General features: G+C 54.5%; 2 protein-coding genes and 2 long non-coding RNA genes across 9 annotated transcripts; 3 read left to right on the top strand and 1 right to left on the bottom strand.

Moving 5' to 3' along the window:
• Positions 1-474: 474 nt before the first annotated feature.
• Positions 475-76,181, top strand: PTPRU (protein tyrosine phosphatase receptor type U). 5 transcript variants are annotated; one of them, XM_087760835.1, is made up of 32 exons: positions 475-548; positions 17,819-17,947; positions 25,671-25,942; positions 26,040-26,121; positions 26,812-26,927; positions 27,151-27,325; positions 27,947-28,240; positions 31,273-31,581; positions 35,321-35,430; positions 35,834-36,035; positions 36,915-37,017; positions 37,148-37,421; positions 39,172-39,208; positions 39,723-39,861; positions 42,297-42,326; positions 43,785-43,942; positions 46,245-46,435; positions 47,641-47,713; positions 48,705-48,781; positions 49,566-49,583; positions 50,470-50,506; positions 50,734-50,831; positions 50,927-51,043; positions 51,688-51,842; positions 53,378-53,513; positions 53,608-53,757; positions 53,919-54,092; positions 56,173-56,313; positions 66,712-66,837; positions 69,185-69,342; positions 70,431-70,566; positions 73,134-76,181. In XM_087760835.1, exons 1-32 carry the CDS (start codon positions 476-478, stop codon positions 73,194-73,196), a joined length of 4,353 nt encoding a protein of 1,450 aa, XP_087616961.1. In that variant the 5' UTR covers position 475; the 3' UTR covers positions 73,197-76,181. The 5 variants fall into 5 exon arrangements, with proteins under 5 accessions (XP_087616961.1, XP_087616963.1, XP_087616962.1 ...); XM_087760837.1 differs by lacking the exon at positions 42,297-42,326 and having other exon boundaries at positions 73,134-76,180; XM_087760836.1 differs by lacking the exon at positions 49,566-49,583 and having other exon boundaries at positions 73,134-76,180.
• LOC148055359 (uncharacterized) lies at positions 58,611-62,909 on the bottom strand. Its single transcript, XM_087760935.1, has 2 exons — positions 61,899-62,909; positions 58,611-61,349 (listed from the first exon to the last, which is right to left on the bottom strand). The coding sequence occupies exons 1-2, from the start codon at positions 62,412-62,414 to the stop codon at positions 60,708-60,710; spliced, it is 1,158 nt and encodes a 385-aa protein (XP_087617061.1). The 5' UTR covers positions 62,415-62,909; the 3' UTR covers positions 58,611-60,707.
• A 10,717-nt stretch (positions 76,182-86,898) lies between the features above and the next one.
• Positions 86,899-95,196, top strand: LOC148055358 (uncharacterized). 2 transcript variants are annotated; one of them, XR_015705502.1, is made up of 4 exons: positions 86,899-86,929; positions 87,078-87,252; positions 92,377-92,536; positions 94,647-95,196. It is a non-coding gene; the product is annotated as an uncharacterized LOC148055358 (long non-coding RNA). The 2 variants fall into 2 exon arrangements; XR_015705501.1 differs by lacking the exon at positions 94,647-95,196 and adding an exon at positions 93,437-93,866.
• A 16,168-nt stretch (positions 95,197-111,364) lies between these two features.
• Positions 111,365-117,502, top strand: LOC148055357 (uncharacterized). The gene is made up of 3 exons (XR_015705503.1): positions 111,365-111,479; positions 116,248-116,315; positions 117,293-117,502. It is a non-coding gene; the product is annotated as an uncharacterized LOC148055357 (long non-coding RNA).
• Positions 117,503-121,896: the final 4,394 nt, after the last annotated feature.

The raw sequence follows: 121,896 nt of genomic DNA, 5'->3' as shown, positions 1-121,896 counted from the left end.
CAGCCGTGCACCCCCTTTGCACCCGCCCCCCCGCGGCCGCCCCGCCCCGCCCCCCCCCCCCGTTCCACCGGCGCCAGCCCCGCAGCCGCGCACCCCCGCAGCCCGGCGCTCCCGGGCAGCCCCCGCCCCCCCCCGTTACCGGGGATCCCCCCCGTAACCGTGCACCCCCCCAGCCCCCGCCGCGGGCGGGAGGCGGGGGCGGAGCTCGGGCTGCGTGTGCGCACGGCGGCCGGCAGGGGGCGCCCCCGGCCTGCCCGCGGTAACGGCGGCGGCGGCGGCGGCGGCGGCGGCGGCGGGGCCCGCGCGGCGCTGACGTCAGGGCGGAGCGAGCCGCCGCCGCCGCGCGGCCGCCGCTATTTGAGGCGCGGGGCGGGCGGGCGCGCGTGCCCCGCCGCGCCGGAACCGCGGGCCCGCAGGCGGCGGCGGCGGCGGCCCCGGCCCCTCCGCCCCGGGCCCCCCCCGCCCCGGCCGCACCATGCGAAGCGCCCGGGCCCTGCTCCTCGCCCTCGCCCTGCGGGTCTGCGCGCTGGACACCGAGACGCCCGCCGGTGAGAACGGAGGCGGGCACCGGCGACGGGGGGGTGCGCTCGGGGGCGGGGGGGGTCCCTGCTTGCTCGGGGTGGGGGGGTGGTGTCTGCGGGGCCGGGGCGCGCTCCGCAGCACCCCCGGTGGCGGGGCAGCGGGGGATCCGCCGCTCCCGCGGCGAGGCTGCTCCCGCCCGTCCCGCCGCCGCGGCTGCTTCGGGGCGAGCGAGCGGCCGTCGAGTCCGGGCCGGCGGCGGGCGGGGCTCACCGGAGCGCGCCCAGCCCGCGGAGGGACTCGGCTGCCCCCCAGCCCCCCGAGCCCGGCGGCCTCCCCTCGCTCCCCGGTACCGGCGCGACCTCCGTCCCTCCTCCGGCCGCGTCCCCGGGGAGGAAAACTTCCCCCCGGTTTGCCCGGGGGAGCCCTGCCGGGGCTTAACCGCCCAGCCGGGCACCGCACGCCGCCGTCGGGAGCCCGGCGGGGGCAGGGGGCGGCGGAGCCCCCGCTGCGGCCCCGGGCGAGGGGCGGCGGGAGCCGGGTTGTTTCTGTGCCAGCACCGCTGGGGCCGGGGGGGACCCGGGGGGCTTTGGGGACCCTCCGGGCGGAACAGGTGGCGGCCGAGGCCGCTCGCCGGTTGCAGCCTCCCCTGGCTCCCTTGATGCCTCTCTATAATTAGAGTTTTACCAAACACGATCGATTTTTTTTTTTTAAATTATTTTCAATTTTTTTCCTCCTTTCCCCCTTCCCCGGAGCGCTGTCGCGGGAGCCCCGCGGCCCCCGGGAAGGAGCAGGGCCTGACCCTGCAAGCAGGGGCTGGGGAGGGGATGAAGGCAGAGGCGAGGTGCGGGGGGACAGCTCGCTCCCGACCCCCTCGGGGCTTGGGTGCTGGGGGGTGGGTGAATTTGGGGCTCCCGAGGTGCTCCCTGCGGCCAAGAGTGCTTTTTGCAGGGGAAACTGAGGCACGGGGGAGAAGGCAGCTGGTGCCTTGCTCCAAGGGGACCCCCGTGCTGCAGCCTCCAGCTCTTGCGTGATGCTCTGTGCATTAAGGTGTATTTTTGCCTGCTTCTTTAATTTTTTTTTTTTCCTTTAAAAATGAAGCAGCTCACCTGCATGCAGTCCCCATACTGGTGCATTGGGTTTTTTTGGGTAGTGGCCTCTCTCCAAAAATTATAAATAGTGACACCCATCAGCAGTAAGCAAAATAAGGCTGACCCGTGCGGAGGGGGGGCGATGGATGGGGGAGTCTGAAGCAGCTGAGGCTCTTCAGGGCTCATGCGAGGTGGAGGAGAAGGGGAGGGAATGGGATTATGTTTTACTGGGGTAGCTGGAGCGGGGAGAGTTGTCCGCTGGGGTGTGGGGAGATGCACGGGATGTGCACGGAGCAGCCCTGTGCTTCAGGGCAGAGCAAGGAGGCAATAGGGAAACTGAGGCACGCAGCTGGTGAGGGGCTCGGAGTCCTCTGCCAGAGGAAGGGGCTTCTGCCCCGCTGTGGTGTCGGGGGGGGGGGGGGTCTCGAGCTGTGCTGCTCCCCAGTCCTGAGGCGTGTGTGTGTCTTTGGCTGTCACGGCTAAGCCGCAGCAGCCTGCAAGGGGTTGGAGGGACGGCAGCGGGGGCCCGGCGCTGCTGGCAGTGGAGCGGGGCTGAGGGGGCTTTGTGGGGAGGCTCCCCCTCCCAGCAAACCCTGTCCCCTCCGTGGGTTTCCTTCCCTGCAAAATGGTATTTGCAAAGGGCAGGATCGAGCCCACTCCTGGTGTAAATCAGGAGCATGTTTACTCCGGCGTTTCTCCTGGTAGATGCTGAGCAGGCTCAGCTCTGCGGTGGAGCTGGAGGGGCTGGGTTTGGCTGGAGGCGAGGGGTCTGCTTCCAGCTCCCCGGGTCTATCGCCCTTGCCGCTGGCTGCTTTTTACATGAATCCTGGTGTTTGCTCCAGCTGACACGGCTTGGCTGGCTGCGGGGACGCTGGCTGGCTGCGGGGACATCACTCGGCCCGTCCCTGTGGGGCTTGAGGCTGCGTGGCAGGCAGCACTGGTAAAAAATATTTAAGCTCTGGGCTCCCAGGAGACCCCAAAGCCAGTCATGGGGAGGATCAGCTGCTTGGCTCTGCGTATGCAGAAGACAAGTGGTTTTCTTGCTCCTTTGCAAAGAAGGGGCATAGCGTGATGCCTTCCGCAAGTGGGGAAACTGAGGCACGGCATGCCTGTGACTGGCTGGCCTCACTGAACGAGTGGCTGAGCTGGCAGGGAAGCTGGGTGCTGCGGTCGCAGCCTCCCCACCGCCTCGGGATGCTCTTTGCTCCTTCCCGGAGCATGCAAACTTTTGCAATTCATTAAGATTTCAGAGCGACGAAGCTGTCGGTGCCTGTCTGAGTTGCACTTATCATGGCGGGGGGGCCGGGTGGTGTTGAAAGGCGCTTGCTGAACCTCCAAACCGACTGATCCCTTGTGCTCTCGCGGTGTCAGCTGGCTGTGACGGGGACCTGTGAGTTGTCACCGGTGTGATTTGCCAGCCCCACCTTTCCTCTCTGGGCTCTTTGCAATAAAACACGGAGCCTTTCCCCTTGCTAGAAGCCTCCGGCTGGGCGCAGGCTGGCTCGCAGGGCTCCGGGCTGGGCCACGGGGCAGCGGCTTTTGCAGGCTCTGCTCTTTCCTCCTCCTTTTGCCTTCCCCTGCTAGGAAAGGGTGCAGCTCCGCTCCTCTGTATTGCACCCATGCACCCCAAAACTTCAGCAATAACTTGCTCTCCAGGTGTACCCCAGCGTCTGTCCCCCCCCCCCCCCATGCTCCTGGGCTGTTTTCCAGCAGCGCTGGCAGCAGGGACACGCGCTGGGGACACGCGCCGGCTGGCGCTGCGTGGCACTCCTGCCGTAATTATGCGGAAGCTGTTTGTACTTAGGTTTGACTGCGTTAGCAGCAATTAAGCAAATAAAATATTTGGGTTTGGAGCTTCTACTTAGGAGGCTGGTGCCACTGGGGAGCCCCAGACTGGGGTTGGTGGCATCTCTGGTGGTGCTAGGACTGGTTTGGGGGGAGCTCTGGGGGGGTGGTTGCTGGTTGTGTTGGATGAGCCCCTCACTGGGGGCCAGGCAGGAGGGCTGGGGCCACCCGGGGGTCCTGTCACCCCCCTGGGACAGCGCTTGCAGGTGGCAGCCGGGGTGAATCCGACCCGGCTGTGGCTGCTTTGCCTCAGTCGAGTGAATGGGAATGGCCGAGCAGATGCTGTCCCCAGGGCTGGGATTGGGGTCGGGGAGCGGAACAAATCTGCCTGGCGTCCCCCTGCTCCGGCCGTTAACCGCAGCGTCTTCATCAGCGGGGTCACGGGGGAGAGGGATGCTGCGTCTGTGCATCCCACCGCAGGGGCCGGGGGTGAGGAGCTGGGGGCTGCCCCCGGGGGCTGCAGGGACACACGCTGCTGGCAGCCCCCTGCACCAGCCCCGGGGTGCTGGGGACGGGATCAGGGTTTCGTGCTCTCTGGGCGCTTGGGTGCCTGATCCTGCTTTTCCCAGTGCTTTGCCCGGTGTTTATTTCCTTCCACCTGGCTGGTGGTGGGCTCTCCCATGCCAGGGCATTTTTTTTCTCCCCACCCCGCCTTTGCCAAGCATGTAAAATGTGCAAGAGCATTATATTTTTCCTTGTTAGCTTGTTTCAGGCTTGGATTTTTCTTTTTCCCTTTGCCTGTTCTGCCATGCTGGGGAAGAGTCTCTCTTGCTTGCTCCTACCTGTGTGTTTAATGCCCAGGGAGTGCCATGGTCTTTCCCAGAGCCCCCCCAGACAGTGCAAACAACCGCCACGCTCCTGTGCCGGGATGCTCGGGAAAATCCCACTCACGCTGATGTACCCAAGCGTGCCCAGGGTGGAGGTTCCTGCTCCCAAGCCCTTGGCTCTCCAGCATCCCGTCTCCATGCACTGGAGCATGGTGGACCTTCGCTGTCCGTGGGGGTGAAGCAGAATTTAGGGATGCTCCGAGTGACCCTGATGCTCCTGGATGGACCCATCCCTCTGGCTCTGTACCTGCAGCTCCGTGGTGGAGGGTGGCAATGCCTGTTTTCCTCTCCCACCAAGACTTGCAGTTGTATTTGCATCATTTTTGCCCTTTTTTCCTTGCTCCAAACCTCCCGTTCCATGTTTTTCCTCCGGGTGCTTGGACCTGCCCGGGCCTCGGGACCAGGGATCCTGGTGAGTCACCTCCTGGCCTGCACTGCACATTTTTCCCTTTGTTATCCGAACTAAGACAAACCAGCCCTGTTCCAGCTTCCTTGGGAGCTTGCCCGGAGCAAAGCCAGCAGGATTGGGGCCCCTGGGGAGCAAAGATGCCTCCTGGAAGACAAAGGCAGATGCTCGCTGGTGGCTTTGACCCCTGCCCTGGCAGTGACAGCCTCCCTGCTGCCTGTTGATGTTGGTTTTCCCCCTGACTGCACCCGGGATGGAGCTTTTCCGTCGCACGCAATCCATACCCCGTCCTTGCTCTGCAGAGAGGCTGAGAGCCCTGAGCACCCCAAAGCACCCCATAAAAATCCTGGCTGCAACCCCCCCCAGGGGTTTGCTGCTTTGCTTTTGGCAGTCGTGCAAGGGTTAAGCACGAGGGGCTGGCAGGTAAATCCCTGCTGCATGCTCAGAGCTGGGAGGTAGCGCAGGCTCTGGAGAGCCTTATCGACACAGCCCTGCCATCTGCCTGCTTAAACCTCCATAAATAAGCTTTTTAATAATCTATTATTAACATGCACTATAATTGTCTTATTAGACATGTCTGGGAACCTTTAGTTATTGCGTGATTAAATGTCAAGATTCCCAAACCTCCTCTTCTCCCTGACGGTGGCTTGGGATTTGTTTTGCAGCTTTCCTTGGATCCTGCTCTCCTGTGCCAGGCTGGAGGCCCCCCCCCCCCTTGTACTTGGGGAAACTGAGGCTTTCCCCTGCGGACAAGGAGGATTCCCAGCAATTAGTCCCCCGGGGCTAATTGCCTTCTTGTTGGCAGCCTTAAAATAAATAAGTCCTGGAGATGGAGCTTTTTCTTTCTGCTGCAGGTGGCCTGGCAGAAGCTGCTGCTGATTGGGATGGATGCGGGTGGGTGATGGGGTGGGGGAGATGGGGGTGCCAGCCTGCGGTGCCCTGGCCTTCCCCGGCTGGAGGGGTCCTGGGGACCCGGGACCTGCTCTTCCTCGCTGGGTGAAGGGCATCTCTGGGGAGGAGGAGGACGGCTGCGGAGCTGGCAGGTGCCGGAGGGACTTGCCTGGGCGTTCCCTGAGCTGTTCTCTTTCCTGGCCCTGGGAGCGGCTTCTTCTACACCCTCTGCCTGGATCAAAAGCCAAAGTCCAGCTCTGCTCCAGCTGCTGGAAAGCAAAGGCAGAGCCCCTGCCTGCCCCCTGCCTGCAGGGGCACCCCGTCCCCCTGAGCTACTGCTGGCACCGAGGGGCTCACCCATTGCCTGCCCTTTTGAGCTTTTTTAATTTTTTTTTTTTTAATCAGGAGCGTTGTTCCTGCTTGCTGGGTGGCCGTTAGCTGCAGCCCATCCCCTGGCCGCTTTCATGCTCCTCCGGGTCCTGCCTGGGGTGTCGCAGCTCTGGTTTGTAGCACCTGCCTGTGCCTGGGTGCTGGTGGTGGGGACAGATGTCCTGGGGTGGCCCATGGGCTTCCTGCAGGTTTAAGGGGCTCAGGCTTTGCACCCCAATTTCTCCCATGCGAATCCCAGCATGGATTGCGGAGCTGCAAGCTCTGTGAGTGGGGATGGGGCCATCCCCATCTTCTGTCCCTGCGCACATCTGCCAGACCCCAAATCGGGGGACTTTGCTGGGCAGTCCTGGTGTGGGGATACTGTGTCTGCCATGCCCCGGTGCACCCCACCGCCTGGGAACCCCTCTGTCTGCTCCCCCCAGGGTGGGCTCTGGCTATGGGTGGGCAGGGGGCTGGGGAGAGCCCCCCTCCCAGGCGGGGATGCAGCCGGCAGCAGAGCACTGCACCCTTGCTGCAGCTGGGGGGTGTAAATGCATTGCAGCCAGAGCAACTCTCTCTGAATATTTTTTTTGTCATGCACTATTTTTTGCTGGGTTTTCTTTTTTTGGTTTGGCTTGAAAAATAACGGAGAATCACCCACAGCAGGGTAGTTGTGCTGGTGCAGACCTTCCTGCTCTGGGGCTGCACTGGGTGCTGGGGACCCCCCTGGGGAGCCCTACGTAAGCCATAAACTGCTTTGACTTCCTGGACCCCCCGTGCGAATCGGACCTCTCTTGACATCGTTAAGTTAATCAGGGTTGTGGCTGGATTCAGTGGCTGGCTGGCTGGCTTGAGATGCTCTGAGCTTTCCCAGGACAGGATGAGGGGACAGGGACACCGATGACCTGATGCGTCTTAACGAGGCCGCTGTCCCTGCAGCCATGCTTGGTGCCTGCAGATGACCACGCGTGGAGATGAGCCGTGGCAACCCCCGGGCATTTGAGCCTGGCGTGCTGCTTTGTGCCGGAGACCTTCAGCCTAATTAGCCCAATTAGCCCAGCTGAGGAGCAAGCGCTGCTCCGGTCTGGTGTGCTTCACCCCACAGTCGGACCATTAGCCCCTGGTCGGGGCAGCTGATGTCACCGGGAGGAGGATGTCACCGGGAGGCGAGCGATGGCTGGTCTGGGAGAGGAGGTGAAACGCTTGCTGCAGCCCAGCCGCTCCCGGGTGCGGGGGGCTCGGCTTTGGGGCGCTGCCTGGGGGTGGTCTTGCTGTCTGATGGGAGACGGTGGAAATGGCTTCTCCGATGGGCCGAAGGGGATGGAGCATTGTGGCCGCTCGCTTACGGAGGTGAAGGCAGGTGGAGGGATGGATTACGGACAAACTGCGCTTCCTTGCTTGGATGGATTTGGAGGAGGTGTCTGTGAAGCTGCTCTGGTTTTGGGGGTGCTCTGCGGGGCTCCTTGGGGTGCAGCCCCCTCCCTGCCCCGTGCTGCATGGCCCCGGTGCCTCGTTTCCCCCTGAATCTTGAGCCATGATGGTGGAGGGTCCAACAGCAGGGATTTTAAAACCTGGGCAGTAAGTCCAAGCAGATCTGCTCAAGGACGGTGTCTCCTCTGAAGCCCTTTCCCTGCCGCTGGCAGCCCACCCGTGGGGACAAGGACCCGTCATGGGGCAGGGCTGCCCCACACACCCTCCTGTGCCAGGTCCCGGGTCATGCAATGCTCCTAACCCCACGACGAGCGCATCCCTGCCCCTCAGCAGAGGCATGTTAATGCCCTGTGTAATTAGCAGAATAAATGCTCTTCACATAATCATTAGGTGCTGTAATTTGGCTAATTGAATTAGCGGAGATGGGCGATCCCTGGTCACCCTGCCCTGGCACCTCAAAGGCCCTGCTGGGACATCTGGTTCTGTGTTTGGTGGCAATGGGGTACCAGATGGAGGTGGATGCTGGAGCTTTCCAGCGTGTTTTTGGAGAAGGAGCCGGCTTGGGGGTGACTTTTGAAGCGCCCGCCCTGGGCAGGGATGTGATGGGGGTTGGCTGGTGCCCAGCTGCATCTGTTCCCAAGGACTCTCCCTGTGCTGCTTATTTTTTTACTGTATTTTCAGCTGTCTGAGTGATAATGTCCCATTGATTTTCTGCAGCCAGTGATCGGCTTGCTTTCCTTTGATTATAACAATATCAAACTAAAGCAGTGCATCTGTGGGCTATTTCTCTTTTTATTAGCGGAACTTTTTATTTAGTAAATCACCCAGACTCCTGTCTGGGGAGCTGCTGCTCGCCAGGCCCGGCTCCGAACAGCATTTCTCTGTGTAGGGGAATGTCTCCTGCCTTTCTTCCTGCAGGGCGGCTGGGCTGTCCCGCTTGGGCTGGCTTCGGTGGCTGCAGCCGGTCGGTGATGGGAGCTGGGACTTGGCCGGGGCAGGATGCGTGCGGGGAGAGGGTGCAAGGCGCTTGCATAGGGTTGCAGGTTGCTGCATGCGCTTCCAGCACCACTGCAGGGTCTGTTCTCTGACCACCCATATGCTCCACCAATTTTTTCATTTATTGCTGGATAATTAGTGTAATCCCAGAGTTTTCAGTGCATGACCAGTGCGTGCGCTGGCATGGGCCAAGGATGCTGCAGGTCAGCCCCTCGTGGGGACGGGGGCAGCTCTGGGACCCAGCAGTGGGGCAGGGTGCCCAGAGCCAGGGCTGCAAGTGGGGTCCAGACGGGGCCATGCCGGGGCCTGGGGGGGCACTGGGACACCCCGACATGGGTGGCTGTGGGATGGGGGGGTGGGAGATGCTTGTACTGGGATGGGGGTGAGGCAGCGGTTGCATCCCGGTCTGCAGGAGCAAGAAACAAAACAGCTGGGGAAGGAAATACCAGGAATGAGGCTTTGGATGTCTGGAACGGTGGAGTGGCGGCAGCAGGGGGGTTAGAGGCATGGGGTCTTGTGTAATGAGAGCTGCTGTGGTGGGGGTGATTTTGGGGGGGACTGAAGGGGGTGCTGCAGGTGAGCCCCCCTGCCCAGCGTTGCTCGCTGCTCGGCAGCAGTGTTCCTTTCCGTGGAGCTGGACGGAGGGTCCTGAGCCTTCCCGTGGGGGGACATGGTGCAGGCAGGTGCTGCATCCCAGGGGCTTGCTGAAAATCCAGCCTTGGGGGTTCTCTGGGCTTGCAGGAGGGTGGTGCCTTGCCCTGCCTGGATGCAGTGGGGGAGATGGATGCCAGCAGGGTGGGGACAGGGGTCTTGGGGTGCTGCTGGGGCGCGGGTCCTTGTGCGGGAGCAGCCGGGAAGAGGGAAGGAAGGAGTTGGGATGTGCAATGGGTGGATGCACCACGTGCCCTCTCAGCTGCCAGTGCCGTCCATGAATCCATCCTGCGCCCTGGTTGTCGGCCGCGGGTTCATCTGGTGCAACCAAACTCAGGGTTTTGCTTTCGGGGGTGTCGGTTCAGACTCATCCATGCACTGAGCCTGCCAGGTCTCGGCAGCGTGGTGGCACCGTGGTGTCCCCACTGGTGTGGTGCTCCTGCCTGCCTGCTCGCCTGCCCTGAGCTGGAGAGGGGCAGGGGGTGGGTGCCTGCCTGTGTCTCGGCTGAGTTTTTATAGGGCCTATGCAAATAAAGGGAGTGGGATGGACTTTGAGCAGCTTCCCAGAAAAAAGGGAAATTTGATTTTTTTTTTTTGACCATTTGCAAAGCAAACCTGGCTTCGCAGCCAGTGGTGCCAGTGATGGAGGGGAGGTATTAAAAGCAATAAATAAGCTGTTGAGGAAAGGCATCCGCAGGCTCCTGCAGCTCTGGATTTACAACGTGCTGTCCCTAAGCGCCAGCTGCTTTTATACCTAATGTCTGCATGGGTGCCTGCACCCAGGGGACCTGAGGGAATTATCTGCCTGGTTAAAAGAGCTTTTAACCTCTGGGAGCACTGGGTGGCACTGGGATGCTGGTGGAGACCCCCAGATGAGTTTGCTGGAGCTGCTGGTTTTTACCCTAGCCTCAGGGATGGATGGATGGATGCCCAAGCCAGCGCTGCCCAGGGATGGCTGAGCCGAACTCAGGGATTGCTATGGGATTTTTGGGCTCGATGAGCCAGATCCCCACCTTTGCCTGGCTGAAACGTGCCTGTCTGTCTGGCACGCTCCCCAGAGCCATGACACGGACTCCTTGGGCATGGAGTGCGTTTTTATTCCCCCCATGGGGACTTCTGCCGGTGGCTGTAACCTCCCAGCAGATCCTGCCTGTTCCCCCCCATTTAATAGCAGAGGGTTTAGCTGAGCCCACACCTCCCCGGCGCTGGCAGCCGGGCCCGCGGGTGATTGATTTGCCCACGTCAGCCGCATCGCCACCTTTAAACCTCGGTGTCAATCTTCCCACATGGCTTTTCCCAGCTTTCTCGGTACAACGGGAGGAGGACGATGTCGACCTGGATTTCGCATTGCACTGAGATGTGCTCCTGCTCTGCCCCGACCTTCCTCCCCACTCCTCTTCCTCCCACTCTTATTTTTCCCGAGGGCTGGGGAGCGGATGCTGGGTACGGTGGGGACCGTGCAGCCCCGTCACCGGCTGGTTTTGCCGCGTGAGGGCTCTTCGGCAACGCAAGCGGCTCCGTTCTCTGCCTCGAAAGGCCATAAATAACCCGGCTGAGCTGCCTCCCCGAGGCCCCGCTGGCGCTGGCACGCGCTCCATCACAGGAGGATTAGCCCACCGGCGTGCTTCGCTCCTGCATCCATCGCTGCGGAGAGGTGGTACGCGGAGGGCGAGAGGCTGCGGAGGGGGGAGACTGAGGGTTTCCCCCATCTTTATCCCCTGCAAAATGGGGTTGGTTTGGAAAACTTGGTCTTTCCTGTGATTTCTGCAGCCGGAGCTGGTGTCGGAGCCCCCGGGCGATGCTGCTGCCATGTCCTGGGGCAGCTGCTTCTCCTGCCTGAACTTGTGCCAAGGGAGCATCTCTGTGTCCTCGGGGGTTCCCCAAAAGCAGCATTTCACCCTTGGGGCTCACAGTCCTGGTCTCTCTGGGTCTGTGGGGTGGATAGCCTTCGGCAGGGCCGTGGGGACCTGATGGAAATAAAGGAGCTGGGGGAGAAATGAACTCCCCCCTGCCCCTTTTTTTTTTTTTTTAAAAATTCATCTCTTTTCCCCCTTTTTTACATTTCCCCCCCTCCGCCCCCCGAGGTGCCAGGTGGCTCCTCCATAGCCCAGGAACTGTAACTGCACAGTAAGCAATCGATAACGGCAGGACGGAGGCTTCCAAAGGCCTGCCTTGTTTTTCTTCCTCATGGAGTCAAAGAGGCAGCCCTGACTATGTTAATTAAGCAATGGTTCATTATTAAAGCACTTGTGTTGTAGTTTAGTGGCCTCCTGGCTGGGGAGCTCAGGGGTTTTTCTGTGCTGCAGGACCTCTCCCGACCTGGATATAAATAATGGAGGAACGATGCTGGTCCTTCCCCTGGGGTCTAGGTGCTGTGCAGGGACAGCGTTTGGATGGGGTGTTAAATACAAGCAGCCGTGAGGCTGAAACTTCCCAGTTTTTGCCCACAGCATCACTGCAAAACAGCCAGGGAGTTGCAATGCCTGGTTGCAGCTGCATCGAGGTGATGCAGCACCCTGGTCCCAGCAGAGCTGATCCCCTGGGAGCTGCTTTGGGGGGTGGGAGGGAAGGGGAGCTGCATTTTGCAGCTGGATGTGCCCCAAGGAAGGACTCCAACTGGCAAGATTCATTATTCCCCCTTTGCTTTTAAATGCACCTTCACAATAAGGTGATGCACGGCGCACCTGGTCCTTGCCCAAGCACAAGCCAGCCCAGTGGCAATGCAAACCCTTTGGAGTTGTATTTTCCCAGTTGTATTTGCTCTCCCCAGGCTTGGGGATGCCTGTAACGAATCCACATCTCCCAGTTCCCCCCTGTCCCCGGGCCTGGGGTCCCTCGGAGGCTCTCGGGGCCAGAGCAGGGGCTGGGCACTCGCCGCAGGAGGTTTAACACCTCCATGGGGACTTGCAGGTAAAAACCATAAAGAGTCTAACAGGCAAAAAAAAGAAAAGGAGATTTATGTCTTCTGTAGTTGCTGATAGACGGATATTGTTCTCCTAGTCCTGCGCTTTCCAAACACTGAGGTTATCAGGCATAAGTGACTTATTATGCAAATCCTCCGTCTTAATATCTGGCTGTTCTCTCCCTGGAATTGCATTGGCTAAACCCCATGCGTTATTGGAGCTGCTAATGTTTACACATTAGCTTCTTTGGCTAATATACAAGGCTTCAAGTTGCAAATTGATGTTTCTTACAGCTGAGCAAATTATTTTTCTATTAAATGCAATATTTAAAATGATTTGGAGAAGCAAAACAAACTACTGGCGAGAATTTTAATGGAGCTGCTTTCCATATTCTTCTAATCAGCTTTTATCGGGGCCAGGAAATCAGTAATATTTTTTTTTAAACGTGTCTGTCTTGCAGAAGTGGGGAACAGAGAGGAGCAGGGAGGGTGTTTATCGTAATCTCCGGTGTGTGTAATGCACAAAAACATTTGCAGGTGTCTGTTGCGCTCGTGCCCCAGCCCCTTTGAGTGTGCAAAGTGCAGCTCAGCAGGGATCGAGCTCCCCTTTGCCTGGACTAGAAGAGGTTTTCCCACTGCTGAGACTGAATCCCTGGGGTGTTTGGGCTTGGCCGCGGAGTGGATGGGGTGCTCTTTGCGGTGGGGCTCTCCATTGCTGCGAGATGCCGGGATGCTGTGGCACAGGACCCGCTCTGCATCTTGGTTTTCTTGCTGAGCTGGCTTCCTCGGTGCCGCGTCCCCCTGAGCGAGTCCCAGGCCCCTGTACAGCATCATCCCTAGGAGCCTGAGCCCTCCGCAGATAGCAGTGGGGTTTCCGATCCCTTATCCATCAATAACCTCGACCGGGAGCCTGCGGTATGGTACGTACGAGATCTTGCTGGTGAAGAAGTATATCTAATTTTAGATGAATTGCAATATGTGTTCCCTATCCCCCGTGTCTGCTGGCGCCCGGAGGAAAGCGGCTCCCGGCGTTTCCTTCCCGGGGCACGTTCCCGTAGGAGCGTGCCAAGGAAATCGCCTTTAAATAGCAGCTGGGATCTGGGCGGTGGGAGGCTGGCTCGGCTCCGTGGGGATGCTGGGGAAGGGATGGCATCTCGCCGGCATCCGCTGGAGTGGGGTCCTGCATCCCGGCAAACCCCGGCTCCCTGGGCTTCCCGCTGTCCCCAGGGGATGATGCCGGTTGCTGCTGGTGTTATGGGACTTTGCCAAATCACCTGTGTGCCTCAGTTTCCCTGTTTGCAGCAGAGGCATTTATCCTGTGTAAAGAACTCGATCCTTTGGTGCGGTAAAAGAGCATCTTTCTCATGCATGCTGAAGGGAGGTCTTGGGTGATAGTCTGGGGCTGTGCGACTTCGTGTAGCCTCCAGCTCTGTCTCTGCTCCTGGGAATTAGTGAAAAGTGCTAATTTGGGAGATGCTGATTTGGGAGATGCTCACCCCCGCTGCACCTCAGTGTGACGATGGGTTGTAGCCCTGTTTTGCTGCGTTGGGTGTTTGCATGCGGCTGCTCGGCACCAGGGTGATGCACGCTGTGTCCTGCGGGCACCCGCCTCCTGATTTCCTGCTGATCCTTACCCAGGACGGGGGGCAGGAGCTGCAGGAAAAGGCCAGGGGTGGAAAATGAATCCAAAAGGTCACCTGTGTCAGCTTGCCCAGATGATGCCTGCGCCGTGCAGCATGGGGTGCCCGGGGGCTTGTGCCCTCAAGATGCTGCACCCCGGAGATGACTGTGGGGCTAATCCAGTCCTGCTAAGCCAAGACGGGAGCAAACCAGGCTTTTTCCCATTGATTGGCTTTGCTTCGTCCTGGACTGGGAGTCCTAGGTGCCTGCCCTGAATTTCATAGCTCTGGGGAGCCTGTGCTTGCTAAAGTTTGGGTATAAACCCTTTTTTTATAAAGCCTTTCCACACTTAGGCATGTTATCCATGTGGCATCCTCATCCGATGATGTCCTGAAGGGCCTGGGCAGTGTCATTACCCCCTCGGGGTACAGGAGCATGCGATCCCATCATGATCCCATCATGGATGGTGCTGGGCTGCCCTTTAGCACGGGAACCTTTTCAAGGCTGCTCGATAAAAGAAAAGCCCGTGGAGCATGTCCCACAGTGCAGGAGGTTAAACAGAAAAGGTTTAAGTGTATAATTAACTTTGAAGCGGGAAGAGCGTAGACTCGGTGGATGAAAGAGCGCCGGGTGGGCTGGTGGGCAGGCGGCCACATTCCTCAGTGGCCACGGAGATTTAATTAGATGCCGTCCATTGTACTGGGTTGTTTGGTCTTTCTTTTCCTCCCTCTTCTTTGCAAATCCTTCGTTCCTCCTTTCCCCCTCCCTGCCTTCCCTCCTCTCCATCCCCAGGGAGGGGGATGCTGGGTGGCAGCGGTACCTGGGGGCTGCTGAGCAGCACCGGTACCTGTCTCCCTGGTGAATCCCTTAAGCCACCTCTTTTTTTTTTTTTTTTCTTTTTCAAAAAAATGGGTCTATTTGGTGTTTAACCCCCATGTTGGCACTTACCCCTTTGCTCCTGTCTGCGTGGACATGCTGTGGTGCCACAGTGGAGGCAGCGGTACCCAGGGTGGGGATGCTGGGTGGCAGCGGTACCTAGGGAGGATGCTGAGCAGCACCAGTACCTGTTTCCCTGGCCAATTCCTCAAGCCACCTCTTTTTTTTTCTTTTTTTTTTTTTAATTTTGGTTCATCTGGTGGTTAACCCCCATGTTAGCTCTTGCCCCTCTTTTCCCCTCTGCCTGGGCATGCCGCGGTGCTGCGGGGGCTTCGTGCTGGGCTGCCCCGCGGGGGTTTAACGGGGTACGTCTCATCCTTGGCACGGGTGCCTGCCGTGCGTCGGGGCAGGCTCTGGGTTTGGAGAGGTTTAGGCGACTCCGGGGTGTTCAGGCATCCTCTCGGATGCATCGCGCCCTCGGGGAGCAGACCGTCACGCCCTCGGCAATATTTTTAGCCGCTCTCATGTTCGAATCGCACCTCCCACACTCGCTGCCTTCATCCCACCGCCCAGAGCTGCTGTTACCCTGGCCTCCAGCCAGCGCAGGGGCTGGGAATTGGGGGCTCCTTGTTTCTGCCTTTTAGGTGATTTTTAGGGAGCATCTGGACCCAAAGTGGTCCCGGCTGGCTCCCGCAGACCACATCCCGCTGCCGTTAGCCCTTCGGATGGGTATAACCATCCCTGTTGCTGCAGATGGGTATTTTGGGTTGCAGTCTCCCTGCCCTCCTTGCAAACATGTTAATGAAACCTTAATTATTTGAAAGCCACTCTGAATTTACCCCCTTTGACTTGCCATGGCTGTTGGGGGACCCACAGCTACCCCCTCTGGAGCTGGGATGTTGGCAATTGATTGCTCAGATGTTAATTTTTATGTCCCTATTAATCTTGTGATGGGGAGGGAGAAGGGGCTGGAGGTCGAGCTTCTCCCCAGCCCTGCCCTTGGATGAGGAGAGATGGTGCTAAAAGCATCCCATAGCTCATGGAAATCAAGGCTCTGCAAAACCCTTTTTATTTTTTCCCTGTGTATACAAATCATAGACAAATTTGTTGGCGAGATGGAGCGGCTGGTCGAGCTGCCTTCATTTCGTGCCATGGATGGGGGGAGCGAATGGGAGGGAAAGCTCGCGCCGGGAAAAGCCATAACAATAAACCTGTCCGAGGAGGGAGACGGATCGGCTCGGCCAGCTGTGCCTCTGCCAGCAGAATATCTACTCCAAGTAATTGCATTTTAAGCTTCTGGACCCTGGGCACGGTCTCATAGGTGGCTGAGGATCCAGCTTTGGGGTGATTGGAGCAGTGGGGAAACCGAGGCACGGGACCAGTTGGTACCAGTGGCTGCTCTGGGGATGGCAGTGGGATGCGGGTGGTGGACATGCAGCCCTGGAGGAGGAGGTTATATCTCCCCTGAGGTTGTCAGTGGCTGGGAATAGTTTATTGGGGGTGAAGGAATTGCTTTTCCCTGGGAAATGGGGCTCTGCCAGCCGGAAACGCTGTTTGTCTCCGCTCTGGTTTCTCAGACCAAAAAAAACCTAAGAACACTGAGAACAAATTTCTCCCTCCCAGAATATCCCATTTCAGCAGATCTTGGTAAGAAACACTTGGGCTTTTTTTTTTTTTTTTAAATCACTTGGCACTTAGTTTCTGACACTGTTTTATTTTGAAAAATTTTTTTTTTTCTTTCCTTCCTGGAAAATTTTGACAGATTTGTGCTTTTTCTCCCATTAGAAAGCACAGCCAAGTTTCAGACTCTTTAAAATCCAGCGTGTCTCGTGGCGACAGCCGAAGGAGCCGAGGCCCAGGGTCTGCGGTGCGGGGGCACATTCGCACGTGGGCCGGGCAGACGCTCCATTTCGGGAAGGATTTTAAGAAAGCTGTGAGGTCTCGGTGCTGCCAGGCATATGAGTAGGAAAGAATTTGCTTTTAGTTTTTTTTTAAAAAGAAGTTTCTTGTGGTTCTGGGAAACAAAAACCTCGGTGATGGAGCTGGAGTGCACCCTGGTGCTTTAAAAAATAAATGTAAAAGGGGGGGCGGGAAGCCCCAAATCTGTTTTTATGTGTGAAAGTGTCAGGAATCATAATTTTCTGGGCATCTTATGGGCTTTTTTCCAGTGTTTGGACTTGTGTTTGCACAAGCGACACATCTGAGCATCCCCCAGCATGGGGAAGCACAACCCACACTGGCAGCAGCGAGGCCATTAACAGGCAAATCCCCGGGTGGCGGGGGGAATTACTGATGTAATTTGGGGATAAAATAGGAAAAAACCCAGAAGAAATAATTCCCCGGCCAGGCTCTGCTTTCATGCTGGCCCATTAGGGGATATTTGCCTTTGTTCGTTCCGCTTGCTCAGGGCTTTCTTAATGTGCCTGCCCTCGTCAGCCCAGGGGCTCGGATTAATTAGCGCTGGTGCCCTGGTCCGCGTGTAATCTGTGGGTTTAATGGAACAATAGGTCAGTGTGAGCGAACCGGCCCGGAGCGGCCCCATGGGCAAAGCCAGCCCCAGAGCTCCGGGTTTGCCGGGATGCGGGATGGGGGCCGGGATGCGGGATGGGGGCCGGGATGCGGGATGGGGGCCGGGATGCGGGATGGGGGCCCGGCCGGCGTCTCAGTGTGCGGTCTCCACATTGCCTCAGTACACGTGGGGACAAGCGGCTTCTTGGTGTTTATTCCGATTCTCCGTGCCCAGCCGAACACTTTGCAGAGCAGGGAGGTGGTGTGGGGCTTTCGGCTTTGCTTTTTGCAAAGGATAAAACACAACCCCAAACCCCCAAAAGAGAAATAAAAGGGCTCGGAAGCGGCAGCCTGCAGCTGGGGGGGTTCGATGATGCATTTGTAGGGGTGTGACTGCTGCGGGTTGTTGGAGGTCCTGGCTGAGACCTGCCGCTGTTGTGTCAGGCAATGGACAGACCCCCAGGAGCTCAAGGTCAAAGCACAGGCGGGCAGGCAGAGGGTTGAGGTCAAAGCAGGATTTTTTGCAGGAGTCCTCAGGGTCTTGTGAATCGTTGTGTGACCCCTGCAGTCAAGCGCCTGTTTCTTGGGAGAAACCCCCCGTTTGGTGACCGGCCCCCAAGAAGCAAAGCGGGGAGCTGCATCCTGCAGCTGAGACCTCCCCGGGAGCTGAGACCTGCCAGCTCGTTTCACTGGTGGGGGAACTGAAGGGGGTTGATGGGGCATTAGCAGCAGGCAAGACCATGTCCTCTCTCATGGATGCAGGTGGGGGGATGCCTGGGGTCCCCCTGGATTTTAGGGGGGCAGCACACCATCCCGGCAGGGCTTTTGGGGAGGGACCAGCTGTTCTGGGGGGCCAGCAGGGACTGACCGGTCTCTCTCTCCGCAGCCGGCTGCACCTTTGAGGAGGACGCTGACCCAAACCAGTGCGAGTACAGCCAGGGCGAGGACGATGACTTTGGGTGGGAGCTCGTCCGCAGCTATATGATGCCGCACCTGACGGCCGACCTGCCTCACGGTGAGTCCTGGTCCCCAGCGGGGCCACGCTTGTCCCCCCCGCGTCCCCGGGGACCTCTGCTCCAAACCCACCCCTCGATCCTGTACTCCAGAGCCAAACCACGCGGCTTCTCCTGGTTTAATTCCCACAGCGTTTTAGGCTTGACTTGTCCTCGGTCGCGTGGGCAGGATGCTGCTGTGCCTGCCAGCAAGGTGTGATGAGCTGTGTTGGCCCTCAGCGCGGTGAGGTGGGATGCTGTGTGGCCCTGGGGAGGGCGTTGCTTGAGGACAGGGGACGTGGGACCCTGCTGCTGCTGGGCAGAGGAGGGTTTTTAACAGCACAGCGGGGACAGGGCCATCAGATGGCTCTGGGTACCTCTTAGCCCCGTGTCGCTATCTTGGCAGGGTGTAACCCCGTGCCACCCCCAACCCACCCTGCGGCAGGGGGCTGGAGGAGCCTGCAAACACTCCAGGCATGTATTTTTGGGGTGGAAAGCCAAGATTTCCAGTTCTGCTCCCTTTGCACATGATGTCTACCATTTTTGCGTTTGCTACCCCCAGCCCTGGGCCCCGGGCTGGCCGGGGGCTGCGTGTGGGATGTCCCCTCCACCACGGCATCTCCCTGCCCGCAGCAGCGGGATGGCAGCAGCTTGGGCGGCTTTCCATGCTTCCCGCGGGTCTCGGCAGCATCTCTGGCGATGCCAAATTCCCCATCTGGCATCGAGCGTGGCATCTGCGGCTGCCGCCAGCTGGGATGCACCCAGATCCCGTCGTAAAGGGGCACCTTCGGAGCCACTCTCCCTGCCTGGGATTTGCAGCTGCTGCCTGCTCTTTCCTTGCTGGCGTGTCGGCTTGTGCTGCTTTTGCAGGCTCATGAGAAATTCCCATCTTCGGGAGATGTGGAAAAGGGGAAAAAAATGTGTTTCTGGCTCTTGCAAGTGTCGGGAAGGGCTCGTGGCTGTGAGTTGGAGGCATCTCCAAAGTCTCGGGAACTGTAAGGAAGAAAATGCAAATGGACTTTTTTTATTTAAAAATCTCATTGCTTTTAAACCGGTTTTTGTTATTTTCTGGGTCCAGCTCCTCTCTGATGGCCAGGCTGGGGGAGCAGAGCCAGCCAGGCAGCTGTGGGGAGCTCCCCGTCTCCCAGGAGCATGGCGTGGGTACCATGCCTGGGTGGCATCTGGGGGCTTTGCTTGCTCCCAGCTCCGGCCCGTGTCCTGCTGTGACCCCCCTCCAGTTGTCCCTGTACCCGTTTGCTCTGCGAGCTGCACCAGGCTCAGGATGCTCCTCATTTTTGGGACCGCTGGCTCCTGCCTGGTGCCGGCGCTCCGGCTCCTCCTGCCCAGGAGGTCAGATCCCATGCTGAAGATGGGCAGAAAGAGAGGAGAGCTGGTTTAGAGCTCGATAGGAAAAATTACTTTTATATTAAAACATTGACTGCTTTACAGAAAACTCTTTACTGCCCCATCAATCTGCCTCCAGCTGTTTATCTCATGCCTTGTTCGTACTTAATTTGGCTTTTCCCCTCTGCTAACCCTCTTCTTCCTTTACCTTCTCCTCTCCCCATCGCCTTTTCCTTGCTTTCCCATCCCCGGTGGCATGTCCTGGGCACAGGGTGAGGGCAAAACAACCCTTAGCCTGGCTGTCGGACTGCTGACCGATCCCTGTTTTCCCTTGATGATTTTCCAAATAATTGCTTTAACCTGAACTACCCTGATTTGTGTGTGTCCTGGGGGGGTTTCCCAGGGCAGTGAGGAGGGAAGCAGAGCTGGGGACTGAGATGGCTCATGACGGAGGGTCTTAAACCTGGAATTAGTTGGGTTTTCTGCTTAATTTTCAGCTGTAATTTAAAACCAGCAGCAAACTGCCTGAGTTTAAAGCCTGGGGGCTTGCAGGGGACTGAAGGGGTAAGATGGAATGGGGCTGCTCTCTCTGCTGGAGGAAATAACCACGGGTTAGCCAGAGGTGGGCGCTTAAATGCAAAGGTTAAGAAATAAAGTCCAGAGTTGATGGGGAAGCGGATGCAACCATCCCAGGTGGGATGTTGTGAGGCTGAGCTGCGAGCATGGAGCATCGCAGGGCCAGGCCCCAGGGAAGAGCACCCATCTGATGGTGACACCCAAAGGGTGCTTGTCCCCATAGTCGGGGGCTCCCCAATACCAGGTAGATACTGTTTGCTCCTGGTCTTGGGGCACCCAGTGGGTGCAGGGACCCCGTTGTTGTGTAGTTTCACCCTGGTATGCACGGGGAGCTTTGCACGAGGCTCCTGCAGCCTTAGCACCCCTCTGGGTCCCCCCGCAGCAGCTCGGTGGATGAAGAGTATTTCACAGCACCGGGGCCTCTCCAGGGAGCACTTTCCAAAGGAGTCTTGTGGTCTTAGATTAAAATGAGTTTTCATTGGCGATCAGCCAGTTTCAAGGAGCGTAGGATTTATTGGAGCAGATGCTGGCTGCTGGCCACCCGCCTCCACCTTTGCATCCCTCTTTCTTTTTCCTTTTTTGTTTGGTTTGGGTTGTTTTTTTTTCCCCTCTCTTCCCATCTTGACTTGTCTTCTGCTTTCACCTAAAGACGATAGATGGGTCTCTCCCGTGGATGTGTCTCTCCCACGTTGCAGCTATGATTTTTTTTTTTCCCCCCCCCGGCTCTTTATTATTGTTTTTTTGAAAGGAGCAGTTGCAGGGAGCCAGGTAAGGCAGGTAAGAGGATGCGAGGATGTACCATCGCTGTGTCTGCCCCAAAATAACTCTCCCTGCCTGCTTCAGGTGTACGTTCCTCCTGCTCTCCCCCAAGCGCTGCCTCTGCCTGCCAGGCTGGTCTGCACCTACCTTCAGGCTCTGCAATATCTGATCTCCTAGGAGCCCTGCTGTTTCGAAGCTGGGGGGAGGAAGGACAGTGTTTGCCTTGCTCTGCAGCACCTGGCATTGCTGGGCACCTGCAGGGCTTGCAGGATTTGGCCGGATCCCAAAGCCCTTTGAGGAGCAGGGGACCGGGCAGTGGGGTGGTCTAGCAGGCAGGGATGGGACAGGGGAGTGAAATCAGGCTGATTTCTTGCGCTCCTGGGGTGAAACACAATTTGAGGTTACTTAATGAACATCAAAATAAACCAGGGCGTTTAGGTTAAGCCCTGTATGAATTTGGATGGGACAGGCCCAGGATGGAGCACGGGGCAGAGCCGAGGTTGGGTCCCTGTCCTTACCCTCACAGAGATGCGGGGTGCCCGTTAGAGGACAAGGATGCTCTGCAGAGCTCCAGGGTCTCCTTGGGAAAGGTGCAGGCCCCTCTTTTTGTCGCTGGTTGAATTCACCTGTGGAAATTCAAAGGAGATGGGTTGGGAGAAACTGTGACAAAAACTCCCCGTGGAGGCTGCGTGTCCTCCTGCCCTGCCGCAGCCCCCGCCGGGGGACCAGAGCACCCGGGCTCCTCCGCGCTGCACGGCTGAACTCAGAAATACTAAAACATCATATTTGTGGGTGGGTTTTATTTCCAAACGGCTTTTTTTCCTTGGTTTTCCTTCCAAACTCAGTGACGTTGGAAAACCCTCTGAATCAGAGTTTCTGTTCCCTGCTTGGCTCTTCCCTCTCTCCATGCACGGAGCTGCCGTTGTGCTCCCCGCATCGCGATGCCCCGGCACGGCCGTGTCAGGGGGGTGACCGAGCCGTTGTCCCCACCCTGATGAGCTCCATGTCCCTCCATCCCCTCTGAGGAGTCGCTCCTCCAGCTGATAGCTCCGGCATCGCCTCCTGACAAGCTCCTGCTGCGTGTCCAAGAATTAAGCTTGAGCTTTAGCTCCCAGGGGATTTACTCCGGTCTGCCCGAGGACCCCGTGGTGGTGGCAGGTCAGCCCTTGGTGCTGGGGCTCCCCCGGGAGATGCTCGTCCTGAGGCTCGGTGGAGCAGTGGGGAGTGGGTACCTGATTCCCGTGCCGGCTCTGTCGTATTGAGAAGAAAAACCAGCGCGCGAGGAGGCACCGTCGGGCTTCATCTTCCAAAGTGATTTCCCGGAGGCAGATGCAGCAGTGCTCAGACCTGATCCCCTGGCACCTCTTGGCTGGCAGTGCCACCCTCTGCCTGTCATCCTGCCTGCCTTTTGCTGCCTTTTAATAGTGCTTTGATTTTTTTTTTTTAATTTTATTTTTATCTCTCGGTGGTTTTGTAGGAGGAAAAACTCAGCAAGACAGGGAAGCGGGTTCTTCCCTCCTCTTCTTGCTGGGCTGTTTTGGGTTTTTCCCAGAAGGATGCAGGCAGCTGCGGGCAGGACCTCAGGGAAAGGCAGCGCGATGGGGAGAGCTGCTCCTTCCCTGTGGGCAAGCAGGGCTTCAGCCCAAAGCTGGGGATAAAATCCCTGCAAGCTCATTGCTCTCAGATCCATGGCCAAGGTTATCGGAGGCGCCGAGTTATCCTCAAAGACCTGAATCCCAAGGAAAGGCTGATGATCCCACAAGTGGGAAAATTCAGCTTTCTGTGCACAGCCCCTTTGGGCTGATTTTGCAGCTTAAACCTCATCGTCAACTTCTGTGTAACAAATTGATGGTTTTCCTGTAGGGAACGTTGCTGGAAACTTGTTTCTCTTTTCATTTGTTTGATTGAAATATTATTTAGCGCATTTTGAGTGTTTTCTCTTTCTCCACAGAGCACTTGGGCTCTTCTCTAAAAGCCCACCTGAAAACTAAATTAAATTATATTGCTGCAGCTGAGCTGGGGGGGGACACAGAGGGGCTGACTTGTTATTTGTGGTGACGAAGGGGGGGTGACAGCTCACCTAGACTGGCATCTTGATTCAAACTGACCTTAAATTGAGGATCAGAGGAAGGATTTAACGAGCGAAGCATGGTATCGATGTGTGCCTGAATCCCATCCTTTGGTTTGAAGTCTCAGCTGGGGGATGCCCCGGGGCTGTTTCTGCGGCTCCCACTTCGTGAGAAGTTTGGAAATGATTTTCCCTATCGTGAGTTTTGGAGCAGATTTTTGCTGTAATGCCAACATGTGGACAGGGCTCAAAAATAACCCCAGCTGTGATAGTGCATCAACCCTCCAGCTGCCGGGGGTGGTCCTGCCTGTCCCCCCCAAGCTGTGGGGCGCAGCAGGGCTGGGATGCCCCCTCCTCTCCATCCCCACCTCTGCCTTTGCTGGCAGGAATTAAGATAAGCTTTAAAAACTGGGATTTGGCAGCTTGTGTAGCTCTTGCTGCAGCTCTGCTCTTGTCCTGGCTCGGGAAAGCTGCCGGATCCTGGTGGAGGCTTGGGGGGGGACACTGGCAGCGGTGGTGGATTAATAGGGAAGAAGTGGAAGGGGTCTGGGGGACCCCCGGGCCCTTGCCATATCACCCCTCCCCCCCCAGCAGCATCCCCCGGAGCCGCCTGGCAGCATCCCAGCCGGATCAAGAGACCAGCGATGAGCAGGTTGATGACCTGTGGTGGGACTGTGTCCCAGGGGTGGGTGATGGCAGTGTGTGTGCAGGCTGTCACCCCCTTGTCACCCTTTTGTCACCAGCTGGCTGTCCCGCTGCCTCCTTCAGCTCCTGGTGTGCCAGTGCTGCGGGTGGGAGCACTCAGGCGGGGCTGTGCTGCCATTTTATTGGGGTGCATTAAAAAAATGAAAGAAAACTCGCTGAAAAGCAAAAACATCCCCTGCAAAAAAAGCCCAGGGGCTGCTGAGGGAGTTTGTAACCCCAAGCCACCTCTCTGCGAGGAGCTGCCGGCCGCAGGACCTTGGCCATGCCAGGGGATGCTCCGGTGCAGGATGCAGCACCCTGATGCAGGGACAAGTACCTGCTTCTCCTGCATTAAAAAAAAAACCCAATCCGTACCCTGGATTTGAAACTGAAGCTGGGACCAGTCATTTATGGGGGAGGAGGATATAATTAGCACAAAAGGAAGCGGCGGGAGCCTGGTTTCTCCGTTGCAGTGACGCTGGGAAGAAAATTAAGGGGGAAAAGTAGCGCGTGGGGGAAACCCTGCCGGATAAGTGATGCACCGGTGCGTTGCCACCCGTTCGTGCCTGTGGTCCCAGCTGACCTTAATGGACATTCTCTGTCTTTTGAAATAACTTGTCAGTGGTTTAATTTTAGTCTTGGTCTCTTTATTTTGGTCCTCTGGCTTTTTGTTTTTAAAGGGAGGGCAGGAAGAAGGGTCTGCGTTCGTTAATGAGAGCCTGGAAGATGGAGCGGTTGGAGATGGCTTTTGGAAGATGTCCCCTGGCGTGGGGCGGGTGGCGTTCGCTGTCCACGCTGCTGTCGCCCGGGCCAAATGAGGCCGCTCTCGTTAGTGCAGAAATAATTTTGCTGGAGGAAAGGAGAGGATAAAAAAAGAAAGAGAAGGAATATGGCCATAGTACCTTCCCCTCTGTCTGTGAAATGCGGCTGTGTTGACTACAAGAAAATAAATTGTTATCGTTTTATTTCAGCCTGAATATCTACCCAGGAGCGCCGGGCAGCCGTGCAGATCGGTGATGCGGTGAAAATTTTGCTTTTTGGTGATTTCTTTCCCCTGTCCCAGCTCCCATCTCTGGAGGATGCGCTGCGGTGTGGTACCCGGCACCGCGTCTCCCCAGCTGATGCTGTGACCCCCTGGGTGTTTCGGGGTCCCCCCCAGGCGCAGCTCCCAAGCGCTGGGGGGGACGGATGGGTGCCCTCACGATCCCCCACTGCCTTTGTTAGGGTTTTCTTGGCGTCCGCTTGCTGGGAGACGATGGGAGGAAAGTGTGTGAATTCGTTTAAATTAACCGGCGGTGAAAGCTATTAATAATTAAGTGCCTACTGTCAGGAAAACAATGGTAGACTTGAATAAATGGCCCAGCTTTGTTACTTACAGCTTCTGCCGTTATTAAAATGGAAGGGATATTAATAATCCCCTTGCCTTTGGTGTTGGGGAGAGTTTGGTAAGGTGGCTTCCTATCCGCCCTGTGTCCCAGCCCCGTGGCCGTGCTGGATGGCTCCGGGAGCTGCCGTAAAGAGCCGGGACTCCTGCATCCCCCTCCACCTGGGATGGAGCATGTGGAATAGGGAAGGATGCTGCCTTTGGGATCATCTTTGGGATTTTCATCCTCCCTGCCCTGTAATTATGGCTTTGGGGTTGCACTGGGGCAAGTGCCGGGACTCCTGGTTTCATTGCTGGGGATTTGGGGCGATGGGAGGTGGGGTACGAGCAGCTGCTGGTGCTGGAGCAGGTGGAGAGCCACGGTGCTGGGATCCCAGAGAGCTGTGGTGCTGCCGCTCGTTAAGCCAACGAGTGCTTTTTTCCCCCCTGCGAGCGCCTGCTGAGCACAGTTTAAACTCGGCAACAACTGCGTGGTAAACGATATGAGGCGATGGGAATGGAAATTAAATGGCTGGGGCCCGGCTGGGGAGGGCAGTATTGGCGCAGCCGAAGCTGCGAGCATTAAAGGAAAGCACGTGGAGGGTCTGCCGTGGCACTGAAGCCATGACTGACCCTGGCGTCCCAGGGGACTGCAGCTGTGAGCAGCTTATCCTGGAGGCAGTGGGTCTGATCCTTCCCTCCTCATCCAGCAGCCGGGTCGCATTTCGATGTCCTGCTGCTGCCCAAATGGGCGCCTGACACTGACTCCTGTCCTGCACGTCCCTGGGGGCCGGCAGGGACCGGTACCCAGCAGGACCCAAGCGTTGTTGCCAGGTCATGCGCATCTTTGCGATCTTGTATCCTCCGCCGTCTCCATCCCCGCTGGCAAAGCTCGGGAGATGCAGAACAGGGGGATTACTCTATGCTCTTCCCCTTCTCTCTCCCACCGCAGGGTCCTACCTGATGGTGAACTCCTCGCAGCATGCCCCGGGCCAGAAAGCTCACCTGCTCTTCCAGGCACTGAGCGAGAATGACACCCACTGCCTCCAGTTCAGCTACTTCATGTACAGCCGGGATGGCCACAGCCCCGGCACCCTCAGCGCCTATGTGCGGGTGACGGGGGGCCCAGTGGGCAGCGCTGTCTGGAATGCCTCCGGCTCCCATGGCCACCAGTGGCACCAGGCGGAGTTGGCTGTCAGCTTGTTCTGGCCCAGCGAGTACCAGGTAAGCACCCAGGACCCCTCTTTGCGTGACCTGGACCCCCCTCTTTGCGTGGCCTGGCCCCCCCGGCAATGGGTGACCCCTCTGTTTGGTGCCGCAGGTCCTCTTCGAGGCGGTGGTCTCCAGCGAGCGCAGGGGCTATCTTGGCTTGGATGATATTTTGCTCTTGAATTATCCATGCTGTGAGTGTCGTGGGATGGGACCCAAGGGTGGGGGACCCCGAAGGGTAGCGGGGTGTTGGGTGCTGCTGAGCTGGGCAGCAGGGTTTGGAGCTGGGGCCCATTGGGATGGTCCTGGGGAGAGCTGATGGACTAATGCCAGGGTGCAGCCTGGTGGCACCTGGGTGTCCTGTCGTCACCTGGGCTGGTGGAGCTCCATCTCCTGGGTACCTCTAGGGCTCCTTTTTCCATCTCCATCACTGAGTTTTTATAAAACCTCGGAGAAGTGCAGACTGAACACATGGCCTGGGCATCCCCATCGAGAGGGGCCACCCGGCCTGGTGGGGACCTGAAATCCCAGGCTGTCCCAACACGCTGGCTGTCGGAGTTCACCCCCTGTTTCTTCCAGGCTGGGGTGGGAGACCTGTCCCCCTCTATCAGCCCCATAGCCTGCCTCTGGCAACAGCGCTGTGGGATGCTGGATGGGAAGACTCCATCCCTCCCTGGGACACCGGCTGGTTGTACAGGGATGGGAACAAATTCCTGACTCCAAGCCGGGCTGTGAGGATGGGGATCAAGCCCATCTGGAGCTCGGCTCCAGCCCTGGCACCCTGGGTGGGTTTTTGGGCTGTGGTGGGATTTTTGCAGCAATGCTGCCACGGGTCCCCTCGGACCTCGGCTGCTTCATCACCTCTCGCTTGTGTCCCTTGGCAGCGAAAGCGCCTCATTTCTCCCGCCTGGGCGACGTGGAGGTCAATGCAGGGCAGAATGCCACCTTCCAGTGCGTGGCCGCCGGCAAGGCTGCCGAGGCCGAGCGGTTCCTCATGCAGGTGAGCAATGGCGGTAGTGAAACCGGCATCTCCACCGTCAACCCCATGCATCGCTTCTGCAACGATGCCTCTGTGCCTCCCCTTTGGGAGAAGACACTGCTGGGCAGGGGGGAGAAGAGTAATCTATCCCCCTTTTAAGCAAACATCATTTGGGGACATGTTTGGTGGCTCTGGATGTCACGCCATGCCTCCTGGTAACGTCTTGTCTCTCCTCGTGGGGCAGAGGCAGAGCGGCGAGGTGGTCCCCGCCGCCTCTGTGAAGCACATCAGCCACCGGCGCTTCTTGGCCACCTTCCAGCTGGATGAGGTGTCCAAGGAAGAGCAGGACCTGTACCGCTGCGTCACCCAGTCCAGCCGCGGCTCGGGCGTCTCCAACTTCGCTGAGCTCATTGTGAAAGGTGGGTGACTTGCTGTTGCCTGCCGGGTTTCTGGGTCATGGATGGGCTATTTCTGCTCAGCTGTTTGCGGAGGAGGAGGAAGGTGGGATGCGTGGGGCGGTGGGATCACAGTTTCTCCCTGGGAATGAGTCACCACATGTGGATGGTTCAACATAAAACCAGGAAACTACCTTTCCCGGTGGCCTTAGATCATTTATTTTTGATTGCAGTAGGTGGGAATTAATTATGGTGAAACTGTAGAGCACCATGCTGGGCAGTGTATCTTATAAAGATAATTAAGATTTGATTATATGAAACCCTATTGCAGCTGTTAAAGCCTCACTAAAAGCGATGGAGGGCATACGCACGGGCTGAAGTTTAAAGACTGGATGGTGCCCTCCCATACTTTGGTGTCAATCCCCATGTCCTCTGGGTGGGGGATCTGAGTTTGTCCCGTACCCTGCGGTCCGAAGGTGATGGGTTTGTTTGGGAAGAGACGTTGTGAATGTCTCAATTGTAGTTAGTAAAAAAAGAAATGAATAGTGGTACCTGTGGCTGTTGGCCTGGCTGCAGGGCTGGGGATGCTGTGGAGCTGCTTCTGGAGGGTGATGCTCCACCTGCCCCCTCTCCGCTCTCTTCCAGAGCCCCCCACACCCATCGCGCCTCCCCAGCTGCTCCGGGCCGGCTCCACCTACCTCATCATCCAGCTCAACACCAACTCCATCATCGGCGACGGCCCCATCGTGCGCAAGGAGATCGAGTACCGCATGACCTCGGGGCCCTGGTCGGAGGTCCACGCCGTCAACATGCAGACCTACAAGCTCTGGCACCTGGATCCGGACACGGAGTACGAGATCAGTGTCCTGCTTACCCGGCCCGGCGAGGGGGGCACCGGCAAACCGGGGCCACCCCTCATCAGCCGCACCAAGTGTGCAGGTAGGTCCCACGCTGCATCCTGGCCACCATGGGTGGCCTCGGGCAAGGTCACCCACCCTGAGCCCCAGGCAGGGAGCATGGCTGGGGCTGGATGGGTGCCGAGGGCGTTTGCTGCTGTGGTCCGGGAATTTGAGGCATTGCTTTTCCGACGGATCCACCTTTAATTGACTTTTTAGCGGCTGTGCGCAGCATCTCAGGAGGGACCGCTAATTAAACCCACGCCGTGATCATGGCCGGAGGGTAGCAGGGTGTATGGGCGAGGCTGGATCTTGAGCCAGAGGGGCTGAATGTCTGTCCAGCCTGAAAATGCCTTGGTGCTGATCAGAGTCCCCAGTAGCTGGGCGGACCTCGGTGCAGGAAAGCACAGCAACGGGACGCAGAGTCTGTGGCTGCCACGCGGCTGGTTTCTGTCCCTGGATCCGGGCAAATGCCGGCAGGAGACGGCTGCTCCCCCGCCGCTGGAGCCAGCTCAGGGCATCCCCACACCTCAGGACCGCTGTCCCTGAGGATGAGCCCCTGGGCTGTCCCTAGCAAAGTTGCCATCTCCTTCTCTCCTCAGAGGGAGCTGTAGATTTTTCTCCAGTGTCTGGTTTTGAGCAGTCGGTGCATCTAAAAATATTTCTTCTAAAACCGCGTTAATCCCATGCCACGCCGGAGGGGTGGTAGCTTTGGCTGGGGGGGTCCGCTGCCTTCCCACACATGGCAATGACCTGGGGGTAATTTAGGGCAACCCCACCCCTGCCAAAGCCCCCTTGGGGTGTCCTCGGGGAAGGTGGGCGCTGGGGTTTCTCTCTGCCCAAATGCCCCAGCAAAGCCCACGGTGCAGCCCTGCTGCTGGTCTGGGGGGTGATGGGGGGGAGATGACTCCGGTGCCGTGGGGCTGCAGGGGAGCCTGTTTCCCTCAGGGATGCGGGATCAGCCTCCCCTGCGGGGGGTGCCCCGGGTTAGGGGACATCCCTGGCTGCGGTGGGGCTGGAACTGGGGGCTGGCGGCAGCGTTTTAGACACTCCATGGCGACTGCCTTCCTGATGCTGGCGTTTAACTGCTGGTAATTGAGCAAAGTCGAAGGCAGCGAGACAGCGTGATGGAGGCACGGGATTGTTGCTTCAGGTTCGCCCCGAGACCCAGCACTGCCATGATGCCGGGCTGGGACCCTGCACACAAAAACCCCTCAGCCCAACAAAAGCAGAGGTCTGTGCTGCTGAGCTGGGAGCGAGCCGGGAGCATCGCCCCGCGGATGGGGACTGGAGGGCGCATCCTTCGTACATATGGCAGGAGCGGAGCAGGACACGGCCACATCCCTAGGGCTGCGGGGTGTCCCTGGTGGCTTTGGCCACGGGGAGCCCACGCACAGCGTCAGCTCGGAGACGGGTGCGCTCAGGCGTGCGAGGAGAGCAGCCGGTGCTGGCGCAGGGGTGGAGGGGGAGATGCAAACCCTGACCCAGGCATCGTGGTGAGGGGCTGGCGGCAGATTTTCATCCCAGATCTATTTTCAGAAGCGCTGCGAGAAAGCCCAGATTTCCATATTACCTTGAAGCCAATGACAGGCACTGTTTGACGCTCTTGGCACCCTGTATTTAATATCCTAGGGTTACCACGTTTAGGCTTCCCTGGCTCTTCCCATATGTTGTAACGATGTATTTTTCTCCCCGGCTTCCCCTGGGTCATGGTGGGTTTGCAGACGGTGACTAAAGCCACCCTTCCTCCACCCAAAAGGTGACTGCAGTTGGATCTTCTGCATCCTCTGAGCCTCGCCAGCCCGTCTGCCCAGCGCCGCATCTCCTGCGCTTTCCAGGATCTGACCCAGCAGGGGACCCTGGAAAAAGCCGCTGGGTAGATGTGTCGTGCAGCCCCTGTGTCAAGGGGAGGTTCCCCACGTGGCCACGTGCCACTGGCCATCACTGGCCCTGGGTGCTGTGCTGCCGGCTCCCCCCCAGAGCATTTAAATACACTGGAATAAAAAGGAGAGGGGAAGGTTGAAGCCTGGCACCACGCGGTGCTGCCTGGGGAAGTGTGGGGGGCTCTGGAGGCCTCGGGGAGTGGCGGGGGAGAGGTCCCTGTGCCCTTGGCCACCCGATGGGAGTGATGCCGGTGGGCATCGGGGCTGAGGTTTGGTGGTTTTTGGTAGATGGACGTGGCAATGGGTTTAAGGCTGGGGTCCCTGCAGCATGGGGCTGTGTGCCTATTGCTGTGTTCGCCTGGGGTTTTGCACAGTCCTGCGAGGGCATCAGGACCTGCAGGAGCATCTGCTGAGGTTGCAGAAGCCTCTTGCAACCCTGAGCTGCCCAAATTCCTCTGCAGTGCAAATCCCAGGGGAATTGTCTGGGGGATCAGCTTTGGGACAGGGTGGACAAAGACCCTTCTTCCCTCTTGGTGTTCTTCCCACCACCCTTGGGTATGGAAAGGAGTTTAGTGTCGTTAACCCAAACCACCTGCGTGTGTGTGTGCTGTTGGCAAAGGAGCTGGCTCCTCATTAAATCAGACTTCTCCTGTTCGTGCCAATTAGAGCTAATTAAACTCCTTCCCAGCGACACTGCTCAGTCTCTGTCCTTTCAAGAGCTTGACACGGGATTGATGAAAACGCGAGGGCTCCCATCACACAGGCACGTTGATCTGGTTATTTGGGGCCTCTCGTGGCGCGGATGCTCCCGGTGCCTGCCGTGGCTCTGCGCCGGCTGGGGCTGGTACCCGGCTTCACCTCCGTAGGGGAAGATGAGCCAGCGGGGGCTGCTGTCCCTGTGGTGTTGGTGGCTCTGAGACCCCCCGACTTCACCTCTTTAGGGGAAGATGAGCCAGCGGGGGCTGCTGTCCCTGTGGTGTTGGTGGCTTTGAGACCTGGTGACGTCCCCAGCCCTGTCTGCAGGGCAGCAGCATCCTGTGCTGGGGCTGGTCCTGGTTTTGGGGTCAGGGTTGCTCTCCACACCCACCCTTCTTGTTCCTACACTGTAAAAGGGCTTTCCCTGATAATACACATAAACCCAGGAGACGTTTTGCTTCATCGCTCCTCTCTCCCCATCTCTCTTCCTCCCCAGAGCCCATGCGGGCCCCCAAAGGCCTGGCTTTCTCCGAAATCCAGTCCAGGCAGCTGACGCTGCAGTGGGAGCCGCTGGGTTACAACCTGACCCGCTGTCACACCTACACCGTCTCGCTCTGCTACCGCTATTTCGTGGGCACCGGCCACAACCAAACCTTTCGGGAGTGTGTGAAGATGGAGCGTAACGCCAACCGCTACACCATCAAAAACCTGCTGCCCTACAAGAACATCCACGTCAAGCTCATCCTCTCCAACCCCGAGGGTCGCAAGGAGGGCAAGGAGGTGATATTCCAGACCGATGAGGATGGTGAGTCTGCCTGGGGGGTGCGTCGTCCCCAAAAATGTGACTCCGGGGCTGGTGAGCTGCGGGGGTGTGGTACGGTGCACATCTGTGGCTCTTGGCCAGGGGCATGATGGGAATATCTCCTGTGGCCATCTCGCTAATGGGGAGATGAAAAGGCTGTTGCAGCCCCAGGGCTGTGCAAGGGGAGATGGGAGAAAGGGGCAAGGATGGTGGCTGGGAAAGGGAAATGCTGGGAGCGGCGTAGGGGGAAGAGGGGACGGGACGGGGATGGGGCAGCACTGGTTGCTCCGGCAGGGGAACATCCTACCTTGCTGCAGAAATGCTGCCCTGGTCCTTCAAGTGGAGCGTTTTACCCGTGCCCGGTCCGGCGAAGGGCACAACAGTTGGCCGATGCCCGGCTTCTCCCAGCACGAGTCGTCCTCGCTCATCCCTTAGTGTGGAACAAAGCCTAGCAGCAATAACAATAACAAAACAAATCAATGCCTTGCGCTTAGGTAACATCTTTCATCTGCTCAGTCGCTGATTAACTCGATGGCGTTATGTTTCTGGGAGAGCGCTGTTAATCAGAGCCCGGTGCAGCTTTGCTTGGCTTCGCCAGTGCTCTTCCCCAGTTAAGTTTGCTCTCGGGCAGGTTTGGGTTGTGCAAAGGAGCTCTGCGGATCAGCGCGTGTCGATAAGGGGCATCTGGCCCCCGTTATTTGCCAGCAGTGTTGTTCTTCTCTTGCTGTTTCTCTTCTCCCCGTCCCGGCCGTGCCCTGGGGTTGGGTCCCCGCTGTGGGCCTGACGTCCTCACTGGAGGCTCTGGCGTTGCTCCAGGGTTTGGCATCTCTTGCTCCTGCCCAGCCCTTCCCTGAGGATGTCCTGGAGCTGGGGCCACCCAAGAGGTCGCCCAGGTCTGCCCTTACCCTGCACCGCGGTCCCCAGCTGCAGCGCTCCGTCAGCAGGGTGGGTAATTTTGGGCTCTGGCAATCTGAACGTGCAGGAGGTACAGGGCAGAGCCGACTCCGTGTCTCCGGTGCCAGCCATCAGGAATAGGCCACGTGCAGGGCTGGCAGCACCTGCTAACAACAGCTTCAGCTCGTCACCTCTTCTTTGCTGCCCCAGCAGCATCACCTCTGCGTGCCGTGGCAGCTCGGCCGCCTTCCAGGACCACTGGGCAGTCCCGAATGCTGCCGCTCTGACCGCTGGTCCTGCAGCCGGTGGGGCGAGGGGGTTTCATCCTGCTCCGTGGAGGGCAGCAGTGGTTGGGGCTTGCGTGGGGCGCAAGGAGCTGCTGCACCTGGGGTGGGTGCTGGGTGCTGAGTGTGGCTGGCGCATCCCTGGCTCTCGCAGAGTCACCGGCACTTACTGTTAAGCAAGAACGTAATTCATCTCCGAAGCACTTTTTAGCATCAAGAGTCAGCAATTAAGGTGGAAGAGCTGATAATTGCAAAGGATCCGGCCGGTTCTGGACCCCGTGGACAACCCCCGAGAAGCCTGCTGTGAAATCCCCCCGTGGGGAACTCGCCTCGATTTGGGACCCACCGAAACGTATGGCTTTTGCATGCGCGTTGCTCATCGCTCCCGTTTCCCAGGCTGGAAAGCAAAGCCTGCAGAGCTGGAGTGGAGCTGGGAGGGTCTGCAGGTCCCGTTTTCATCTCTAAAGCCTAAATTTGGCACCTTTCTCTGCACATCAGCGCTTTCTGTATCCCCAACCCTGAGCCTGCCCGACTCGGGGCACCCAGCTTCATGCTCCTGACGGTTTATTTTCCGGCTATAATTGCTTCAGCTGTTCTCACTGTGCTGTGACTGCTCCAGCTGTTTTCTTATTGAATATTAATACAGGAGCTCCAGATGTTTTTTTGCTATACTGTAATCACTCCAGCTGCTTTCCTCTATGCCTTGATTAACTGGAGCTTGTGGCTTCCCCCTCAGATTGAACGTGAGGCCGCGCATACGTTCGGTCTCAGGTGGGATCGATGGGTGGATATCCACCTATGGATATATTGGAAGTATTACATGCAGGCTGGGCGCAGCATTGCCGTGCTTGGGAGGACGATGAGGATTCGAGCTCCCACAACTGGGTGATGAGCAGCCGCCTGTGCAATTAAGCGAATGTGGTGAAGGCTCGTTAATAATAGGACCCTTGATTGTGGTTTATTTTGGCAGGAGACCAGCTTCTGTGGCAGCATCCGCTGATGCAGCACTGGGGCTTGTCTCAGGGGCGGGCCCTGGTGTGGGCTGCACCCCCGTCCCAGGCGGTAAACGCTGGTTTTGGGCTGGAAAACCCATTTCTGGGGCATTAATAACTGGGCCAAACCAAGGGCGTTGTTCAGAGTATCCCCCTTACACCCTGGGAAAGTCCTGCTGGCTCCTGTGTCTGTGAGCTGAGAGAAGAGAGTCACCCATCCATAGGTTGCCCAGCTGGTGTTTAAGTGCCCCATATAGATCCGGGGGGCTCGGGAAGGTCGGTGACCCGCGGCTGGAGGTTTTGGACTGCGTCTGCACAAAACGATGAGACTCAATCCCGGGTGCCTGTGGAAATATCATTGCAGTGTGTTGGTGCTGCAGGAAGGTGTGTGCAGGCAGCCAGCGCGCTCCCTTGCACGCAGGGCGCGTGCAGTGCCTGCCAGAATAAATAGATATAAATGCATAAATAAATATATGTGATGTATATGGATGGCAGAGGGGTGTACGCACACCTGGGAGCCGTTGTGCGTCTCTGCCGGTCTCAACCTGCTCCATGCACAAGCGCGTGGTGCCTGTACCTGTATATATATATAAATATATAGGCTGTATATATACTTATCTGTAGAGGTACATGTAATCTTGCCCTAAAGGTTTCCGTAATTCTCCACGAATTTAATAAGTGCCTTGTGTACACGTGTAGGACATGGCGCCTCTGATTAAATTAACTTGTAAATCAAGTGGAAATTGTGTATTTGCACGGTGGGAAGCGCGCGGAAGGCGATCCCTCTCTCTCGGCCCCGTAATTAGATCTGAATAAAAGCTGCAAAAAGAGAAAAATAGAGGGAAAGAGCTGATGTCCCTCTGCAATGAGAGGGCGCGTTTCAGGTACTCAAGCCCGCAGCGGAGGATGCTGCTGGTGAATTGTGGTCTTTGCCGAGCCATCGCCTCCCCTGTCCTCCTCGCTGATCCCCTCAGGTCAAGAAATCCATGGTGAAGAAGCGAATATTGATCCCGGTGCTGTCAATCGCTGTTATTGTTTGTGGTAATTATTGGTGGTGGTGTTAATTAGAGGGGAAGGCTGGGGCATGTCAAGCCTGTCTGCAGATGAGGATGTTATTGCTCGCTGGGGAAGAGCCAGCACCGTCTCCTGAGGATGCTGATGGCTCCGGCGGGGATTTGGGTTCTATGGGAAAAGGGAATTTTAATTTTCTTTCCTTGCACTGGTGAACTCGGGCGAGCTCTGATGGTGAGGGCGCGCAGGGAGCTTCCTGCTGTGCTGTCGGAAACTGGGTGCGATGGCAGAAACGGTACCTGTGGGGTTTGTGCTGTGGCGTGGGGACCTCCTGCCCTGTGGCAAAGTGTGTCACCAGTGGGCCTGGGAGCATCATTGCCCTGGGGAGCCACCAGCCCTGTCTGGGCGCTGTGTGCCGGAGCTGGGTGACATGGCAGAGGGGATGCGGTGGTTTGGTTGCGTGGGAGAGCTGCTGCAGCCTCCTGGAGGGGTTTCCCAGAGGATTTCTCCTTCCAGCCTGGTTTCTTGCTGCATCCGAGCATGTCCCCTTTCCTTCCCCAGTGCCCGGCGGCATCGCCTCGGAGTCCCTCACCTTCACCCCGCTGGAGGACATGATATTTCTGAAGTGGGAGGAACCAGTGGAGCCCAATGGCCTCATCACGCAGTATGAGGTACGTCCCGGCCGGCTGCGGCACCCGTGGGGACACGAGAGGGTCTCGTCGGGGAGGATCTGGGGCAACCATTGCTTTTGGTCACAGGGATTAAGTGTGGCTGCGGTGTTACTGCTGCCCCTGAGCCCTTTGTTTGGAGCACGGGTCCAGCCTGCGTTCATCCTCCTGCTAGCAGGGTCTGTCCCTGCTGGGGAGTCCTGCTTTTGGGGTCACCTGTATTATCCAGCAAGGGCTTTTCCGACAAAACTCTGCTTCTGATTTACCCCAGAAAGCATCTGCCTTCCAGGCTGCTCCTATGACCGTCCCCTCCTCTGAATCTGTCCCTTTAACCCCTTCTCCGTCCGGATCCGAGGTCTCTCCCCTCTCCCATGGCCACTGGTGATGCTCTGCCCCATCCCTGCAGATCAGCTACCAGAGCATCGAATCCTCCGACCCGGCGGTCAACGTGCCCGGCCCGCGACGCACTGTCTCCAAACTACGCAACGAGACCTACCACGTCTTCTCCAACCTCCATCCCGGCACCACCTACCTCTTCTCGGTCCGGGCCCGCACCGGCAAGGGCTTTGGCCAGACGGCGCTCACCGAGATCACCACCAACATCTCCGGTAGGTTCCCTTGGGCTCCATGCCTGGTGCTGGGGCTTCTCCTCCGCACAGGTATATGACGGCAGTGCTGGAGCCTCCGGTGCGCTCCCGTGGGTTTTGTTGACTGGCTGCTGCTATCAAAGGATGCTCTTGGTGGTGGCAGCCGTGCCGTGAGCCCCCCGGGCAGACCCCAGACCCATCGACTGAGCTGCCCGTGGGTCTCTGGCTGGGGAGTCCGGCCAGCCTGGCGCGCCAGTGCTGTCTGAGCTATCGGCGTACAAGCGAGGGATTAATGGGGCTTTGTTAATAAGCCTTGCAGTACTTGGGGCTGTTTGCTCATGTCTGCGGCGTCGCTATTAGCTGCAGCAAATGGGCTGAGATGAGCCCTAATGGGGGCACCGAAACGGCAAGGTGGTGCGAACTGGACCCCAGCGGCTGCTAGTGATGGCTTGGGGACCACAGGGCCATGCCAGGCCCAAGGGGGTCCCCCCACCTTGGTCTGGGGGTGCTGCTGGGCTGGCTTGAGTGTGATTCTGCCCTGGGTGGGATGCTCGCACTGTGCCTGTGGTTTGGAGCTGTGCCGTCCCCAGGCACATGGGGTGCATCTCAAGGCCGGGTCCTGCCGAGGTTGGATCCTGCTGCCGTCTCCTCCCCTCTGCCAGACCGGCCTTGATAATCCCCCTTGGTGCCCACCCGCAGGTCCTCTCCCAACTGCGACATTTGCTCAAGACCTGGAGGGGTTTTCTTCCTTTGTAATAATCCACATTACACTATTCAGTGATGCCTTGCTGTGGGCAAGGCTGCTCGTGCCTCAGTTTCCCTCCTGAGCAGGGGCAGCCCTGAGCGCATCCCTGGGGACCAGGACTCACTCCTGCCCACTCTCCCCTGCTCCCTTTGCAGCTCCCACCTTTGACTACGGGGACATGCCGTCACCGCTGAGCGAGTCGGAGAGCACCATCACGGTGCTTCTGCGGCCGGCACAGGGCAGAGGGGCTCCCATCAGGTAGGTTGGGGCTGCACGAGGGCAAGACCTCCACAAACGGGGTGGCACAGCATGGACGGCGGGCTCGAGCACCAAGGGAAGGGCAGGACCATCCTTTCCACAAAGCTAACCTGTGCCTGGCCTTCACCAGCACCTACCAGGTCATTGTAGAAGAAGACCAGCCCAAGAAGCTCAAGCGGGAGCTGGGTGGGCAGGAGTGCTTCCCGGTGCCGCTCACCTTCGATGACGCCATGTCCCGTGGCTCTGTACACTACTTCGGGGCCGAGCTGCCTGCCAGCAGCCTCACCGAAGCCAAACCCTTCACCGTGGGGGACAATCAGACCTACAGCGGCTACTGGAACCCGCCGCTGGAGCCCAAGAAGGCGTATCTCATCTACTTCCAAGCCATGAGCAACCTCAAAGGGGTGAGTAGCTGTGGGACCCCGCTCCATCCGGTGGGGTGTCTGGGGGCCTGGTTGGACCAGGCAGGAGCCCACCTGGGATCTCGGGGGGTGGTCAGAAAAAATGGGAGTTGTTTTAGATCCCCCTCCCTTGGACCCCCCTTCTGGGCTCACCCCCAGTGCCCTGCCCGCAGGGAGCTGGTGCTCCGGGCCACCCTTATGGCACGTTGGGATCACGGATGGGTGTCCCCCTTCCTTCTGGCACCCCTGGGCTGTGCCTGTCCCCTTCCCAGTGCCAGTGCTGGGGGTGATGGAGCCCAGCCTCCACCACCCAATGTGGTACCGGCCGGGACCCCAGCCAGTGCCAGTGCTGGGGATACCACCTTCCTGGGGCTAATCCTGGGGTGGGAAAGGACCATTTGGGCAGCAAGAGCTGTATGCACATTACTGGGACCCACCGCTGACACAGCGGCTGCCGCAGAGAGCTTCTGGGCAGCTGCCGAGTTCCTGGGCTGCCTTCTCCCTGCCTGCTGCTGCCTGTTCTCTCGTCGAAGCTGTGAGAGTCCCGCTCCGGCAGCAGCCCCTGCATTGCCCCGGGCTGATCTCCAAGGCACCTGTGGGACCACTGGGACCCCCTGGGGACCCTTCTCTGCTTCACTGGCTCCGGCAGCTCCCGTCCCAGCTGGGGGAGGATGAGCTGGGAAAACGAAGCAGCAGGACCGCAACAGCATCCTCATCCTGCACGGCTCCGTCTTGCCAGAAGGGTGCCGGTTTTTGAATCCTTTCCTCTGCCTTGGGATCGTTCACACCTCGCTGGGTTGTAATTAGAGCAGAGACGGACGCGGAGGATCTCAGCTCTGGCTTGCTTGGGCACTGCTGGATAATAACTGGTGGTTGACGCTGTTTTATAGCCTTCCTGCTGGGAGGCAATGGATTCATCCCGGCTGCTGTCAGACGTTGCGAAAAAGCTGGATCTCAGCTTGGGTTTTTTGTGGTTTTTATGCCAGATGGAGCAAGAAGCAGGAGAAGCAAGAGCTGGTGACCTTGGGGAGAGCGGTGCTGGAGCTGGCCCTGCCCCGGGCACGCTGCGTGGGCAGGTCTCGGTCCGAGGGTGGATGGAGCAGTGTTGCCAGCACTGGTGTCCCGAGGGGCTGGAGGATGCTCGGGGAAGAAGACAGTCCTGCCAAAATGGTGCTTTATATTTTGCAACAAAAGTTGGATACACGGAAAGATGGAATATTTTAGCTGAACCCATCCCTAAAAAAGCAAATGCTAAAACTGTTGGAGAACTGAGCTGGAAGCTGTCGTGGCAACCTCGGCAGCACACGCAGAGCACCAGCGATGGGGCTTGTAAACTTTGATTGATGGAAAAAAAAAAAAAAACCCACGAAGCTCTGAATGAGGACCTGGGAGTGTCTTAGCTGTAGTCGGTGACGTGCTGGTGACCTGCGGCTTGGCTGGGTCCCTCCTTTGATGATCTTGAGCTTTGCTGTTGTCTCTGAGCCAGGAGTGATGGTCTTGGCTAACCTGGGGACGTTGGTTTAGGGGACGCTGGGAACAGATCGTTCAGCAGCATCTCTTGGTGGGTGTGTGTCCCCAGGAGCTCCTTTGGCTCAGCAGTGGGTGCTGCAGCACAAATCACCTGCAAACTCTCTTGATTTGGAGGTCAAAGCACCAACGGGACCGGCTTTGCGTCTGCCCAGCCTCGTTCAGAGCAGGAGCGGAGCCGCTGGGATGCTCATCCGACACTGACCCCCCTTTTTTTCCTCCATAGGAAACCCGGCTGAACTGCGTCCGGATCGCCCGCAAAGGTGAGCCCTCCCTTTCCCAACTGCCGTGATCCCGCCGAGGCTGCGGACCCGAACCTGCGGCTGCTCCGGCGGTCGGGGCCGTGCCGGTGGGTGTCGTTAACAGCGCTGCCCTCAGTTGGGGTGCACACGATGGTTTATTATAGCCCCATCCTGCGCTGTTGTTTCCCACTTTCTTTGGTATCTGGGTTTTTCCCTTGGTTGAGTTTTTCCTCTTAATGCCGTTATCGCGGTGGGAGGCTGGAGTTGGTGGTGCTGAATCCGGGGATGGACAATCTTACGCTGGGCGTGACAGAAGGTGGCACAAAGGGACCGTCTCACCCCCCGGGAACCGAGAGGACTCGCCCACGGTCATGGTGTGGCACTGCAGAGCCCCGTAATGTCTCGGTGGAATAAAATGTGTTCAAGGAGCAATGTGCATCCCACGGGACAAATCCCAGTGTTTTCCCATCTGATGTTGCCAGCTGCCCCTGGAGCTGAGCGTTGACCCCTCCTGCCTGTCCTTGTCCCCTGGCAGCTGCCTGCAAAGAGAGCAAGCGTCCGCTGGAGGTGTCGCAGCACTCGGAGGAGATGGGCTTGATCCTGGGGATCTGTGCCGGCGGGCTCATCGTCCTGATTATCCTCCTGGGAGCCATCATCGTTGTCATTCGGAAAGGGTAAGGACACCCAGTGTGGTGGCTGGTGCCTCCATCTGTCCCCTCCTGCCAGCTCAGCCCTTCTCCACCACCCCAGCACTAACTGGGAGTTGCTGGTGGTGATACTGCACCGGCCAGACTCCAAACCCTCCCTTGAGCTCTGCCTCCATGCGCTCATGCGTCCCACCAGGCACTGTGCCCTCCTTGCTCTGTGACACTGGGCACGGCAGGAGGCACTGGGGACACTGGGGACCAAGGAGCAAAGTCCTGGGAACTCACCCTTGGGGCTCTGCAGCTTTGTTCCACTGTCCCGGTCCCCTGTATTTTTCACTCTTTTGCCTCTTTTTCTGCTCCTTCTCGGCTTTGTGCTGCTCTGTCAATTCTGTATTGATGGAAATGCTTCTGGCCAGGATTGGGCTCAGAGGGGCCTTGGGCCGGCGCTGAGCCTGGCTGTCCCTGTCCCACCAGCTCTATCTTTGCTAACAGCAGCCAGGGGACCCTGGGGCGTGCAGCCCTGTACCCCTCCAGCCCAAAACTACAAAAATCAGTTTGATCTGCACTAAGATATTGTCTCTGCGCTTCCCTGCTGCTTTGGCCAGCCCGTGGCTGGATCCATCCCACGAGTGTTGCTGCCCGGGGTCTGGCTGTGCTGGTACCCTACCGTGGGGGTGGGTTAGGGATGGGGCCATGTATGATTCCCTTGCATTGACCTGGCGTTCCTGGAGATGGAGAGGAGGTGAATTGCACCTTTCCGCTATTGCCCCTCCGTTGTGCCCCCCGGACGATGGCTGAGCACCCAGCACTGGCGGGAGCAGAGCCCCGGGGGTGCTCGGTTCTGGGGTGATGGCCAGAAAAAACCTCCATCCACAGCTTTTGCCTGGAAAGCGGTGCAATGTGTCCTGCTGAAATACCTGGGCAGACTCTGGCCCTTGTCCTGGGCTTTGGTTCCTTGAGAGTGCTGGGAGGAGCAGCATCTCCCCTTCCTCCAGGGCTGGGCAGGGGGCTGCCCACCCTGGGCTGCGGGTGCTCGGACCGTCCTGCATCCTCCTGGGCTTGTTTTAATGGGGAACCGCTGAGCTACCGGTGAAACATGAGCAATCCCTTGCTGAGAGCCTCCAGCTGGCTCTAAATGAGATGTTAAAATTTGGGTACACGCTGGAGGGGAGGTTTTCCCAGGGGTGACAGTCCCTGGGGACCCCCAGACTGATCTCCCACTGCTGCGGGGGTCCCTGCTCTCTGGGGAGCCGAGCACGGCCAGCATGGATGCAGCCGTGGCCGTCACAGCAGGGTGGGAGGGAGGAGGGCGAGGGCTTTTTGGGACACTCATCCCCGGGAGCACTGGGGATGCGGTCGCTGCTTTTTACTCAGGCGCAGCGCCCTGGAAGGCGTCTTCTTACCGTGCGGGGCCCGAGGCGGTGCCGAGCCGGGGGGGCTCTCAAAGCAGGGGAGAAAGAGCAGCAATTAAACGCCTTCCCCGTGCAGGGCTCGGGATGATGGGAGGAAAGTACGTTAACAGCCAGTGGGGAGAGAAAAATATCAGGGCACAACCTCAGCCGGTGTAAATCTGCAGATCTCTTTATGGCTTCGTTCTCCCTTAAAGGGTTCTTGCTGATTTATGCCAGCTGGAAAAGCAAGGCTGCAGCATCTCTGCGCACTGCGAGGGGTGCAGGACTGGCTGTGGCTCCTGGCCCGCTGTTGCTCTGGGATGATGCCTGTGCATATGGCATTGGATCTGTCCCTGATGGAGCAAATGCTGGCGGTGCCGATGTGTTTTTGGGAGTGATGCTTTTGGGACGATGAGTAGGAAGCCATGAGTGCGGCTGCTGCATTCCCATTGCCCGCGCTGTGGGGCGGGAGGAGGAGGAGGAGGAGCAGCTTTGCTTCAGCATCCCACTGTGAGGCTGTCAAAGGACAAACCACAGCCACAAATCAGACCCGGTGCCGAGGGACCTGAATTTGGGGCTGTTGGGAAGCTGGGACGAGCCCATAAATCTCCTCCAGAGCATTTTGCCATTGGAAAAACACTGATGTGGTGGAATGGAAATGCACCCCCAGAATACTCTCGCCCCTAATAAATGGTGCACTGGGAACACGACGTCCTGACCCCATCTCCCCGCTGAGCCTCTAACTGGCTCCCCAGGGGTGCCCAACATTTTGGACACGTTTGCTGTTCAGTCTTAAACATTGTGGAATAACCCCTCGGACAAGGGTGCTATGGCCGCTCCGCTGCCGGTGCGGGGACTGTGGTCACCCTGCGAGCTGGTGTTTGGGCTCTGCCGTTGGGACGCCAGCTCCTGCCCGGAGTAAATCACCTATGGATGCAGAAGGGGAGCAAGGTTTCTTTATGGTGCATTTAATGTTCCGGCAGTCGAGTTGCCCCGTAACCCCCCTTCCCTATGCTGGAGAAAAGCTGCTTATGCAATGTCTGCTGTTCTCTTTGTTTGCATGCTTGCCAGGAGGAACTACTATTCTTATTCTTATTACCCGTAAGTAATCGTCATTCTCTCTCTCCTTCGCCCTTCCTCCCGGCCGCCCCCTGTGCCCTGCTACTCCAACCAGTCCTTTTCTCTGCCGAGTACATTTTAAGGGCCTCTTTGGCTGGGGGAAAATAATGCCACCGAGCACGTCAGAGACCAAAGGCAGTGTAAAGGGGAAGGGTCAGCGACTTGGGGTTGAATTCTGGATTTTGGCAGTGTCTTGTGGTGTCCCAGCCCCACCGAGATGCTGATGTGGGCTCAGATCTCCTGTTCGTCCTTCCCCTGGTTTAATCTCTGCTCTGGCTTCTTGGAAGCCTGGTGCTACCTCTCAAAAACACTCCATCAGTTTTTTTTCTTAAATATCTCGAATTTGGGGTGTGAAGTTCTGTCCCAGCAAGAGCTTCTGGGCTTTCCCAGCGTCTTCAATGGGTGCCTGCTGGGGACCTTGCAGAGGTGGGAAAAGCCTCCCTGGTGGGTGCTGAGTATGGGTGCAGTCAGGGGGTCCGGTCTGTCCCTTGGGGGATGGATTTGGCCCCCCCGGCATGGTTTCGGGATCATAGAATGGTTTGGGTTGGAAGGGACCTTTAAAGGTCGTCTAGTCCAACCCTCCTGCAATGAGCAGGGACATCTTCAACTCGATCAGGTTGCTCAGAGCCCCGTCCAACCTCACCTTGGATGTTTCCAGGGATGGGGCATCTCCCACCTCTCTGGGCAACCTGTGCCAGTGTTTCACCACCCTCAATGTAAAAAATTTCTTCCTTATATCTAGTCTGAATCCACCCTCTTTTAGTTTGAAACCATCACCCCTTGTCCTGTTACTACAGGGCCTATTACAGAGTCTGTCCCCATCTTTCTTATAAGACCCTTGAAGTACTGAAAGGCAGCAATAAGGTCTCCCCGGAGCCTTCTCTTCTCCAGGCTCAACAACCCCAACTCTCTCAGCCTGTCCTCACAGCAGAGGTGCTCCAGCCCTCTGACCATTTTTGTTGCCTCCTTTGGACCCACTCCAACAGGTCCACGTCTGTCTTCTACTTCTTGCCCTTGTAGTGTGCAGTGATGCACGTGGGGTGTTGGATGGTCCATGTTGGTGGCGTGGGACGATGGGTAGGTAATTCCTGGAGAAACGGGGCTGGAGGAGAGCTGGGGCTGCCCTGTGCCAGACCACCCGGCCAAGGAGAGCCTTCGCTTGCCCAGGGAGTGCTCCCGGCTGTTCCAGACACAGGGCATTTTGGGAAGGGGACAGGAGGGGACACTGAGGATGAACAGCTGGTGAGGGATGATCTACGTGGGGCTGTGACGGCTTGGGGCACTGCAAAACCAAAGTGTGGCGACCGCTGGGGGAAATAATCCATCCTGCTCCCCAAAATAAGCCGAGCCTGGTAGCTTTGGGGGGATCTTACAGCACCATCGGGTCAGCCCTGCTTACGCGTGCTTCTTCCCCCTCCTCACCTTTGCATCCCCCTGCAGAAAACCCGTTAACATGACCAAAGCGACCATTAACTACCGCCACGAGAAGACGCACATGATGAGTGCCATCGACAGGAGCTTCACCGACCAGAGCACGCTGCAGGAGGACGAGCGCCTGGGGCTCTCCTTCATGGACACCCACAACTACGGCAACCGAGGTGAGGACAGGGAATCGCAGCATCCCCCCCGCTCCCATCCAGCTGCAACGAGGGTCCCCAGTAATCCCTAAATATCCCAGAAACTGCTGAAATATTTATCCAAGGCTCGGTAGTGGGTATTGCATCTATTTTAGCCTGATGTGTGTGGCACGTTGCGGGCTTTCCTGTGCCCTGCAAGGAGACCTCCAAGGGCATCGATCTTATCGGTGTCTGTAGTAGCTTTTATTATCATCCGGATTTTGCTGAAGGAAAAACACTCGTGGGCAGCTCGCGCTGGGTCTCTGCATCTCGATCTCTGGAAGCGGAGATCTGAGCTTGTGGCTGGGAGGGCTGAGGCCATTTGTGGGCTCAAACGCTGGCCGCAGCCCCCTGAAGCTGGGTGAACCCCAACTCTTTGCCTTACGCCAAGGTTGAAAGCTTTGCACCAGCCTTCACCCAGCACGCCCGGCGTGGCTTTGCTCCGCGGTGTTCTGAGCAGCCCTGGGCTTCGAAGGGCTGAAGAGCCACCGCGGTTACATCACAGGGAGACTGATAATTTAAAACCTACTGGAGTATGCATCTCGGTGCTGATTTAGTTGTAAAATAACTCGTTGGATGCCCCAGTTTCAACCATATGCTAATAACATCTGTTACAGTAACTTCAAGATGCTGCTTACCCACAGCTTTTCTCTGCCGGCTGCGGGATTAATACACTTCCCGGCATTGTCTTATGGATAATAGAAGCCCAGAGGGCAAACTTTTCTTCCTCTTAATACATCTAGCTAGGTGTATTAGTTTTTGGTTATTGTCCTCGAAACGCTCAAAGGCTGGTGGGTCTCGGCTGAGCTGGGGCTGCTGGTCCTCGGTTTCTTCAGGGAAGGGGCTGTGGGGCCAGATCCTGCTCCCACCTGCTTGCTTGCTCTGCTGCTGGCTGCTCCTCATCCCTCTGCTTGGTGGAGGAGGAGATGCGGGGAGCTTGGGCTCTCTGCCACAGCTGGGGACAGCCTCCGCTGTGGCCCCCCCCGCCTATAAGCGTCGTTAATTAACGAAGGTAAACGAACGGGCTGCTCTGCTCCATGGCCGGCTGGGGGCTGTTCCCCACCATGCTTCAGTTTCATTGCATTTAAAAATAGTCACTAATACCGCTCACAGAAACTGGAGCGGGTCCTCAGCACGTGTTTGTGCGGAGCTGTCGGCACCTTGCAAATGCCTGCAATTAATTTCTTATTAAACCAGCAGCCGGTGTGCCTGTCAACCATGCCACGGGGCGCAGCGTGGCCATCCCGCGCTGTTCTGTTGGTTCAGCCACGTGTTGGCAGCCCGCAAGGAGATTTTTCTGGTTGCAGAGGTTGGAGCATCGCCTCCTTGGGGCTGTGATGCCTGATGGATACCTGCTCTGTGCATGTGCTGCACCCATGTTGCACCCACACTGCACCCATGTTGCACGGGCAGCTGGGAGGTGCAGGCAGGGGGTGAGAGGCTGCTCCTTGCATTCAAGCAGACCCAAAAAACAAACCTGGGAGCTTTGCGAGCTGGCAAGGGCGGTTTTTAGAAGTGTTGTTAGGGGAAACCGCATCCAGGATGCACCATCTTGCAAAGCCGCTTCCCAGCAGCGTGTGGACGATGTTCCAGGCTGGGTGCTGCGGGATCCGTGCCTGCCGCTACGGGATCCGTGCCTGCCGCATCTCTTGGCAGCAGCGGAGAGCATCGGGTGTTGTGCAAACCCAGATTTCAGGATCTGGTGTGGGACCTTGCCCTGACACCCGCAGGCAAGGTCTTAGTCTGGCTCCGTTGGTAATTACATGGCAAAGGCATAAACCAGGTAAATACTGCATAAACTCCCCCATTAAACAGCAGTGAGCTCCATTTGTGTCAGTGCTAGGAATAAGGTGCCAGTATCTAGCAGCAAGGAAAATTAACTGTTAAGCTGGGCTGGAGACTTCGGCAACAGGATTTTTCAAGTCAGAACTTCGTGAATATTTGCTCTTACTCGTCTAGATGGGAATTAATTGCTCCATTCGATGGGAAATAAGCTTATTAACCCCCTTAAGGTCTTGCCCACTGATTTCTAAGAGATCTGCTGTGGTCCTAAAAGGCTGTAATGGATGTTTTTGGCTTTGTGGTGTAGGAAAAGCTGCGGAGGGCACAGGGAGGGTCTGGCCTACTTGTGGCCCCTGGAGAGAGACGGGCTGCAGCACCAGCATCTCCCGGGGATGTTTCCAGGTGCCCTCTCGTCCTCCTCTGTGGGTGCGAGGAGGTGATGGGGATGCGGTCCATGGCTTTGCTCCCCTGACGGTCCCCGGTTCTCTCTCCCCTTCTGCAGGCGACCAGCGCAGCAGTGTGGTCAACGAGTCCAGCAGCTTGCTGGGGGGCTCCCCCCGCCGCCAGTGCGGCCGCAAAGGGTCCCCGTATCACACCGGGCAGCTCCATCCCGCCGTGCGGGTGGCGGATCTCCTCCAGCATATCAACCAAATGAAGACAGCAGAAGGCTATGGCTTCAAGCAGGAGTATGAGGTGAGAGCATCTTGCACTGGCGTCTCAGGGAGGTTGTGAGGTAGGATGGACAAGGCGGCACGGGCAGGACATGCATGCAAGAAGATGCTCCAGACCTGGAGGTGCAGTGCTCTGGACAGCAGGAGCCAGAGCTCACAGCTCTCTGGACAGGCATCATAAGCACGTGGGGTGTCCCTGGGTCTGGTCCTGGCAGCTCAGGATTTACTTGTAAGCTTGAACAGGTCCCTGGGATGAGCCAAACCAGCTCCGCCAGCCAGCCTGCACCTCTCCTGTCTGCTGTGCGTCATCCCGCCTCTCCTGCAAGGGCCGGGGATGCTTCTTCTTTCTCAGGTCCTCCTGGGCACCACGATGTGACGTTCTTCTGCTCACCACCACACTTGTCCCGTGATAAGCATGGCCATAGCCTAAGGACAAACAAATCCTCTGCAATCTGACGGCTCCCAAGACCGTGAAGACCCCAGGGAGAGGACCCGGGAGAGGGGGATCCCGGAGGGAGGGAAGTCCCTCCCAAGGGTCATTGGCCGCATCGTGCCCATCCCACCTCGTGGGGCTGGAGCGCTTGTAATGGAGCGCGTTATTCCATGTGCCTCTGCTGCAGCATGCCCAGCGGGATTGATTTCCTGACTCCTTGGTGTCCCACAGCTCTGGCGATTGAAATTTCCCAGTGAAATTACTGTTTAATGCTTAGTTGTTTCAAGTGCAGGAGCTTTCCCCCCCCCCCCCCCCCCGCTTTCATGTATTGGACAAACCAGGGCTTGCTATAATCATTAGTGCTCCTTGAAAAGCTGCTGTATGTTCTTGGAACTAGTCATTTGAAAGCACTCAGATATTATGCGAGGGGAGGAAACATGTAATTTCCTTCCACTTCCCTCCTCTTATGCCAATCTATGAATGTTACTGTTATTACACACAAACCTATTCTGTGCTGGGGAGAGAAAGGGACTGGGGAGGTTTAGAAAAAACCCACAACCAACCCTGGGAAAAAAACAGGCAGTCTATTATTTGCTGGAAAATGGGGCATTTTGTGGATGCATCAGAAGCATGTAGCTGGCTGAGCGTGCTATGGAGATGGAGCTGGGGCTGCGGGACCTGGCTGCTGGGGTGGAGGGACCACCCTGCCTGCCCGGCTCCCTGGGAAGGTTGTGGGGCTGGGGGGGACCCCACAGTCCTGCCCTCGGGTCGTGACAGCCATCCCTTCCTTACAGAGTTTCTTTGAAGGCTGGGATGCTTCGAAGAAGAAAGACAAGACCAAAGGGAGACAGGATCACGTGTCGACATGTGAGTGCCTTTAGCAAAGGCTTAGACACCCTGAACAGCTTAAAAACCTTCTAAAGGGCTTTGGGAGCTTTTTTTGGTAGGTGTGCGGTCTGTGACAAGGAATAAACTGGTGGGGTTTGGTTGATCAAGGGCAGCAGAAAGGTCCTTGCTCAGTGCAGGGTTCCCTGTTGGGCATCGGACACTGGAGCAAATAGGAGGGCTGGAGCTGCGTAACTCTTGAGGATGGGATATCTTGGGGTGATGGTAACATCACCGTGATATTCTGGGTGGTGCTGGAAGGCCCCAGATAGCCGGGGGTGTGTTTTCTTGTAAGGACTTAGGAGGAACTGCAGCCTTGCCCTAGGGAGCTTCTGGTGTGGATGTGCAGGATGAGACACAGGCATTAAAGGATGAGTTTTTAGGACAGAAGATTGGGGAAGGGCTTGACCCCGTAGGATAAAGGATGCTCCTCACCAGTTCCCTCCACAGTCAGCATGGTATGGCCACCTTGCTGCATGCTGCATCTCCGGTGACATTCCTGCAGGGATGGAGTCACCAAGCCTGGCCCTCCAGGAGCTCTGGTGCTCTCCACCTCCCCCAGGCTTTGCTCCACAGCTTCATCCCTTCCATTCCAGCATTGTCTGGGGCCCCAGGTGGACACCGAAGGTTGAGCTCACCTGTCTGGGCTCTGGCCATCCTGGTGCCTTGCCGGGGCGGACGGCAGGGTGCTGGAGGGTGGGTGCCCTCTGCCTTTGGCAGGACTGGGCAGAGCTCAGGGAGATACCGTGCTGAAAGCTGCTCCCCCGTGTCCCTGCTGGTCTAAGCCAGCATCTTTGGAAAGACCTCCACTAGCTTGTATTTATTGCTCCTGAATACAACCCACCTGCCTGCGTTTCGCAGATTCCTGGTGCAAAACGATTGCAAAGGGTGCCCTGGGACCCGGCGGGGTGACATGCCGTCCCCGTGCTCATCCCCCCGGGCGCTGATGGTCCCTTCTCCCCTTGCTCTCCAGACGACCGTCACCGAGTGAAGCTGCACCCGCTGCTGGGCGATCCCAACTCGGACTACATCAATGCCAACTACATCGATGTAAGTGGGGACGGTGCCTCTCTCCACAGGGGGTCTGGGCTGGGACAGGAGCTTCCCGCGGACCCTGTGGGCTGTCAGGGTCTGTCCCCAAAGAACCAGCAGCATTTGGAGGAGCTGTGACAGCCCAGGACAGGCTGAGCCGCGTGGCCCCGAGACATGCCAATGAAGAGCCTGCCTTGATTTATTTATGTTCATCTGCAATTTCTGCTTGCTGTGTCTCTTCCTTCTCTGCTCTGCTCTATCCCTCCTTTCTCCTCCCCTTTTCCATTCTCTCTTCTCCCCTCGCTTGCTCTCGTGGCCGTGGATCTCCCTCTTCCCTGGGCAGAGGATGCAGAGGTTGAGTGGGCCAAGGCACCGGCTGGGGGCTCAGGCTGGGACACCCCCCGATCCTGTCGGTGCGTGTGAGCCTGAGCAGAGCTCGGCCCTGGTGTCCCCTGAGAGAGAGGTTGCCCAAGAGTGATGTCCCTTGTTGCCTCCAGTGATGCCGAGATGAGGGAAGGTGCAGGAAGGCTGCATCTCCTGGAAGCAGCAGCAAGTCCCACTCTTCCCTCCTTTCCAGAGGCTGTCACCTGGCAATGGTGGCCTGATGCCACCGTGATGGGTTCCCTGTGCCCAAACAGCATCCCTGTGCCTGTCCCTTGTCCCTGTGTGTCCTTTCTCCCCTGTGGCTCTCCATGACCTGCTCCGGGGCTGGTGCTCTAACCTGTCTCTTGAGCTGTGCCTCACTAATGTCTCTGTCTCTGATCTTTTTCTCTCAAACTTGTGTCTCAACGGAATCGTTAAGATTCGGATTAACCGAGAAGTAAGTAGATGGTTCCCCTCTCCTTCCTTCTCTCTGCTCCCTCTCCTCCCAGGCATTGTAGCGGGCAGCGTGGCATTAAATAGCATCTGGGAGAGGCAGGCTGGGAAAATGTGTGGATAAACTTGGGTGCAGCCCAGGGAAGGGGAAAGTGAGGTCTCCCTGGCACGTCCTTCCTGGGGTGATGGAGAGCAGGGGCTGCGTGCTCGGAAGAGGGGTTGAATTCAGCCCACAAAAATCCCCCGCAAAAGGACCTGTGGTGGATGGAGAAGCTGCCGTCACCTCCATGCACGTGACACGGTTGAACTCTGCTGGACCCATGGCCAAGATGTGGGACACCAGGTCACCAGTCCCTTTGGCAGCGGCTTCGCTGGGATGTGCTTTGGGCTGGCACGTCCCTGTTAAGAGTTGGGAATGGTCCCAGTAAGTGGCTGGGATGAAGGAGGGGAGCGGGGCCGTTGCTCAGTGCCGTGTGGCTGCTGCGGGGTGGGGTGCCATTAACAGGGCTCTCGTGACGGCGTTGCCGTGCTCGGCAGCAATGCCAGCAGCACAGGAGCCGAGGTCGAGCAGACCCTGGGATGCCTGTGGGGTGCTGCTGGGGATTTTGGTGCAGAACAGGGATGAGGAGTGGGCATTCCATGAGCCTTTCATGGCATGTGGGACGTGCACCCTCCCAGGACGGGGTGCACCGGCTGCAGGGTGGCTGCTGAACTTCCTCCTCCTCCTGCGGTGGTGGGTAGCACCGCACCGGTGGCCGGGACCTGGCCCGGTGGACGTGGGGAGCTGCCACCACTTGGGTGACTGGGAAATGGTTTAGGGGGCTGTGCCCCAGCTCTCGAGTGTCCCAGCGTTCCCCAGCTTGGGACTGATGTCTCTGCTTCCCTTGCAGGGCTACCACAGGTCCAACCACTTCATAGCCACACAAGGTGAGCCGCCTCCTCCCCCTGCCCTTTCAGCCAGTGGTTCAGCAGCTCCTGATGTAGCAGCCAGGTTTTGTCCCTGGTGGGATTTAACCTTGTGTGGACAAGAAGGGGAGGGAATGGGCCAATTCGGGGCCAAACAGAGGTGTTAGTGCTGCAGAGGCAGGAGGGGAAACGTGGTGGCATCGCGGTGCTGCCTGTCCATCCTCGGCGGCCTTTCCTCCGTCCTGCAGGGCCCAAGCAGGAGATGGTGTATGACTTCTGGCGCATGGTGTGGCAGGAGCACTGTTCCAGCATCGTGATGATAACCAAGCTGGTGGAGGTGGGCCGGGTAAGGACCCCATCCCATCCCTCTCCCTCTGGGCTCCGGCTTTGCCAGAAGCTTCCTCCGCAGAGCCAAAACCCCGTCCTGCCTTCTGCTTGCAGGTGAAATGCTCCAAATACTGGCCGGATGACTCTGAGATGTATGGGGACATCAAGATCACCCTGGTGAAGTCGGAGACGTTGGCTGAATACGCTGTCCGCACCTTCGCTCTCGAGAGGGTACGGTACCGGTCCTACCACCTGCAACCTGCCCGACCCTGCTCTCTGACAGAGAACCAACCGCCTTGGGCATCTCTAACCATTGCCAGATTGGGATTTACCAATATCCTGTTTATTTACCCCAACGTGGGGCTCTCACCCCTGATTGAGCTGCAGCTTCTGAGCCCTGGGGATGCTGGTAGCTTCTTCCTTTGCCTTTTCCCTGGCTCTGCGTCCTCTGCCAGGGCGAGCGGCTCAGCCCCGCTTTGGTTTCGGCAGTGAGTGAGTATTTAATTTCCATGTGAGCACCGTGTAATTGCAACGAGAGTGAAGGATGCTTTTTCTTCTCCGGGCTGGAGTGCAGGTTATGTGGTCGTTACTCTCCAGCGTGGTACCTGGGGATGAAGCTGGTGCAATTTACCCCTTAATCTACAGGAATATGAAATTATTGTCTAGTTGCAGGGCAGGTAGCAAAGATACTCGTGGAATTAGACCCATGTTTTAACCCTCTTGCAGCCAAGGAGGAGGGAGCTGCGGGGCTGTCAAAGCAGCCAACCGCTGTGTGGTCCATCTGGCTGGATGCTGAACTGGCATAATCATGGATTCCCAAGAAAATTAGGTGTTTGGGTTGTGCACCCTCACTCCATCTCACCCTTCCCTTGCAGCGGGGCTACTCGGCCCGGCACGAGGTGAAGCAGTTCCACTTCACGTCGTGGCCCGAGCACGGCGTCCCCTACCACGCCACGGGGCTGCTGGCCTTCATCCGCAGGGTGAAGGCGTCCACGCCGCCCGATGCTGGCCCCATCGTCATCCACTGCAGGTATGTGCGTGGCCGTGGGGCAGAGCGGGCTGCAGGGGAGCATCCCTCTCCGGGGTGGCCTTTGATGGGGTATGGATGGTCCTGGGAAAGGAGAGCGCTGTGTTTTAGGTGGGTGCTCAGCCTCTGGCTCAGAATGATGCTAAAAGCTCAGAATGATGCTAAAAGCTCCAAATGATGCTAAAATATTCAGCAGGGAAATAGAAGATGTATAAATTGGGTTCATAACAAGGAAAGGCTGAGGCAGAAAAGGCACCGGTGCTGACGGTGTGAGGTTGGATGTCCCTCTACGATGGCATCCAGCTGTAACATGTCACCACTGGGCTGGTGGCAGCAGGGAAGGGGGGCTGCGGGTGGTCCAGGGGGCAAGCAGGGAGCAGTGCTTTTTCGGGGGCCACCCCAGCACGTGTTACTGATGACACAGCTCTGTCCCCATGGGTGAGGGTGGCATGGGGGACGGGCAGCTCGACTGCTGCTGATGGTCAGGACGTTGGGTCTGGCCGAAGGGAGAGGTGGGGAGGGACAGCAGGACAGCCCCGCTCCCAGGGTTGCCTGCAGGGCTCAGCCACCGGGACACCGGAGCTCGGAAGACACTGGTGGTGTGTCTGAGCAGGAGCGGTGGCTTTCTGTCCCCTGAGCAGGCGTCCCCACATGACGGGTTAATGGCTTTTCCTCCGCTGGGCAAACAAGGAGGAGCTGATGAGCAGGAGGGATTTTTTTTTATTTGATTTCTCCCTGTCAATTGCCTCATCAGTATTCATTCACCAGCAACAGCGAGTGTGATTAGTGCTCGTAGCCTGTAATCACTGATAATCACGACGAGTGATTCATCAGCCCCAGAAATTAGTATTTCATTGGAAAAGACTTTGTAGGAAAGGAGTGGGGGGAGCCGTTCTGTTCCCGACGTGTCATGGGGGGGTTGCCGCATCAGTAGGTCTTTCGCTGCGAGTACAAGCGTGCCGGGATTTGGGATATTGTCACTGCTGGGTCATCTGGCTCCAGGCATCCTGCTGGGCTCAGCCTTAACCTGAGGGTCCCCCCTGGGGGAATTCAGACCCCTTCCGTGCTGAGAGTACCTCCCTGTGCTCTCAGGGCTGAGCATCCTCCTCTCCTGCCGCCTCCGTTGGCCCTTTTGGGATGGGATCCCGGAGGACCATTGGCACTCAGATGGTTTAGCTGATGGTTTTGTTGCAAAAAGCCTGTGTTTTCCTGTTTTAAAGCAAAAATGAACCTTAGACGTGGGTGCCCACCCTCCCACCTGCCTCCTGACCATCTTGCAGCCCCCGGGCTGCTGTAGCGGTGTGTTTGGGCGGGTGGCGGGGAGGGTGGTTTAAGGCAAAACTGGGCTGTGGTTATGGAGGTGTGCGAGGTCCTGGCAACGCTGCCTGGACCCTGCCTGCCCCCGCATCCATGGGCAGGGTCTGTATGTTGAGCCCTTGCCCACAGACCTTGCTCCATGCCTGCTGGCATCTCGGGCTGTGTGTGGATGCTGTGCAGACTGGGAATGCATTTGCTGTGTTTTCCCCCTCCATCCCTAGCGCCGGCACGGGGAGAACTGGCTGCTACATTGTCCTGGACGTTATGTTGGACATGGCCGAGTGCGAGGGCGTCGTGGACATCTACAACTGCGTGAAGACCCTGTGCTCGCGAAGGATCAACATGATACAGACGGAGGTGAGTGGGTGTCGGGAGCAGCCGGGCACACGTGGGGCTGCTGTTGCCAGCAGGTTGCGGAGGCTCAGCCCTCTCTCCTTTCCCACCCCGACAGGAGCAGTACGTCTTCATTCACGACGCCATCCTGGAAGCCTGCCTGTGCGGGGAGACCAGCATCCCCGCCAGCGAGTTCAAGCCCACCTACAAGGAGATGGTGAGGATAGAGCCGCAGAGCAACTCCTCGCAGCTGCGGGAGGAGTTCCAGGTGAGCGGCCCCAAAACCCCTGCATCCCCCCTGCAGCACCCCCTTGCTCCTCACCCTCCTGGTGCCCACCACCGCTGGGACCAGCAGGCTCTGCCGAGCAGCGGGCAGGCGTTTTGGCCCGGGTGCAGGCAGGGAGTTAAGGGGAGCACTTGTACTCGCAGACCCTGAACTCAGTGACTCCCCACCTGGACGTGGAGGAGTGCAGCATCGCCCTCCTGCCCCGCAACCGGGAGAGGAACCGCAGCATGGACGTCCTGCCGCCCGACCGATGCCTTCCCTTCCTCATCTCCGTGGACGGAGACAGCAACAACTACATCAACGCGGCCTTAACTGATGTGAGCATGCTGCGGGGAGGGAAGGGGCCGGTTTGGGTTGTCTTGGGCAGCTTTTCACGGCAAAACCTCACTCGGTTTGAATTTACGGCCTTGTTTTGCACAAAGGCACGTGGCAGCTATGTGCAGGGGGAGGAAGGGCTGGGACCGGTGTAGCAGGGTCCTTCAACCCTTCTTTTGTGTAGCAGCATCTTGTTTGTCTTGAAAGAGCTTTTCAGCTGCTCTCACAAGCTGCACACAAAAGGCCTTCATTTATTTTGTAGCAAAATGGAGCGCAGGAGGGAGAGGAAGCTCTGGGAGGGGTTGGTAGCACCAAGCCCTGCCGCGTGCTGCCAGCACCCTGCCGCGCGTCCTCCTGCCTGTCCTCCTGGTGCAATTCAGGGGGCTCTGAACTGCTCCCAAAGCCACCGTGCATCCCCCTGGTGCAGTCAGAAAGGACACTCATGATGGCAAAGCTATTTCCTACCTGCTGAGCGACCGCAAAGCAGAGCAGAGAGGATGCCGCAGGCTCCGAGCCCGCACCGAGCGATGGGTCATTTATCACCGAAACCACCTTCCTCTCCTCGTAACAACCTGGGGTGCTTTGCACGGGCAGCGCTGAGCCCCGCCGCACCCCGGGCACCTTCCCCCAACCCTCCTGGTTGCAGCTGAGCACCAGCACCAGGCTGAGCCCTGTTTTTTTCACCCCATGGGTGATCTTTGTGCAGATCTTGTCTCCCTGTTACCTGCTCTTGCAGCAAAAAGCAGTTTGTAAAGCGGAGGTGGCTGCTGGTGGCTGGGGAGCGGCACCCATTGGGCTGCGGGCTTTGGCTACCGTGGGGTGGGAGCTTTGTTTTCAGCTTGCTTGGTGTTTACATGTCCGTTTTATTTTTATACACCACTGAGCCTCCCTTAATCTCTGCTACAGGGTCAGAGAATAGAAATTTCTTTATAGATGGAAAAAGCCCTTTGGATGAAGTTCTCGCTGAAGGGATAAAACCCATTTCCCTGTTGGGGCGGGGGTGTAGGAAAAGCTCATTTTCCTTAAGTGCCAAAGTGGTTTGCTCGGTCCATCTGTCTGTCAGATGAGATTGGTCTGTGCTGCTCATCACCGGTGCGGCGGTGCCAGTGGCAGGCTGGCAGAGCCGTGCTCTGCTCCGCGTCGGCTGCCGTCACTTACACCGGTGCCAAAGGATTGCGGGTGCCAAGGAAAGCCTGGTCAATGCCTGATGAAATCGCCCTCGCCCCGCTGCTCTCATCGCCCTCCTCAAGGGCGGAAAGTGGGGGTCTCGCTGCCGCCCCGCGGACAGGGGAGGAGGAGAGGTTTGATAACGCATTTCCATGAGCTAAATGAGGAGGTTTTGCAGCAGCCAGAGGACTCTCCGTTAGCGGAGAGCTGTGCTAATTTGCGGGCACAGAACATTTTCTGCTGTGTTCCTGTATCTGAACAGGCATGAACTAAAGTGTGTTAATTTAAAAGCCTGATTGCTGCAGCGCTGAGCCCGGCCGAGGGCTCCCCGTCCCTTAGCAAGCCAGCATTGGGATGACCAAGGGGACAAATCTCGTTCACGAACGAGAAGTGCAGTCATTTCCCCCCCCCCCCCCCCCCCCCCTTTCTTTCTTGCAGTCTCTAGAGGTCTTTCATTTGGGTTTTCTTTCCTGCCCGAAAAGACCATTGACCCCGTTGTCTCTTTGCTGCTCTCGGTGCCCGGAGGTGTTGGGGCACTGTGGGGGTGATGCCGTGGGTGATGCCTTCACTCAGGACCAGGGCACAGAGCTGAGGGCTGGGGCCGTCTGGCAGCCACGGCTTCTACTTGGCTCAAAGGTGACATCTTTTCCCTAGTTACTTGTGCGAAACACCCTTCCCTGCGAGAGCCAAGAGCAGAAAGCGGGTGCTTTCGTCCCCACCAAGGGCAGGGATCACTTAGACCTGTTTTTATAGCATCTCCCCAGGGCATGGAGGAACCAAGGCCTCCACAGAGGCCGGCTCTGCTCAACCATGGAGAAGATGGCTTCGGTGGCACTCTTTTTTTTGGGGGTGCGACAGCAGTGGCTTCAGTTCCGCCACCATGTCCTTAACGGTGCTCATCTTCCCTCTCTGCAGAGCTACACCAAGAGCGCTGCCTTCATCGTCACCCTGCACCCGCTGCAGAACACCACCACCGACTTCTGGCGGTTGGTGTATGACTACGGCTGCACCTCCATCGTCATGCTCAACCAGCTCAACCAGTCCAACTCCGCATGGGTGAGTGCTGCCGCCCTGGGGACTGTGCCGGCCCCGCAGGCGGCCCTGTCCTGCTCCATCCCTGCTGCCTTGGAAGTGCTGCAGCCCCTGCCTTGCTCGCTCAGCTCCCTCTCCTCTGCAAGGGGAGACGGGACTGGCTGCAGCACCCAGGATTTATCCCCGGTAAGCACAGGGCTGGCCAGCTGGAGCCAGAGAGATGTGGCAGCAGCAAACCAGCCTGGCTTCCTAGCATTAGCGTTGCATTGGCATTGCTTCACTGTACCGTAATCTTTGTAGATGCCTCAGGGAGATGCAAGTTTAATGAGTATAACCTTGTTATAAAGAACTGATTTTTATCCTCCTTTTACAAAGGGGAAACTGAGGCACTGGAGGTTTCCCGCATTCGTCTTCCAAGGGCACTGGGGGCTCATGAATGCCGCTTTACAAATCAGCCTGTTGCAAAGCGGCTGTCCCGTGGGTGTGACGGTGTGATGGGATGTGCAGATCTGCTGAGCTGGAGGGGAGGTGTCCTGTCACCTGGGGGAGAGGGGACGGGAGCTGGGGAGCAGGGCGCCATGCGCAGCGTCCCCTCGCTTTGCTCTCCTGGTGCACCGTTTCCCAGGGGGATGCCTGGAGCGCTCCTGCCACCACCAGAGCGGAGGTAAAAGTCGGCTGCAGGTCTGTAATGTTAATTCAGTGAGGAAACTTATTGGATTTTTACATAAAATTAGCATTATAGACTCTTAATGGGTGTCTGGAGAAGACTTCATTAGCTGGCTTATTTTATGAGTTGAGATCAGATATTCGATGTAAATGACCCAAAACGGCAGTTGTACCATTCGTCGCAAGGATGCAGATGGATGTTGCACCGGTGTGTGTAAATAAGCTGGTATTTATTTGTATATATATAAATACGCTGGACACGTGCACCCACATGTCCCTCCGTGCTGAGCTAATGCCGTGTGCTCCTAAGGACCTTTGCGGGGGGTGACATGAAGCAGGCGCTGAGCATCGAGGGATGTCCTGGGGAGGTCTCTTGCCCTGCGGAGGTTTGCTGGGAGAGGAGGCAGAGCTGGCCCCAGAGAGCTTCCCAGCTCGTGTGCTCACTCAGAGGAGTCACTCGTAGATCAGGTTCATGTTTAATGAAGCGATCTGCCCATGGACACACTGAAATGAGCAGGTTTGTGTGACCGGAGTCGTTGGAGAGGCCCCTTCCAGCATCAGCAGCTGAGACTGTTTTGACTGTCTAGAGCTTGACGATGGCGATGAAAGGGTCAACTGTTTATGGGTAAGAATCAGGGGAAAGACCAACAAGGCAGGTATCATGGTGGGATTCTGTTGTAGACCGCCCAACCAGGATGAAGACAGATGAAATATTCTATAAACAGCTGGGAGAAGTCTCATAATTGATAGCCCTTGTTCTCATGGGGGACTTCAACTTATCACAGGTCTGCTGGAAATACAATACAGCAGAGAGGGAACAGTCCAGGATGTTCCCCATCACGTTGGGTGGGAGTGTTGATCTGCTTGAGGGTAGAGAGGCTCTACAGAGCTGCAGCGTGGCCAGAGCAGGGCAGCGAGGCTGGGGCAGGGGCTGGAGCACAAGGCTGGGGAGGAGCGGCTGGGGGAGCTGGGGGGGCTCAGCCTGGAGAGGAGGAGGCTGAGGGGAGCCCTCATCGCTCTCTGCAACTGCCTGAAAGGAGGCTGGAGCCGGGGGGGGTCGGTCTCTTCTCCCCAGTAACAAGCGATAGGACGAGGGGAAACGGCCTCAAGTTGTGCTGGGCAGGTTTGGGTTGGATATTAGGGAAAACTTCTTCACCCAAAGGGCTGTCAGGCATTGGAACAGGCTGCCCAGGGCAGGGGCTGAGTCCCCATCCCTGGGGGTATTTAAAAGCCGGGGAGATGCCGTGCTTAGGGCCATGGGTTAGTGGTGGCCTTGGCAGTGCTGGGTTAGCGGTTGGACTTGATGATCTTAAGGGTCTTTTCCAACCTGAACGACTCCATGACTCTGTGACAACCAGTGCAATAGCTGGACTGTGGCTGAGGGCCTTGCTGGAGAGGGTTGGGGGAAGGAAAGGGCCATCTCGCCATTGCTGTCTGCTATTTAAGAGGTTTCTTTGATTGCACACTCTTGTGAGTAAGAAACTTTCAAGCGTAGATCCCCCCAGTGTATGTGTATTTATTTATTTGTAAGTCATACGTATGTTCTCCTGTACTAATACATTAGGTACCTTATATGCCATACACAGGCAGTAGAAATTAAAAAAGTAGGTGATAAAGGTGAACAATATTTGAAAACAATTTTTTTTAAATGTTAATCTGGTAATGGTACAATGCCCCCTTTTTGCTCTTGCTAAAAAAAGATACCATTAATAATACTAACAGTGTTTTATAGTGAGGGCTCTGTGATTGCCTACGCTTCATGAGTTTTGAAACTCTTGGTTTAGCACTTGGTGATCCAGCCACCCGAAGGGCTGGTTCCAAGTCCAGTTTATTTTGATACTGGGATTTAATGGCTGTCACTGCCGAAAAAAATTCCTCACGCAGCTGTGTAGGTGCAAATGGAAGAAGTGCATCGTCGGCTGCGCTTACTAAACCCCGATACTTGTTTTTCAACCCATCCACTGCTTAGGCGAAGGGTTTTCTCGGCTGGTGAATGTCCGTCTTGCCTGGCGTCAGCCCGTTGCGCTTGCAGACTAACTGGGAGGTGTTGCATTTGGGGGTTTTAGCAAACGCTCTCTCCATAGCACGAGTTCCTTTCAAAAAGCAGTTGTTCTCACTCGTCGGTCAAACAGCACCTTCACCTTGAAGGGGCACCTTAAGCGTATTTCTTTTTTGGACGAGATCTGCTGGGTAGCGTACCACTGACAGCAGCTGGTCACCAGCAAGTTTGCAACGCTTGTCTTTTGGTAAAATAAAACTCCTTTAAGTGCCACAGCTCTTTTAAGCCCTTCGCCGCGAGATAAGCAGCAAATCTCCATATGGTACGAGAGATTTTCATGGTTGCTCCCCGCCTCATTGCAACATATCGTAAAGAAGTCATTTACTGTTGAGAATATGCCATCTCGGTATGAGAATATATAAATCAAATGAAAATAAATAGGAGCCCAAGGATTTCCTTCCCACATCCCGACGGACTGTCTTGCACGCCCCGCTTTGGAGACCACTGGCTTAGCGAACCGAAGGGAGGAACGATCTGGGTGTCCTCTGCTGGGACCGTGCTGCAAGCCCAGAAGCCTTCAACACCCGGTTCGGTACAAGTGACCTCCCCCTCTCTGGATCAGCGTTTTTAACGTTGATGACTTCATCGGTTACGTTTCCGTCTGTGAACCTTGCTCGAACCAGTGTTCCTGCTTTGATCTGCTTCTCAATGCCTTTGTGCAGACCTGGAAAGCTCTCAGCTGCTATTGAAGATCTCCAGCGTCCGTAACCCAAGCCACCGCTTCAGCAATATGTATTTTAAGGTCATTGGGCCAAGGCATGAGATGAAATACATTTGTCTGCTGCTTCCCGGTGCCGGTTGAAGTGGCTGTTGTCCTCTTCATCTGCGTATGGATGCTTAACTTGGGAGGTGGAATCACGCACTCGGCTCTCTTACCGTGGGACCTGATTTAGGGACACTTTTGGCGATCGGACTGTGCCGTGTAGCGCTGCGTGTTTACTGTGAACCTATGGACTCACGATCTAATTTCTCATGAGCGCTGCAGTGTTTTTGCATACACGGCTGTGAAGGGTGGATCCTCCTCCACCACAGGAGTTACAGGGCTGCTCTCACCAGAACGTGAAATTCCCTGTTCTGTGGAAAGGAAGGGGATCATGAAGGAGCATCTCGTTTAAATGCCTTGGTGAAAGCCTCTTCTCTAAAGGAGGCCTTAGTAAATGCTGATGGGAGAGGTTCTTCCTCCGGTCGGTGCAACGGGTGACTCCTGCAGGACAGATTTATGGCTTTGCCAGCTGCAGTGCTGTAGTTCTCCCCAGCTGTGGTGTCGGATGGGCAGGAGAAGCCCTCGTCTGCTCCCCGCAGCCCCGCTGCCCCTTGCCCCTGCTCTGAGCTGGGGGAGGCAGGGGCATGGACTCCGCAAGAGCCCTGAGGGATTGGTTTGGTTGGAGTGGCCCTGGGTGCTGGCGCAGCTCCTGGAGAAGCCCCAGGTTGGCCTTCTGCTGAGTTTTGCTGAGTGCAGCGCTAGGGCCTGGGGCCTTTGGCTTTCGCGGGCTGGAGCCAAACCCTTCATGTCCCTGCAGGCAACGGCCCGCCCCGGGCGTCGAGACAGTGACCATGAGACTGTAGAGACAGGACAAGAGAACTTGAACAGATTTATTAGTGAGAACAAGAAACAATGGCTTATGACTTATTCCTATCCTAATGTGTTTCTACCTCTATGACGCTTAGGTGCTAGCTAAGACCTCTGCTCTTTCTAGTGCAGCCCCCGCTGGGGTCCAGCCCCGTTGCCGGCCGCTGCGGTATTTGGTCCGCAGGTGCAGGTTGGGCAGTGGCGGTGGGTTGGAGCTTGGCCGTGCGGTGGCCCTGACATGGCAACGGCAGAAGCCGCGGCCAGTGCGGCCATGGCAAACCATGGAGCGCAGAACAGAGGCAGGCCAGCCCCGGGGACCTGCACAGCAGCTCCATTTGTCTGCCCGGAGGGCAGTGCGGGGAGTCCCGTGGCTGGTGGGAAGGGAGTGTTTGGGGCAGGCGGTGAGACACGGGGCGGTGAAGCCGTGGATGGAGCAGGAGGTGCCTCCTGGATGCCAGCGGGGCTGTGGCTGCGGCGCCGTTTTGGCGGGGGTGGACCGGCACCGCCCGTGCGGGCGGTTGTGTCAGCCCGTGGCTCGGTCGGTGCGGAGCTGGTGGTTGCAGATGTCTGGGTGTCGTTCTCCTGCTCCGCAGCTCCTACCGCCGGCTGGGCATGAGGTCGTCGTCTTCTCGCGTGGTCTTCCTTCGGCTGGGCGCCCAGCGGGGATGCAGCCGGGGCTCCCTTTCTGTCACCAGCACTTTGTATAAACATGCGGAGGAGGCCGGGGTAATCTCTCCTAAAAAAGGGGTTGTAGTAGAAGAGCAGCTACAGAAGGCAAAGGAGAGGAGTTAGTTGCCATCATTGCACGGAGGAGAGAGAGATGCGATAACTAAGCATCTGCATCAGCAGAGACAAACGTGGGCATTAAAAAGGACTCTCTGGGGCATTTTGAACCTCAAGTGGAGGCTGAATCAAATGTTTGGATGGGGTTTTGTTAAGTAATAACCGCCCTTGTGTCTTGGGCAATTGGGAGCAGAGAAGTGTAGGGTTTTAAAAAGCCTAAAAACCGATGGAGAAACCCAAATGCCACCAGTTTTCCGGCACATCAGCGTGGAATGGGCATGTTGGGAATAACGTGATGCTGACGTGTATCTTGTCAGCATTAGACAGAGGCCACAAGAAGATTTAAACTTGTGGTGCAGCCAGATGCAGAGCAAGCACAGAAGCAGCACGATCCGATGGGACTATGTTTCCCTTTCACGGATTTGCTCCCATCCCCGTCTCCTACCTTGTAAAGGCTTATTTTATCTGAACGTGAACCTCTCACCCCCGAATGTCCCGAGGGTTCTTTCGCGTGCGGAGGAACCGACGTACCTTGCCCAGAGCAGAACCTGCTGCCGCTGCTGCTTGCAGCTCCTCGATGGAGGCAAATAAGAGCGAATTCCCTTCCATTTTGCAGAAGCCGTGGAGGTTGAGCTGGAGAATGAAGCCTCTCATGGACTCCACTCCAAAGATCGCCAGGGGTCCCCTCCTCCCCAGCACTTCCTCGCTGAAGAGTTTTTCTGCGATGACGACGCAGTTGCCATCGTTGCCCCACCAGATGGACCGGAAGCGATGGCTGCCAGTGATCTCCCCGAGGTTCTCGAGGAAGAGGCGGGCTGAAGCCTGGTTGGTGTTGGCACAGCTCTCCGAGAAACCAAATCGCAGGGTGGGGGCCGGGGATTCATCGGGCAAACCTTGAAGGGCGTTTTCTTCTGCGCGAGGTCTGGTGGCAGCATCCCCAGCGGCTGCCGCCTCACCTCCTGGCTGGCCGGGAGAAGTTGAAGCTGCCCGCCGATCCGGCTCCTCCGGGTTGGAAGCCCCAGATGTCTCTGGTGATGGCGGCTCCATTTTAAGTACTTTTTTCACAGCTTGGCTGCAACTTCCAGCTGTGGCCCTTTCCCCGAGCAGCCGGGCTTGGTCCTGCCGCTCAGCAGAATGAAGGGCCGTGGTGCCGGCTGCCTGGGGAGTTCTGCAACGTCACGGTGACGCCTGTGTTGCATCACGGTGACATCACAGCGCGGCGCCTGTCTCCTGGCAACAGGAAGCGGACGATGGAAGAAATTGCTGGAAAGCCCTGGTTTCTTTTCCTGGAGAGAGCTGTTTTGAGCCAAGACGTGAATCCAAGCGTAGTTGCCTTTGGGCAAATCCTGCTAGGGCAGTGCTGCGTCCCGTTGCCCCTGGGAGCTGGTCCCCAGGGAGGGACGGGGAAGGCTGCAGCGCTGGGCATCAAAGTGCCCCAGACCTGAAGTTCTTCCCTTGGGCCCCTTGCCCCCGTGCAGAAATGCCCATGCCCTCTTCTATGGAATAACCCCCGCTCTGTGATTTCAGGAGCGCTGCTTCTGCTGCGGCTGTCCATGTACCCAGGTGATGCTCTCAGCTGGCAGCAGGCTCTGCGTGCTGCTCCATAAGATGAAGCATAAGTGCAGCGCCAGCTAAATGTATTTTGCAAATGAAATCAAGTGGTGCTCTGCCGCCCCACCCCTTTCTTGGGTTGGCTTCCTCTGCTTTTCTCTGCTACAGAACCTTGAGAAGCCAAACCAGGAAACTCCATGATGTTCTCTCAACTTGCCAAGCTATCAGCCCGGTCCTCTGAGTCGGAGGAGCACGACTGCGGGAAGAGTGACTTTCCATTTGTGGACAGAGAAATTGTAAGGGACCAGTTGCCTCAGCTGGAAGTTCCTAAGTCCATGGGGCCCGATGGGCTTCATCCACAAGTACCGAAGGAGCTCGTGGATGTTATGGCAGGCCCCCTCTCGATCATCTAGCCGAGGCCTTGGGAGTCTGGGGAGGTCCCTGCTGACTGGAAGCTGGCCAATGGTATTGCCATCGCCAAGAAGGGTGCGAGGGAGGACCCAGGAAACTGCAGAGCTGTTGGTCTGACCTCAGTACCTGGGAAAATGATGGAGGAGATTGCGCTGGGTGCTACTGAAGGGCATTTAAAGAATAATGCAATCATCAGGCACAGTCAGGATGGGTTTCCCAAGGGCAAGGCCCAAGGGATCTGCTCTTTTATCCTTCTTTGATAAGCTCACCTGCCTCGTGGCTGAAGACAAGACAGTGGGTGTGGTTTTTCTGGATTTCACAGAATCACAGAATCATTAAGGTTGGAAAAGACCCTTAAGATCATCGAGTCCAACCGTTAACCCAGCACTGCCAAGTTCACCACTAAACCATGTCCTCAAGCACCACGTCTACCTGTCTTTTAAATCCCTCCAGGCATGGAGACTCAGCCCCTGCCCTGGGCAGCCTGGGCCAGGGCCTGACAGCCCTTTGGGTGAAGAAGTTTTTCCTAATATCCAACCCAAACCTGCCCTGGCGCAGCCTGAGGCCATTTCCTCTTGTCCTATTGCTTGTTACCGGGGAGAAGAGACCGACCCCCCCGGCTCCAGCCTCCTTTCAGGTAGTTGTAAAGAGCGATGAGGGCTCCCCTCAGCCTCCTCTTCTTCAGACTAAACAACCCCAGCTCCCCCAGCCGCTCCTCCTAAGACTTGTGCTCTAGACCCTTCACCAACTTCGTCACCCTTCTTTGGACACGCTCCACCACCTCAATGTCCTTCTTGTAGTGAGGGGCCCAACACTGTCCCTCCCAAGCATCCTTCTGGCCAAGTTGTCCAAGTGTGAGATGAGCAGGTACAGGGTGCAGTGGGTGAAGAACTGGCTGGACAGCAGGGCTCCGAGGGTTGTAGTGAATGGAGCTCCATCTGGCAGGGGACCGGTCACCAGCGGTGCTCCTCAGGGCTCAGTGCTAGGGCCGGTTCCGTTCAGTGTTTGCATCAACGATCTGGATGCAGGAGTGGAATGCACCATTAGCAAGTTTGCTGCTGATAGCAAATGGGAGGTGCTGTTGGCTGTCTTGAGGGCCGAGAGGCCTTGCAGAGGGATCTAGATAGACTGGACGATCATCACTGGGCAATCAACAATGGCATGAAATAGAGCAAGAGCAAACGTCGGATTCTGCACCTGGGAGGGAGAAACGCCAGGCACAAGTCTGAATTGGGAGCGGAGTGGCTGGAGAGCACTTAATTTTCTTTAATAGTGAACCTTTAGCACCAAACCCAGGAAACTCAGTGATGTTCTATCAACCTTTAAAATTACTCCCTCTCTCCAGGACTGTGTGGCTTTTTCAGTAAAGGAAAGGTTTGATTTAGCTCCTGTAGGAATCAACGCTTCTCTTCCCAGTAGCTCCTAGAAGTAACATACTGAGTGTGTTGGCTTTACTGAAGTCCGTCATGCAAGTGTGACCATATGAAAACAGGAATGAGAACAAAGGCTTTAGCTGTGGTCTGCGGCCCATGAGATAGTGAGCAGCCATTCATGGACTCCTCTGGAAATGCTCTGAGCGGAGGCATGAAGGGTATTTTCAACTGAAAATGTGAGAATCGAGTTCTCATGGTGCCTCTTGCCTCTGCGCGTCCAGAGCAGAGGCTGCTGGTGCAGAGCCAGCACCCCAGGGTGGCTCTGGCATGGGTGGGCAGGCTCTGCGGTCCCACCACAAGGACTGGGCTGGGCACATTGCCGCATGGAGCCCTGGCTGGCAGCAGTGACTGCTGCAAGGCTTGCGGGCTTTGCTCCCGACGGGACGGCCCTGCCTGGCTTCCCTCTGTGTGCAGAGGTGTTGAAGCCTGGAGGATGCAGGGCTTTGCCTGCAAGTGTGGCTACGGAGGAGAGCAGCTCTCTTGCCCGAGCAGTGGGCAGGTCCAGCTGGGGGAGGGCGACTGACGCTCCCGCGTGCATTTTTCACCTTGATTCACATTTACCCTGACATGCCCTGAGCTACCTGCCGGGGACCAAGTGCCCCTTCGCCAACCCAGCGCTGCAGCAGTGCCACCATCTTCCTGTCCCTTCACTGTGACCATCCGGCACCTCCCGTCTGCAGCACACACAGCAGCTATCACCTGAACCCAGCTGCAGTGGACCATGGCAGGGAAGGAGGCAGCAAAACCAATTTTATTTCTCTGTCTCAACCTGTTCTTTCAGTCCATGGTCCAGAAATGCCCTACAGCCTCGCAGGAGCTGCCCGCTCCTGTGCCATCCTCCCCCAGGTCCCTGTCCCCTGCGGCGGCCGCTGTCCCCCGGCACCAGCCAACGGGGACTCTACCATTTTTCTTCATTACTCAGTTGTGCCTCTCTCTCTAGACGTCTATTCTTTAGGGATGTCTGTGTTACAATATTTAGCTGGATCTTAAATGTTTACCAGTTTAGGACCAACAGGTAATAAATCAACCTTTACAGCAGGCAGCTCTGAAAGGTGACTTAGAGGGTATATCCCTCACTTGAACTTCGTCTTGCCGAAGGAAGTTTTAATATCCAAATTATAGCTCTGAGTCTAGAAGGCTTAGAGATCTTGGAGATTTATAGCCCCTATTAATAACCAATTATGTCTCAAATACGTTTGCCATGCAGTTAGGCCCAAGCCGTTAGATGGCCTGAAATGCTAAATGCCCTGTTAAAGTGCGGTGACAAACACCATATATTTTGTGTCGATGCTGGTTTCCCAGCTGTCGCGGTGTAAAACATTCGCATCCGTGACCCTTGGACCGAGCCATCCATCAGTGCCGTGCCGGACGTGTGGCGGGGAGCAGAAGTCGCTCCCCAGCCCTTACCTGAGCTGCAAGCTGGGATCGCTTTGACTTGGAGGGATGTCTTGGCCATGGGGCAAGGGGGACCGTCATCCCACGTTGCTGTTGCTATTGATGGCAGAGCTGCTTCTGAAGCTGGTGGGGTTTGAAAGCAGGCTTGGAGCAGCCAAGCCCTGCTCCATCATGGTGCAGGATCAGGCCTGTGCTTGCTGGGGCTGAGGCAGGGACAATCCTGCCTTCTTCTGGATGGGCAAAGCCCATCGTCAGCAGCATCAGCTGTTGTGTATGTGCAGCGTGGGGAGGGCTACGTGGGTGCCAAGGGGGTGGACCTGACCCTTCAGCTTTCCTCCCTTAATAAGCTGAGGCCACCCAGCAATGTGCCGTCTTGCATGAGTAACGGCATCGTGGGTCCAGCGTCCCATCTTGGGGCCACCCCCTGTGCCAGCAGCCCCTCTCGGTATCCAGTGCCAACCACTCCATTCCACTCGGTGTTGCCTGTGATGCCCTCTCACCGTGTCCCAGCGCATGCCCGTGGTCACAGCGAGCTGTGCCTCTTCTCTCCACAGCCCTGTTTGCAGTACTGGCCTGAGCCGGGGCTCCAGCAGTACGGCCCGATGGAGGTGGAGTATGTTTCCGGAGCGGCGGATGAGGACATCGTGTCCCGTCTCTTCCGAGTCCAGAACATCACACGGGTGAGGGTCTCTCCTCTGGCTCCATGCCAGCGAAGGGTGGTCAGGGTGGGCTTCATATGTGCCGTGTGTGTGCCCAGGTGCCCCCCAGGCATCTCCCAGTGCAGAGGTCCAGGTTGGGTGAGCTCGTGGGCAGGGGGTGAATTGCTTTTGTTAGCTGCTGCTTTGGGGAAGGGCTGGGGCATCGCTGAGAGCTTCTTTACATGGGTGAAGACCTCCTTTGGGGAGCAGAAGGATGATGTATCTAGCGAGGCCACATAGTCCTAGAGCTTGGCATTGCCTGGCCAGGTAGTTCTCTATATAAAATAACTGAATGGTGCTGTAGATGCTGGTGTCTTCTTCAGCCTAATCCAGCTCCTCCAGAGGATGCAGGCCCAGCTCCTCTCCTGGCAGAGAGGAGCCTGTCAAAGTGACGTTGGCTCCATCCAACCTTTCTGGAGTTCACAACTCCTTGCAAGGTTTTAGATAACTCTGTAGGAAGACCTTTCTCATCCAGCCTGGAGGTCCATCTCTGCCCTGCCACGCGTATATCACAGGATGGAGACGCCCTGCATGGGCATGGCGGCTCCCCTGGGACCAGCAGAGCCCTTTTCCTGCAGGGTGAGAAGATCCACACAGGTTTTCACCTGTTGTCCTTGTTGCATTGGCGCTTGGCTGGTTCAGCTTGCCTTTAAATGAAGAGAAACGCAGTGAAACTGGGAAGGGACAGGGACTGCGATGAACAGCCTGCATGGGTGCAGAACCGCACGTGGAAGAAAAAGCCAATTTAACTACAAAAGCCGGCCATGAAGAGGTGGCATCCCTGAGGTCTTTAAATCTCCCAAGAGCTGCTTAGAGGCTGAGGCCAATGCCCCAGTGGAGGTCATCGGGCAGATGGGAATTAGGGAGCTTGGAAGGGAGCATGTGGCCTGGCTGATGGCCCGGCTGGGAAGGGTGCTTTGGCATGGGAGCTGGGTCGGAGGAGATAAATCCTGATTATCTGGACTCTTAACACAAAGAGGGTTTTGGTTCGCGCTCCCCATGGGAGCATCTGGCATTGCCTGGGTGTCAGCACAAAATCCTTCACCAAATGTGCTTTGCTCTCAGGTGGTAGAATATATCCCATGCTAAATTAAAATGCGGTGTGATTGAAATCTCTGGATCTAAGAAGAGATTTCCCCCGGGAGCAGATCGCTGGAGGAGTGCTGGTAAATGCATGGAGCCGCTCCTTGCCAAGCCTTGCCACTGGAGGGGAGCCAGGCGTTGGGGGGTGTCACAAGCCCTCCAGAGCGAGACAGAGCTTTCACCTGAGCTTCGAAACAGATCCCAAAGCTTTCCTTCCTGGGCTGTCAGAGGAGTTTTCTCTTGTTTTAACTCCGCTCATTTGTTTCATCTTCCCCCTCTGCCTTCCTGGCTTCCAGCTGGAAGCAAAAGCTCGAACCTGAGGACGTCAGCCCATCCCAGCCCTGTTGCCAACCCACACTGGAGCTCCCGAAAAGGTTCAGAAAAGCCCCTGTGTGTTTGGGATGTGCTGGTTGGAGTGGGCACCAAATGCTCCCAACACCCAGCTCCCAGGCTGGGGGGTCCCTGCAGAGCCACAGGAATACCCAGTCCCGCTGGTTGGAGAGGTCTGGTCCTCGCCCTGTGCATCAGGCATCTGAAATCAGGTGGATGGATCCCTCCAGAGCTGGGGATCCCCCATCTGCGTCGGATCCCCCCTTTCTCCTCTGATGCGCGCTCCCCAAACACGTGCCGCTGAGCCCCGAGATGCGTGACCCGTGGTTCCATCCCATCAGGTACTCCCGATGCCCTGAGTGCTTCTGAGCAAGAGCCCCACGTCTGCCTGGCTGAAGCCTGGCCTTGTTTAGCTTTGTGGATGTAATCTTCCTCCTGGAGCCTGCTAACCAGATTAGTCTTCAAAACTAACCAGATTACCAGGGTCTTAAGGCGCACTTCCACTGCTCCCTGCCTCCGTGGGTGGCAGCTTCTCATCAGCCTCCCGGTTTGCAGCGAACACAACAAAACACATCCCCTGGGATCTTCTGCGTGTAAGGCAAGGACCTGATGGAGAAGCCTGGGGGAGGCTCAGAGGGCTGATAACAGGTTTTGTGAGATACACAGACAGTCCGAGACGCTGTGAGTTAGGATAAACCACATCAGCGGAGCTTCCCCCAGGTGGGATGGGGTGGTGGGACCAGTGTGAGCTGCGGAGGAGAGGGCCGAACCATCCATCTTAAAGCACCAGGAAAGGGTTTTCCTCTCTTCTGCTGCTATTAATGCGTGGCAAACCCCTCTTGCCCTCCATCAAACGTCCAGCAGAGGCAAATGAGGGCAGCCCACGGGTTCAAGCTGATGATGTTTGCTTTTCTAGTTGCAGGAGGGGCACCTGATGGTCCGGCATTTCCAGTACCTGCGGTGGTCGGCGTACCGAGACACCCCAGATTCCAAGAAGTCCTTCTTGCACCTCCTGGCCCAAGTGGAGAGGTGGCAGAAGGAGAGCGGCGATGGCAGGACTGTGGTGCACTGCCTGTGAGTGTCAGCTGGAGAGGAGCGGGCTCTGGCGTGGGGGAAGATGCCATCAGCTCACGTGTCCAGTTCTGCCTGGAAATCCTCTAAAAAGCCCTCACCAGGGTGACTTTGTCCCCAGATGGTGCTCTCTCCCCCACAGCATGAGATTTGGGTGAGGCACTTCGTGGTCACCACATCAAACCTCCTCCATGAGATGGATGCTCAGCGAGGGTGACGCCTGCTAGCAGCAACCCTGCCGTTCACACTGGTCCCCTGCCTTGCAGCAGGGCTTGGCAGAGGTCCCAGCCCTGTCACCGTGTCCCGGGCATGTAACAGGCTCCAAAGGGATGCAACAGGAGCCGTGCATCTCCCACTGCCTGCTTCTCATCGAGGCGGACGTGCTCTCCATCCCCCTCCTCCCAGCTGCGTTTGGCTCCCACAAACACCCATGCACGCTCTCCTTGGATGGGACCTAGCACATTTGCAGATTGGTAGAGACAGCAGGCGAGCCTTTAATCAAAAATTAATTACAGCCTCGTCCGTCTTCATTAGCCCAAGGATAATTTGAGAACACGCTTTATGAAACACTGGCGTCATGTTCTCGCTTCCTCTCCCCGCTCCCCTGTGCTGCCAGGGCTCAGACGTGGTGGTGTGGGATGGTTGCAGGCCAGGATGGGGGGAGGTATCCAGCGAGCTGGGTGAAACGTGGGATGGTTCCTCCAGCCAGCACTGCCCACCAGGTCATCAGCCCAGGGTCACCTTGCAGATGGGAAGAGGGTGGCAGAGGGACACAGTGGCTTCCCCAAGGTCACATGAGGAGTCTGTCCATGGCAGGGCTGGAAACTGAGCCCAGCTGTCCAAGATCGAGCCCTGATGGTCCAAAAAGGTGTTTTCATGCTCTGTTGTGGCTCTTGTGAGGACCGGAGGGCAGGATCACAGCTCCTGCCACCATGTGGGTCTGGTTCAGGTCCCCCAGTCTGGGGGGACTCTGGCGTATGAACCCCTGCTCTAGGACATCTGGGATGGATAGAGAAAGGGGGAATTAGAGGGAGCAGGAAGATGCTCTAATGCCATCTTTTCACCTCCAACACATGTGTTTCTCCCACCAGGAACGGAGGGGGCCGGAGCGGCACCTTCTGTGCCTCCACCATGATCCTGGAGATGATCAAGTGTCACAACATGGCAGATGTTTTCTATGCTGCAAAGACCCTCCGCAACTACAAGCCAAATATGGTAGAGACCTTGGTAAGCACCAGACACTGCCGGCAGGGAGGAGAGGTGCTGAGGGATGCTCAGCTCCCAAAAAAACTCCTTTCCCATCCCAAATCCTGATTAGTAGCGTGGGCATCCTCGTGCAGAGCATGTCTTGGTGAGCGTGCCAGCACCGTGCCATGGGCTGGGCTGGACAGGGCAGTGAGGCAGCTCTTGAAAGCTCTTGCCGTGCCGATATGCCCGTGGCGTCGGTGTTCAGCTTGTTGGAAATCCTTCCCAGGAGTAATAAGGCAGGTTCACATTAATTCACAGGATGTAACTGCAGTTCTTCGGTGGGTTTGCGGCGCCAGGAGCAGCTCTGAGGTGGAGTCAGACAAATTCCTGTTGGAAATATAAAAGGGAACTGCGTTTTGAGTGAAATTAATTGTTGGACAAGCTGCTGGGGACAGCGATGAAGCTGCGTTTCATGACAGGGAGGCTGGAGGTGGCAGCAGGTCAGGGTGAAAAGCCCGTGCCCTATTTCAGGCCCTGGATAACAGGACAGGGGATGGAGCCGGCACGTGTCCATCCCCGTGGTGGAGGAGTCCAGGTGCCTAGTGATGTTTTAAAAGCAAGTCAGCTGGAAATGTTTACCCTCTTTAGATTACAAAATCCCTAAGTTGCAAAATGAAATGGTTTTGAGGAGGGGATGTGATTTGCATTAGGAATTGAAATGGAGTAGAAGGTGAGGGAGGGGACGGGGAGCAGGGGGAGGGATGCAGATAATGGAAAGATGATGTGACAAGCATGAAGCCACCAGACCCATTGGGCTAAATTGCAAAGGTATTAAGAAAGGCAACATTTCACATCAGGACATGAGCATCCTCCAGCCTCAAATGAACCTAAACCGTCTATTCTGGGAATCCCAATCTACCGGAGTCACTGGGAGGCCGGATCCTCGCCTGGTGTAAAGAGCCGCAGCCCAGCAGAGAGCAGCCGATGCGTAGCAGTTTCCCGCTGCCCGTGCATCTTCCCCCTCTGTTTGCCTGTGGGGTTTATTTTTATGTGATGATAAATGGTAACAATCCCTTTTCTTAATCCAAAAAGCATTATGTGCTTTTAATCTAAAGCTGTCGTAGCCTCCTCGCTTTGAAGCCCTTCTCCCCTGCTGCCTGCTCCCACCTGGGGTCCCCAAGCAGCCACCCACCCGTGCAGGGGATAACAGGATTTCCATGCCGGTGCTCAAGCTGCCGATGAGGATTTCGGGAGACGAGCTCTCCCCTTTCCCTCCCTGCTGTCACACTTGGAATGCTCCCAGGGCTCACAGCAGCATCAGAAACCCGATTTGGGGGTCTTTTTTTCCCCACTCTGGCTGGTTTTGCTTGTTGGATGCTTGAAGGAGGAACATCTCGTGGGGATGGGCACTTCCAAGGTCCGAGCTCACCTGTAGTTTTCTGTGGACAGGACAGGAGAGCACAAGAACAGGTCATGTAAAGGAGAACAAGGATGGATAAGCCTGCCTTCGCAAGCCCAATTTCAGTGATTTTTGCTGTAAAACCAGGAGTCAGCCAGGCTGGACTTTCCGTTTGCACAGCTGGGGAGCAAAGGGTGGGAAGATGCTGACACCATCTGTAGCTGTCTCAGGAAAGGGAAAGGATGGGAGAGCGAGCCCGCTCTTGCCGTGGGCTGGGAGAGGAGCTTTCCCTCTTGCACCCTTTGGCTCTGGCCTGGCCATTGCAGATGGGTCAGACTTTGACCCGAGCACCAAAGTGCTCATTTGTTTGGCATTTCCCTTGGAAAATTTGGATTTTTGGAAGTGAAAGCTCCTAGGACTTCCCTTCATGCCTCTCCTCCCACGCAAAGCAAACACCCAGACCAAAACCCTGCCAGGGATGGAAAACGGCATTTTTTTACCTGCAGCAGGAGAATTTGTGATGAGAAACGTCCTGGCAGGCGGGGCAGGGCGTCTCCGGACAACGGATGCAGCGCGGCCACGGCACTCGCCTGGGCACGCTCCCTGTTTGCAGCCTCTGCTGAACTAAAAAATAAAAACACTTCTTGATTTCATGCCCATGGTTTTATTTTGGACACCTCTGACCCCAGACTGCATCGCTCCCATGGCTCTGCCACCATCTGATTGACAGATGTCAATCGCTGTGGCGATGGTGGTGGTTCTGTGGGTGAGGCTGGTCGGTGGAGCCCCGCACCGGTGCTGCCTGGTTTGTACCCTGGTGCCGTGAATAAACCATATTTTCACAGTAAGGGGATGCTGCAGTCCTTGTCCGTCCTTCGGGGGAGGCAAAGGTGCCGCGTGCCCCCCCAGTGCAGGAAATTCGGCGCGTGCGGTGTGTCTGGGTCCAGGGGATGGCTCAGCCCCTTCCCCAGCCACGGGTGCCGTTTACCGAAAGTGGAGTTTCTCCCGGCTGTTGCTTCGGCAGGACTGTCACGGGGGACAGGAGAGGGACGCAGGCCCCAGCGAGGGGTGACGTGTGTGTTCTTCTCATAGAGCCCCTCGTAGGCTTTTCCTTAGGGCTATTGAAACTTATTTTGCCTTAAAAAGGGATAGCTTTGGGAAATAGTTTACTGGGGATCATAACACCCTCTTTTCTCTCTCCAAACAGGAGCAGTATCATTTCTGCTACGACATAGCACTGGAATATCTGGAGTCCCTGGAGACCAGATAGCATCTCGCCAAGAGAGCGGCGGCAAGGGCTTGCGCAGGGGTCATGCCAACCGTGCGTTTCGCACTCGGACGTTGCGTTAGTGCTGAAGGTGAGGTGGGGAAACAGCAAAGGACCCGACGAGAAAACCCATCAGATCAAGAAAAATGAAAGGATGCGGGGACGTTTCGGCCGCTCCCCATCTTCACCCTCCGCTCTCCATCTTTTCTTCCTGCCCCGAGCACATCTGAGCGGCCGCAGGTTGGATGCCACGGCTTGTCCCGTCCCGGCATCGGTTTGAGTCACGGTCGTGGGGTTGGTGTGCAGGATGCGGCCCCACGGTGCTGCCTGGGCGTCTCTAAAGCAGCTGGAGAGGAGGCCAGGGAGGGGAGGAGGTGGACAGAAGGAGCCAAAGCCGTTTTCCAGCAGGGAAGGATGGATATTTGGAGAAGAGACGTTGCTTTTTTAATTGTGTGTGGAGTCGAAGCTGCTCTTCTGAGGAGCCCAGACGGCTGCCGGCAGGTTTTGCCCTTGGTGGGGACACGCAGCAAAGACCCTGAGAGGAGCTCTTGAGTTTCTGCCCGTTCGCACCATGAGTTTGATCTTTGCTTTTTTTAGTTCTGTGACTTGCGACCCTTTGTGTATCCAGCCCTGGACAGAGGGGGGACGTGGGATGGTGGTGGGATGTGGAGGGCACTGGGCACGTGATGTCCCTCTGCAGGGACCGACCCGGATCCCTCCTGGTGCCTTTGCAAAGCTTCCCAAGCAATGGTTCCCCTGTATCTCCGCACCGTCTCCTCCATCTGTAGCAATTAATTCCTCCTGGGCTGACCCAAAGGCACCAGCCCACGGGTCTGTTTTTAACCCCTCCCTTGTGAATCGCTGCACGTGAGACACCTTTGGTGCCCAGAAACAAAATCCTCAAAATTCGGGTCCATCCCCTATGCCTCCCGGAATTCTCCACCAGGCAGTTGCCCATCGATGCTGCTTGGCTTTTGCTGGGGTTGGTGAAGCGGGACGGTCAGTTTTGGTGATGGCATTGGCATGGGGTGAGCTGTGGGGAGGTCCCCATGCCCCCGGTGCCACCTGGGGACAAGCGTATGGGGATGGTGATTGAAGGTGCCTGATACTTTTTGGCTTCATCCTGCTCTGGTCGGGTGCGAGATGTTACTTTTTCTGGCTGACATTGTGATAATTACAGGGGTTTCTGCTCATCGGGGAGAGCCTGGTTGTAATCAAGCTGTGGTCAGGGTTTTCTCTCCCTGCAAATGGCCTCGAGAAGGTGCAACCAGAGGGATGCAGCTCTGGGGTCTGCCTTGGAGACTCGAGGAACCGAGGGGAGGTTGCTTCTGTCTTGAAGGCCAGGCAGAACCCTTCACAGTCATTTTTTTGGGGCATGGAGCAGAACAGATGAGAAACTGTCCTCCATACACTGGAGGTTGCACGTGGGCAACCCCATCCTTCATCCCGTCCCATCCTTCATCCCCCCATCCTTCAGCCCCATCTCCCCAGGGCAGGGGAAGCTTCCCCGCCGTGCCTGCCCGGAGGCTGGGGATCCCTCTCCCCGGGGAGTTGCATTCAGATCCATACCACGACTCGAAGCTTTGGAAGACGCCGTTTAGCCGGACGGATCTGCAGCTCGAGGGCCACAGCTGAAACGGCTGCACCCAGGCTGAGCAAACCCAGGAGATCTTTCCATCCACCTTCCTGGGGTGGAGGAGAGCAACAAGGTGAATCTCTGCCCTCTCTCCACCTTGGAGGATGTCCCACCCGCTGCCTTGCAAACGCCCAGGGGTGGTGATGAGGAGTTCGGCAGCATCGGAGGGTTTTGCCCAGACGCTTGGCGTTCCCATGTGCTTGCTGATTAATTCACACGGCCTGACAATAACTTATTCCAAGGGCTATACAACATTATTCCCCTTCTTTCTGTCTCTGCTGTCTAACCCTGCCATGTGCTCATGCTGTCTCGTGACCAAATAGTCTTTTTACCCCACCAGAGCCTGCAAAATGGTCCAGTTACACCAGTACTTGGTAACACCAGTACCTGGTAACACCAGTACTCGCATCACAAGCCTCGACTTGGAATAAATTAGTGTCCTTTTCCCAATCCCCATCTCTCTGTAGACGTGTCCACGCTCTCCCGGGATGCCACAGGGAAGGTGCTGTGTGGTGGGTGCAGAGAGGTCCCAGGGTGCAGAAATTGTTTGGTTTTGTATGAAAATGGCTGAGCTGAACCTCTGAAATTCCTGGGGATGGGATGGTGGTGGCACAGTTCAGCCCCAGTGCCTGGGGGCTGGCAGGACGATGCTGCTTCATCCCAGACCTGCCAGGAGCCTGGGCTGCCCTCATCCTCCCTCCAGCCCAGAGGAGGGAGCATCCCCCAGTGCTTTGTGGGGAAAGTGTTGCCAGAAAGTAAAGAAAGAAAAGGAAAATTGAAACCCCATTTACTCCTAATGAGACAACAGAGACTGGAGGAGTTGTAGATATGTTTTAAAAGCGAGATTTTTTTTTTCTTTTTTTTTTTTTTTTTGATACCTCCTTGCTGGATGTCTCTGGGTTTTTAGGGCATCTCTTCTGAAGGGCAGACTTTGAAATCGAAGTGCTATAAAAACCAAGCGATCTCCAACTCCTATTGAGATGCTTATATGACATGAGGCAAGGACATCCTGTACATAGAAATATATATAGAAATATATATAAAAAATATAAATACTGTTCTTAAGATGGATAATGTTTATTGGTATTACAGATTGGAGTGGTGCTTTTTTTTTTTTCTTTTTAATAAAAACAAAACAACAAAAAAGGAAAAAAATTAAAACCCGAGAAAAAACACCAAATTGGAACGATTTTGTCTATATGCAGAAAAAGTGACCCCGAAAGCTGGCAGCATCCAAGAGCTGCTGCCAAAGGGACCGGTACCACGAGGCAGCTCTGCCGTGGAGGGGGACGGTGCGGTGGGACCAGGGGAGGGACACGTCCGATGTGGATTGTACCACGCACATCCAGCTGTTGTGAACTGTTTTTTTTATTATTATTTTTGGCTTTCTTTCCTTTTAAGAAAATCGATTGCATAAATAAATGTTCCAAATTTGTGATGGCCTCTGGCTTTCTTTCGCTGGCTCTGGTCCGGGAGCTGTGACGGAGGGAGCCGTGATGCAGGTACCCACCAGGCAGCTTGGAGAAAAGTCCTCCATATCGGCTGTATCTTGCTTTTCAAGGGCATTTTGGGGGAGCACATTTGCAGGGTTAAATTCCAGGACTGCAAAACCTTCATGGCCCAGAGGAGCCGTGTTTGCCCATCACCGCGCAGAGGAGACTGCATTGCCTCGTGCTTGCAGAGCTTTGCTGTGGGTTTCCTCCTAATAACGGCACGGTGAGATGTTGGACCGGGCAAGACCTGCCAGCCAACCTGGATGCCCACAACTTCTTGCGACACTTCTGATGGACGTTTTCCATTGCTGGAAAAGGTGTTACAGAGGAAGAAGAAACTTTTTCAGTGCATTTTCCAGCTGGAAAATGAAACCCTATTGTAAGAAAAGCCTTCTGGAGAAGAAAGCTCCTGCCTTGTCTTCAGTGGTTTATTTATTACAAAGCAGCCTTCAGTTTAATCTGTTGTGATATTAGACACTTCCAGTAACACTTGAGTCTTAATTTAATGGAGACCAAGGGGAAAAAAAAATCTAATTGACTTGTCAGGACTGTTTTTCATCTTTAATTAAGGTTTGTGAAGGATGCGGTAATTACGTTTTACCAATAAATAATAAAAAGGGGGATAGTGCAAATTAAAATCAGGAACGGCGCTTGGGAAGGGCTCTGGGTGTGCACGTCCCCTCTGGGCTGTGGGGTCAGCCTGTGGCAGGGGTGTCCCTGGGGGTCAGCTCCTTGTCCCCATGCTCCGCGGTGCTGTCCTGGAGGGCAGGGTGGCCTCGAGCGGTGGCAGTGCCCCAGGCGCAGGGGGCACAAGCTGCAGCTCGGCAGCCTCCTGTGCCCGCGGTGTGGGGGGCCGCGGTGGGTCCATGTCCCCTGCTCGGGCAGGGGCTCCGCACCAGAGCAGCTTCCCAGCAAAGCGGGAGCCCCCAGGCCATCAGCAACGTCCCACAGCTGCCTATTCCTTTCCCTCCCCGCTTGCTGTCCATGGTGGTGTGGTGACTGTGTGCAAAAAAACCCAATCCTGAAACCAAACCAAACTGGAAAGCATCTGATAAATTTGTGCATCTGATAAATTCGTATCTCTAAAAAGTAAGGGAAAGACAGCCTTCTGCAAGGTTATTGCTGTGCAGCTCCGAGCATCTGGCTTCCCCGCTTCCCTGCAGCAACCAGCCTGGCCCCAGGGCACACAGCCGGGCTGGCCACCAGCTTGGTTGCTCATCCATCCAGAGCTGCTTTGAATTCTTCGGTGCCTGGTCACCTTCCTCCCTGCGGTCCCCTCTCTGCTGGAGCTGCGGCCTCGCTCTTCCCGAGCTGTATTTCAGCCACAGCTCGTTGGGCACTCGCTGTCACCGGCTGCTAATGATGAAAAAACCTTTCCCTCTGGTTTTATGAAAGCCATCATTCCATCGGCTGGTCTGTAATGAAGACAGAAACAGCAGCTGCTCCCTGGGGCCCTGCTCCCACCAGGAACGATGGATTGCCCCTTCTTCGCTATGCCCCATTAAGGTAAAAAAAGGAGCTGTTTCTGCAGGGACAAGGGTGGTGGCAATTGGGTTTGGTGGCTCCCTGAGGTCCTGGAAGCTCGGAGAGGTGGGTGCCATCACTTTCCTTCCATGCTTCATCCCTGCAACATCTCCAAGAGGCACGGACAGCCCAGGAGAGCCAACAGGTAACTGGCACTGTCCTGCGGAGCCGGGGCAGGACCAGGAGTCCAGGTCCCCATCCCATAGAGATGTCCCATGGAGATGTCCCTCCTGTCCTGGCTCTGGTTCATCAGTGTGTCCTGGTGAGTGACGCGTTGGGGGGGTATCCTGGGGATGGGGACGGGAGGGAGCGAAACGCCGCTTTCCCGGGTCTGCAGAGCCGAGAGTGCCTTGGCCGGGCTGCAGGCGCCCGGGTCTCCCTGCGGCTCTGCTCTCTGCCAGGCATGGATGGATTAGAGGTGCTTAAAAGGAGCACTTTGCATTTCAATAACTAATCCAAATGTGGCGTCCAATGCCCAACTTTCGGCCCTTGGGAATTATTCGCCAACTCAACGTCTCCTTTGTGCTGTTATCTGCAGCACACATGCCCTGGTAGAGCTGTAATAATTTCCCAAAGCCAATGTCATGGTATTGTTGGAGGTGACCTGGATATTCCTGTTACGTTCATGGGCTTGTTCCCTAATCCGGGCTGACAGCGCTGGATGTGCCGGGGAAGCCCAGCTCCGGCCCTGGCTGGTGTCCAGCGGTAGCTGCAGAGGTGGCAGGTGGGACCTCTGTCCCCATGGACCCCCATCCTCCTGCCTGGAGGGGTTGGTGTTCCCACTGGATGCTCTGCTCTGTCCTCGCCAAGCCCGCCATGACCATCCTGCCCCGTACAAATGCCCGTTGGTGTTCCCATGGATATGGCCCTGTTTCTCACAGCAGCTACTTCTGTGCAAAGACCCAGCTGGAGTGCATGATGTCCGACAAAGTCCTGGGATGGAGAAAGGTGCTGATTTTCCTGGGGCAGGAGCTACCCATGTTCCCCTCCTTCCTCCTCTCTAGGGCAGCAAGTAACGGGGTGTGCAGGGAGGTTGTTCCTCGCACCAGTGCTCCTGTCCTCAGGGCTGCTCGGGGGGGTGGTGGCACCATTGGTAGTGGGGGCTGCAGGAAAAAAGAACTTAAGATACCACCCAGGAGTCTTTGGCTCATGACGGTCTGCAGGCAGAGCCCCTGGAGAGCCTGCAACCCAAGCACATTTTTTAGGACATGGGGAGAGTTGTTGGGATGGTGCCCAGATCTCATCTACCCATCTCAGTGGGTGGAACCACCCAGTTATCAAGGGACATGACCGAGGTAGCCAAAGGAATTGTGGGCAGAGCAAGGGCTTCCTTTTCCCTCTTCTCCTGCAGTGCTTCAGGCGACATGGGTCCCTTCCCGGCGTGGGGGTCCTGCGTGGGGGTCCTACCTGGGGCTCTCCACCCCTGTCCCTCTCGGCAGCTCATGGCAGTTCACCCTCGCAGGTTTTGGCTCGTTCCTTTTTATGTGGCATTTTAAAAGTTGTCTTGAGTCAAGGGTGAGGGCAAAAGCAGGGCTGGGGGAAGGGTGTATTAAAACCCTCCAGATTAACCTTGGCAGATTAATTCATTAAAGCGAAACCCAAATTCGATTAGTGGCCCATTTATCACCTGTGATCTGTGAGGCCAAGTGCTGTCTGTAGCCCAGGTTGGGCAGAGCATCTCCGTCCCCTCTCTGATCCCCAGCCCCTGGAGACCCTGCCGAGCAGCAACACTTCCCAAGCTCATCCAATGGGACCGGAATGGGGACAAGCATGTCGTGCTCCCGTCCCCAGGACAGCTGTCCGTCTGGCTTTGCAAAGGAGCCCAACAGCCTGGATTGGTCATGAGTGGTTGGTCTCAATGGCACCAAAATGTGGCCCTGGGGATGAGCGGGCGGATGGGAGATGCCCTCTGCATGCTGGGCTCTGGGGTGCTCCTCAGGCTACGCACTGGCTTGTGCTGACATAGGGCCCATGTGTAAAAGGTTTTAACTCCAGTTTATTTCTTACTTCTGTGCTCCCATCAGCAGCAGCCCCAGAGCTCATCTCCAAAACTGGGAGCTGGAGTGGTCCAGACGGGCGAGCCGGGGTGCCGCACCAGCCCCCCATCCAACATGTACCATGTTTCAGCTCTGTAACTCAGTCCGTCCTATGCAGATATCACCGGGTTTCACTTATGTTACAGCTTGGTTATTCTCAGCCCTTGGCCCTGTGGGCGTGTGTGGAGATGGAGAGCTCCCAGGTCCATCCCGAAATCCAGGAAAGTCCCAAACCAGCCAGTGTTTCACCTGGGCTGCTCATGGGGCTTCCCTCTTGCTGTGATGGGGACTCCCCTAGGAAAAGCAAAAGGAAAGCTCTCTTCTGCTAACATTATTAAAAGAAAAAAGAGCCCCCACATCCCATCATTTCTGTTTTAAGCCCAGGGCAGTGCCTGATGTCCCACGCGAGCGGGGTGCGAAGCCGGCAGCAGCCTGGTCCAGGCTGGGGATTTATGTCTTTGCCGAGCAGCGGCTGCAGGAGATGGAGCCCGGAGGAGGAGGAGGGTGAGACATTTTGCCTTGATGTTTTCCCCCACCTGCTGTTTTCGCTGTTAACACGGGGCTGCCTTAACCCGCACAGCAGTGAACTGGGATTTCCCATTGGAAAAGTGCTTTGCTGAAAATCCTTTGCTCACCTCTTGGGCAGCTAAGAGCAGCTGTAGCTTAAAACACAAGCAAAAAGCAGGAGCAATTTGTGGTCGTGATTGGGTTCATAGAATGAACTACTGATAAGGATCCTGCAAATTCTCCTCCTGCTGAAATTTCCCTAAATTTTTGACTTGCAGGAGAAAAAAAGAAACCCAGCTCTAAAATTTAGTCATTTCCATAAAAAAACAAATCCCCTGGAGGGAAAGGTTAGATATTAGGTTAGATATTAGGTTAGATATTAGGAAAAACTTCTTCACCGAAAGGGTGGTCAAGCATTGGCACAGGCTGCCCAGGGAAGTGTTTGAGTCTCCATCCCTGGAGGTATTTAAAGAACGGATAGATGTGGTGCTCGAGGACATGGTATAGATGGACTGGGCAGTGCTGGGTTAACGGTTGGACTCGATGATCTTAAGGGTCTTTTCCAACATTGACGATTCTATGATTCTATGATTCTATGAAAATATGAGTTAGTACCAATGTTGCTTGGTTCACTTTTTGGAAAGAAGTGTGTGGAGGGTCCCTGGGGGGATTACCTTCTGGGATGACCTTGTTCCCATGGACAGCCCGGCTCGGCAGGGATGCCCATGGCACTTCTTCCGCGATGGGCACGGGCAGCACAGGCTGAAGGGTCCCGTCCAGGGCTGTGCCGAGCTCCCCATGCCCATGCGGCGAACCGGCGGCACAGACACCACACTTCACTGGAGACTTCCCATCTCTCCAGTGCTGCAAATGCAGCAGGGTAATTTATTTAAGTAGCCTTAATGGTACTGTAATCTATATGCTGATAGTGTCACCTCTAAATGTTCCATCAAAAGGCTCAATGGGAAGAATTTGTATTTCGAAATAAATATTTCCTCACGGTGTGCAAAATATCTAATCATGTATTTATCCTTAAGTACTTCCAAAAGTCAACATAATTATTCCAGTCCCATTAAGTTTAATTTGCAGTAAATTATGCATTTAGCTTTAAGTTGAGGTTGCTGGTTAGAGTCAAGATAAAGCTCTTGCTATTTATAAAGCAGTATTTCAGCATGGATATAAAATACAAATGGTTGGAGAAGAAAATCCTGCTTGGGAAGTTTGGGGAGAATTTCAAATAGGGAGGTTAACAAAAAAAAAATCTGTAGAGCGAGTGTCTAATCACAGATGTGTAAGCACACTCAGTCAAGTAAAATGAACTCCCAAACAGCTTACGGGGGCTCAGCTGCCAAAAGAATTTTCCTCCGGATAAAAAAATTTGATATTTTTCTCAGGGTGTGGTTTTGAAAAACAAATTAATCATTTAACTTTCCTCTTAGTGTCGTGTCTTTGAGGTTTACAGGACAGGGAAGGTGTTCCTGCTGGAAGAGGTAGGACAGCTTTTATCTGTGATTTATTTGTGCCTCGGATGTCCCTGCAGATTAACGGCAGCGGATAATTGATCCTCCCCTCCCTGAGCAGCCTGAAGCCCGTTGAGTCTATAGGAAATCTCCAATGGCCAACGACGGGTGCTCTATCTGCCTTTCTACATTAATGGTTGCTGGACTCACATCTCCATGTGCTGGACCCACATCTCCATGTGCGGGATCCATGCCTCCATGTGCCAGACCCTCTGCACTTCGGGGTCAATGGCCAAATGACATTTTTCTATCTGGTCCCAGGAGATGAAGAAGGTCACAGGAGGACTTTCAATCCCAAAGAGACTGCGTTGGTGGTGCCGGTGGATTGAAAAATTGCCCATTTGCTGGCAGGCTGGAGGGTGGTCCCTCGGGTAAGGCAAGAGTGGAGGGGATCTGGGTTGGCTGCTTGGTTTTGTCGGTGGTTCTTTGTGGGACTTTCAGGACAAGATCTCTCAGTGCTTCACCTCTCCCTTCCTAAAACCAGGATGACCTTGTCTGAGCTGGAGTTGGTGGGCGGCTCCCCTGCCTGCGGCATTGCTGGGGAAGGGCTCAGGGCAGTCCCCCGTACCGGGCACAGCATCTCCCATCGCTCACTGTCACCCTGGGGACAACGATCCCGCCGTCCTCCTGCCCTCCCCTGCTCCGACAGAGCTCTTGGCCAAGGACAGCACAGTGCTTAGCACAGCAGGACTTGCTCAGGGCGCCTGGGATGCTGTTGCTGCCCATTAAAAAGGGCTCAGCTGGTTGGTAAAGCTGCCAGCTTTCTAAAGAGGAGGCACTCAGCCGTGTCTGAACTTCAGGCCTCTCTTGAGGACAGTCAGAGATGAATGCACCCAAAATTATCAAGGACTTTGGAAAATGAGGGCCTGAAGCATCCCCACAGGGATGCACAGGGGCTGCAGCCAGGTCAGCAGCAGGATGAAACCGTCCCTGGGACTCAGGAAAGTTGGCTGCTGGGAGCCCAGAGGTTGCAGCCGAAAAATCAACTCAGCCTGAAGGAGCGGTGCCCACGGCAATTGCGTATTTGGGTGACTTTGGGGAGGTTTTGCCTGCAGCAGCGGTATTTCAGCTGAGCGCTGGCAGGGCTCAGGCACATTTCTCCTCCGTGGCAGGGTGGGAGGTGCAGAAAACCGCCCCGTCCATCGGCCAGCTGAGCCCATGTCCCCACCTCTCTGCCAGCCCCCCGCCGCCATCCCCCTGCCGCTCAGCTGCCATTCGCACTGATTTTTCTCTTCCTCGTGCCAAGCCCCGAAACTTTTTCGCTGCCGTTCGAGTGGAAGCTTCCCGCAGCTCCCCCGGGGTGCCAGCGCTGTTTTGTTTTCTAATTTGGGACATGAAAGGCAGCGCCATCTCCCTGGCACCCGATGGGCCATGTACTTTGCTCTGTAGACCTTGGACCCCCCCCGGCTCGCTCTCCGCTGCGGCGCAGCAGCGGGTGGGTTCGAAGGGCTGGCTTTGAACTTGGCTGGTCGTCCCCCGCCGGTCGCAGTGTGGGCTCGTGGCGGCAGCCTGTCGGCAGAGCAATCATCCTCTAATGAAACAGCACGCGAGCACCTCGGGCAGCCCACGCCGGCACTGCCTATTGATCAAGTTTTCACCATTCTTAAATGGATGGCGTTTTAAAAAAAAAAAAAAGAAGGGAATATGGAGCAGCTTGTCTCTCCCTGCTCTGTGGGACGCTTAATGCAGTTTGAAGAGGGATCGGCTGACTCAGCGTCTCCGCGATTTTTGTTTTTGTAAAATCAAAACTTGTTAGAAATGTCTGGCTGGGAACTAGGTCTCATAACCCTTTTTTTGGTTTTTTTTTTTTTTTTGCCAGGACTAGCTTTACAACGTGTAGCGTCTAGATGAGGGCAGGGAGGCTGGAGTGGCTGCAGGAAGGGCTGGGAAGGGGGTGGGAAGGGGAAGGCTGTCCCCAAGCTTGGGCCGGAGGATTCTGGTGGGTCTGCAGGTCCCTGGGAATTCACTGAGGTCCTGGCGAGCACATGGATGGGGTGGCTGTTGGAGTGGGATTCAGAAAGTGGTTGCTCCAAGGAAGGATTAGAAAGTCACAAGAGATTTTTGTCTGCGTATACCTCTACTGTCATCCTCCGCGCATCAGTCCCTGCCTCCCTCGGTCTCCCTCCCTGCCTCTTTTTCATGCAGTCGCATCTGGCTGTGAGCGTGTCTGGCATAGGGAGGAAGGAGAGCTGGCCCCGAACACCACCGGCCGGAGCAAATAGGATTGGAAGTGACTTGAGTAACGTTGCTTCATATGCAAAGAAAGTTTCCTCGGGTGAAAATTGCCAAGGGGAGGGAAAGGAGAGCTGGCGTTGCCGGAGCAGGCAGCACCGTTCAGTGAGCTGCTCTCCTCTCTGATTGCTTTCCCCCAGCCTAGAGCAAAGGTGTTTTCAAGCTAATGTGCCACATTTGGACTCAATATCAGCCTGCCAATCTCAACATCAATATACCGGCCACCAGCCTAATTTGGCCTGCGGAGCCTGGTTCTGGTGTCAGTCCCGCCACTGCAGGCCAGGAATATGGCGGCAGCACGGTACAGCAGCATGAAGCCTGTGCAATGTCAACTCCGATGAGATTTTTCTTCCTTGTAGGACATGCACTACTGCAAATCTTTTTGCACCTGAATAGCACCAACTATCAAACTAATTTTTTTGGATTTGTGGTGTCTGGTGTGACTCACACAGCGCTCCCGGGATCCTGGTTCCCAGCCCCATCCTCCTTGCAGCGGGGTGGGTACCACCGGGAGCCGGGCTGATGGGCTGCGGGGAGGTGGGCAGGAGAGGCTGGATCCTGCCGGAGGGAGAGCAGGGTCTTGCAGCTGGACTCCCCGTCGGGTGTCTTCAGCGGCATCTGGATACACCGTGCTGGAGGCAGCTGCTTTTACTTCACAGGGACCTGGGGAGCTCACCCTGGGGAGGTGGAGGAACATCAGGGGTTGGGCAGGAGCCTCCCCTGGAACCGGGACTTAAGCACTGAAATGTAGAAACTTTTCCAGGGGAGTAATCACTTCACAGCAAATTTCACACTTACACATTTTGGTTGGTTTTGTTTTTTTTTTTTCCCCCCCTTTTTTTTTTTCCCTTTTTTTTTTTTTCCCTTTTTGTTTTTTTTCCCTTTTTTTTTTCCATTTCTTTTTTTTGGAAGGAGAAATGTCATGTCAAAAATTTCTGCTGAATAGACAGTAGAGATTGAACCCCCTTTGGGTGTTTCTCCATCCACTCTTTTGGAGCTAACCCAGCAGTCCCATGCTCTATAGCTGTCATGGTGCTCTTCTACCCAAACCGCAGCGATGCTGCCTGATGCCCACATATCCAGGTGCAGCCCCTGCAAAAGCACATGCGGCCTTGCTCCGTTTGGGGGGAAAGATGTGCTTACGTACGAGAGCAGTGCCCTCAGCTCCCTGCAGCCCCGTTTGCAGGGTGCAGACCATCCTCAGCCCCAAGAGGCTGCGGAGAATACAGACAGATGAAGGGTTGGGTGAAGCAGAGATGAAATGCTGCATCCAAAGTCATGAAGCCAATCAATGAAACAGCCAAGAGTTACACACCAAGCCCGTGCGTTTTAGGTGATCTTCAGACGGGGTCATGCTGTTGTGCAATGCCAAGGTATGTGCTTACTATCAAATCATATTCCCCTTTTTGCTTTCTCTTTCCTGAGAGCTTTCAGAGACTATTAAGAGGAACAAGAGATGTTTGCAAGGTTAAGAGACTCAGTGTCTAAACCTACCATAAAGGTTTGCAGTAATTTACAGCTGTAGGCAACAAGCACTCTTCATGGGGGGAAGGGAAATGCAATTTAAGAGAACAGAAATAAATAAGAAGCCGCAGCAGCTAACACTCTCTGATTTAATCCCCAGCCCACGAGAAAGATTTATTCCGTTATCTGACAGTTTGATCACTCCAGGAATCCCATAGGTCAATGCATATCTGCTGTTATTATCTCTGGGCTGTTTCCACCAAGATGCACAGGGAAGATTTGTTAAAGAAATGAACCAAAGAGGGGTGCTGATAGGAGTGTAATAGATGGGACCCCCAGAGACCCTCGTCACGGAGATAACCCAAGCGATGCTTCTACACAGGGGCCTGTGTGGGTTGCTCTGTGCTGTGGATGGGAGGGAAACCTCGTGGGGTGCGAGGAAAGCTTGAACCTAAATGTCTGCTTGGAAATAGAGGGGATGAAGAGCTGGGGTGTGGGGGGGTCTGTGGAGACAGAGCAGCCCCTGCCCAGCACCCTCACCGTGCCATGAGCTGGTCTCCATGGAAGGGGTGCTGATCGATGGGGCAGAGCTGGGGTGGCCCACCATGGGGCTGGCTGGGGGAACACACTGGGAGCCAAAGTTGCTCAGGGCCTGCAGACTGCTCTGGGGGCTTATTTCCACCTGCACCCCATGGTCCTCCAAGGGCAGCTTCCTCACGTTCTGTTCTCTGTTACCCCACTGGCGTTATAAGGAATTTGGAAGGTAAAGGTCTGGCCACTGAGCACCTTCTGGGATCAGAAGGGCCAAATGCCTCCGTGAAAGGGGAATCTGCTCTCTGCTATGGCATGAGCCTCCACATGGAGGGTGTCAGTGGTTCCTACTGCCTTTGGTGGGGGTGAGCAGGCAGGTAGGGGGGCACGCTTTGCACGCTCATGTGCAAAGAGGCACCCAGGAAAGGGAAATTTGGTCACGATTGGTGGACAAGCCCAGAATACAGCATGGAGGGACCATATAAGACTGGCATTAGGGGCCCAAATGCAACCAGAAATCCTCTTGTAAGTCCATCAGAGCAGGGAAGAGCTGCCCAGCCTGTCAGTAGAGGGAGAGGGAGGCTCCTGAGGCTGAAGGATGGATGAATCATTAGGTCATTAACCTTCATTAACGAGGGCAGACACGTCTTGGGTGTTTCACAGGTGATAGCAATGAAGGAGGGCAGGACCTCAGGACCAGGGAATGTTCATATACAGACCCCTGGGAAGCAAGGACCTTTTGGGCTGGTGGAGCCTGGTGGCTGTTGTCCCAAGGTGTGTGAGCAACTGCTAGGTGAGATGATGTGAGATGCCTGCAGGATGGAGGTGCTGTGCCTGTTGTTAGACCGGGAGAAAGTGGCTCCTGAAGTGCAGATGCACCAAGGACTCGTCTCCTGGGACCGTCGCAGCTCAGCCTATGATGTGTCCTTGTCTTGTTTCAGGGTCTCAACTGCAGAGCTGGCTGTTCAAGCTGGTTATCTTGGAGGCTGCTGTGTTTGGAGTCGCTGTGGGAGGAACTTGAGGACCCTTCCATCGGGAAGAGCCCTGTGCTGTGGTGTGGGACACCAGTGGCATGGGCATGGAACTTCTCTGAGCCATGCAGATGCCGGCAGACAGGTTTGCTGCTCCAGATGCTTCTTGGTTTAGATGCCAGAAACGACTGAGTGGGAAACACCCCTTTAAAGCCCTGAAGGAATGAGATGCAGGTTCAAACCCATCCAGTGGGGCACTTGCAACATGTTTCCCTCCCTGTGGTTTTCCTTTCACCCTACTTGGCCACAGATGCCTCTTGTGCAACCCCAGCGTCCCCTCCCAAACACCACTTTTGCTCCGTGTGTCTGGGAGGAGCCATCCAAGAGACCCTCCAGGGTACTCTTTCCCCACTTGGCTTTTCTCTGCAAATTCACCATTTCTCAGTCTTCTTCTTCCCTTGCTGTCTAATAATTTCCCATTGCAGAGTGTGCCTTTTGCTGTCGGAGCTGCCTGGGAATGGCACCAAAAAGCCATGGGAAACTCTCCTACGCAATCAGGCACTTAGCCACAGAGACATATGTGGAGGGAAATGCAGCCCATACCAACAAACAGCCAGAATGCAGAAACATAAACAGGCACAAATAAACAGGCTCACACCCTCCAGTAAGCCTGAAACACATCCGCACAGGCAGATGCATTAGCAAGCCTATAGAGAGACACTCGGATATATAAAAATGCACGTGCATGTATAGGTTTTCCCCTTCCACACAGCTATAGCAAGAGCAAACGCAAAGGTGGGGCAGAAATGCCTTAAACACCCATGCACGTGCATGGGTGCTATAGATAGGCAAAGGCCTCCCTTGGTCTGAGTTTCTCTGGCTGAAATTAAATATTTCGCCAAGATCCAGAAGCTGAAGTTGTTTGCAAGCCTGTCCATGCCCAATTTCATGGCTTTCATGGACTTTTTCGTTTAGGGAGAGGCTGGCTAATGACTGCATAAGAGTGGGCTGAACACTGCTGGCCAAGTAAAGGGTGTGAGATGGGTAGAGGGAAGCCTAATTAGCAGCATTGCCTTAATTGACCAGAGGAAGGGGTTGGGAGCTGCATTTTTCTGTGGGCAAATCCTGTTTTTCCTCCCGATCCAAGGTTTTTCCAGCATTAACTAAATAACTATCAACAGCCCAGCTGGTCTCTGCACGCCATGCCAAGAGGGGAAGGTGTTTGGCTTGGCTCCAGGAGGAATGATTTTGCATGGAAAAGCCTGCCAGGGTCTTCTCCCTGGGCTGATATCCTGGAGTGGGAGCAGAGTGGGTTTGGGCACTGCCCTGCTGCTTGGGAGCTGGGCTTTGCTTAAGCTGTGAGTGGTGTGGTAGGAAACTCGAGACCCCAAAATATAATTTTGTTTCATAGGGAAAAGAGAGAAAAAAATGCTGAAAGTCCCTGGGAAGGCAGAGGCAAAGCTAGGAAAATGCTGCTGCTTTTTTTTTTTCATTCTGTAATTTTAAATGTTTCCCTTTGAGGAGCTCACAGAACTTCATGTTGACATTGGCTCTTCAGGCAAGAGGGAGGTTTGTGTCAGACCACAAAATATTTTTCAGTCAAAATAAAAAGTAGCATCAGAAGGGGAATAACACAACCCTGTGAGTGTCAAAACCTGATATTTTCCAGTGATTCTTCCCTGGCTTTCCCCCACCCCAAAAATCCCCTCAAAAACCCAAACAGATTTTGCAAAGCTTGGAGCGCGTTTCCAACAGAGTTGCAAGGAGACGTTTCTGGGGGGCTGGTTTCTGCGTTGCCCTGTACCCAATCCCACTGTGCACATGCCTCCTTATTAGGTCTCTTCTCTCTTTTTGGCAGGGCTGAGCTGAGCACAAGCCCCATCCTGGCTGCAGGGTGCTGTTGTGCTGCGAGCAAGGTTGCAGGTAGCCATGGTGGCCCAGTACGGGCTGTGGGACCGCAAGAAAGGGAGCAGCGATGGGGGAGGAAACCCTTTAGCCCGCAGCACCGAAAGCCTGCCGGTCTCCATCGTGTTCTTTGTTGATGTTCATTCTGATCTGGAGCCAGCACTGCCAGCTATACCCGTTACAGCTGTGCTTGGCGTTAGGTGGCTGTTTTATCAGCGTGCGTCTCTTTGTGCAGATGCCGCGCGACACGGTGCGCAGCTGGGCTGCCTGCTCATGCCCAACAAAAGGGCATGAACCTCCCAAATTGACCAAGGCTGCACCTCCCCTCAAGCTGCATTCGCTGCCCCTGCTCCACAACTTGCTAACAGCCACTGTGACCAGCACTTTCCTGGCAGGCGCCGGGGCTCGTGCGCTCGCCCAGTGCTGTACGGCAGGGCTGGCCAAACGTGTTGGCTTGGGATCGGTAGGAGCCTCGCTGGAGTGGAGCAAACTTCAGCGCAAGCAAATGCCTTGGGGATTCGCCCAGCAGGTTTTGCAAGCTGTGCTGATCATGTGTAGCTCTGCTTCACCACCTACTTGTCCCCCGGCTGCTTGTTTTCGTCCTAACTCGATGTCTGTGCTCTCTTGCAATGAATTCTGCTATAGTTGCTGTGAAGGAGGAGGATATGGGTATGCTGCATAGGGGCTCCGATGATTTATGAGTAATGAGCAGTGGTGGGAGCCAGGAATAGGCCAGAACTGAATTGTAGCTCTTTCTCTGCTAGTTTTATCATCTGTTAATTGCAAGATGGAGGTGGCCAGCTACAGAGCCTCCACAAAGTCCAGGCATGGGGTGATACTTGCAGGGATGCGCCACTGGGCAGGAAAGCATGTGTCTGATCCAGCCAACGAAGTGAAAATCAGGCAGTACTCCGAGAGGAGGAGGACTTGAGTGCTTGCGTGTCGGGCAGCAGGAGGGCTGGCTTTCTTCGTGGCTGGGGACTCGGGGCGAGTTGCGCCATCTGGTTTCCCCTCTTGATGTTTGCCTCCTTGCCTCTTGGGCTCCCTGTGGGGCATCTTGCTGCCTATAAACTGCACTTAACACATTCATGAGCACAGCAAAAGGAAAAGAAAAGGACCAATTATTCAAAATACTGAATAAATATTGGCAGAGTGCTCCCACTATCCTACTTCCCGGTGCGGTGCTGGCTGGGCTCCTCTGTGCTCCCTCTGCGCAGCAAGAGCCATGTGGCAGGACCTGGCTTGCTGCTCTCAGGCTGGATGTGCCAAGGGGATGCAAAGTCTGGGGTCCCCCACCCCTGTTCAGGTGCACTCAGGTCCTCGTGATGAAGGGTGGGTATGCAGCTTGGGAGGGAAAGCTGTTTGCAGAGTGTGGGGCTTTGCCGTTTAGCACTTTCCTCGGTGCTGTATCCCAACACCTGAGGCGCAGCTTGGTGAAAGGACAGTTTTGGGCTGTGCAATTAGCAGTGAAGCAGCAGGCCAGGCTGCTGTAATGCCGGAAGGTGCCTGGGCACTCACCCAGAGCTAGGACTTGCTGCCAAGCATTTGAGCCCAAGGAAATTAACTTATTTTTAAAAATTGTGTTCGAGATGTGGGCTGCTCCCATTTGAGAGCCCTCTGCTGATGCCAAGGAACAGCTTGGTAGGGATGTGTTTGCACTCCCTGCCTGCTTTGCCCGGGGATGTGTGCGGAGGGGCAGCTCAGCTCCGGTTCAGGCTCTGACCCGCCGCCACTTGACACTGTGCTGACCAGGAAATGTTTGTGGCACGTAGGAGCTGAGTCTGTCATTCCAGGTCTCCAACAACAGCAGAAAAGCAAGTAAAGAGGAGATGATAAAGGCAAGGTAAGCATGAAACGTCCTCCATGGCGAGGGACTTGCTGACCCCACTGCGTCCCAGTTAGCTGTCTACCCATCCCATCTCCATGGACCTACCTGCCTCCATCCTCAGGGACTGGCCTCCTCCCTGTGGAGAACCTTCCTTTCTATTGCCTGTCTCTAATGCATCATGGTGAGATGTCTAACATGTCCACCACCTGTCTTAATTTCCCTCCCTCTTGATGTCCCTGCCAGCCCCTGCTTTGGGTCCATGAGTTTCCCAGCCTTGTGCTACAACCTGGGTCCTTCCTCGGGCTCAAGCAGACATGCCTCCTGCCGTATCTGTCCCAGTCTGAGAAGCGTTGCACCTTGGAGATACCTGTTTCTCTGCATGTATTTTGGAGTCTTGGCTGGCCAGCTCAGGTTTAAACACGGGTTCACACATCTACAGCTTCAGGGGAAGCCACCCTGCTGCCTGAGACTCCCAAAGCACTTTGAAAACGCTATACCGTGTCCTTTTACAGAGGCGGCTGTGTCTGGAGGATGACCCAGAAAGAGGAAAAGTCCAGTCCCTCAGGTTTCCTGGGCCCTTCCATGCCGCCCGTGACAAACGGGCCAACATTCGCATCCCCACTGGCAGCAGGAGCAGAACAGGAATGGGGCTGGAGCGGCGGCTGTGTGCGACAGCATCTCGGCCTCGGCACGGGGGCCAGGCGGTGCAGGGGGGACGACAGAAGGGCTTAATGAGGGTTTGAAAGAAACATCTTGTAAACTTTGGAGCAAAGAAGCTGCAGTTTGATTTGAACATGTTTGCTTGGCAGGGGCTGCCCAGGCCCCTGCTGCTGCTTTTACTGGCGCTAATTAGGCAGATTTCCATCCTGCCAGTCACACATGCTTCTCCTGGAGATGGCTCCACTGGCAAGCCCCGGCCGGGCTAGCATCCCACTGCAGGTGGTGGAAGGGGTCGGTGTGTCCCCCTGGCCAGTCCTGGCTGGAGATGGCTCGTGTCCTGGGGGCAGCCCAGGCACCAGCCGAGCCTCCTGGGATGGTGACGTGGCCCAAGGCCAGTGCAGGGAATGTGTGTCCTGGCTGGATACATGTCTTAGAGAAAAGCACTGATGATGCTGATGGAGGATACTCCCAAACCCCTGGGAGCCTTCGCTGGCCCTGATGATTGGCAGCTCCATGCAAAGCTGGCACCCGGCTTTGCATGGAGCACCCAGGTTGGTACGGAGCACCCTGGGGTTTCGGCAGTGATGTGGTGGTCCCCTGGGGTTCTGGCAATGATGTGGTGGCCCGGAGCAGGGAGCACTTAAAAACCTTTACAAGATTGGGACTAATCCTCCTCCCGCTGGAGTCATCCTGTGTGCACTTTCCCTTCCATTGCAACCATCTGCTTCTTTTGAAGCTTGATAAATATTTCCTTTCCCCCGCTGTCTCTCCCCTTCGCTCCTCCTCCCAGGCAATATCTTGCAATAACCAAAACATCTGCAATAACACCTCCTCCCACCCCAAAAGCACTTTCTGTTTTCTTTTTTTCTGGCACAGCTTCACTTCGGCGGTGGTTGTTTGAAGACGAGAAGGGGCAGTGAAGGAAACCTGTGCTGACCTGCCTGTGCCACATCTGTGCCGAAAGTGTTGCAGCTGTTTTCCCGGTGTCTCCGTGCACAAGCTGTGCACAGGAGATCAACTCGCTTTGGTCGCCAGGGTAATCCATCTCCTTTGTTTAATGTTTGCTGGGAGACAGGTCCCTCTTAATCTATTACAGTGTCATTAAAAGGGAAAATGTTTGCTCCGTAGGGCCTCAAATGGCCTTTTTAAACTACAGTAAAAATGTAATTACTGGCTCGCTTAGGAATTTAATCCTTTCTTGATGCTAATGTGCACAGCTCTGTTTCCACAGAAGTGGCAGTGGATCTATAGAGATGGGCCTGATTCAGAAACTGGGTAGGAATAGCCTAAATTTGGCTGCTGGGTAGGTCCTCTGGTGTCCCTATGAGTGTTAGAGATGTGCTGCTGCTGTGATAGAGCAGATGAGTGTTTTACAAGACACTTTGGGATCTGCAGGTGAAAGTGTTGGTATTTAAGACAACAATCATCTTGTCCAAAGCTTAGAATTTCATGGGTTCCTCAGTTTGGATGCCATCCTTTGAGATGCTCAGGCTTTCCAGGCTTCATACGGGATGGAAATAGCCCCTCCTTGTGCAAGTCATATGTGGAGGGGCTCAGCCCAAGTTGGCAGATGGGATTTGGAGACAGCCTCTGTCCAAGCAGCCCTTATACCTCGCGGGTGCCAGCAGCTCCTGCCATATGGGACCTCCCAGGGCTATATGGATGCATGGAGACAGGCCTGAGGAGGCATCAGTCTTCCCCAGCCCAGGGATCCCTGGGGCACTGTTGTCACTGCCGTTGTGCCTCCATTTGTCACCACAGTATGGCGTGGGCAACAGCAGGGCCAGCTCTCAGGGGTGTTTATTCCCATGGGTATGTCAAACACGCTCCAGAAACAGAGGCAGCATAAGGATGTCATCCCAGTAATTCTCTATTTTCACATCAACTACTGCTCCTAAAGGCAGGTTGCTCTGCTGTCATTTTCTTGTCTATTTAGACTATGAATTCTGCAGAACAAGGCCTGCATCTTCCTCTATGTACATCCAGCGGGTGCTGTAAAGGGTGCACCACCTTCACAGGGTCCTGCTGGAGAAGGGATGGCCCAAGCTTCAGCGCTGAGCGGGCTCAGCTCGCCATGGCAGTGCTGATGAAAAGGGGAGAAGAAACACCATCAGCTGATAACAGCCAACTATTTTTATTGGGGGGGGGAAACCCACAAAACTTTATTCATTCTGCGCATGTGCTTTAAATTGTAGCAGTCGCACCGTCAAGTGGAACTTAATTATCTTACCGGGAAGCCGGGATTACTTAGTGCGTCTCACAAAGAGAGGCACTTCACACCGTGCGCTGAATACAGCCGAGGTGAACGGGTTTCCATTAAAACCAGCATGACCCCAGCTGCCTGCCGCTGCCCGCAGCTGTCTTGGGGAGCAGCCCGGCCAACCAGCGCAATTGGTGCCCGGCTTCAATAGCGGCTCTGCAGCCTTGGAGAAAGGCTTCTGCTTCTGATGCTTTTAAAGGAGTTTTAATGTTCCTTGTCAATGAGGTTTTTGCCCTTTGTTAAGGTAGCAGGGAAGAGGCTCTTATTTAAAGTGCTGCCTTAAAAACCCTTGAATGAGAGGAGATGCTTGAAGGTCCTGCTGGCCCAGCCATGTGGAAGACAGGAGATGTCACCTTGCTTGCTTATAGATGAAGCGTCTTGTGGATGCCACAGTCCTGATGAGGAGCTTAAACCTTTGTGTAGTTTTAAATTTCATTAATTTCCCTGAAGAATCTTCCCACAGGAGAATTCACCCAGAGGAAAAAAATTGGCCCCTGGACACAAATCCTCAATAGTGGGTGCAGGTGCCTCCATCTTGCTTGTGACTTTGGGCTTGCTGGGCACCTCAGAGGAGCCTGGTAAGCAGAGAAAGCTGAGGTCCCAGCTGGGGCCTTGGCAAATGTCCCTCGCCCAAGATAGGGGGACCTGGACTGGAGGGCTTCAGGCATGCTTGCTGTGGCTGAAGGAAACTCTTGTCCCTCTCAAGTTATCACCCTGCTTCTCTGTTTTCAGAGCAGATGAGAAACCAACTTTACAACCATCAGTTCCTGCAAAGAGCTCTTGCCATAAAGCGGGTAGTTTTGTGTCTTAACAGAACAGCTCTGATAGCCATTTTAATCAAAGCAGTTGGTGTGCAACTCATTTTTTTTTTTTCTTCGTGGCCCAGTGCAATTAAGAATCATCTTCATGGTAATCATGGCATCATGCCTGTCTGAGTGCAAGCTGGGATGTTTGAGACCCTGCCCGATGTCCAGTCAACAAGCTGCGGGATCCAGTTTTGGCTGTAATTTTGACCACTTGTGAAGTGTTGAAGAGAGACTAATTTTGCAGCATGACCCAAAGGGGAAAGCCTCAAAGGACCAGCACATGTGCAGAAGCCAGAAGCAACCTCAGCTGCAGTGCTCATCGAGCAGGGCCAGGGGGTTGTGGGTCCTGAGGACATTGCTCTCCCCTGCCTTGCTCCGAGCCACCGCTCTGTAGGCTGCCTTTAGGTTTCGGAGTGAAATGTGTGGGATGATGCACAGCTCTTATGTTGTCTCAGGCTTCTTCCAAGGATTTCTAGCTTGTGTTTGCATCCACGAAGCAGAAAGATATAATTTAATGACAGGTAACTTCTTGCTCTCACCATTGCCCGCAGGCATGCGGGAGGCTCAGGCGGGTCCTCGGTTTGGCTGTGCCCTTCAGTGCTTCTGCTTTGCAGCTAAACCAATGGCAACCACCCAGGGAAAGCAAACCCTTCGCTGCTTTTCCCCCAGCCCTCTGAGATGGTCCATGGTGACATTTGGGGTCCTGCAGTATTGGGGGAGCCGACGGTCCCCGTGCAGAGGAGCAGCAGCACCAAGGAGGAGAGAAGAAAGGTATGCTACTACCATTTCTTGGGCTACTCTGTGCTGTTTATTTCTTCAGGGTTTGCTTCCTTATCTGTATTTTTGGCTCCTTGTCCAGTATAATTGAGACGTCCTCTTTAACCTGTGCTAAATGTTTCCTCTGCTGTTGCTGTGAGTCAGCCCAGAGGTGGTTGCATCTTGTGGCTGGGAGAAGCGATTTGTGCACCGATAGCCTTTTGCAGATGACTTTGTCCACCCTTTCTTCTTTCTGCTTTGAAGGTGGAGGGGAAGAGCTGTCTGGGCAGTGTGGGAAGCTTCGGAAGGAGCAGGGGGGATTGTAATTCCCTTCTGCTTTCAGCTACAGGGTTTGTGCTATGCAGTTCCTTATAGCAAGAGATGTCCCAGGGAAAACTGTCAGCTATGTCTGCTCCTGGAGTTTACTCTGACCTGGGTCTCACGCAAGGGAGAGCATCCTGAGTGCCCCCTCACCCTGGAGCTGCTGCGAGCCTACCCCGTCCTCCTCTCTCTGCCTTCCAATACAAGATTGTTTAGCTTTCCAAAGTGAAGAAAAAACCTTCTCTCTCCGTCCCAAGGGAAGGCAGGAGAGACAGTCTGGATTTATGCTAAACAGCCAATTAGCTGCCATTCGTGTTTGAGCAATGATAGAGCAGCAGCCCTGCCTGGGTGAAGCTCCAAAGACAAACTGAGTGGGCGAGGAGCAGTACCAATGTGCCTCAAAGGCTCACCTGCCTCCCATCGCGGGCCAAAGCGGCTTGCCCAGCACCTTCCCGCTGCATGAACGCTGCGATGTTTCATTGCATGTACTCAGCATCCCTTCAGCCAGCTCTCGGTCGATGGGAGAGGGGGAAAACATGTTGGGGCAGGGAATATATTAGGCATGGCAGGTCCCCTTTCCATCCTGCCTTGGCAAAGCTATAGGGATTTTTGTGCTGCTGGAAATAGTGTTCTTTTCGGCTCTCGCTCCTGAGCACAGTGTAGAGGGTTGTTTTCACTCCTTGGCAATTTACTTGATCTAGTTCTGACTGTGTGTTTGAGGGTCTGGTTGAAGGCAGCATCCCCTGGTAACATCTATACAGGCAGTGTAATCCACCCCAAAGACCCCCAAATGCCTTGGTGCAGGTTGTGCACCTCTAGTTTGATTTAAACTGGAATTGGAGAGCTGGAGGTCTGGCCTTCCTGGAACAACTGGCCAATGTCCAAGTCTGGAGCCTTGGCTCAAGCAGTGCTGGCTGTGTGGACACAACAACCAGGCACAAAACCTGTAGTAAGAGCCATGACTTCATCCTGCTGTGTTAATGTGAAAGTCCTTCCTAAAGCAAAAGCCATTCCCATGCAAAGTATTTTGGCAGTCGAGCTCTGTCTGCCACGACCTGTGGAGGACGGCTGGGCTCGGGCTGGTCTTGAAGACAGGGGATGTGGGGATGTCCCAGGCAGGCGTAACTCCGGCTATGGGGCTAGCTTTAGCACATCGCTTTGCTCTCGTTCTTGCGAGCCGACAGTAGTTCTAGCTCCACCTATTGTTAAACAGTCGGCTGCGGTCGAAATTCATATAAAATTGTGAGTGGATGTTTATGAAACTTCTCTCATGTCTAACTAGCAATGCTGCATAAATCCGTAGTTATTAGCCTTTCCCGATAACCCAGGGAAGATGAACACTGCTGGCGAGCAACTGCTGACTTTCCTGAAAAGCTTTTGCTCTTCAGGCTGAATTCTCATTTGGAGCCAGCTGTTTTCCAGTCCCACCAGTCGCTTTATTCCCCTCCTAGATCCCGTTGGTGCCTGCTCAGCTGTCGCAGGTGGCGTGGTCTCACCCCATTGCGTTTTGGGGGCAGTGCTCTCAGTCAAGCTACAAACTCCTCCCTGGACCGTAGCTCTCCCCCTGCCCCAGCCCCGTTCTTGCTAAGCTCCTTCGAAAACCTCTCCCTGCCTTTTCCAGTGGGAAAGATGTCCTGCGTGGGCAAACCAAAGTCCTGAGCCTACCTGGCCTCGAGGGCTGGCTCCCGTGTGGCTTGTGGGAGCCCCGATCCCCATCCCGCTCTCTCCCATAACCTTGCTGGAGGGCAGACGTGCCGCGCAGGCAGACAGCTCTCTGCCTGTCAGCTATGCAGCTCCCACAAGCATGTTGCTCCCCACTGAGAGCACTTAATTACCTTTAATTACCCCTGACTTGTTTTTAATTGTTCCCCAATAACACATCCTGATTAGGGAAGGAGGAGCATACTCTGTTACAGCTGCGATGCCCTGAACTTTTCTCCCTTGAGTTCAGAAGAGATTAATTTTTCACACAAAATTATGTGGGTTTCTGTCTATCCTACCCAGCCAGCAGTTGCTGGGAGCAACATCTCTGGAATAACTGGTTGTAATTCCAGTTCACGGGCAAAAGAGAGACTGGGGAGAAGATAGAGATGGACTATCTGACATGCTACACCAGGCTGGGGACAGTACTGGGACTACAACAGGATCTGTCATTCCTTAGCCCCATCCTGCCCAGACCCTTCTGGGTCCTCGCTCTAGGTCCTTCTGCCCTCTCAGGCACTCTTTTCTACAGTTGTTGTTTTTCTCATTTCTTTCCATACCTTGACGTAACAGGATGAAATTAAACTGCATCAAATTTCAGCTGTCAGGAAGGAAAAAAAAAAAATGGCAAAGTCTGTTAGACCATGGAATAATCTTCCAGGGGAAATGGTGGGAGCTTTATTACTTTAGTCATTTACATCTGGGCTGGACAGAAATACTAGGAAAAAGAAATACTGGGAGAAACGCTGTAAATACGAGAGCACCTGGGGGATAAGGGGGCTCTTGCACTGGAAGATGTTTGACCTTGACTTGCTTCTTCTATATCCTGAGACGTAAGGGCACACTTACAAGTGGGAAATCCACTTCTGACAAGGGTCTATTCTGTAACGAGGAGGTAAGAGTTCTTAGATGCTCAGGTATCCCAGTGTTTAAAGAAAACCAAGCTGATTGGGCCTGTCAGATTGCTTGCAAGTTAACTAGGCTTGGTAAGATTCAGCCTTTGTTTTTATTGAAAATCAACAGTTAGAAATTGAAGCCTGCTTTTAGTTGCTGACATTTATTGCTGACATAATGTATAGTCACTCTCAGTCCCTCTTCTCTTTGAGCCATGCAAACACGGCTTTTGCATTGCTCCCTAAGGAGCCTGTCCTTTGGAGGCAGAGGTGGATTTAGCAGAGGCTGAAGGAATGTTAGCCTGGTACAGGGTGCATCCCACCCCCCGGCATCGTCCTGGGGGTGCTTTTTCCTGGGTGTCCCTGCCCATGATGTGACCAGTGAGACCAACCTGAGGACACAGCTCCTCTGTGGGGGGAAGGCTGAGTGCTGTGTGTCAGCCTGAGGTCCGCAGCCTGACCCCCAGGAACTGAGCTGGAGCCACTCCAGGGGGCTGAACATTGCTCCCTTTGCTCTTCTTTCTCAACAGGTTGTCTTCTCTTTGAAGGTGCATGGTGGTATGTGGGTGAATGTCTCTTGCCCAGCTCACACTGATGGCTCCGAGTTTTGTATCTCCTGGGAAGGAAGCTCCTGGGGTGTTCCTCTGCAGCATGCTGGCATGCTCTCATCTCATGATGTCTCATGGCAGGAATTTTGGAGCTGGGTCTGCAGGAGGTGTCAGGAGCATTGCAACCAGGCTAGTGAGATGTTCTGCAGAGTCTAGGTAGCTACATCTCCTTATGACACTGCTCTCCACAGTGTAGATATGTTCAGAAAGACCTAGACTCATACCTGTGTATATGTGGACACCATGTGCTACTCTTACACCAGGTATTACTCTTCTATTTTTTTTTTTTTTTTTACTTCATGAAAATTTGGTGGCTCTGAGTGCACTGTGAGCAAGAGAGAAATGGCTTCCCAAGCTTTGGACTAGCTGTGTCCCAGCTGTGCTGGACCCATTTCTGAGCTGGGTGCTTGACCCTGTGGACTGTGCCTGTGAGCTGAAGGTGGAGGCTCACATCTGGTGCAGCACCTTGTAGTTAAGGATTTTCATGTGAAAAAGGCCAGAAGCAGGCCACCTGCAGGCTCACATCTTTTCTGGGACGAACAGTTTGTATGTAAAGGAGTGTCTTGCTTGTCTCTGCTGTTAGATGGCCACTAGCAAGAAAGTGGGTGCTGTGCAGGGGGAGGGTTTCCTCCTCACTGAGGCCAGGTGCATAGTTCATATCCTCCAAGAGATGGAGGTGTTTGTGGCTTTTCCAGAAAGGTAAAGTCCAGTCCTTTGGGCTACAGATACACAGTAAAGAGTGGGAAGAGGATGCTCACACGCACAGGGCAGAAGCTTGTGGCACAGGGAAGCTCCCTGGTTGCAGCTCTTCTTTCTGTCCAGGCTGAGCATGATTCAGACCCAACTAAACACAGCTGCAGAACAGGCTGACAAATTTTGCTGCAGTTAAGCCCCCTACTGCACTAATAATCCTATTAGTTTCCCAGACTTAGTGTTTTGCATTTGGGTGTTTATCAGGATTTAATGGCTATTGACTCGTTAATATTTAAACATCAGCACATGTTGCCATTTCAGCAGTTTGCTCTCTGGAGTGGAGATGCCCTGGGACTTGCTGTTGTTTTGACTCCAGGACATTAAAATACCAGGGTGGTTCCCAAGACAGCCAAGCAGCCAGACACAGGGATCTGTGCATTGCTGCTGGGTTTAATCCTGGCTCTGATCCCTGGGCTAGGGATGGATGTGGGGGTCTCTAGGCTCATTCTACCCCTCTGAGCACCACCACAGCTGTCCTTGGACTGCCCTCAGCCCAGGCCATGGCATTTGGAAGAAGATCCCTTTGATGTCCAGGTTTCCTATTGCTCTCCCTCTCTCCTCCAGACACATCTCCTTGGTGCTGCTGTTGCTCTAACAGGGCTGAAGAGCAAAGGATTTCAGGCTTCAGTGCCTGTCGAGCTGGGATACTTCAGGGATGAGAAAGCAGGAAGAAATCCTTCCTTGCAAGATCACACTGTTTCCTGATCCAAGAAAGTTCAGAGCAAAGCAAACGCTGGCTGTTTATTGGAGGTGCTGGTCTCACTCTCCTCTCCTGCACCTCCATCTCCTTCTGTGCAGTGTTGCTACCAGTTTCCACCAGTGTTAAGCCTGCGCTCAGACCTACCGCATGTCCACCATTGATCCTCAACACAAAGCTGCTGAAAATTACAAGCACACACACGCCGATGGGAAAGACCCCCTGCCAGCCTGCTCCAGGTCAGTGTGGAGGGAGGGGAACAGGTATTCAGCAAAAGCAGTGTGAAATCCACTTAGAGGAAGGGCGATTAGTTTAATAGCACCTGAAATCGATAGAAGCACCAACAGATCCATTTTTAACAAGCTGCCCAGAGAAGGTGAATGCAAAATCCAGAGGTTAACAAAACAGGTAAGTGTGCTCTTCAGAGAGGTGACAGTGGAAGTTGCATTAACAAAAGAGCCGGTACAAGGCCAATTTGGGCAGGGGAGAGAGCTTCCCAGCTGAAAAAAGGTGGTGAAGCAGAGGTCAGCAAACTTTCCAAAGATACCTAGGCTTAGGATTGGAAAAACCCTGTCAATATTCTTAGGTAAAAGCTTGTGAGTACTTGAGAGCTATGAGGAATGTCTAAAACTTTTAGCAACTTAAAGGTGATGGGAATTGAGAGTGCATCTTGTACCAGGGGTGAGTAATGTGGCTTTGTCCGGCTTGAACAAGGCATGGAGCGGGTGGATGCTGGGATGTCTGCTGATGGCTGGCCAGCCAGAACATCTCAGTGCTGATATGTGTTGGTGTCCCCAAGTCAGGCAGCCTCATCCCTAGATTTTAGGGTGTTCTGGAGCCACATCATTGCAACCAGAATGAAGAACCTCAGTGTATAGGAGACGATGTAGATGAGAGCAAAACATGGAGACAAAAGTCAGGAGGCACAAACCTCTCTGAAGAAATGGTTGTTGACTGGTGCGGTTTCCTGACAGCAAGGAAATTCTGCTGTCAGCTCCGTGCCCTTGAGAACCCTCTGTTATCTCCATGGTTTTCATGTGCTGGTGTCATCAGGCTTGTAGGAGGGACAGCTGATTTGATTAAGAGGCAGCTCATCTTGTAGCCTGCTCTTGGCAGGCTCTGAACAAATCAGGAGCTCAAATCAGGCTTATCTGGCAGTGCGGGCACAGAAAATGTTCTCCATTGTAGGAGACTTCATTTGGCCTTCTCGCCTTTCTTCCTCTTTTTCCAATTTCTTTTCGTTAATACGGAGTGTCTAACTTTTCTTGGGACTGATATTTAACATGTCACCCCCACCAAGGGAGAGTCAATTTTCCTTCCAACTCCATTAAAAAGCTTGTAATAAAAACTGAAAAAGATGGACCACAGGGCTAGTTAGTAGCATTAAATTAATTAGATATGGGAAGATGAGTCTATGGGGTTTCCTAATGCAGTTTAGTTTTATGGATTGTTATTGCCGGGCTCTTCTCATTGATCAGAAGAGATGTCCTTCAACACGTGCTCCAGAGGGAGTGACACAGTGGGCACTGTGCTGCACTGAAGCCAGGGTGCTCACAACGGGTGTGTTTTCTGGCACTGCCTAATAAATACACGAAGGAGCAGAGCTAGTGGATCTATGAATGTTAAACAATTGCTTTACATCTTCATGGAATGAAATTCCTGGTACTAGAAACCAAAATAGAGATATTTGTGGGTGTGAGAGAACCAGGCCCAGGAGAAAGCAAGACAGCAGAAGAGAGGAGGTAACACATCCTAGCATCTCAGATGAACTCTAAACCCATGAGTAAGAAAGATGATAATATGTCCTGGAAAGCTACCAGAAATGAATTAAGCAAAAGAACAGCACAAAGAAGACGTGGCTTCAAGAGAGCTTTGCCAGATCTTTCCTCAGCCGAGAGTGAGATCCAGCAGAGCCGCCAGTGCTACAGCCATCTACACGGGGCGTGGGTGGATCTGGCCCGCTGACATCCGCTGCACAGGCTGGTGGCTCTGGTGGCTGCTTGAGCAACAGTCAGTCTTACCGGGGAAAAAGCCAAGCTGCTGCATCGCACGTAATCAGAAATCCGTGGATGTGGATAATAAGGGCAAAATTGCTTCTGGGCAGGTTCTGCTGCTTTGACATTGAGCAGTGCCTTACTCCCCCAGCAGCTCCATGGGTTTCTTCTGATTCATGCACCGAGGGAATCTGTTCCCCCTGCCCAGGACCTTCCTGGTCCCTTCCCTCGAGCTGATCAACTTACTGCTCCCAAAGACCTGTTGCAGGCAGGAGCAACCATCAGCGAGACGAGGCAGAGCGGCCAAGGCAGGTATGCAGGAACTGGGACACCCCTCCCTTTCCTGAACAGAGACAAACCCTTTTGTTCTGTGCTGCTGTTACGGGACATCAGAGAAGCTGGGAGATGAGCTCTTGTGCTGATTGCTGCTCTCAGAATAACTCCAGTGCTGGCTGCTTTCATCTTGCAGAAACACGTCCAGCTAAGGTCTCTTTCCATCCTCCTGTGCAAGCACACAGGTTGGCAAAGGGGTTCCTCCTACCTGCAAATGTTTTATAATTATTCAAGGTGTATATGCACAGGGAGGCACAGTCTCCAGCACACAAAACCTTTAGCAGCGCGTATGCAAAACCTTTCTCTCCATTTTGTTGACTCAAGACAGTCAAAGGATGGATTCAGACCACTTGAGGAGTCTCGTGCCAGGCCCTGGCAGAGATATAACTATATTATAAAAAAACCTGTTTGCTGGGAAGCCTTTCTCAGCAGCTTTGATGTAATGGCCAAGGGAGGACAAACATCTTCAGCCTTTCAAATGGTCCCTCTAGGTCAGGACAGAACTGTGTTTGAGTTCAGAGCTCCTGTCATTCCTCTCCCTGTCTGGTTGCCCTATTATTGAGGTTTCAGGCTTTCTTGTTCAGCAGCTTTAACCAAATTTGCTCAGAAAATTAGAAAATAGCTATGTATATATCCAACCCACTTCTCTTGTCAATTCTTATTTAGCGCCAGAGATCAGAGGGGCATTCAGGTAAGAGCATCTGGTAATTATCTTCTGAGACATCTGGGTCCCAAAGGCAGCCTTTAAAGGAACTGGGTTTTGCCATGAGGAAGGGAGGTCGACAGCAAATGCTCTTGCATAGGGGTGGGAGCGGAGAAAGGCACAGCACAGAGAGGAGCCGGTGTCAGCTGCCCAGGCCAGAGGAGATGCTGTGTGTTGCAAACAGCCTGCCCATTTTCTCCAGGTAGGTTGCAAGACTGGCGGGTGCTTGTTTTAAGAGTGTGTGAGCGTCAAGGTACCATATATTTCTGAGGCAACTACTTCTGATAGTCAGCAGCTCTGGGGCACAATGCTTAGATGTTGTTCGATGCCTTTTTGGGGTCTGCCACAGACCTGGACCCCAAAACTGGGGACCGAAGTCTCCCAATCACACCCCCTTCATGCACAAGCCATGGGAGCTCCATCTGCTCCTGCCCAAACCTCTTTGGGGTAACCTGTAGGGAAGGGAAGAGCAGGTTGCTGCAAAGGGATCTTGTCAGCTGTATTATTCTATATTCAGAGCACCTGAGACTTACAAATGTCTAAAGCCAGCAGGAGTCCAGAGCTCGCCCAGCCTCTGATGTCCATGGTTTTGTGGCGGTCTGGCAGATGGGGGAGGTCAGCGTGTTAGGACAGAGCTGTCCCTGAAACGGCGACTGCCTTCATCTGCACATGTGACTTCTGTAGGAGTTTTGTACGGATGAAACTGCAGGGATGTACAGCTTCTGCTCACAGGAATAAATGCAGTCACAGGTGTGTTTGGCCCAGGGTAACAAAAGTTTGTTCAAGCCCTTCTTTTTGCTTTTTTTTGGGTGATCTGGATGCACCTTGCAGTGTACGGGGACAGGAACTGACTCCTCTTGGTTGCTCCTGGGAGTGGCTGGAAAGGGAATTGCTGCTCTTGAGTGGAGGAAACCGGCAAAAATAATTTGAAATATCCTTATGCCACATATGCTTTATGTTGTGGCGCAGGCAATAACCCTGCATCCCCAAATGAAATATTGAATTTTAAGGGAGATGCAAACAAGTACAAATGAAAAATGTCTCTGATCATAAAGAAAGCATTTGCTAAAATTAAAATGGAATGCATTACTGTCCAGGCTGGAGACAGAAATGTCAGCAAAGCTATGAAAGGGGAGGCTGACTACTTAGGTGACCAGATACATTTATTGTTTTCTTTCCATTAATGCCAGTGGCAGTATTAGAGAAAAAAATCCAATTGCCTGACAACACTTTAGAAGTGAATTAAGTCCAATCCTTGCAGAGGTCTCCTTAGCTTCTGCCTCAGCAGGAATGGAGACTTGAATGGACTCACATCCAGAGGGACAGGGGTGGGGAGAGAGGAATTAATTTTGCTGAGCAGAAATAATATAGATAATGTCATAATAATCATTAAAAGGACAAGTGAAATTGGTTTGGCCCTTGAAGCAATCAATATGGCCCATTATCCAGTTGAATTGGCATTTGATGGGAATGGCTCATTATTGTATTGGATGTGTCTGTGTTTCACATCATCAACGAATTCAGAGCCAGAGGTGTATTAATATCAGGCCACATGCATTTGCAGGGAGTATGTGGCATGTTTGTGTTTAGGAAAGTGTTTATGTGGCTGATCTGAATGGATATGTGCTCGAGCATCCTGTATGATTCATTTGAATGCCTCTGCACTGGTGGAGGCTCCGACCAAACCGACCTCATCCAGAGCCCGTTGAAGTTAATGAAAAGCATCCAATGACTCTAGTGGGCTTTGGGCCAGGACTGATGTGTAGACAAACATACTGCTCGGTGATATAAGCACCATCTGTAGGTATGTAAATGCTCGATGTGCTGGCGTTGGCCGGGGCAGATGCTCTTGTGAAAGTTCAGGCCCAGCCAGATTGCAGAAAACTTGTTCTGAGGGAATTGCCAACCTTGTTTTACACCGCCACAGGGTTCAGCTAGTGGGGAAGAGAGTGGAGAAGGCTCTGAAAATGTGATATTTCCTGCATGGATCGTTAGGGCACGGGTCCTGCAGCTCTGTCATATTCTGTCTGTGGGGCTGGGAAAGTGACACCAACATGCATTTGTTTTTTGTAAAAGCTCCATGACAGATTTCTATGTTGCAGCATCTAAAGCTGGGCCCATAAGCCCTGAAACACCCATCTCCCACATGGTTTACCTGAATCCTTTTGCAGAACCCCCATGTCCTCTTTCTTCTAACGGGATCCCACAGCCAGAGCTGCAAAGGACTCAGGGATGACAAACTAGATGCTGAAACATCTGGCCATGCTGGTAAATGCTGCTTGGTGGTGAAAACCTAGCACCCCATGTCTTGGTGTGTCTGTCTCCCATCTGTGGGATGCAGTAACTCTGCTGTCCTGCCTCACCGCAGTGGAGACCTGTAATTTGTTAAGCACTGAAGCAGCTCAGCCCCAGCAGTGATGGCAGCTGAGATTGCCACTCTGCTTAGAGGCACCAAACTACCCCTAAATTGCAGATCTGGATTTCAAGTGTCATCTTGTTTGGAGACAGACTGTGGATAGCACTTTGCCAGGACCAGATGTGCTGTTGTGAATGTGGTTGCAGGGAACTATCACCTCTCCCTGCCCTTTCTGCTGCTTGGGTGGAGTGCCCTGCCCTGGCAGGGGAGCTGGTGGCATGGCTGGGGGTCAGTGGGTTTGTGATGAACTGCTGGAGGACTTGGTCCTGGTGCGGATGGAGGAGTGCTCATGAAATTGGTTGCAGCAGCAAAGCTTACAGCGTAGCCTCGGTCAGAAATGCAGGAATGAAGAGCTCAGGCAGGACTTTCTCAGCTTCTCAAGGAGCTGGATTTGCAATAGAGCCCTGACCATTGCATCAGCATGGCACTCTTCTCTCGGTCACGAGACAGTTAATTTCCATTTTTCTCCAAGCAGGAGAAAGCACAGAGGTAAAAAAAAAAAAATCTCAGTGATTTCAGTCAATTAAACTAAAGCCTACTGGGTCTGTTGCTTTGGGATTTTTTTTATTTATTTTATTTTATATTTTTGTAAATGAGTCTTCCAGGGTCTTTGAGCACTTACCATGGGGAGTGACAATCACAATCCGCTGCCTCGCCTCTCCCCATGCTGCCTCTCCACAGGAGCTCAAGAAATCTTAACATCCCATCAAAAGCTAATTACATTCTGACACACCAATTGGAGACATCGAGAGATGGGGGGAGAGAGCAGCTTACATAATGTTTTTAAAATTACATGGAGCATGCTGAATATTTGGTACTATGAAGCACCAATAGTTCAGAGCAGCAGAGGGAGAAGGGTAATGGGAAGGAGTTATAACAGGATTTGTACTCGAAACCCACTCCAGGTTGTAGGGTCAAGACCTGGTCCTGCACCTTGTATTTGCTTTCAATCACTGCAGCCTTTTTTGAAGGGAAAGATGCCCCCAGCCTTCCCCCTCTTGGGTCTCTTTCTACCCACGGGATCAAGGCATCACTAGAGCAAAGGGGGTGGTTGTCATCTCCGTGTCCTCTGAGAACCTCCTCCAGGTCCCAATAAACAGAGGCAACCCCTGTCCTTGTCTGCAATCCCAGAAGGAGAGAGGGGAGAGCTGTGGGCAAGGTGAGAAGAAGAGTCTGAGAATAACTGGGCAGAAGGATCCGTCCAGGACTGTTCACTGCAAAGCTGCAAATGGGTAAGGGCTGGAAGAGACTTTTTGGAAAGTGCCCCAACGTAGTCATCCCTTTCTTGTGTCCTTCCCAAGGCATTTGCTGTTGGCCGCTCCTGAGGGCAGGACACTGGTTGAGATGAAATGGGTGCACTTGAGCCTGGAGCTGGAGGTTATGGAGACAGAGGAAAATTGAATTGTTTTAGATTTTTCTGGCCTTTTTCTGGTCTGCAGCCTATGACCCCAGCCTGTTTCAGCCATAAAACATGCTCAGAGGTCACAGACTCTGACCAGCTAGAGCCTTTGCACATCAGCAGCTCTCTAGAGCCCCTGGGAAAGTGAGACTTACCAAGCAAGCCTCTGAAAAAAATATTTGGCTCCTCCTTCTCAAACTAGTGGAGAATCCTCACTTTTGGCTCTCGAGGACCTGCGCTGCAGCCACGACGTCCATCGTGCCGTGGGAGAGCAGTGGGGCATGACCCAACTGTGGGGCTGCAGCATTCACCCCACCGTGTCCTGGAGAAGGTGCTGTTTTCTGACTCAAGTTGACCAGCTGCCCTAGTACCAATGTAATTCTTTCTTAATGTTGTTGGCTGGGCTCAGGAGCATGGCAGGAGGGCTGTGGCTGACCAGGCAGCAAATTAACTGGAATTTCATTATCTAATAATTTATATGATGCCTATGTATTTTGGCAAGACACCTTCATTAATAGAAGATGCCCTCTGTCCGCTGACTGTTTACATTACTGGTTTCCCAGGGACCTCACGTGATGCTTCCCTTTTTAGTGACCTTCATAAAAGAGAGAAAAAAGGTCCTCATTTCCCTTGATTTTTATAAATGAATTTTGTTCCCTTCTGCTTTGCAAGGATTTGTTCCTCTGGATTTAAAACACCAGAGGCTTAAATTTCCCTCTTAAATTTCCCTTTCCTAAAATTTTTTACTGGTGTAAATCAGGATTCACTCCCTGGGTGTGACTTAAATTACAAAAGCTGCTGGGCAGCCCAAGAAAGATGCTAATGTGGCCTTGCCTCTTGGGTTTGGTGGCCCCAGACAGAGCATGGTGTCAGTGGGGAAGGGCCAGCATGCATGTATGAATGCCAACCAGGAGCCAATGGCCAACATCTCGGCTTCTTCTGTAGAAGCCCTCAGAGATGCTGCCGGGTCCCCTGACTACAGGCATGGTGTCACCACTACTTTGCCACTTCTCCCTTGTTCCAGCATGTGGCTTTGCTCAGGGCAGTGCAAGGCACAGCAGGATGTCACCTGCCATGTCCTGTGAGGAGGGTGGCATGTAGCAGGCTGTAGTGAGGACAAAGGCATCTCTCTGTGATTTTGGCACGTTGTCCCACAGATCTCTGATGCTCTGCTTTTGCTGTCAGCCAGCCTGCTGGACCCTCTGGCAGTTACATCTGTCCTCCTGTGGGGACAGTGGCAGTAGCAGAGAGACCTGCTGGCTCTTCAGGATGCTTGAGACTAAGCTTCTTTGAGGTTTTTCTTAGCTGAAGAAAACAAAGGCTCATTAAATCCATCTCCGAGCTCCGGTGACGTGGAGAGGTGACATCAATGATGTGACTCACAAACCACCAGCAGAAAAGCAGCATCCAGGAGGGCAGGTTCATGCCTTGCACTGCCGGGAGGGGAGAGGAGGGAGGGGGCACCCTGCAGCCCTGCGTAGGTGTCTGGAGGCAGGGGCTGTGCCAGGCCTGCCGACCCCTATCTCCTGTCCCCTCTCCCTTGGTGTCCTTCCCCCACCTGAGCAGCCTGGGGAAAAGCTTTGCTGTAGGTGCAGGAGCTGGTGGGGGCCCAGCTGGACCCTCCTGCCATGGGGCTGGGAGCCCATCTTGCCCCATGTTTTCATTGTACTGTGACCCCAGCAAGCCTGGGTCCATCTCCAGGTGCCAAAACTTCCCAGAACTGCTGCCATTCCTCCTCCTGCATGCAGTGGGGATGACACTGCTGGCTCTGGGCTTTGGCAATGGCTCCATCTCTTACCCAAGGAAAACGACCAGCCCAGCCTGGAGAGAAATTCCTGGCAATGCAGGTTCACAGATTTACGGCCCTTATGGCATGGATTGTACCTTGTGTACCCGTGGACAGTATGATCCAAGACCTCTGCGTCCTGGGGACCCCCATGCTGCCTGGTGGCTGTTGCCTCCACAGTGGATCACTTGTAGGCAGGGTCTAAACTTCTTGGTGGTTTCCCTGCTGCGTATCAGACAGGGGCACCAGTTTTGCCCAAGCTTGGTTGGGAATTAATCAGCTGTCACTAGTGAAGGGCAAAGCCTCCATGGAGTGACAGGCAGGGACAAACTGTTCCTCTTCCCACCCTCCCACTCTGATTGATTTGCAGAGCAGTATCAGTGAGTTGAGTATCTCCATTTCCTAGTGCTCGAGGGCTGCAATGAAAGCCTCTCCTGGAGAGATAAGGGTGCTCCAGAGCACCACAACATCAGAGGTGCCAACTGGCGCACAACACCGTGGTAATGAGGGCTGGAGAGCCAGCCGAGCTGCCGCAGCCAGAGCGCTCTGCGGCTTTGCCTCGCTGCCGAGGCTCTTCTCTCCCTCCTGGTCCCAGGAGAACCGTGGGGATGCCAAGGGATGAGGCATCTCGGTCCCATTGCACCACAGGATCCATCTCCCTGCTTTGAGCATGTACTTTCCTTCCTTTCAATTAGAGCTGAGAGGAGCGAGGGTGTAAGGTGGAGTAGGGGAAGCAGCAAAGTTTGACTCATGGTCTCTGTTTCAGAGGATGGTGGCGGGGAGTCGGGGCTGGGAAGGTTATAGTCCAGGTCCTGTCTGGTCTCCCTTGCTGTTTTGGCCTCTTTGAAGGATGCTATCCTGTAGAGCTTGAATCAAAAGATGCTGCAGTGACTGATCATGTTACCTGGGCACTGCCTGTGCTAGCATCACTAGCATCAGTCCAGGGCTCAGGCAAATGCCCAGACTGAGCTATTCTTCCCCGTGCCCCAGGGGTGCCAAGTACTGGTGCCTGGCTGGTATTTGCTGGGTAAATAAAATGTAAATTTATGCCTCAGCCTGGCCTTTTGTGGAGTACTATGAACTGCACCCAGTAAAAGGAGGATAGGGACTTTGTCTTGGGTCAGTAATCATTTGGGTCTATATTCATTAGTCTCATGTGCTCGATGGGTCACTGGCTTTGTTCTGGTGTGCTCTTTGCTCCTCTGCAGCACCAGTCGCTTTTAATTCTGTCACACCAACAAAAGGCGAGGGTTAAACTGAAGCTGAAAGCCAGCAACGCATAAACCTACAGTTTTCTCAGCAGCAGGAGAACCTGGTACGGACCTAATCAAGGGCCCTTTGATGTTTCTGAAAGGGCCTTTATGGGCTTCTGGCTGCCCCGGTCCCAGCCTGGGCTGCCCCTAATAAAGCCCTTTCTGCCCCCACTGTTCTCTGCCACACAGTGGGAGCTGGTGGGTGCTTCCCAGGCACAGGGCGGGTGAGTTTGGTCCTGCTCTCGCAGGATGCTTGGGTGCATCCTCTTGTATCCCCTTGTAGATGAAGGGATTCCTGCAGAGTGGATGAGACAAGACAAACACTGACTTTCTAGTCTTAAACAAGTGGAGACAGACTGAGAAGGTGCTAAAGAAATGGATAGAAGAACATGTAGGGGTAAGGATGAATGGGTGGTTGGGGTTGGGTGGTGGGAACAATGGCCAATAATGTGTGGGGAGGGAGGGAGAGAGGGATGGATGGATGGATGGATGGATGGATGGATGGATGGATGGATGGATAGGGAGAAGATGGTGGTGGTACCAGGACACTGGTCTTGGGAGACAATTCCTCTGTGGACCCTGCAGGCAATGGTGGGTGGTCCCTGGTCTTGGGTGCATGTAGCTCCTAGGGATTTTAATGCCAGGGAGCTGGTGCGGGAGCTGGCTGGTCTCGCTTGTGGCGGGTTGTTGCTGCCCATGCTGCCCCATGGAGCCTGCCTGCGAGCCCGCTGCTGGCAGCCTGGGTGCCAAATGGCTTTTTCATCTACTGACAGCGATCCCAGAAGCGTGTGACATTTTCTCCTGAGCTCTGCAGGAGGGGCCTGGGCACATGCCGTGCTCATTTACATTCTCTGGCTAATTAAAAGAACAGGGGCTTCTTTGTAGAGTGCAAAGCCCTGAAACGGCTCCAGAGCCCCCAGTCACGATCCACGGGCCTGGGCTGGGACACAATGCCGATGCAGGGTGGCCGTGGACGGGGAGGAAAGGACTCTGTAAGAGCAGAGCTTGGTTGGTGCCTGCGGCAGAACACAGCCCCTGCAAACAACTACCCTCCTGCTCTGTCTTCGAGCAAGGTTCATTCATCTGGCTGTGGCAGAGAGGCTCTCTTCCCTACCTGTGTCCTCTCTCCCTGTGTCTGTGTGTCTTGAATATTGATGGAGACCATCTCTCCCTGCTGCAGGATGCCTAGAGCCAGCTGACACCAGGAGGATTTGCAAACACATCGAGCAAGGCCAGGAGGCACACAAGTACCTCCTGCCCCAAGCTAGGAAGATTTGTCCTCTGGGACTTGGTGGAAAGGGTGAGAGATGTGTTTTTCCTGCTTTCCCATAGCAGACAGGCTGTATCATAGCACAGGTCAGACCTGTGGCTCTGGTGGGGACGTTGCCTGCAGATGGAGCTGGTGCTGGATGGGTGGAGGGTAGGGAACGAGTAGGGAGCTGCGTGCCTGGGGGCTGCTCCGGGTTGTGCTCCCGGTGTCACCATGAGCTTCAATTTAGGGTCTGTTTGCACTGTGCACTGCAACCTTGTGCTGAGATACTAGCTTTTGGCAGCAGTATGACTATGTTGGCATGGTACTGTGGCTGGGTTAAGGAGTCCTGTGTCTCTAACAAGCCCATAGCACCCTGCCAGTGATGGTGGTGGCTCCTCTTTCTGGCTCTAGCCCTGGTGACCGCATGGAGCAGCACAATGTGGGTTCTGCTGGTTCGAAAGGGCTTTACCCATCCTCAGTGTCAGCAGGGGTTAGATGTCAAAAAATCTGGGCTTTATCTCTTCGTGCCTAAACTTTTCTGTCAGTCCCTAAGCTTCTCACCCTCACCTCAGCCATCATGTCACCTGCCCCAAACGAGGAAACTGAGGCATCAGGTCCTATCTGTTATTTTTATTGGAAAAAAAAAAACCAACAGCAACCCCCCACCAAAAACCAAACAAAAACCCCCAACTATGAGATAATCACCTTTGCATCTGCCAGCTGCATTTTTCCAGGCAGCAGGTTGATCCCAGATGGTGCCCCAACTCTGATGCACTCCAGGCACCTGGGGGTAGTCTGTGCTAATGAAAGAAGAGCACAGCTGTGCTGTCTGGGACTAAATATGGTGGCTTGGGTTTCATTTCTTTCTCTCTTTCTGTCCTTGAGGTTTGTATTTGTTTGGCTTAAGCATAAAGGAGTAGATAATGTTTGACGGTCAACGATGTGGCTGGAGGACTTGAGCTTAGAATCACAGAATCATAGAATCATTTAGGTTGGAAAAGACCTTTAAGATCATCGAGTCCAACCGTTAACCCAGCACTGCCAAGGCCACCACTAACCCATGTCCCTAAGCGCCACATCTCCCCGGCTTTTAAATCCCTCCAGGGATGGGGACTCAGCCCCTGCCCTGGGCAGCCTGTTCCAATGCCTGACAGCCCTTTTGGTGAAGAAGTTTTTCCTAATATCCAACCTAAACCTGCCTTGATGCAACTTGAGGCCATTTTCTCTCATCCCATCGCTTGTTACTGGGGAGAAGAGACCGACCCCCCCCTGGCTCCAGCCTCCTTTCAGGCAGTTGCAGAGAGCGATGAGGGCTCCCCTCAGCCTCCTCTTCTCCAGGCTGAGCCCCCCCAGCTCCCCCAGCCGCTCCTCCCCAGCCTTGTGCTCCAGCCCCTGCCCCAGCCTCGCTGCCCTGCTCTGGCCACGCTCCAGCCCCTCCATGGCCTTCGTGGGGTGAGGGGCCCAGCGCTGAGCACAGCTGGGAACTGAATTTGTGTTGGGATTTTCCAAGACACCAAGATGGGAGGGTGGTGGGCAGGAAAAGCTGCCCCGTGCCAGAAATGAGTCATTCTGAAGCACAGGGATGCATCTCTTAAAGAGAGTGAGATTGAAACTATAAACCCATGGATGTGTCTTGATCCTTTGCTAAGCTATGGGATGAGCAGGTTTATGTGTCGACTGCGGGTTCTGCCTGCCTCCGCAGCACCACTGCTGGAGCTGGAGGCACGGCGTCCCTTGTGAGATGCTTGCTCTTGGCACGCGAGCGTACGAGGAACTCTTACATCTAAGGGGAACAGGTTACAAATTGCTAGCGACGTTCATGCAGCCCTGCTGCAAGGCGGTGGAGTGGGTGGAAGCATTGCACCAAAGGAGGGATTTAAAGAGGAAAGCGTCTGAAGATTTCAGCTGTACAGGAAGCTCTTTCCAGCTTGCTCGGGCAATTATCTGAGGCACCGCAGAAGGAAAGCTTGCTGGTCTGCAATTGTGTTTCCTCGGTGTGAAATTCTCCTGTCTGCAGTGGGAGAACTTTTAACTAGAAGGTTTTAGCAGCAAGGAAAGAACCCAATTTTTGCAGAAATCAGGTTTGCGTTTATGAACCGTTGCCACTTGTGGGAAATTATTTTGTCGTCTGTGTAAACACGCAGGTCTAGGATGGTGACAGGAATTATCCTACATCCAAATGCAGGGATGTGATGAGGGGAAAGCAGATGCTGAATCAGAGAAATGACCAAAGAAGTTAATATCCTCACCTGGGTAGAACTGGAAATAAGGAGACGACATTTACATTTTGCCACTGACTTAAAACATTTCAAAGAACAGAATCAGATCCCCAGATTTGTAGGTTTTTTACAGTCATGACAGTCTGGTTGGCCTGCCCAACACGGGCTGATTTTCATGAGAAGATGAAGGGGAGAACTGCAAGCAATTCTCTCCCTCCAAGGTATGTGTTGCAAATTACTGACAATCAGCACAGAAAGTTTTGCAGCAGAATTGATGATGTTGTGAGGCTCGGAACTGGAACCCTACCGGTGATTTGGAGAGAGCTGGAAATTGCTTATGATCTCATGGTGTCAGATGTCTCATTTACAATAAATAAATACAGAAAATATACCCCAGACAATTGCTGTCAGATACTGGGAGTCATCAGCCAGAGAGCTCCCTCGGAATTTAGTATTTTAGGTCAGCTGGCTTTAACTTATTGGAAGCTGCAGGCAGATAAATATCAAGGACTTTCTGAGTCAGAGCTGCAGTATACTGAAGACATTCAGGTGTTCATATGGGGTTTAGGTCAGTCTGTAAATGAATAAATGAAGTGCAGAACGGAGCAAAAGCCACTTTCAAAATTTCCCATGAAATTAAAAAGCAAACCTTCAGTTGTTTTCTTTCACTTCCCATGAATATCAAAGGCAGTGAGCTGTATTGGTGAGCTGGCGGTGGGTTCAGAGAGCCCGTATGGCACTGTGCAGAGTGTTCCTGGAAAGGGCAAGGCTCATTTGCAGCAGTTGAAATGGAAATGTAGAAATCCGACTTTGTTCCCGTTTGTCCTGCAGGGCTGGAGATGAAACGTGCTGGCAGAAGTGCTGCTGGAAGCGCCATTGCGATATATCATTGCATCTTAGCAATTTCAACCCCTGTTAATTTGTAAACATAAGTGTTCACGGTGGAAAACTTGATTTGCAGAGCTCCGCTCATCTAATGGAAGGGAAAGCAGGACCGTCCAGCCTCGCTGCTCTGCCACAGCTAATCAGCATGGCTCAAAAATCTAGAGACCAAATCCTCATGATGAAAGGCTTGTGGACGGCCCATCGCCTCTGAACCAAAGCTCCTGCTGGCGCTAATTCCACTGATGTCAGCGCCAACGTCCCCAGCAGAGAATTTGCTCCCCAGAATTATTCCAAGCAATTGTTTAGTGAATAATTCTGGATAATGAAAATGCAGAGGGGAGGAATTGGAAAGTTGTTCGCTGTCAATTCACAAAAGAGGAGAAATGGAGGAATTTATCATGTCAATGGTTTGCCTATGAATTATTCACTCTCTTCACAAAAAAAACCCAAAACCCCCTTCCCCTTAAACCCCCACGCCATCCAAGATGAAGTTCGCTGGCTTTGTTGCAATGTGTTTTTGATGTGCTGGTTGCTGGCAATGCCCCCCCCAGCTCCCGCCTGTTGAATTACACATCGCACACATGACACGTGGGTCCCGCTGCTCGAGGGGAGGCCGTCCCTGAAGCAGCGAGGGGAAGTAAAACAGCGGTGCTAAATCCAGGAATGATGCCAGAGAAGCTATAAACAAGTGGAAAGGCTATTAACAGCGTATAACCTGATGCTGCTATACCAATAATGGGAGGAGACTATGCATCAGCAAGGGACATTAGAGCAATGTTTTACTGCCTCCGTGCTCCTAAGCATCCATTTGGCAGCAGGAAGGGAAATGCCATTGAAAAGGGGTTGACAGAGGGAGGTAGAAGAAATACGCTGTCACGGAAGATGGAAGGTGAAGGAGGGTGGGATGGGAAAGGACGAGTGGTTGCTTTTGGCCAAGGCGTGCATGCTCAAACAGAAAACCTTAATCAGAGGCTGGGCAGAGATGAGTTGAGCCTATGGACCGGTCTCTTTGAGAAGGGAAAAGGGCAGCACCAACCCTGATGCACATCAGTGCTGAACCTGTAGTTAACCGCATGCATCTGATCTTGCTTGGAGATGGGTGAGCTGAGAGCCTGGAGCACTTTGCTCCCAAACTGGGGCTGCGAAAGTAATCTAGGGAGTGGATAAATGGTCAGGAGGAGCATGCGTTTATTTTTCTTACACTACTATTTAAACTTGCATTGATTTAGCTAAAGATGCTATTTAATAACCCATTTAAGTTACCATAGCAAGAAAAGTCCACACAAGGGCTTTCAGGGTGTTTGCTGAATTGGTTTGAAACCTCAACTAGAAAGTGGTATAATTTACTGGAAGAAGCAAGATCTTACTCTCATTTTGCAAAAGTAACAGTGCTAAAATTGAGCCAATTTCTTAAAAAGCTACACTCATAATGCTGAGTTTTCACTAAAGACAGACACACATTTTAGACTAAGAAATGAGACTAGAAAAAAACTCCAACAAAAGCGGGCTATCATCTATCACCTGCATTGCACTTGTACTCTCACGCCTTTCTTAAGATCTTCTCAGGGCTGGTCTCTGTACAAGCACGGAGTGAGATGTTGCTCCTGCCTCACAGCCCATATAGAGGAAAATTGAATGAGTGCAAAGGGACAGGACCAAGAAATGGCTCTGACAATGTTTTTACAGCGCTTTGCATTTTTTCTCATGCTCAGGCTGTGGAGGAGATGCTTCCCTGCATGAAGAGCAGAGGTGGCTCTGGCGCTGGGATTCCTCCTGCTGAGTAAGTAAAGAGAAACACAATCGCACCCATCATTAATTCAGAGAGCAGGGGAGGGCGACATGTTGTTTTTGTAAATACAGTAGACTCTCCTACGTGGTAACAAATTGTGGGAGAGGTGTTGTATTGCTCCTTAGTGACTCTGGCTGTTGCTGGGTGGATAAGTCAGTTCATGGTGGGGGAAAATGTTCCCAGGGAAGTGTTGCTTGTAAGTGGCTATTGATCTTATGAGATGCTGCAGAAAACATGCGTCTGAGGTATCGCATTCATTTCTGATTTCTCTTTTGATGTTGCCCTGTGTGCCCCATGGTTCAGTGGAAGGATCCTCTGTGTGTGGGAAATAAACACAGGGAAATAAGGTTTCATTAGGGTTCTTGTCCTTGGGGAGACAATTGAGGAGGCTCAGTCTGGCGGTCCCTGGGCTGGCAAAGTTTATCCTTTCTAGTTAAGACCAAAGGTGAAAGGATTCATGCCAGATGAGTGTGTGTGATCAGGGCCAGGATGGGAGGATGCTGATGGGCAGGTCCATGGACCAGTTTTACAGTCACAACCTGGGGTTAAATGGGCTGAAATCAGCTTTGTGGGCTCTGCCCAGGCAAGAGGAAAGGCTGTTTGTTGATGCTCCCATTGGCTCTGTCCTATTTAGCAGCACCCAGGTGTGAACAACTAGAATTACCAATCTGGAAAAAACCCCACATGGTGCCTGGTTTCCAAGAACCTTTCGCTGTGTGACTTCAGTTGGCGGGTTGGCTTCAGGGTTGGGTGGGAGCTGCTGCGGTCAAGCCTGGGAGGTCTGTCCCGTTACCCGGGGCTGTGGCTCAGGGCAGGAATGGCAGAAATGTGTGTTCCCATCTGCAAAGCAAGCAGCTGAACCCATAAAGTGAAGGCTGCCCTCGATGAGGACTGAACAGGGACAAAGCACAGCAACTGAGCCCACACTGCCTTGTACTACACTTTCATGGTACGTCTTCTCTCCGCAGGTGAGAAAAGGTCGTTGCTCTTCAATTATATCTGGCTTCTGAAGACAGCACAGTTTCCTCCCATTCCTCTTGATTCAGCTTTGACACCACAACAGAAAATGAGGAATGACAGGTTCAGCTCAGTCTGCTTGACACAGGTTTGGTGCACTGCTCTTTCTGGGAACTTTGACCCGGCCAAGAGCAGCGGGTGCTGAACTGGTTCATTTCTGGGTGCTACCCCACTCCATCTTCACAGCAGAGGGTCACCTTCTGCTCCCAGGATCAACACGGAGTATGTCCTTTGCCAGGGGAATGTCTCTGAGTTTGCTCTAGACACAACCAGGAGATGAACAGAGAGTTGTGAACAGACATTTCCCCATTCCTGGGAAGCCTGTGGGAATTTTATCCCTGGACAGGATTTCAGAACGTACCTTCATACAAGGCTTGCCTGTCTTTTGTGAAGATGCTGTAGGACAGCCAGAGAAACCTTTCTTTCCCCAACAGAGTAAAAAGGGGTTTGTGGAAGGAAAACAACTTTTTTCTTTTTTTTTCTTTTTTCCCCCAAATTTAGTGTGCTTTGGTTTCCCTGTGCTGGGAGGAGCAGAGCAGGGGAGGCTGGGCTTTGTGCAGGCAGATGTGTTAAAAGGAAAGCGAGTTCTGTGGTGTAAAGATAAAAATAATCAAGCGCATGGGGTGCTTGTGTGTATGCATGCACGTGCATGCCTGGAGAGACCTTACAAGGTGAGAAATAACACCATGTGTCATTAATTTGGAAATATGTTGGACATTTGGGGTGAATGTATATCATGGATTAGTGTGTTTGGATCACGCAGGGGAGGGGTGTTGTGCCCCGGTGCTGCGCACAGGGTTAAATGGTGAGAAGTGCACCATCAGGGATAAAAGTCTGAAGGATGAGCTGATTTTCCTGGGAGTCCCCATTCTCTCCCACTGTTTCGCTGCGGCAGCCTGCGCAGTCTTTTATCGGTCCCATTAAAGCCAGTTGTCTGTGCAGGGATTGATTTCAGGGGAGCTCAAAGTTAATTCATTTCCAAAATGAAAGATTCCCTATACATAAAACAGTCTCTGTCTCTCTCCCCTCCACCCCTCTGGATAGGTGAGCCTGAGTATTTCATGCCATTTCCTTACAGCTCTGGAAGCCCTTACTGAGATTACAGTGAGGATAGAGACTATACTTCGCCTGCATGTAGATTCAAGGATAAAACGACAGATGTCTTTCATTAAACATCTCCAGAACGAGCTGTTCAGGAGGCAATATGTATTCAGACGCTATCAATATTTCATAAAGCCGTAATAGATGTTATCATAGATCCTCCATCCAATATTTATTGCACCATAATCACTGACACATTGCACCAGGGCTCTCCATCCACCCTCCCCTGCCTGTCCCCCCATAAGACATGCACCCAGGTACACAGGATTTAAATGAAGTGCAAACCTAGTGCCACAATAAATTTGAAGGAGTTTGAAGTTGTTTGTTACTTCAGGCACTTTCAGGCCCAACGATAATGAAACAAATCTGTTTGCAGAAGGCGTTTTTATGGAAGGATTTCAAAGTGAGTTGGCTCAGTGTAAATCTCTGGGTTGAGGCCATTAGAAAGCATTTAAGCTGCAGCGAGGCAGCGGGCTGTGTCTCCAAGTCTGTGGGTGTTGGAAAGCAAAGGTCTAAAATTAGCAGCGTGGAAAATATGAATCCTTTCGGGAGTCTGCTGCTAGGTCAACACAGGTAGGAGAGACCTGAGTAGAGCTGGAGCCAGACCCTTCCCTCCTTGACCCCTCCAGCATCCTATTGAGCTTTCTGAGCTGCTGTGGTGCTTCCAGAGGAGCTGTGTAGGAAAAGAATTGGACCTGAAAGATTTATAGTTGGGATTTTCAAAGGAGCCTAATGGATGAAATTTTATAGCTGGTGTCACTCAGGAGGTCAGACCCCTGGTCATGATAATCCTTTCTGCCCTCAAAGCCCATCAGTCTAGGGGAGGCCAGCTGTCACCCTCCACACTTACTCTTAAGTTGGTCAAACTTCTCAAAAGCATTTGGCGTCGTATCGCAGGACATCCTAATGGATAAAGTGGAACCATCCAAAATCAACATGATGCACATGAAATAAATGGGGTTTGTAATTGGTTTCCAAATGGAGTCCTAAAAGGAGATTCCACATCAAAAACAGTTTTGTTTCTTGTGGAGGCCCTAAATGGCTGGTTGTGACCCTATCCCATTTAATGTCCCCAGCAATGAGCCAGGGAAAGAAAGAGAAGAATCTCTTAAATCCTCATTGATAAATGTTGAAAGTGACATAAAGACTGGGGAAGAAAAGTGGCCCTTGCAGAGCCCCAGTTAATGATATAGAGCCTTGGGTTTGCTTGGCAGCCCTGGGTCAAGTAAACATGGTTTTTTGGTACAGTCAAATGTCAGATCATTCATCTCGCTTAACTGAGGCCATCTAAACATTAGGTACGTGGGGTCCGCTTCTAGTCCTAAGAAGGGTGGAGGCACCTCCAGAACATGAGTTACTCATTGTACCTTAGCTATCCTTTACAGTGGGATGAATTGCCTCTGGACAGAGCCTCTACTGACAGTGGAGACAACTTAGATGAGTAGCTTATTTAAAACATGTAACTCCTAGATGGCAAAAGCTGGGGAAGGAAGGCCAGCTGTGGAGCCAGGGAATGCAGAGAATAATTGCAGGATCAGGTAACTCATGACTCAGGAAAGCTCTGGGGAGACAGTAGGTCACTGATGAGCAACTTGTGATACTTCAGCCAGTTTTGCACAGGAAGGTTACGTGACCCCTGTACTTGGCACAGTATCCACAGTTCAAAAAGGGTGTGGAAATATTGGAGGAGATTCAAAGAAGAGCCAGAAAAAGACTAATGAATAGGAAATCACACCTCTCGGAGAGCAAATCAAGGAGTGTGATCTGCTTAATTTAGCAAAGAGAGGGTAATAGCTGGCTGATGGCACCATTACACCTGCAGGGAAGAGAAACGGTTGTACTGGAGAGCTGCACAACATGGCAGGGAAAAGATGCACAAACATCAGTGCCTGGACGGCTTTGCCAGGACAGCCCAGCCCAGCCCAGGAGCAGGGTGGTGTTTTTTAACAGCGAAGGAAATTATTTGGTTATATTGCTGGATTTCTCATCACTGGATGTTTTGGAAGCAATTAACTTAAAAACATCCTTTTTCAGGGTTATGTGATGCATCCTACTGTGTTTCTCACAGGGGTTTAAATAGGGTCATGAACTGTAGAAAACGCCTAAGAAACACCTACTTTACCGGAATTTTATTGTCTCTTCAGGCCCATGGGGCCCTGAGGGGAAGCAGACCATAAGGAATGTGCGCACGTGTGTGCAGGGGGAGGCATGATTTTTTAGGATGTGTGAAAAATATTAGCCTAAAGGCTCAACAGCAGTCTTGAAATTTGGAGCATAAGTGAGATAAGAGCCTTCCTTTCAAATAAGGTGCCCATGAAGACACTGGGTGCTGAATGGGTTAAGAGACCTGGGAGAGGCTGGAGGTGCTGGAGCAGAGGAGGTCTGGGCTGGGGTCTGGGTGGGACTAGCATCCCAGGCAAGGTGGGACTGAGGAGCACTCGTCTCCATGTCTCACTCCATTGCATCTCTTTAAAACAACACCCTAAAGCCAAGCATCATGTCTGTAAACAAATGGGATTTTAGCTTTGATTCTCCATAAATCACTGGAGCTATTTTCACTTTGGAGAGCAGTGTGAGGGTTGGAGTGTAATGAGCTGGTTCATGGGGCAGGCAGGGAATGTTTTTACTTGACTCTTTTGGGCCCTGTAAGCCCCCAGGTTTGACTTTGAGTTTCTGTGAAACAGAAAACATTTGCTGATGTAAGGAAGCCTGAAATAACTAGGAAAGCTCGGGGGCTGCTGACACTTGAATAAATCCAAATGTCCTGGTATTTGGTTAAACTCGAATCTGAATATTTGTGTATAGTTTTTACAACATTTACTTGCCTCAGGGAGCAATTTGTGGAGCTGAAATAATCCAAGAACGTTCCCACCCCCCCCCCCCCCCCCCCGCCCCTTGCCTGGTATTTCCACCCTCCAGGAAGTGAAAAGCCTTGAGAAGATTGGATCATGCATTATTTTTACCCTTGCAAATAGTTCCCAGATGCATGGAGCTCAAGCTGTGAAAAATGCACAGTGCAAGCCCTCAGCGTGCACCGGCTCTTGAAATGCCAACTGGGGAGCTGAGACTGGACCATTCGTCTCACGGATAAAACCTCACTGGGGCCCCAGCTGGGACCACATCACCTTGAGGTGTCTTGGCAGAAACGTGACCCCACTTTTCCCAGACATCACCCTCTCTGCGTTGCTGGAGCGGGAAGATGCACGCGCCTTGGTTCCTTTGAGTTGAATTTCAGATTTCTGAGGAAACCTGGCTTCCTGACAACTTGGCTTCATCTGCTTATTATATGTAACACATAACCTCCTTAATATTACACACGGTATGTTTAACTGCTTAATTTACTTCAGGAAGTATTGCCAAGTACAGCTATTCTGTTGACATATCATTTGCATGATAGACTAGTATATTTTAAGCCACAAATAAGATGCTTCTGTGAGCTATCTGTCTACACTTT

Source organism: Nipponia nippon, unplaced genomic scaffold, assembly GCF_047370975.1.
Source record: "Nipponia nippon isolate SJK-2023a ecotype South Korea unplaced genomic scaffold, ASM4737097v1 scaffold_23, whole genome shotgun sequence".
In the NCBI taxonomy this organism is placed as follows: Eukaryota; Metazoa; Chordata; class Aves; order Pelecaniformes; family Threskiornithidae; genus Nipponia; species Nipponia nippon.
The sequence above is the reverse complement of the archived record's forward strand: the minus strand, read 5'-3'. Positions and strand labels throughout refer to the sequence as shown.

Coding starts and splice junctions, on each gene's coding strand:
- LOC148055359 (XM_087760935.1), bottom strand. CDS start 62,414: ATGGAGCCGCCATCACCAGAGACATCTGGGGCTTCCAACCCGGAGGAG. Junction 61,350..61,898: donor CAGGTTCTGCTCTGGGCAAG/GTACGTCGGTTC, acceptor TGCCTTCTGTAG/CTGCTCTTCTACTACAACCC.
- PTPRU (XM_087760835.1), top strand. CDS start 476: ATGCGAAGCGCCCGGGCCCTGCTCCTCGCCCTCGCCCTGCGGGTCTGC. Junction 26,122..26,811: donor GCTCTTGAATTATCCATGCT/GTGAGTGTCGTG, acceptor GTCCCTTGGCAG/CGAAAGCGCCTCATTTCTCC. Junction 54,093..56,172: donor TCAACGCGGCCTTAACTGAT/GTGAGCATGCTG, acceptor CCCTCTCTGCAG/AGCTACACCAAGAGCGCTGC.